At 38.4% G+C, this 139,854-nt stretch overlaps 4 protein-coding genes and 1 long non-coding RNA gene across 5 annotated transcripts; 2 read left to right on the top strand and 3 right to left on the bottom strand.

The window, feature by feature from the left end:
• Positions 1 to 4,459: 4,459 nt before the first annotated feature.
• LOC124642395 lies at positions 4,460 to 9,866 on the top strand. Its single transcript, XM_047180800.1, has 9 exons — positions 4,460 to 4,581; positions 5,135 to 5,224; positions 5,300 to 5,382; positions 5,565 to 5,690; positions 5,926 to 6,098; positions 6,385 to 6,545; positions 7,572 to 7,684; positions 7,786 to 7,836; positions 9,206 to 9,866. The coding sequence occupies exons 1-9, from the start codon at positions 4,536 to 4,538 to the stop codon at positions 9,761 to 9,763; spliced, it is 1,401 nt and encodes a 466-aa protein (XP_047036756.1). The 5' UTR covers positions 4,460 to 4,535; the 3' UTR covers positions 9,764 to 9,866.
• A 122-nt stretch (positions 9,867 to 9,988) lies between these two features.
• Positions 9,989 to 14,084, bottom strand: LOC124642433. Its single transcript, XR_006985767.1, has 3 exons — positions 13,773 to 14,084; positions 10,920 to 13,196; positions 9,989 to 10,343 (listed from the first exon to the last, which is right to left on the bottom strand). It is a non-coding gene; the product is annotated as an uncharacterized LOC124642433 (long non-coding RNA).
• Positions 14,085 to 17,929: 3,845 nt separating this feature from the next.
• On the bottom strand, positions 17,930 to 20,960 carry LOC124642475. Its single transcript, XM_047180905.1, has 7 exons — positions 20,919 to 20,960; positions 20,649 to 20,774; positions 20,245 to 20,408; positions 19,836 to 19,981; positions 18,760 to 18,872; positions 18,606 to 18,656; positions 17,930 to 18,484 (listed from the first exon to the last, which is right to left on the bottom strand). The coding sequence occupies exons 1-7, from the start codon at positions 20,958 to 20,960 to the stop codon at positions 17,930 to 17,932; spliced, it is 1,197 nt and encodes a 398-aa protein (XP_047036861.1).
• Positions 20,961 to 26,448: 5,488 nt separating this feature from the next.
• Positions 26,449 to 29,845, bottom strand: LOC124642145. Its single transcript, XM_047180456.1, has 8 exons — positions 29,831 to 29,845; positions 29,241 to 29,394; positions 28,690 to 28,798; positions 28,226 to 28,371; positions 27,784 to 27,861; positions 27,628 to 27,710; positions 27,201 to 27,323; positions 26,449 to 26,740 (listed from the first exon to the last, which is right to left on the bottom strand). The coding sequence occupies exons 1-8, from the start codon at positions 29,843 to 29,845 to the stop codon at positions 26,579 to 26,581; spliced, it is 870 nt and encodes a 289-aa protein (XP_047036412.1). The 3' UTR covers positions 26,449 to 26,578.
• A 24,344-nt stretch (positions 29,846 to 54,189) lies between these two features.
• On the top strand, positions 54,190 to 131,368 carry LOC124642369 (protein Wnt-7a-like; the record flags this gene model as incomplete). The annotated part of the gene is made up of 4 exons (XM_047180766.1): positions 54,190 to 54,420; positions 95,247 to 95,561; positions 128,745 to 128,873; positions 131,232 to 131,368. Coding segments are annotated over exons 2-4 (376 nt in total), but the record flags the coding sequence as incomplete, so codon positions are not given.
• Positions 131,369 to 139,854: the final 8,486 nt, after the last annotated feature.

The raw sequence follows: 139,854 nt of genomic DNA, 5'->3' as shown, positions 1-139,854 counted from the left end.
TAGACTGCAATTCAAAACCTCGTAGGCGCGAAGGGGCGAGGCGGCCTGCGAGCTGAGGCGCAGGTAGCGGTGGTGAGCGTGAAAACCATCTGCGACGATAAGCTCGCATGGGACCGCCGGAGCCCCGCAGCGCCGGAGCCGTGACAGAAGCCATGCTTGCTGCATGTTGCATTGTGCTTCCATGCTGCATGCCTGCTTGCATGCTTCGCTTCAATCCCCTTCCCTCGCTCCGCTATCCCCCGCTTACCCCTTGATATCTTAATTATACATTTCCGATTACTATTTAGGAAATGTATAGATTTCCAAGGAAATGTGTCAAATGTAATTTATTTCACACATTTTGTATTCGAAACACTTCATTTAAGATAAAATGCCGCTCAGTATAAAAAATACATTTGCCAAATATTGAAAAAAATGCAGGACGTAACGTTGACACTCAAACAAATATTAAGGCGCTCAAATATTATGAAGCTGCTCATTTTGTATTTTAAGTAACTCAAATTAATGTTTGTAAGATATTATTCTGTTGATTTTTCGTCACTTGCAGTCAGTCGCTCACTTTTTGCCAATTTTGACACTTAAAATTGTAATTTACAGTCACTCGTTTAATTGCTACCCATATTATTTTGACCAAAGAACTTCATGAAAAAGGTTTCATAAAAGTCAGTTTAACTAAATACAATGTATGCTAGTATCCAAATATATCTTCAAATCCACAAACAGCTATAAACTCAATGTTCGCAGTACACAGTGAAGAACAAAAAGACGGTAAAAGAGTTGATGCAAATGAGCCGAGTTGATTTACTGACGATTGTTCCTCTGTGGCGTCGCCTTCATTACTGCCAACATGGCGACCGCTAATTACCGCAGAGCTCTGAAGATTAATATTTAAACAGTCTATGAGTGGCCGCGAATATTTTACAAAGATTTCGTAAAGAGTTCAGGGAGACTCCCACATTCTGAGCCTTTGTTCCAAGCTAACACCTACTGAATACTTGCGACCACACGCGAACTCGTCTCTATTCATTATAATTAGCCCCTTTCGGATGAAGGATGGTATTTATTTTTAGTCAGAATAAAGACAAAGTTAATCTCTCAAACAAATCCTTCAATATTTGCTTTTGTCGTCACATTTGGGTAAGGTTTTGATGGTGATTCATCATCATCATCATCCTCCTGCCCTTTTCTTATTCCATTTTTATTTGGGGTCGACGCATGTTTTCTCGCTCCATACTCTTCTGACTGCCGTCTTCCCCAAGTTTTTTTTTTTTTTTTCATTATAAAATTATGCTACATACGTAGGTACTTACATATTTATAGTCCTACTGGCACCGTGAGTACAAGAATTCACAATGTTTAACACTCAACACGTCGACTGTTGACAGCCCAGCATCACGTATAATGGAGACCACAGGATGTTTCACTTAGACAACAAACAACACAATATCATTCAAATTTTGGACACAGCACACAGAGAATGTAGCGTATGGAGTTCTGATACAAAATAATTATATTTGTGTCGTTGGGTCGGTCGACACAGCGGTGGGAGCTGGTTTAAGCCTCGTCGTTACTATCGAAATGGTATTATTACATCAAAACGATAGCTATAGTATGAATCGATCGAATAAATTTTGTGAATGTAATGTTTTTTTTCGTGGACTGAATAGGTTATAGTACCAACAGTTTAATATATGTTGATTGTAAAACTAAGTTTTTGCTGGTCACTTTATGTTACTTTGTCATCTGAGTATTTACCATGTCTACAATGCTTTATTTTATTATCAGCTCAGCAATATTGTCTTTGATTCCACCAAGAGCAGAATAACCAACACATTATCTCCACTTAGGGAAAGTATTGAATGAATGTTTAAATTTAAAAATATTTAATAATCTTTGTATTTAAATAACTATATTCTATTGATTGTCCAAAAACTTCTCCACTTTGGTTATGTCTGTGCCTCGCAGGCCTACAGTATCTGCAGTACGAACCACCCAAGTTATTTTAACGGAACGAATACTCCATGTCTGCACTGGATACTGCTCCGTGTCTTTAAATTCACACGTTTAGCGGTTTAGGAGATAAACTGTAGTGTTATAAACCGAACTGTGAGCAATGAATACAGTATTACATTGAAGATAAATTGTAAATTTAAGATTTTTTTAAAAACAATGTTGGAAAAACAAATGCTGTTTACACAGTTAATAATTATTGTTTTTGGTGAGTTTTCATCCTAGTTTTAAAAAACGAAAGTATCACATTGTGTAGAAAGTACCCTTTTATAAACTAAACGTTTTTTGATGAGAGGTCGAAAGTTAGATTAGTGTATCTTTTTGCAGTCATCAGCTACCATAGCTACCGATAATAGGGATGTTTTTTTTTTCATTTCACTTATTTCACAATGAACACAGACAACACTATGTATATGACCCCACATTATTAGCATCCTAATGCAACTGTGTCGTTGAGGGATTGTCGTTCCTCGCGGGAGGATGTCATGATGATGATGATGATGAATGCAACTATCCCAATTTAATTGTCTCTTCTGTCCGTCGTCATCTCACAAGTCATTCTATCCAGCCATATCCCTCTCTTGATCGTCATTATTGTACAATATGCCTACAGTTCCGAGTGCATCGCATCGGTCTGTTAGAGTGAAGGAATAGTGAGTGCACCTATGTTTGCGCAATGTGATAGGTACCTATAATATCTTGCGCAGTTGGCTAATCTCGTTGACTGAAAGCCTAAAACTATCGTATAGTTTGCTCTTTGTGTATGGTCCGTTGTTTAGCTTAGATTAGTTAGTAGTGGCATAAGTAGATAGTGCAGTAGTGAGCAGTATGTGAGAATGTTGCAGGCGGCGTGTCGGCGGGGTGCGACGTGAGCTCCGTGGCGGTGTCCGAGGGGCTCCTCGGACAGAGCGCCGACTTCATGTGGCTGGGGGTGCTGCAAGTCTATATACGTTAGTCTCACATTTATATCTGATCTCATCCTCATCTCCCGAGCCATTGTCCCAACAAGATAGTTGGGGAAAAGGCTACAAAAGGATAAAAGGGTACCAGTGTTTACAAGGACTGCCCTATCTGACCTCCTCAACCCAGTTACCCGGGCAACCCAATACCCCATGGTATGACTGGTTGTTAGACTTACAGAACATGTTCAATGACAGTCGGGACCTATTTATATCTGTGTTTTTTTCGGATATGTATATGTAGAATAAAGTTTCTTGTCGGTTCTTCTCCTTAAGACTTACTTCTTGGAAGCGTGAACCTAACTTTTGACGGTTCGTAAGAATCAGTAAATACGTCTAAATGAAAAAAAAAATCTGCTTGTTTGACTTTTTTCGATCGTAAAGTTAAGCAATCACGCCCAGTCCTCTGTGTTTCGGAAGGCACGTTCAATAAGTGGGTACCGGTTGTCATTTGAACATCTTTGGCAGTCGTTTTAGACAGAAGCCAGAAAAGTTTAAGCAGACGGAATGTTAGTAGTGACGCTATAATGTTGTCACCATGTTGGTCATCAGGAGACTTCGACAAGCGGCACGTGGCGATGTCAGGCATCGTGCTCATCACGCCGCGGTACGCGCTCGGCAACGCGGACGACGTGGCCAGGATACCGGAGCGAGTGTTCAGGTGACCACTCTAAATAACAATGAGGATCCAACTGCCTTGTGCCTGCTTAATCTGCCATACTGGCTTAGTACTACAAGATTATCTTGTAAAGAAAGAGAATATGTACATACATAATGGTTGTATAATACACAGCACAGCACGGTGAGTATGGGCAAAGCTGAGGAGCTTGTGGGGGGACTTTTTCCAGCAGTAGATGATTTAGAATATTATAAAGCTGGTTTATTCGATGACAACATGTTTGGCGTTGTGTTGGACAGGGAGGAGACGGTGGCGGTGTTCATCCGCGCCACCAACACGCCGTACGCAGTGTCGGTGCTGTCGTACACCGTGCACCCGGAGTACGAGCACACCACCATGCACAGCCTCGCCGTCGTCGAGCTGGACGTCAGCGGTGAAGCATGTGAGTCAAACACGGACTAAGGATACACCAATACGCCGTACGCAGTGTCGGTGCTGTCGTACACCGTGCACCCGGAGTACGAGCACACCACCATGCACAGCCTCGCCGTCGTCGAGCTGGACGTCAGCGGTGAAGCATGTGAGTCAAACACGGACTAAGGATACACCAACACGCCGTACGCAGTGTCGGTGCTGTCGTACACCGTGCACCCGGAGTACGAGCACACCACCATGCACAGCCTCGCCGTCGTCGAGCTGGACGTCAGCGGTGAAGCATGTGAGTCAAACACGGACTAAGGATACACCAACACGCCGTACGCAGTGTCGGTGCTGTCGTACACCGTGCACCCGGAGTACGAGCACACCACCATGCACACCTCGCCGTCGTCGAGCTGGACGTCAGCGGTGAAGCATGTGAGTCAAACACGGACTAAGGATACACCAACACGCCGTACGCAGTGTCGGTGCTGTCGTACACCGTGCACCCGGAGTACGAGCACACCACCATGCACAGCCTCGCCGTCGTCGAGTTGGACGTCAGCGGTGAAGCATGTGAGTCAAACACGGACTAAGGATACACGGCCTAAGGATAAAAAATAAAATAAAATAAGGAAATATGAGCGGGAATGCCATAAAGCAGGTAGGTCAGGCGCCTTCTTCTAGCTCAAATTCGAATGGTCTGAGACATCTATCTGCCAACGATTTTTGGTATGACAAAAAATGGTCGGGTCCAAAGAAGGCGTGTAATGGGAAAAACAGTAACGTTCCTAGTCCACAGCATACTCGCATCTTGGAGCGCTGCTTTCTTAGGATTAGGAGATTTTCCGCTATAGCACCTCCGCTAATCATTTTGTTCTCCATAGAGTCAAACGACCAACTGTTCTCAACCTGCGTTTGTATGTAGATTCTTTTGTATCTGATCACTTAAAGTATTGACACATTCTTTTGGTATTCAAATAAATTTTTGGTATATAAACTTACTGTATGATACTATATTTTTATGCATTTCTAGAAATGATAGCAAGTGTTTTATACATATACATAAATAAGTCAATTAGAATAATTGTAATAGATTTTCCGAAGGCATATTTATTTTCATTTTCAGTTCAGCTGATCCCGGTGTGCTTACACCCTCAACAGGACACGAAGCAGGACTCACAACCCGAGAAACTTTACCTCATCGGGTACACGGATGGTCAGTATCGTTCTTTCGTTCATTCATTTGCTCATAATCAAGGTCTCAATGACTAAGTGTAGTTTTTCTTTTCAGAACATAAAGCTCTGGAAAAAGTAATTTACCAAATAACACCCTTGAAAGATAAAGTTTGCGATGAGTACAATGAACGAATAGGGGTAAGTATCTTGTAATTTTTGTACAGACTATAAAAAACGTTTCATGCGTTCATCATGTTTAGTACTTTCTTAACAAAATGAAGTTTAGATTGAATCTTTCAAATTAAGTATTGATTTTGGGTGATTTAAAAAAGTATGACCATGTATAGGACCTATTTAATTCTCAAGTTTACTGATTTCAGGTTACAGGGCAGAGCAATATCCCAACTGCGTCCGTGTGTGGGTACGCGCCATACTCCTCCATCAAGTGTCAGTGGGACGACGGCATGGCGCTCGTGTCCAACGCCACCAATGGAGTCTTCACTTTGGTTACTCAATATTACACTTTTTCCCCTATTATTATATCCTATTTTCGCTCTTACCCTCCCTAAACATATCCTCATCTACCTGAATTTAATAAATGTGTGCATGCACATAAGTGACAACCATCTCGGATAAATGTTTTTCAAAGGCTGGCTGGCCCCACCCTTGAAAATATAAAAGTCCCGTTAGGTATACTTTTGGCTTTTTCTACGTCCAAAATAGCTGAGGTTTGTATACCAGATGGGGCTTAGTATCCACGGTCCCGGGTGCACGGCGCCGGCGCGGTACATCGCTCTGTCCCCCTACGTGAGCTGGCTCCGCCTGGTGACCGGCTCCGACGCGGACTCGCCGCAGCCGCCGCAGCCGCCGCAGCCCGACCAGCCCGCTTACATCCCCGCGCACAAACTCTTCACGTCAGTAGTAGTCAAACATGCCTCACAATATTCAATGGAATATCATCCATTATAAGGGGCAATTCAACTATATTGATATTAGGCAGTGTGATGATGGCTGTTCAGAAGTTACCCCGTTAGAGACGCTTGTAAACTGAACATTAGTTGTTTGATAAATTCCAGTTCTTTCAGAAACTATTTTTTCATGCTGTTTTGTCTAGCTTGATAACTCTGGGAGTACTATTTTTGTGTGAACATACATTTTTAAAGACATACTTACTTCACGAGTTGTTTTATATTATTTCAGTTCAAATGAAACTCGACGATCAAGCGTGGATTTCTATCTTATTGGTCACGATTTTATTCCTCATCAAAAAAAGACTGAAAAACATAATAAAGGAGGATGGCTGAAAAACTTCTATATTGAGCCTATCGAACGAGATAGCAAGACCCTTGCTATATATCCAAGTGAGTTATATGTATATACACATAGATGAATCAGGAAGCTTGATGCTCGCGCGGCTATCTATGGCAGGACGAGTGCGATGGCAGTAGCTCTCACTTGTCATGTGAACAGTTGCAGACGGGTTGCCTGGGTTGACACTCCGCGTACAACACAGGTTCTCAGCTGCATGCAGTTAGACTGGGAGCTGACCCTCACATACCTACTTGGAAAAAGGCTGATGATCTGAGCTAGTGTTTGATGCCTTACTCATATTTATACTTGTCGGAGGCGTCATCAGGATGGCACTATCGTAAGACATCAGTTAGGGTAATCAAGCAAAGAGATAACTCAAAGAAACCCAAAACTCAAACAAACTAAAAACTTTATTCAAATTAGTCAGAACAAAAGACAGCCCCCAAAACGCCCGCCCTTCGCCACTTCCAATGTGTTTTGGCTGGGGAGAAGAAGTGGCGGAACAAACTCCCCAGCAACACATGTCTGTCTGTTAGGTTAGAAGAACCATTACAAAACAAAAATCAAAAGACTTTACAATAAATTTAGGTACTACAACGCTAGGCAATAACACTGGGTACACTACACGTAAAGGCTGATTTACATTGAGTCAGTAACTGACGTCAGTGTAGACGCCGAAAACTGACGCGTGCTATTTACACGAAGTCAGTGTAGTGTCAGTGTTTCGTCAGTAGTACTGTACTGACTTCAAATCAATTTACACGATGGCAGTGCCGGGTCAGCACTGACTTGTCAGTGGACTGACGTCAGTTACTGACTCAATGTAAATCAGTCTTAACGAAAGGCAGTAACGCGACAACTCCACGAAGACTCGACGAAGCCTCGACCAAGACTCAACTCCACGGACGCCACGCCGACCACCACAACTCTGCCAAGCGCGCCAAAATGTTGTTTCACCGGAAACGCCGCTAGAGGGCGCGCTTGCGTGACGTTTAGTGTCCGTACTATTGACAGTCTCCGACATACTTATATTATGGGAAAAACTGGTGAAATATAAACTTTTTATACGTTTTCAGTCGAAGAATTGTTCGAAATATCTCCTGATGACTGCAAAAAGAGACGAACACTAATGTACCGCGAGGATATTTTTGTTACCGTGCCCGAATCCCGCACAGAAATCACTTATAAGGTACAAACACTTAATCACAGTTACAGGGTGTATACAATTAAATAATTAAACTAATAAGGATTGAATTTGAAATTTTATTGATTCTGTTGTTTTATTCACAGTTGGACCTGTACGATTTAAAAACCTTGTTCTGCAAATGTATTACATTGAAGGTAAGTTTTAGTCATTTGATTTAACGTCTTTAAGTGCACTGAAGGTAGTAAACTTTATGTCATTTTTTTATTATTTATTCCTTTATTTCAGGCAACTAGGGATCATAAGCATACAAATGCATATATGTATACCATTCATAACAATACTTATAAACTAATATATAAATTATCACTACTGCACACGAAGTGTCGGCGTCGTGTTTCGCTGCGTGGTGTCGCCTAGTCATCCTCAGAATCTCCGAAAGACTCAGAATCTAGAAGTGATGAGTTGGAACTCGTAGTTCGTATTGTGGCGCGACTCCAACTTCTTCACTCTCAAGGTTCAGTTGGTCTTGGACGGGACATACTCCACGATCTGCTCCACTGTCGTGGTGTGATGTAGACGGGACACGTACAGCGTCGTTGGTACTGCAGGACGTACCAGGATGTTGGGTCCAGTTATTGCGGTACCGCACATGTTCCTACAAGGTTTCTTCTTTTTCCATGCTACCTTTGTGAAGCCATCCTTGTCGCACGTATCCTTCTTAGGACCAGTCTGTGGCTGTGATGTGGCACGGGTTTGTTTACCCCCTTTTGCTTTGGCCCGCTTTGTTTGCGTCACAGCGGGCTTGTTGGTGGCTGCAACTGCTGCGTAGGCGCGTTTGGGGGTCGATGTTCCTACGCGTGGTTCGGCCGCAGGTGTTGACACAGCAGCGGTGGGCCGGGGTGCATCGTCAGCGACATCAGCGACCGGTGACGCACTCGAATTCGCCGACGCGAAACTGATGACGGACGCATTTTGCCCAAAATTTTGCGCATCCTGAGTGGCAGCCATGACGCGATGCGCGCGCCTCACTTCATCTCATCTCATCTCACTCTCACTCATAACTCAATATATAATAATTGCATTTATTTTGTTTTGAAATGTATCAATTTTAAATAAGTTTGTGCGTGTTTTGTGTAGTGAAAATAGATTATAAATAGGTATAGTTATACAAAAGACAACATGTGTCGGGAATTCTTAACCTACGTGGTTAAGAATTCCCGACACATGTTGTCTTTTGTATAACTACACGGCGTTGCCGCATTTAAAAGCAGGCTATTGGTTCGTTATCAAAATATAAATGGTATCTTTAATATATTTACTGTTTCGAACTGTTGACTGTTCTGAAGAGTGTTTGTTTAGAAGTTTTGATAAGTAGATTCCATCAGGTTCGTTTTAGGTGCAGATAAAAAAAAATACTAGCATATCATTGATAGCAATAAACTTAACCTTGAAAACCTAGTATGTCAAGGTTCAGTTTTGAGAATAAAAAACGTTATAAAACTCCAAGCCTAGTCGGGGACGTAAATAGCAAGCTCAAACTTTAACAGTTCATTTCTCATACAGGTAAAGTGTTTCGAGCGATCCTACGCGTATCTCTCGTTTAGAGAAGAGTTCGACTTCGTAGAGGGAACTGAAGACCTTCAAACAATTAGGTTCGAAGTGAATAAGTACGGATCAATGCCTATCCGTACCGCGCCACCAGGCAAAAATGCCAAACCTAAAAAGTTGATTGACGATCAATCAAACTACAAACCTACATTCATCACGTTCGATACCAAAAAAGGAACCGTATTGTCTAACCAGTTGTATTTAAGGTTTTGGTTTCCAGTGACAGGCAAACTTGAATTAAAAATGTATGGAGCTCCGATTGATATGAACCCTTATACTTTGGACACGACAACCCGGGCCGGGCATACAGAGCCAGAATATCACGATCCAAGTTATTACTTGGGCGGTAGTATTCCACAAATGATGCACCGAGGAGTCGCAGACACCCTGGTGGCCGACGTGCACGAGCCGGTGAGTGCGGGACGCCACCTCGCGACAACTCCGCTGTGTGTGACTGTACTGTGCTTGCTCACCATCACTTTATCTTTGAACACATTGTTATACTTACGGTAGCTGTTCACTATGTGTAGCATGAAAACATTTGAAAACTGATATTGTTGTATTTATACTAGTAATCGATTTATTGTTCCAAGTAAAAGGCTTTATGAATACTGAATCGTTGTTTATTTCAACTATTACTATAACTTATTGATCCTTGATCTGTCATTTGATTTGATACCTTGTAACGTGTAGGTTTAGTGGTAGGTAGTCTACTAGGTGAGGAAATAAAAAGAGTAATTTAGAAAATTAGTATATAAGTATATTCTACAAAAGGATCGGCAGAGCCGGGAGTGAGTTTAGAATATTCGAGCACGCGTTAAGCTCTAGCCCGCCATAGAACACTACTACCCTGTATAGTCAGGCAGCTCGGCAGCGGTCAGGCGGGGTACGTGTGCAGCGCGCTAGTAGATGCCGGACGCGCAGGTAGATGCAGGACACGTAGATAGGCGCGGCACGTAGGTAGGCACAGGCACGTAGGTAGACACAGGCACGTAGGTAGACACAGGCACGTAGGTAGACAAGCGCGTAGGTAGGTGCACTTAGGGTAGGTGCACTACGGTAGGTGCACTGGAGGTAGTCAGGTACTTGAACCCTGGAATGTCCGTTACGTTCCGTCTTAGTTACGGTCCGGTTATATCCAGCCACGACTGCAACATCCCGATTTCCACTTACTCACTACCTAACTAGATGGAAAGCAGTGATCAAGCACTAGATAGCATCGAGATGAGGCAGCCTAGGCAGCGTGACAATCATAATCACAGCTAACAAAATGTAATCTGAATGCAAGTGATGAAGGTGAAAGTATTTGCATGATTTACAAAGCACAGCACTAGTTTAAATGAAGTTAATGAAATTAATAAATAGGTAGTCACTATAAGAAATTATTTGAAAAGAAGAATATGGAAAAATAATTGTAGGGCGTGGCCCTCATGACACGGTCAAAGTGCACCGGTCATGTAAGGTCAAATACCACATGATATATTTTTTAAAAGCGTTATGGCGATACACAGGTTATAATATTCCACAAGAACAGCAACAAAGGCGTGATCGTAGCATGAAATAACATAATGAATGCACAATGAAATTAGCAAGTCATCCTACGACACGTCACGTACTCACGTATAACTTTTCTAGATGCACATAATAAGCTTTATTTTGCAACACTCACCCGATCTGGGGTATACACTGACTTTAAAAGTTATTTTAAAAGCACAATAGTTTATTAAAGGTTAATTTATTTGCAATAAAAATCGCGAGTTAAAAATGTACATAGACCAGTAGTAGTAGTAGACTGTATCGGCTCGCGGCGTCGTGCTCGTGACCGTCTCGCGATTGACCGCCGGCTCTGCTCGCGTCGCCTCATAGGAGGGATAGTTCGCCGAACCGGTTTCCGTCACCCGTCAACGGCTCACGGCTCGCGGCGCGCGGCCGAGATATAGCAAGTCTAGTATTTTTAAATATTCAAAATATAACGTACAACGTTACAGTACCCCTCTTTTTAGCGTAGGATTTTTCCTAGGAAAAATCCGCTGCTTTCGCTCTTGCTAACAACTGATCTGAGTTTCTCTTTCATTCGTCTTCATTCATAATGTAATCATCCCTCACCTTCCATTTTTCCTTACATTAAATAGCCGACATCACACTAGACATCTGTGCGTCAGCGTCCTTTCGACCTGAGTATTCCGCTTACAGTGCACAGAACACTCACCCAGTTCAGTCATGGCTGGTAGAGGATAAAGTTGAAATCGAGCGATTACTAACTACACATAACTATTATTGATAGATTGAATATTAGAAAGGATAAATACATAAGTTATGTTTGTGATTTTAAGGCTTACTTATAGAGTAATCAACCGCTCTTGCAAAGGCTTATTTAAGGAGTTGCACCGCTCCGTAGAATACCAAAGGTGTAGGGCCTTTAGCATACAGAAGGGATCTATGGGGTAGAACCACGATCAAGTTTCGTTTATAACCATCGGTGTAGGGCCGATAGTCATAATATATTTAATATGGTAGGAATATGATGTATGGGGTAGACCATCATCATATAAACTATTGGGGTAGACCAATAGGTGAAAATAGAAAAGCAATAGTTATGGGTAGTAGTAGTAAGTGGGTGTAGTTTACGTTATTAAGTTTAGTTTTTTAGTTTATATTATTTTATTTAGTTTATATTATGTATTTGTTTTAGTTACATGTAGTGCATTTAGTTTTAGTTGATTTTTAAAATTTGTTTAAAATTAAATATATTTAGCCATAATCAACGAAGTTTAAGTATTAACAATTTTAATTATTTTACCTAGCCGTAGTAACATTCTGATAAAATTAGTTTAAGTTATTCTTTATAGTTAATCAATTTAATAGTTTATTTATATTAATAGTTCATTTCATTAGTGTATAAATTGTGACTTTCTTGTAGGGTTCTATTAGAAGTAATTTTAGGTTTAGTGTGGTGATTTTAATGTTTGGAATAGATACGATTAAAATTATAAGTTTGTTATTTGTAATATAGGAGGTAATTTAACTATCTGTTTCCGAAGTTCGCTAACCGAATCTCCCCCAGTACCACCACGAACGGTAACTTCATAGTCTAGTTCAGCTTTTTGTAGCGATAAAAACTTAATAGGGTAAGACATGATAAAAATTAAAACCGCAGAGAAGGAGTGTGTTGCAAAATAAAGACAAAAATAATAAAGACAAAACAATTCGGATGCAAAATCAGCACGTTTGTGGTCAGTCTAACCATATGTGAAAATATATTTAAGGTATGTAAACTTTGAATTTAAATGTGAAGAAAAAAAATAAAATTTGGGGGTAGAAAAATATTGACGGTAGGTCAAGTAAAAATGGACGGTTAAATTTAAATATTAGAGAGAAAAAAAATTATTAAAAAGATGTGGGTAGATTCACATTTGGTAGGCTGTGATTAAATTCAACACAACTGACAGACAACCAACACCAGGACAACTACAAAATGCTTAGCAAACAAGAACTAAACACGGCTCGATATATTCTACCTTTATTGGGCGCCACTGTAACGTGTAGGTTTAGTGGTAGGTAGTCTACTAGGTGAGGAAATAAAAAGAGTAATTTAGAAAATTAGTATATAAGTATATTCTACAAAAGGATCGGCAGAGCCGGGAGTGAGTTTAGAATATTCGAGCACGCGTTAAGCTCTAGCCCGCCATAGAACACTACTACCCTGTATAGTCAGGCAGCTCGGCAGCGGTCAGGCGGGGTACGTGTGCAGCGCGCTAGTAGATGCCGGACGCGCAGGTAGATGCAGGACACGTAGATAGGCGCGGCACGTAGGTAGGCACAGGCACGTAGGTAGACACAGGCACGTAGGTAGACACAGGCACGTAGGTAGACAAGCGCGTAGGTAGGTGCACTTAGGGTAGGTGCACTACGGTAGGTGCACTGGAGGTAGTCAGGTACTTGAACCCTGGAATGTCCGTTACGTTCCGTCTTAGTTACGGTCCGGTTATATCCAGCCACGACTGCAACATCCCGATTTCCACTTACTCACTACCTAACTAGATGGAAAGCAGTGATCAAGCACTAGATAGCATCGAGATGAGGCAGCCTAGGCAGCGTGACAATCATAATCACAGCTAACAAAATGTAATCTGAATGCAAGTGATGAAGGTGAAAGTATTTGCATGATTTACAAAGCACAGCACTAGTTTAAATGAAGTTAATGAAATTAATAAATAGGTAGTCACTATAAGAAATTATTTGAAAAGAAGAATATGGAAAAATAATTGTAGGGCGTGGCCCTCATGACACGGTCAAAGTGCACCGGTCATGTAAGGTCAAATACCACATGATATATTTTTTAAAAGCGTTATGGCGATACACAGGTTATAATATTCCACAAGAACAGCAACAAAGGCGTGATCGTAGCATGAAATAACATAATGAATGCACAATGAAATTAGCAAGTCATCCTACGACACGTCACGTACTCACGTATAACTTTTCTAGATGCACATAATAAGCTTTATTTTGCAACACTCACCCGATCTGGGGTATACACTGACTTTAAAAGTTATTTTAAAAGCACAATAGTTTATTAAAGGTTAATTTATTTGCAATAAAAATCGCGAGTTAAAAATGTACATAGACCAGTAGTAGTAGTAGACTGTATCGGCTCGCGGCGTCGTGCTCGTGACCGTCTCGCGATTGACCGCCGGCTCTGCTCGCGTCGCCTCATAGGAGGGATAGTTCGCCGAACCGGTTTCCGTCACCCGTCAACGGCTCACGGCTCGCGGCGCGCGGCCGAGATATAGCAAGTCTAGTATTTTTAAATATTCAAAATATAACGTACAACGTTACAACCTATATTGTATAGGTAGGTAGCTTAAAAATAACTAGTCCACCATCTTGTATATTCAGTCACGTTGGATTTAGGATGACGTCACATAGCTAACATGCATTGTCATCGGAGGGAGGAGGCGGGGGGAACCTACCCTTAAAAACATTTTCTGCCATTTTTTTTTACTTTACGACTTTGTCGACGTGCTTGATCTAGATAATGGCACCAAACAGCTCCGTAACGGTCACTGAGATTATCCTCGAGCAGACGGACAACCGGACGGCCAGACAGATAGACATGGCGAAATAATAGGGGTTCCCAGTAGACTGCGGAACCTTAAAAACACTGTAGTGTACCTTCACGATAAAACAGTGGTGAAGTGTATGGTCATGAGCAAAAGATGGCACATAATGAGTGGACATTAGCAGTGGTGTGGACACGAGATGCGTTCGTTACGGGAGCGACACGCCGCGGGCGCACCGTCTCACTGACGACGTGACAAGCACTCGCATTCATGTCACTGCATTCGATGCTTACTTTTGTATGAGAAACAAGTTGAAGTATCCTTCAACTTGTTTCTCATACAAAAGGGAAAATTTAAGGGATGTAATTCCAGTTTCTGTAGCTGTCATGATAAAAAGGCTGAACCGCTTGATTTGGGTATGTAGATAGATGGTAACCTAGAAACGGAGAGGGGCTAAAAAAAGGGAAGGTAGAGTTTCCTAGGGATGTAAAAGCAGTCAGTTTTTGCAGGTTAATGGTGAAGAGAAAACATGACACAGGAGCGTGGCAACTGCAGACACGATAACAAGACTACACCCATTAATATGCAAATCTTCATCGAGAAGACTTTTTGTTTGTTTCGCATTCATCGCAGGTGTTAATTATATTAAAGACGAGAGGCAGGTGAGCGCGCGGGCGACGCTATGCTGATCATTCAATAACTGCAGATTGGATAGCAGATGAGAACATCAGACCTATGCATACTATTAGTTTAATGCTACTTTATAAGGAGTCAGGGTGTTTTGTAAGTCTATCGGTTGCTGGAGATAATATTTTAACATCCCAAGTTCACCGACATCATAAACGTCAGTTTCTTTATTTTACAGTTTAATATGAATTTCCACGTTCTATTATCAAAGTAAGTACAGTAACAGTGACTTTAATAAAGCGGACGTCTGTGTTGTAGGTGAACTTATGCCTTAAAACCTTACTTTGTTGTACCGTGTGTTGAACGGCCATGTGTTTGCCTTAACAAACTTTTGAGTCGATTTTAATTTGAATCATGTTTTTTTATAAATATTAGAGGGCATTTGGGATATCCAATGAAGATATTCATTTATAAAAATTGCATCGCAGGCAGGAGCATTAGTGAAAGAAGTATATTGCATGCAGAATCGAATGCTTCCAGATACCTAATTATGAACACACTCAGACTGTTGATTATAATAAAAAACTTTCACGAAACATAATGACTTTCATATAATATTTCGATTAAGTTTGGGTGGATGTAGGTACACACACATGTAGAAGTTTAAAGTTACTTCAGAACTGATGCTGATGAAGACAACAATCTGAACTGTCGCTTTGTGGTCATAAAAAGATACCGCCTTCATCAATCCTTCAATATCTATATTGTATAGGGAGTCATCAACCTGTAAGTATAAATAAAGTTCAGTTACTTTAACTATTTTTCATGTTTAATTTTAATTATTTTAGTATACTTAATTAACGATACTATATGATATATGTACTGGTCCTATACATATACTACCCCTAACTCCATTATGTTTTACCCCTATATACTCCATTATGCACCGCTAAACTGTAGGTCCCGGCTGTCACTGAACATCCTTGGCAGTCGTTACGGGTAGTCAGAAGCCAGTAAGTCTGACACCAGTCTAACCAAGGGGTATCAGGTTGCCCGGTTGTTGGGTTGAGGAGAGGCATTCGCTTCTTGTAAAGCACTGGTACTCAGCTGAATCCGGTTAGACTGGAAGCCGACCCCAACATGATTGGGAAAAGGCTCGGAGGATGATGATGATGACTCCATTACGTACCGCCCCTATGTACTCCATTATGTACTGCCTCTGTGTACTATATTATGTACTACCCTATGTACTACCCCTATGTACTCCATTATGTACTACCACTATGTACTACCCCTATGTACTGCTTTATGTACTACCCCTATATACTTCATTATGTACTACCCCTATGTACTCCATTATATACTACCTCTATATACTCCATTATATACTACCCCTATGTACTCCATTATCTACTACCCCTATGTACTCCATTATATACTACCTCTATATACTCCATTATATACTACCCCTATGTACTCCATTATCTACTACCCCTATGTACTCCATTATATACTACCTCTATATACTCCATTATATACTACCCCTATGTACTCCATTATATACTACCCCTATGTACTCCATTATCTACTACCCCTATGTACTCCATTATATACTACCTCTATATACTCCATTATGTACTACCCCTAGGTTCTCCATTATATACTACCTCTATAGTCCATTATGTACTACCCCTATGTACTCCATTATGTACTACCCCTATGTACTCCATTATGTACTACCCCTATGTACTCCATTATATACTACCTCTATATACTCCATTATATACTACCCCTATGTACTCCATTATCTACTACCCCTATGTACTCCATTATATACTACCTCTATATACTCCATTATGTACTACCCCTAGGTTCTCCATTATATACTACCTCTATACTCCATTATGTACTACCCCTATGTACTCAATTATGTACTACCCCTATGTACTCCATTATGTACTACCCCTATGTACTTCATTATATACTACCTCTATATACTCCATTATGTACTACCCCTAGGTTCTCCATTATATACTACCTCTATACTCCATTATGTACTACCCCTATGTACTCAATTATGTACTACCCCTATGTACTCAATTATGTACTACCCCTATGTACTCCATTATGCACTACCCCTATGTACTCCATTATGCACTGCCCTAATGTACTACCCTTATATTACTGTCTCTATGTACTCCCCCATGTACCACCCCTATGTACTACATTTCACCGCATACATGTTCGCCGCATTGTACAAAAATAAAATCGGTTCAAGCAATCCAAAATAACCGCCGAACACCCAACATACATGACACATCTAGTTTTTATGAATTAGTAAGCAACCCAATATTCCGAGCGGCAATAACCCAATTTACTTTGGGTCCGTTCAGGCAGACCAGCTCGGAGAGCAGAGCAAATTCTTAACACGTTGAAAATTGAGTACTTATATAGTTTTTGAAATAAGGTTTATTTATGCATGCGCACTGCTTTTGTCATTAAGAATGCTCGAATGCGCTCGGTGTGAAATAATAAGAGGAGCCGACCGGCTCCGATCGTATATTTTTTCTTGACGTTTGGCTCCGTTTGCATGCTCTTTAATACTCGCGCAGCCGATCAGCCCCCGTCTGTGTGGACGGACCCTTAGGGCTACTTCGCGTCATATCCCTCCCGCTGTGGTGCAGCGTGAGGGAGTGTCAGACTATTACTGACTAACACCCGCCATGCTCCTTCTGAAGCCCTCTATGTACCAGGGTCGGGGCAACTATCGCGAACAATCCCGCAGCCAGGACCCAGTGTTCCTCTAGTAGTAGCGCTTCGTGATATATGGGATACCGGGAATTTCAACACTGGGACTTGCAATAAATACTGGCCCCAATGTTTAGTTCTTCAAATAAACAACGATTCAGTATTCATAAAGCCTTTTATTTTAAGGATCAATACAACAATATCAGTTTTCAAATGTTTTTATGCTACACATAGTGAACAGCTACCGTAAGTATAACAATGTGTTCAAAGATAAAGTGATGGTGAGCAAGCACAGTACAGTCACACTCAGTGGAGTTGTCGCGAGGCGGCGTCCCGCACTCACCGGCTCGTGCACGTCGGCCACCAATGTGTCTGCGACTCCTCGGTGCATCACGTCTGGAGCAGTGACCCAGGAATGTTCTCCTTCAACTTCCTCCAGGTATCTCCGCACAGGTCGCGGCGTCGTATCCAAATCATAAGGGGTCATTTCAATCGGAGCGCCAAACATTTTGAAGATAAGTCTGGCTTTCCCATTATATGTAAACGTTAGATACAACTCGTTAGATAGTACGGTTCCTTTTTTGGTATCGAATGTGATGAATTTAGGGTAATAGTTTGATAAATCGTCCGTTTTCTTTTTAGTTTTGTCGTTTTTGCCTGGTGGCGCGGTACGAATGGGCACTGATCCGTACGTATATACGTTGAAGTCAATTGTTTGAAGATCTTCAGTTCCCGATACGAAGTCGAACTCTTCTCTAAACGAGAGGTACGCGTAGGATCGCTCTTGACAAATTACCTGTAAGAAAAATGAACTGTTAAGGTTTGAGCTTGTTACGTCCCCGGCGGCACCCGAGCCACTTCGCCAGAGGCTACTTTCAGTGCACTTAAAGACGTTAAATCAAATGAATGAAACTTACATTCAATGTAACACATTTGCAGACCAAGTTTTTCAAATCGTACAGGGACAACTGTGAATAAAACAACAGAATCAATAAACTATCAAATTCAATGCGTATTAGTTTAAAATATTTAATTCTATACATCTTGTTAGTATTGGTTAAGACCTCGTACCTTATAAGTGATGTTTCCTTGTGTCCCGGGGGCGTCGAGACGAAACTCCTCGCGGTACATTAGCATTCGTCTCTTGTTGCAGTCATCATGAGATATCTCGAACTTTTCTTCAACTGAAAATGTACAAAAGTTTATATCTCGCTAGTTTTTGCAGTAATAAGTAAAGAACAATGTCAGGTTTCGGCCCAACCAATCAACTTTTAAAACTGAATTCTCACGGACACAAAGTTTTTTACTACAACAATTTAGATATAAAATACTAACTTCTTATAAAATATTTAATTGTTATCTACTTTTCCAAAAAGAAATATCATTTTAATAAGTAATTATTTTGTTTATCGAGTTCAGGTTTTTCGTTTTAATAATTTGGAATAATTTGGTTTTGAGAAGTTCAATGCAAAAGTGGAAAACATAGAAAAGCTTCTAACATTAAACTACACAAAAAACTGTAAGAATTTTCACTGTACATGAAATATTTTTATTGAGTCTAAGTTACTATGGACGTCTGACATTGTTCCCTACACAAAGTGTGTCATACCTCATCTCATTAAATGTTCTGATTAATATATATCGATATAACACCAGGAAAAAGTAAAAATACACAAAAAAAAACGAACAAAATAAACTATATATGTAAAAATGAAACCCGCTTTCCGTTGTAACGACATAACATGAAAACGGCTTGACCGATTTGGCTGAAAATTAGAGCGGAGGTAACATAGACCCGGGAGAAGGTTTTTGTCACCATCCGGCTACGGGACGCGGGTGAAACCCTACCCTACCTATAATAAAAATGTGCGAGAATTAAAACACCATTTTTATCGCTGCTTTACACATGATGTTGTTCATTAGCCTTTTTTCAAGTAGATATATAAGGTCAGCCCCCAATCTAACTGCATGTAGCTGAGGACCTGTGTTGTACGCGGAGTGTCAACCCAGGCATCCCGATACCCCCGGGTGCCTGCAACTGTTCACATGACAAGTGAGAGCTACTGTCATCGCACTCGTCCTGCCAGAGATAGCCGCGCAAGCATCAAGCTTCCTGATTCATCTATGTGCATTTACATATAACTCACTTGGATATATAGCTAGGGTTTTGTTATCTCGTTCGACAGGCTTAATATAGTAGTGATCCAGCGGTAACCCTCTAAGTGAGAGATGAGGAATAAAATCGTGACCAAGAACATAGTATTCCACGCCTTTTCGTCGAGTTTGGTTTGATCTGAAATAATATGAAACAACTATTAAAGTAAGTATTACTCTCAGAGTTATCAGCTAGACAAGCAGCATGAAAAAATATGAATGTTTTCTGAAGGCGCTGGCATTTATCAAACAACTAATGTCCAGTTTACAAGCGTCTCTACAGGGGTAACTTTTCACCGAGCATCATCACACTGCCCAATATATAGTTGAATTGACTCTTAAAAATTGATGATATTCCATTGAATTTTGTGAGGTATGTTTGCGTTCTGCACCGTGACTCACCTGAAGAGTTTGTGTGCGGGGATGTAGGCGGGCTGGTCGGGCTGCGGCGGCCGCGGCGAGTCCGCGTCGGAGCCGGTCACCAGGCGCAGCCAGCTCACGTAGGGGGACAGAGCGATGTACCGCGCCGGCGCCGTGCACCCGGGGCCGTGGATACTAAGCCCCATCTGCTATACAAACCTCAGCTATTTTGGACGTAGAAATAACCAAAAGTATACTGAGGGAACTTTTATATTTCCAGGGGGGGGGGTGGAGCAGCCAGGCTTCGAAAAACATTTATAACAGCTGATATATCACTCATGTGTTAGTAAACATTTATTAAATTCAGGTAGATGAGGAAGCGTTAAGAGAGAGAAAGAGCGAAAATAGGATATAATAATAGGTGGAAAAGTGTAATATTGAGTAACCAGAGTGAAGACTCCATTGGTGGCGTTGGACACGAGCGCCATGCCGTCGTCCCACTGACACTTGATGGAGGAGTATGGCGCGTACCCACACACTGACGCAGTTGGGATATTGCCCTGCTCTGAAAACTGAAGTCAGTAAACTTGAGTTTAGTCTTTAAAAGCACCCAAAATCAAAACCTGTTTGAGTAATAATTCGAAATATAAGTATGTACTAAAAGTGATGGACAAAGAAACATATTATAGTCTGTACAAAAATGACAAGGTGCTTACCCCCGTTCGTTCATAGAAATCATCACAAATTTTATTTTTCATGGGTCGTATTTGGTAAATTACTTTTTCCAGAATTTCATTATCTGAAAGTAAAACAAGAAGTCATTAAGACTCAGACGAAAACGAGCTATGAATGAACGGAACGATACTGACCATCCGTGTATCCGATGAGGTACAGTTTCTCGGGTTGAGAGTCCTGTACCTTGTCTTGTTGAAGGGGTAAGCACACCGGTATCAGCTGAACTGAAAATATAAATGCCATCGGAAAATCGAATCAAGTAAATGTATCAGTAAGAGTATTACCAATTTATATTGTCCCATGTTGTATTGCTGTGTCCCATGTTGTCATTTATATTGTTGCTTGAAAACATTTGCTATCATTTGTATATATGCATAAAAATATAGTATCATAAGTAAGTTTATACCAAATATTGGTCTGAATACCAAAATAATGCGTAAATACTTTGAGACTTAAGTTACAAAACAATGGACTATACCTCGAAGTTCAAAATGCCGATGTACTGTAGCCATAAAGTACACAGGATCAAAGTACTGTATTGAGAATGTTCATGATACCGATGAACGGAATATCGGAAGTTGTATAAACAAGCGCATGAAGAGAACTGTTGGTCGTTCACTCACATGCTTCACCGCTGACGTCCAGCTCGACGACGGCGAGGCTGTGCATGGTGGTGTGCTCGTACTCCGGGTGCACGGTGTACGACAGCACCGACACTGCGTACGGCGTGTTGGTGTATCCTTAGTCCGTGTTTGACTCACATGCTTCACGGCTGACGTCCAGCTCGACGACGGCGAGGCTGTGCATGGTGGTGTGCTCGTACTCCGGGTGCACGGTGTACGACAGCACCGACACTGCGTACGGCGTGTTGGTGTATCCTTAGTCCGTGTTTGACTCACATGTTTCACCGCTGACGTCCAGCTCGACGACGGCGAGGCTGTGCATGGTGGTGTGCTCGTACTCCGGGTGCACGGTGTACGACAGCACCGACACTGCGTACGGCGTGTTGGTGTATCCTTAGTCCGTGTTTGACTCACATGCTTCACCGCTGACGTCCAGCTCGACGACGGCGAGGCTGTGCATGGTGGTGTGCTCGTACTCCGGGTGCACGGTGTACGACAGCACCGACACTGCGTACGGCGTGTTGGTGTATCCTTAGTCCGTGTTTGACTCACATGCTTCACCGCTGACGTCCAGCTCGACGACGGCGAGGCTGTGCATGGTGGTGTGCTCGTACTCCGGGTGCACGGTGTACGACAGCACCGACACTGCGTACGGCGTGTTGGTGTATCCTTAGTCCGTGTTTGACTCACATGCTTCACCGCTGACGTCCAGCTCGACGACGGCGAGGCTGTGCATGGTGGTGTGCTCGTACTCCGGGTGCACGGTGTACGACAGCACCGACACTGCGTACGGCGTGTTGGTGGCGCGGATGAACACCGCCACCGTCTCCTCCCTGTCACACACAACGCCAAATATGTTGTCATTGATGAACCAGCTTTATAATATTCTAAATCATCTACTGCTGGAAAAAGTCCCCCCACAAGCTCCTCAGATTTGCCCATACTCACCGTGCTGTGCGGTGGGAAATTTTTAAGTTCCGAAGATGCTATTATATAACCATTATGAATTCTGTTTCTTTTTAAGGTAATCTAATAAGCCAATGTGTCAGATTAAGCAAGCACAAGGCAGTTGGATCCTCATTGTTATTTAGAGTGGTAACCTGAACACTCGCTCCGGTATCCTGGCCACGTCGTCCGCGTTGCCGAGCGCGTACCGCGGCGTGATGAGCACGATGCCTGACATCGCCACGTGCCGCTTGTCGAAGTCTCCTGGTGACCAACATGGTGACAACATTATAGCTTCACTACTTACATTCCATCTGCTTAAACTTTTCTGACTTCTGTCTAAAACGACTGCCAAAGATGTTCAAATCATAACGTGCCATCCGAAACACAGAGCACTGGGCGTGAATGTTTAACTTTACAATCGGTCGATCAAACTCAAACAAACGACATGTCATTGAACATCTTCATCATCGTTACCGGTAGTCAGAAGCCAGTAAGTCTGACAACCAGTCTTACCAAGGGGTATTATGTTGTCCGGGTAACTGGGTTGAGGAGGTCAGATAGAGCAGTCGCTCCTTGTAAAACACTGGTGCTCAGCTGAATCCAGTGAGACTGGTAGCCTTTTCCCAGACTATGTGGTTGGGAAAAAGGCTCGGGAGATGAGGATGAGATCAGATATAAATGCGAGACTAACGTATATAGACTTGCAGCACCCCCAGCCACATGAAGTCCCTGGTCTGACCGAGTAGCCCCTCAGACACTGGCTCGGCGTCCATGTCACACGCCGCCGACGCACCGCCTGCAACATTCTCACATACTGCTTACTACTGCACTATCTACTTATGCCACTACTAACAAAACCAAGCTAAAAAACGGACCATGCACAAGTTTAAGGTTTTTTTTTATTCAAGGAGATCAACAACCTGCGCAGGACATAAAATATTGCAATTCACAAGCATTGCGCTTACACAGGTGTACTCACGTATCCTTCACTTCACTCTAATGGCCCGATGGGATGTACTCAGAACTATAGGCATATTGTGCAGTAATGATGCCCTCCTAACCAATTATCGGCTACGGCGGCTGTTCTCATGTAAGGAAATTATCCAACTGCGCAGGACATATTATAGTGCACAAGCATTTGCGCAGACCCAGATGCACTCACTATTCCTTCACTCTCATAGCCCGATGAGACGGTAATCTTATATTCGCGTAAGTCAGAAATGAATATAAATAAACTAAATAAATAATTTAGTGTTTGTGTAATTGTGAAATACACGAAATGAAGAAAACCATCCCCGTTATACGTAGCTACGGGAGTAGATGGCTTCAAACAGATACACAAATCTAACCTTCGACCTCATATCAAAAAACGTTTGGTTAATGATAGGGCTCCTTTTACACAATGTGGTACTTTCGTAAAATTCAAAACTAGGATAAAAACTTACCAAAAAAAGTAATTATTAACTGAACAAACAGCATTTCTTTTTCCAACATTATTAAAAAAAATATTAAATTTGAATTTACAATTAAACTTCAATATAAGACTGTATGCACTGCTCACTGTTTGGTATATGTTTTGATAATAACTACAGTTCAACTCGCTAATCGCTAAACCTGTGAATTTATAGACACGGAGCAGTAACCAATGCAAACATGGAGTATTCATTCCGTTAAAATAACTTGGATGGTTCGTACTACAGATACTATAGGCCTGTGAGGCACAGATACCACCAAAGTGGAGAAATTTTTGAACAATCAATAGAATATAGTTATTCAAATACAAATATTATGTAACATTTTATGTTTTAACATCCATTCAATAGTATTCCTAAGTGAAGATATTGTATTGGTTATTCTGCTTTTGTTGGACAATATTGTTGAGCTGATAATTAAATAAAGCATTATAAACGTGGTAAATACTCAGACACAAAGTACAAAGTACATAAAGTGACCAACAAGAACTTACCTCTACAATCAACATATTTTACAGTGTAGATGAATGAATAAACTTTTTCAATCGATCAAAAAAAAAAACATTACATTCACTGCATTTTATCAATACATTCATACTATAACTATTGTTTTAATGTTATAATACCATTTCGATAGTAACGATACTAGCTCCTGTTAAAATTCATTTGTCTTTTTCGTTGAGTCCTCTGGCAGCAGCCTGGTTTTGCTACATTCTCCGTGTACTGTGTCTAACATTTTAATAATATTGTGTTGTTTGTTGTGGAAGTATAACATCCTGCGGTCGCCGGTTCACCTAATGCTAAGCTGCTACTGTCAACAGTCGTGTTCAGTGTCAAACATTGCGAATTCCTGACAATAGAAAAGCAATATTTATGAATTATAAAACAGTCATAGAAACATTACTTACGATGATAATGTCCAGCTCACTGACACTTGAATTTCATTAGAGATCAATTAAATGCAGTTCAGGACAGCACGAGTGTAAATGAAATAGGTACGGATTACAAGGTGACAAGAGGAACACAGCCTGGGCGCCATATTGCACTCCCGGGGACAACTGGTTGCTGGCAGTCAACACTGCATTGTCCTGAAACCTGAGAACATTGGGGATTGTAGAACTAGTGCCTAAATCTGTAGTACCTATAAACTATAAAGTTCCTACTGGGTTGCTGCGGGGAACATTAAGGTTGCCTGCAGGTGCTTAGGTAATAGTAAGTTCTTTCTTCTTGCCTATGTTAATATGTATGAACCATTATTATGTATCATCTAGCACTGTGTCTTTTCTTATTCATATTGTCATCTAAAATAGTAAGCTTTGTTAGTTAGCTTTGATGGTGATTAATAAAACATAGATAGCCTTTATATGAGTACCAGGCTTAATAATATTTGGAACACAAGGCAATAATATTACCTAATGTTACTTGTGAGAAGACGGCAGACAGAAGAGTATGGAGAGAGAAAACATGGTGCGCGGACCACAAATAAAAATGAGATAAAATAAGGGCAGGAGGATGATGATGATGAATCACGATTGGTTGCGCGGTAATTTTCATACTCATAATTTGTTATATTGGTAATTTCACTCGTGTTTGCAATCCTATTCCCTTCCTTTTCCCGCACATACCTCAACGCATTCGTTGGAGCGAGAGGCGACACTAGCGCCCTTGAGTCGTGTGTGCAACATAACAAACAAAAAAATGGCTGACAACGCGCGCGAGAGCTCACGTCTCTCTCCGATAAAAAAATCGATATTGAGTGGAAAATTGGTGTGATTTGTGTTGAACTTTATTTGTGGCAGTGCTCCTCGTACAAGAAATCGCCGTAGAAGACAACAGGTACTGTGCTCCTTTCCTTTAGGCATACTTTCTTGTTTTGTGTCGCCCGCAGTATGCCGATTTTCCCGTCGCTTTTGCAATCACCAGTTTTTTAAAAATTTTCGCATCTTTTTGAACCATATTGCGTTTCCCGCGTAACCAACGATCAAAACCTTACCCAAATATGATGACAAAAGCCAATATTGAATGATTTGTTCGAGAAATTAAGTTTGTCTCTATTCTGACAAAAAATTAAATACTCCCGCCCTACAACCGAAAGGGACTAATTATGATGAATAGAGACGAGTTCGCGTGTGGTCGCAAGTATTCAGTAGGTGTTAGCTTGGAACAAAGGCTCGCAATGTGGGAGTCTCCCTGAACTCTTTACGAAATCTTTGTAAAATATTCGCGGCCACTCATAGACTGTTTAAATATTTATCTTCAGAGCTCTGCGGTAAAATCAACCTTTTATTTTAAATCCTTACTTAAATGTTCAAAAACAAAACAAAATTATAATTTCTTCTAGTAAATTAATAAACAAAGCCCTTATAATATAGTTTAATAAATTATTGCTTAGTTTCTTTATTTTATTTTACAGTAAACTTAAAAAACAACTTCCGAAAAGGAGATGTTTAAAATCCGGCCCACTAAATGAAAAATCCATAAAAATCTATGGAATTCGGGAAAAATACAGATAAGTTGCTTAAATTCATATTTTTATTGTAAAAATAATTATTTACTTTTAACGTTAAATACCCCCACTCTACGGGAAATAGGTACGGACTAGACGGACGGTTTATGGCTGTTGTCTCTCCTGTAGTCTTCGATGGCGTCATACATGGGTACGTTCTCGGCGGTGGCCGACCTGATCCAGTCCAAGTACTGGAAGATGTCGATGAAGCGAGCCGGCGCCGCGCAGCCGGGCCCGCGGACTCCGAACCCGACCTGTATGATGATCAGTGCAAACTAATATATTTTACTTGACTACGTAGAAATAAAGAAACGAAAAATAATACATGATAAATTAGCAACTCATGCATGGAGAAAGAGACCTTACGTGCTACACCAATATTATAATAATACATTCAAGACCGATTTCCGCCACGGCGGCTGTTCTCTTGTTAGGAGATGAGCCAGCTGCGCAGGAGATACTATAGTGCACGAGCATTTGCGCAGATACAAGTGCACTCACTATTCCTTCACTCTCATAGCCCGATGGGACGGCAATCCGACACAAACGGACAGAGATCAGGCGCAGGACCGACATTTACGTGCTCTCCGATGCACGGGTGAATCAATCACCAACTACCAGGCTCCGGGCTGCTTTATGAAAGTTTCTAAACCCCATAAAGCGATATACAGGGATGCAGTAAATGATGACGATGAAGGAGTACATGCTACAGACCAGAGTGAACCAGCCAGTGGCGTTGGAGACGAGAGCCATGCCGTTGTCCCACACGCAGTGCGTTCCGTTGTACGGAGCGAAGCCGCACACGTATGCGGTCGGCGCGCGCTTAGCATCTGACAGCTGAAACAATGGCAAGAATCTTTTAATAAACTCAGAACCTCCTTTTTCCATCGGCACTAAAACCTTCTCCTGAATGTAACAAATACTTTTCTGAAAACCGCATCCAAATTGCTTTAGATAAAGGCGAGATAATTGCGGACAAACATACAGACATACAAACAATCAAACTGAGAACCTCCTTTTTTTAAGTCAGTTAAAAATGGTTTCTTTGAAAATTCAAATAGATGTCTATGTATATGATACTCCAATTAAACTCATGTTACAAAACTAATAATTATAATTTTCTATCATATAAGATACTTACTCCTGCCCTGTTATAAAATTCTTCACAAACTTTTTTCTCCAAATATTGTATTTTGTAAATAACCTTTTCCAAAACTTGATTTTCTGAAACAATGCAATGCAGCACAAATAGGAGTAAGAATGAAATAAATTAAATAATAATGCAAATGAATCTTACCATCTGTGTAGCCAGTGAGATATAGAAAACCAGAAGTATTGAACATTGCTTCAGGAAAGCAAATAGGATTTAATGGATCTGAAAAATACATAAATGATATAAGGACTTATGAAATACCTCGCATCTCCAACTATACATCTAAATATATAATCTAAAACCTCACTTGAAGAGAGATTACCACTATAGATGATTGATTCACCCGTGCATCGGAGAGCACGTTAATGTCGGTCTCTCTCCGGTGGTGTCGGATTGCCGTCCTATCGGGCTATGAGAGTGAAGGAATAGTGTATGCACCTATGTCCAAGCAAATGCTTGTGCATTATAATATGTCGTGCTCAGCTGGCTGATCACTTTATACGAGAACAGCCGCCGTAGCCGAAATCGGCCTTGGACGTATTATATTACAAAAAGGCTAGGCAGATGATAATGGAGTGTCACTCACAGTCTTGTGCGTCGTCCGAGTTTAGCTCGAGGACGGCGATGGTGTTGAGCGTGGAGTACTCGTACTCCGGGTGCGTCATGTAGGATAGCGGCGCCACCGACCACGGCGTGTCGTCTGCCGCCAGGAACACTGCCAGCGAGTCTGACCTGAGGAACATGGAAACATGAAGAGTTGCCGTAATGCAGCCAGGTCTGGTGCCTTCTTCTAGCTCAAGCGCGTACGGTAAGCATGACCGAAACTATATATTACGACTAGCGACCCACTCTGGCTTCGCGCGGGATAGTTCATGTCCCTTCGTACGCTCAAATCTTCAAAACTACGCAACTGATTTTCATGCGGATTTTTAAATAGGTATAATAAAAACCATTAAATTGTGGGGAAATATTGATAACACGTGCGGAGTCAGGGCGGGTCGCTAATAGACTACAATACATTAGGATATCCGTAAGGTCTTAGGTACTTACTCGAGTACATTCTTGGGTACCCTGACGACGTCGTCAGCGTTGACGAGCGCGTGCTTCACCTTGATGAGCACAATGCCTGACACCGCCACCTTAAACGTGTTCCCCTCATCTGTAATGACATATTTATATCTAGTTTAACTTGTACATTAAAAAAAGGATTTTCGGAGGAAAAAAAGGTATCCGCTTCCGGAAAAAGTAAATAAAATAAATTAAAATAAAAGCTAAACAAAGTAAACAGCAAGGGTCAAAGGTTGAATTCAGGTTATTTAATTATCGTTTTGGAAGCAGCCACTATAGCACTGGTAAGAAATCAAGTTACTTAATGCTAACGTAGATGAAACTTTTCTAAGTTTGTATGTACTTTCTGAGTAGGTATATCTTAGACACCAATGACTGATAAAAAGGTGAAGGAAAACATCTTGAGGAAACCTGGACTAGAGTCTGAAATCACCAACCCACATTGAGCAAGCGTGGTAATTAATACTCAATCCTTCTCCGTGTGAGAGGAGGCCTGTGCCCAGCAGTGGGACGATAGAAAGGCTGTAACTAACGTAGATGCACTTTGAGTACGCCGAGCCAGTTGAACACGCCACTCTGGCGCAGGTTGCCCTCGCGCACGCGCGCCGTCGTCGACACGTCGCATCGCGCGCTCAAGTGCTCTGCAACTAATGTTGACTTATGAAGAACCTTCTTCTTCCTCCAGCTCTGTTCCAAATTTTATTTGGGGTCGGCAATGTGTCTTCCGCTTCCATCCTTCCCTGTCACTCGTCATTCTGACACTCACTCCCTTCCTATCCATGTCATCTTTCAGGCAATCCATCTATCTTTTCTTAGTTATGAAGGACCTTTACATAATCGACATGTTTAAATGGTGAACAGACTCCTGTCTGAATCGACGGTGGCGAAAGAATAGAATTTTGTCATGTGTCTCATCCTTATTTCTTGCAGATTCGGATTTCATAATTGTATTAAAGAATTCTATAATTCGATTCCTACACCGCAGTCACCGCGGTCGATTCTGATAGATGTGCTTTCACCATTACAATTGGTTAAAAATTAGATTAGAATTAATTTAATACAAAATTTAATGGGGAAATCTTTTTTTAATCAACTTACCAAAAAGTAATATCAACAAACTAACGAACAGTAACCGCATAGTTCAAGATTTTTATTTCGAAAAACTAAAACCTGTTCAAATCCATTCAATCACAGCGCAGACCAACCGTGTAATGACTACACGACACTAATTACTAATTGATGGCTAATTACTTTCGTTTGTTTTGACTTATTTGTCAAAACAAACGAAATATGTACTTTTTATTTGCCACCGATCTGTTTAATATTCTTTAAATAATAGCACAATAAAGTCATAGAAAGACGAAAAAACATAAAAGCTAAATACATAATACAGTGTACAGTGATATTGGACCGTGGGCGGTGTTCCCACATAAACCGCGCCTGACAGTGTAATGTGCCCTAATGCCGGTAACTATGGGAACATCGTGATATCACTGTGTTACCTTTTATAGCACGCAAGTGTAATGTTGGATAATACGTAATAAGAATGTTTGTAAGGTACTGTAAATAATGAAAGAATAACACGTGGACTTTTTATGTTTGGCAGTTTCGTTCAAACCAGAGCTGACCAAAATAGATGTATTAACTTTTCTAGGGCACAAGAATTGTTACATTCTTCTTGATTTTGAAATTTCTATTGAAAAAACACAGCGGTGGCTCAAAATACCACAGCTAATAAAATAAATATGTCTACACAATACACGAGTAACCTTATGTCAAAAAATACTTTCAATAATACAGAAATCTAATTCTTTATCGTTATAGCACAAAAAATCTCATAAAAACTGAATAACAGTTCAAACTACTTTATCAAATAACAATGTCAATATAGAATTAATTGATGTAACCAACATAAATTAAGTGAACAAAAAAATTAACCCTCCAACGATTACAAATCAGAAAACGATTAAAACTCTATTGTTAACGTTAATTATGATGTCATACATCAACCCTAAAACGCCGGCTATTAATATATCGTTATACAATCAAAGGGGTCTATTGGACCCCTCGGGGTTATGTTGGACCCCTCGGGGTGGGAGCAGATAACTCAAAGAAATGGCTCGTTATTGTCACATTATTCAAATCTCAGAGGAAGTATTAAGTGTCGCGCGATACTTGCCTGAGAAGATCGGTTTCCATTGATATACGATATTATTGTAATATTATACTAGTGGTTATTACGGTTCCGGTATAGGAAAAATTGATTTTATCTGTCTCTCTAGTATAGTATGATCTAGTTATTCTAGTCGAGTATTAGAATTAAGAGCTGTTGTTAGTTTGTTCCTAGTTTCGCACGTTGTAGTCTGTATAGTTTAAATTTCTATATTTTCTTAAAGGTAAGATATTAGTCACCCCTTGCATAGTCAGAGCCTAACTCGTCATAATCCTTTTATTTCTCCACAAAGATTTTCTCATTTTTCATGCTAGTATTGGTAACATTTAACACGTTTACCATTTAACACAGTTCTTCTTTCATTCATAATATCAAGAAAAGACCGATAAGTTTCCTACTACAAAGTTCCCGGATGACTTGTAACAATGCAAATACACCCCATATAACAATGGTCCATACAAACTTACCGGGACCGCACGATGCCGGGACGTCTTATAATTGCACCTCCATTACCTGATCCTAATGAATGGACGCCAGATAATATTACTCACAACTCTTTACTTGAGGGTAAATAAGTTTGTATTGAAGCATTCATTGAGTCGGAGGCGTGGCTCGTGGCTCGGATGCTTGGGTAAGGAAGTTTGGAGGATGGTCATGAATTAGTCCGTTTAATTCTCTTCTACAAGGAGCTTCATCTGTGTCAAGAAAGGGCAACTGAATAGAAACTTGATAAATAAACTGAAAGGGTTTATCAAATTGGTTCAATATTCCTGAAATTATAAACAAACTCTTAAAATATTATCGTAAAAGCATAGGTTGCAGTCCGAAAAGCTTCTGGTAACCAAGTTCTGGTTTCTTAATACTGGTAAATCCAAAAAATGTAGCTACTCTTATTTCTTCCTGCGCTACAAGTTATTATGGTCACCTAAACAGTAATTCCATGTAATATATATAAGACACTGCTTTTTGCCTATGCAGAAGATAAATCAGTAAAAAAATTAATAGTTGATATATAATATTTAACTTATTAAATAAACACAGCAATTTAAAATATTGAATACACACGTTGTCAGTATTATCAGGCGCCACGATATTTCAGCTCAAACCTCCGCGAGGCACACTCGCGACAAATAAACGAATATGACGAGAACAATGCCATGTTTCAATGTAGTTAGTTTTGTTAGTTTGTCTACAGTTTTATGCAAGCAAGTTTAAATTATTATCTCTTTGTCGTGTTCTATAATGAACACAACTAGGACCTATAATGGTATCCTAAGAAGTTTTGTTTCAGTAAAATCATAGTCTTTGCAACGGTAAATTTTTTTTTCCAATATTTTTTTTAACTTTAGAATTACAAAAGTTTTCATACTTTCAGAGGAAACGAAAGTTTGTGCACCAGAGGCTTCGAATCTACTTAACTGATAAAAAAAATATTTCACTGTTTTGAATAGCTTCACTACTCCCTTGCAATGCAACATTTTATCCGGATACTGCAAAAAGTTTCCACAGCCGGGCTTAACCGTAGAAAGTATTGAATATATCGAAAGTAACCTCAGATTTGCAGTCAATTTTCAGTAAACATCAAAGCGTACCGACCCGATTACCAATCATCGTTAAACCCGGTTATCCTTAACCCGAATGTTGAGAGCATCGAGCCTTACTCTCGTGCACTCGTTAATAACAACTGTATCTACTCGTGACCAGTTGTTGGGTATTAAGCGTTAAAGTACCGACTTTGATGTTAACGGCCGTGATAACTGGGACTTGATGACAGGCTTTTACTCAATAAAGTTTTTTCTACAATTATCTCTCTCACGTACTGGGATTATTCCTGGTTGTACTCTCAGCTTCAGAGTCCAGGATATAATAGCACACATGTCATTTTTAAATGACATCAAGCTAGCATATTATTCAGCCAACATTTCATAGGTTTCCCTCATTGCTGGGACCAAGAGAAGACAGCATGATCAGACATTTATGTATTTGTTACATAGGTCAACCGTAGGCAATTCTCCTATAGCACATTTATCTGCTTTTTTTTATTATTAGAGTTATACAGAACTCGGCTCACCAAATTAAAGGGCTTATCAGACTCACCAACTCCACAAATATTCGACCTTTACAATTTGTCAATGGTTAATCGCTCGCTCCCTTTCACATCATTAAACAGCAATTACAATAAAATACACATATTAAACCGAATCCTTTTTATTACGTTTCCTACACCTTTCTGGGTAAACGTTACCCTTTTTTTGTCACAAAGTGTGTCCATTATGAAGGCCGAGCCGGGATCATAAACATGTCATCGATGAGATTGTGGAGCCGAGGGAAGGAGGGGGGGGGTATGGGAGACTATTTGTGGTTGATTTATGGCGTGATGCGGTAAGTTATGGGGTCTGGATGTTGGTTTACGTGGGGGTCATGTGTAATAGGTTTTATTGTGATTTGTTGGTTATTGTTTTAAAAATAATGTTAGACTATGATTGTATTCTTACAAAGCAACATATTATGGGAATCCGTAGGAGCATAGGAAATCCTAAAAGCGCGAAATTGCATGTGTCATGAATCTTGTTGCCCATCATTTTGGCTATACATATGTACATATTTGATTAGCAGTTAGTCCCTTTAAAACTTCATCCCTTTCTATTATTTTCAATATAACCACAATAGGTACTACTTACAACAAACCTAAACACATAACTCACATGACATGCTGTAATCATTATAAAAGAACAAGATGTAAAGTTATAGGGCAAGCGGGATTTCCTCGTTCTTATTTTGTTGAGACAAGCTGTGGCAATAAAGTAAGGCGCAACCGACGACATTTGATATAGCACTAACAACTACAAAACTCACGAGCCGAGCCGAAGACACCCGACAGTGCTCGAAGATGGCCGATTACAGCCGATCGTGACCGATCGCTACACGGCCCTGAATCGCCGCCATTTGTCATCATCAACTTGTTCTAGGTCTTTGATAAATGATTACATACTTAGAAAGTGCATTACGTTTACATAGGGTGAGAGTTTACAAGTGGGAGAGGCTGAGGCGAAAGTAAAAGGTTTGATAGCATGTAGGTAATTGGTCTACCCATTTAATATTGCTGAAACTATTTAGCGAATATTAAGAGCATTTTGGTTGCCTTGTTATTAGTACAACCTACTTAAACGTATCTTCAACTCCGTATAAAAACGGATTCGATTCTTTATGTACAATAAACATACCCTAGTGTGAATTGATTCATCAATCGTTCCCGCGTAAAAATCCGCCAATAAAAACTATTCAAACCGGAGGTGCGGCACCACACTACACGCAAATTTCACGCCACCCACCCGTAATTGATTCTCGCTCACCGGTTATTATTCCAGTGGTGATAACTCTTGATAAATGACGACTGTAATTGTGTATAATGTTGAGCGAGGCCGCGCTCAATAGCGACACTCAAATATTTATGATTGCAGAACAGTTTCGTTTTCCCCTATATTTGCATTGAAGAGAGATATATCGTAGTTGTCGCGTTATTGTGAATATTTCTCGGCTTTGTAACATAATGTTAGATTTATGTGAGCAGCGGCGAATAACTCACGGCATTATGTTCGCCAGTTTGTCGTTCACTCGACTTAACTTATTGGAACGTTAAGTGTTTCTTGTTTATTGGATCACATTCGATTTTCTTTAGCACAGTTGTGGAATTGTTCTGATTAAGTAAATGGTGACTAGTTCTGAGGAAATATTGAGATTTTTTCTTCAATTTTATAAATAAACACACTCTTAAAACAGACAGTGCCACGTTTTATGCTTCAATATGAAACCACATGTGAACAAGTGCACCATGTTGCGTAATGCAATTTTCTAAACAATTCCTCAGGATATTGCAATAGACCCATAAAGAGAAAAACTGGGACCCTCAATCAAGCAGCCTTGCTAGGCTGGTGACGTTATTACGATGATGATGTCCTCCTAGCCGACTATCGGCTACGGCAGCTGTTCTCATGTAAGGAGATTAGCCAACTGCGCAGGTCAGACACAGGTGCACTTCACTATTCCTGCACTCTCATAGTCCGACGGGATGACAATCCCACACCATAGGAAAGAGCTCAGGCCCAGAACCGACATTTACGTGCTCTCCGATGTACGGGTGTATCAATCACCAGCTTCCAGGCTCCGGGCTGCTTTGTGAAAATCTTCTAAAACCCACAAAGCGATTTCGGCCCGATGCGGGAATCGAACTTGAGACCTCGTGCTCATAAGCTACCTTTTATCATGTATACTAACAAAGTTTCATTCAAGCAGGTGTATTAAGCGGGGGCGTCTGTTTCCTCGGCCGGTGGGCGACTCATTCAATAGTGTAATACTGTCGGAACCAATTCACTGCACCAGTGTTATGATACGCTTTCAATATATTAGTGGGGATTAAGAAATTCTTGATTCGTGGTTGTTACCAAGTGGTCGCATTTGCACTGGATTTTGAATGTTCCTAAATATGTTTCAGGTATGTAAATAAACAAACAAAAACACAAAATATATAGGTAAGCAAGCAAGGGAATGCCGAATAGAAACTTGCAATGCCAAACCAACTACATGTTATGAGTACTAAGTCTTACCTAACATAAAAATGTGCTCTAAGTGACTGCCAACTTTCTTAAAATGCGTATATATTATTTACTAGCTTCTGCCTGCGACTTCGTACGCGGATCCTGTCCCTTATGCCAGCGACTACGGGGTCAGCAAAATCAAAGATCTTAATCGTCTGATATTGAATTTTAAGAGCCCGTTGACTTGAAAACAACGGAATACGCATTAGAAACGTTACATATATTTTATTTTTGTACTTCAACGGCAAAAGCACAGCAGACTAAACAAAACGCTGAGAACTGAACCGCAATAGACGCGACCATAGGGATAAAAGTAGTGATTCTAATTAGTCCGCATTTAAGTTGTGTGTGGCAAAAATATTACACGTATTATTACGTAAAAAACATTAAATAGATAACAAAGTCGTGGTGACTTAGTGGAAGTCGTGGTGGTTTATAGGATAGAGAACGTCTTTGATTCCAGGTCTGGCAAGTACCTGCCAATGCAACTTTTCTAAGTTCGTATGTACTTTCTACGTATATTTTGGATACCAATGACCGTTATTTGGAAGGCATGTTAAACTGTAGGTTCCGGCTGTCATTGAACATTCTTGGCAGTCGTTATGGGTAGTCAGACCAGTAAGTCTGACCAGTTTTACCAAGGGGTGTTGGGTTGAGCGGGTAACCGGGTTGTGGAGGTCAGATAGGCAGTCGCTCCTTGTAAAACACTGGTACTCAGTTGCATCGTGACTGGAAGTCGACTCTAACATAATTGGGATAAAGGCTCTTGAGATAATAACGACAATAATAATGAGCTATAAGCACCGCAGGACATCTGAGGCTGATGACGGGGAGTAGCTACCCCGCGGGGCTATATATACTAAGTTCTCCAGGGAGAGTATACTGCCCCCATCTCCGACCGGTCGGAGTGAACCATGACGGGGGTAGGTCTCAAGCCTCTGGCTTGGCTTAGCCGTCCAGAGTGGAGGCGCTAGAGCAGGGTTAGTAGCCCTGCTCGGAGGATGCCTCGTGGTAAGTGACCCACAGGGAGCGCGTAATCTGCGTTTAAAATCCACCGAGGTATTCTCACACTTCAGCCGCTCATGTCCCTGTTACCCTCTTGTTGCTATTCAGTGACTGATCTGTACAGTAAGTGAGCTGGCGAAGTCTCCACCTGCAATTTTTACATGTATCTAATACATTGTCATCGGCAGGTGCCATAGTTCCCGTAGTTTCCCCATTCCTAGTCCATTAGCATCCCATCACAATAGCCCAAGTAGTTTTCATCCACAGTTAGCAATGGTATAGCACAGAACCGGGGATTGTCTTTTTTTAACGACGTCCACCGGGGATTGTCCTTGAGTTCATATTTCTATAGTGTATAAAGGGATAATCGTCGGTTTTGTGTCATCATACCTATTTCATAACATTCGTTTCTATACATTTCAAGTGTAGTATTGCTCTTGAAGTTCCACATCAGGTGTTCCAGATCTTCGATGTATATACGTCAATAGAGAGTGCTTATTAGATTGAACCACTTTTGCAAAAACGTCATATCTTTATATGCTATAGTATAGCTGGGCTCCTGGGGTTCCACATCAGGTGTTTTACATCTTCAATTTTTATAAGTCAACAGAGAGTGCTTATCAGATTGAACAACTTTTGCTAAAACGTCACACCTCTATATGCTATAGTCTAGCTGGGCCCCTGGAGTTCCACATCAGGTGTTTTAGATCTTCAATTTGTATAAGTCAATAGAAAGTACTTATCAAGTTGAACAACTTTTGCTAAAACGTCATACCTGTATATGCTACAGAGAAGCTGGGCTCTTGGGGTTCCACATCAGGTGTTCCAGATCTTAAAATTTATTATCTCAGCTGAAAATGCTCATCACATGAAACAATTTTTGCTATGGCACCATTTTGGTATCTCTTATAGTTTTGTTGGTCTGTTGGTGTTCTGCATCAGGTCTTCAAGTTTCGAAGATAAATTATAGCCTATATGTTGACCAGGCTTAATACTGATACAACAAAGAAAAAATCATTGAAATCCGTCCAGTAGTTCCAAAGATTAGCGTGTACAAACAAACAGACATACAGACATACAGACAGATTTTTTTTTTGGATTTGTGCTCCATTACTGCTTCTAAACCCCACCCAATTAATATTTTTTTAATATATTCAATGTACAGACACAGTTTTTTTACAGATTTATTATATGTATATGTCGTAGCCATATCGTAGAATTGACCACTTCATGAAAAGCTTGAGCATTTCATGAAATGGTTGCGTTTCATGAAATGTTCATGTTAATTTGACCAGATCGTTAAATCGTCAACATTTCTCGATTTTGTCATCCACGTCTGGCCGTATGGTATAATAGGGTATCCATAAAATATTTAATATAAATCCACAATATTTTGGGTAAGGGGGAAACTCGCGTAGCATAGGTAATTCGACCCATTGGAGTTTAATTTCATAAAATCTGGTAGTTGTGAAATTTTTCACAGCTCAAAATTGTCAGGAGGCAAAAACACTTAGGTTTTTTTCATAACTTCGATTGCAAATATAAAGAGTAAGAACTTGTTCCTGTCCTTTAAGTCCGACATACATAATAATTTAAATAAAATAGGAACTTTAGTAACATTTTAGGAATCTTAAAATAGAACACACTTAATCTTAAATGACCTAACCTGTAGGTTCACTGCCTCGTTGGTCTAGCTGTCGCAAGCGCAGCTGTCGAGCACGAGGTCTTGATTCCCGGGTCGAGCCGAAATCGCTTTGTGGGTTTTAGAGACTTTCACGAAACAGCCCGCAGCTTGGAAGTTGGTATTTGTGCATCGGAGAGCACGTAAATGTCGGTCCTGCGCCTGATCTCTCTCCGATCGTGTTGGATTGCCGTCCCATCGGGCTATGGAAGTGAAGGAATAGTGAGTGCAGCTGTGTCTGTGTGTCACCTCGCAAATTCTTGTGCACTATAATATGTCTCGCGCAGTTGGCTAATCTCCTTACATGAGAACAGCCGCCGTAGCCGATAATTGGCTAAGAGGACATTATTGTTGCATACTATGTTGCAGACTATAGGGGTAGACGAGTTTCCCCACCTTACCTAGGTCTGCGCTCAGCTGGCTCGTTTGGGATGCGTTCTGAGAGCGGTGGGTTCTTGTATCTGGTGGATGTTACACTCGCTACTACTCGCAAGAAGTTATAAGGGTTACATCGCTGGTAAATAATTCCATGGGGTTTGGAGTAAGCAAATTAAACAGAAAAGTATGTTCCTGTCATATATATTATTATTAATAACACAATAATAGTCAATAAATAGCTCAATGGGTTTCTTTGGGATATAAACCTATTTTTAATGTATTGAATCATTTTTAGTCGTCCACCTTATCCAACAGTTTTATGAACTTCCTTTAATATTTCAAAATACTTCTCCATCGGAATTATACGCATAGTAGGATCGTCGACGCATTTTTTATTAAATATAAGATATTCCTCATCTGCAGTTTCCATAACGTCATATTTTGACAGCCAGTAATAGTCCATGGACGTCTTTGGCGTGGTCACCCTACTGTTCTTGATTTGTTTTATAACCTTATAATTAAAAACGTTGTTATAATTCACCAACGTAGAATTATTTAATATTATTATTATTTTCGTCGTACACTCTTTTGTCACTTTCTTCCTCAAACGAATTATTCAATTTTTCGCTGCGAGAATTTTCAATGCAGTCAACGGCCGCCATCTTCAAACGTAAATAAAGCGCTGGCAGCACCCCTAGGGGCAATTTACATAACTATTTTACGATGTGATCAATTAATTTTGATAATTTCATGAAGAAGCCGAGCTTTTAGTTGCACATATCGAGAAACGATTTCTCATCATTGATTTGCCCAAGTCACATCATGATGTGGCCAATAAACAGTGAAACATTTCATGAAACGGGACCATTTCATGAAATGGTCGAGTCATTTCATGAAGTGGTCAAGTCTACGATAAGGCCACCACATATAGATGAGAGATATTAAAAAATCATCTACCCTAACTCTAACAAACAGAAGAGAATCATTATAACGCCATATTAATTGAATTTCCAGCATCTCAGCTCAGCTCTATAAGATCCCACCAGTCTGGTAGGAATCTTATCGAGATATATCTTAATGAGACAGTGACAGTGAGGTGACAATGTGATGACGTCACACCTAATCCGATTGCCTTACACTTACTTGCGCAGGCGCATAGTACTGGCAGAAGACAAAGTTTCGGATACAGTACGATTGTAATCAATCAAATAGTTTCATTCTTTCTGCATCGATAAAATATTATATTTACAAAAGTTAATATTAAAATAATAATTAAACTATTTTTTCTTTTATAAGATGACGTACAAATTGTTCGTATTTCTAAGGAAAGTAATAAAAATATTTATCATTTAGCAAGTTTGACAAAAATTTTAAAATGTCACCCTATTTGTACCATATGCCAAAAGAATGACCAAATAATGCCAAAGGTATCTTCAGTGGACATTGAGTCACACTACACGTCAGTAGTTTGAGACCAGTAGACATCACAATAATCTATAAAAACTAGTAACACCAGGATAAACTTCAATACTCTTGTCTTTACCGACAAACAGACATACACACTACTATTAAAACATGTAATTTAAACGCATTCCCTTCGTGTAAGCTCGTCATACTTCATACCTTACGCCCTGCAGACGACAATACGTCGAGAGCGAAAGTGTGAGAAGTGAGCCAGTTTCACTGCGCCTAGCGTGAATCACTTTACTACGCCTAGCGCCGGTCACTGCTTTACTACGCCTAGCAAAATGCCTAGTGAACGCAAAGGGCTGCGAGTATGCAGTTATGAAGTGTCAATGGGTAAACAAGTAAAAGTGTTTGTGATTTCTTGCTTCTGTTAATATATTGGTTTGAATTTGCGTGCTTTCTTTTTCTTTCAATGCAATAACTAGGATGTAATGATCTGTTAATTTAGAGCCCATTAAAACACCATACCACTTAAGTGTATGGAGAACGAAATACTGATAGGTAGTAGTAGCTATAATTGGGGAGCTGATAAGGAAATGTTTTCGAAAATAATTTATTTACGTGTAAACTTTCCTTGTTCTCGTTAAAACAATAATTATTTGTCTTGTTATACAACTTAGTGAATAAATAACACAACATTATAATGCTGGCTGGATCATGCACATTTGCATCATAATATAGTCTCGGTTAACTAATATACTAAGTCGGTCTGTCGCCCGGAGCTAATTAAATAAGGCTATAATTTATAGCTTCCATTGTGTCCTACGTGAAGGTGCGGTTGTACTGGACTTGTGGACTAAAGCGGTTCAATGAGAACTAACGACAAATTGTTGTAGTGTTAACTTAATGGAATCACGTTCACATTGGAATTTACTGTTGTTAAAGAGATTTTGGTAGAATAGTGAAGGCTTGATGATGTAGAATTGGTCCTGCCAGTCTTGACATTGCTTATCATTTTGATTCGTAACTGAGATGTGAAAGTAACGCATATGCTCTAGCTGGATGCAAGATGTTCTCTACATATAATCGGCATTCAAACTTCGATCTATGCGTTCAAATATTGCATTGAAAGCGGATTTATAATTTACTTATCTAATGAATTAACAAAATTGTGCGAAATCACAAAGTCTCGGATGACTGATCATTTCCTTAACATTATTGGTAAATATTAAGAAAATACATTCAAATCTTAAATTAATACGTGTGAAACACATTTTTCGTTGTCATCTAAAATCTGGTCAATTAATAAATCTGATCATTATTGCTCATACCGTAACATTGAACTCATCAAGTTCATCTGGATACATTTTCTCATGACTATTAAGAGATTTGACTATTTAAATGTTTATCTTTGGTTTGCAGCAATAAATATATAAAACTGGCTCATTCATTACTATTCCGATGTAATCCGATAGTGTGAACATGTGAATTAACATTTCACATAATTGTGGTATAATTTTATTATATCATAAACCGTTTGTTTGTTTATACGTGTTGAAGAGTGTTATTCATGTTTACTAAATTATTTATGACTAGCTTCTGCCCGCGACTTCGTACGCGGATCCTGTCCCTTATGCCAGCGACTACGGGGTCAGCAAAATCAAAGATCTGAATAGTCGCAATAGACGTGAACATAGGGATAAAAGTAGTGATTCTAATTAGTCCGCATTTAAGTTGTGTGTGGCAAAAATATTACGTAAAAAAACATTAAATAGATGACAAAGTCGTGGTGGCCTAGTGGGTAAAAGACCAACCTCAAGTATGAGGGCACGGGTTCGATCCCAGGTTCAGGCAAGTACCAATGCAACTTTTCTAAGTTTGTATGTACTTTCTAAGTATATCTTAGACACCATTGACTGTGTTTCGGATGGCACGTTAAACTGTAGGTCCCGGCTGTCAGTGAACATCCTTGGCAGTCGTTACGGGTAGTCAGAAGCCAGAAAGTCTGACACCAGTCTAACCAAGGGGTATCGGGTTGCCCGGGTTACTGGGTTGAGGAGGTCAGATAGGCAGTCGCTTCTTGTAAAGCACTGGTACTCAGCTGAATCCGGTTAGACTGGAAGCCGACCCCAACATGATTGGGAAAAGGCTCGGAGGATGATGATGACAAAGTCGTGGTGACTTAGTGGAATTCGTGGTGGTTTAGTGGGTAGAGAACCAATCTCTTAAGTATGAGCGTGCGTCTTTGATTCCAGGTCTAGCAAGTGCCTGCCAATGCAACTTTTCTAAGTTCGTATGTACTTTCTACGTATATTTTGGATACCAATGACCGTTATTTGGAGGGGATGTTAAACTGTAGGTTCCGACTGTCATTGAACATTCCATTCTTGGCAGTCGTTATGGGTAGTCAGAAGCCAGTAAGTCTTACCAAGGGTTATTGGGTTGAGCGGGTAACCGGGTTGTGGAGGTCAGATAGGCAGTCGCTCCTTGTAAAACACTGGTACTCAGTTGCATCGTGACTGGAAGTCAACCCTAACATAATTGGGACAAAGGCTCTTGAGATAATAACGACAATAATAATGAGATAAGGCACAGCAGGACATCTGAGGCTGATGACGGGGAGTAGCGACCCCGCGGGGCTATATATACTGAGTTCTCCAGGGAGTGTATACTGTCCCCCATCTCCGGCCGGTCGGAGTAAACCATGACGGGGGTAGGTCTCTCGCCTCTGGCTTGGCTTGGCCGTCCAGAGTGGAGTCGCTAGAGCAGGATTAGTAGCCCTGCTCGGAGGGTAGGTGCCTCATGGTAAGCACAGGGAGCGCGTAATCTGCGTTTAAAGTCCGCCGAGGTATCCTCACCCTTCAGCCGCTCATGTCCCTGTTGCCCTCTTGTTGCTATTCAGTGACTGGTTCCCGGGGGCCCAGTAAGTGAGGTGGCGAGTCTCCACCTGCCGTTTTTACATGTACCTAATACATTGTCATCCACTAACATCCCATCACAATAGCCCAAGTAGTTTTCCTCCATAGTTAGCAATAATTTAGCACAGAACCGGGGATTGTCTTTTTTTAACGACGTCCACCGGGGATTGTCCTTGGATTCATTTCTATAGTGTATAAAGGGATAATCGTCGGTTTTGTGTCACCATTTCATTAAAGTTGTCCCAAAAGGACTTCAGCGTGTTGGCTTCGGCCCCACCTTTGCCTCCCAAAAATTCGGAACTCTGTAGTCCCGTAGTCTGGAAGAGACATACAAAATAATAATGAGATATAACGCAACAAAGTTAGAGAGTGGGGGCTCGTGTCGCCACGTCTAGGTATGTAAAATTTGTACTAAGCAGTGACTTAACACGAAATTCAAGCGTTGTTGTATCTTCGTTATTATTTGTTTGTGTGAGAGAGAAAAGAAAAATGCATCAATAGAGAGTGCTTATCAGATTGAACCACTTTTGCTAAAACATCATATCTTCATATGCTTCATATAGTCTAGCAGGGCTCCTGGAGTTCCACATCAGGTGTTTTACATCTTCAATTTTTATAAGTCAACAGAGAGTGCTTATCAGATTGAACAACTTTTGCTAAAACGTCATACCTCTATATGCTATAGTCTAGCTGGGCCCCTGGAGTTCCACATCAGATGTTTTAGATCTTCAATTTGTATAAGTCAATAGAAAGTGCTTATCAAATTGAACAACTTTTGCTAAAACGTCATACCTGTATATGGTACAGAGAAGCTGGGCTCTTAGGGTTCCACATCAGGTGTTCCAGATCTTAAAATTTATTATCTCAACTGAAAATGCTCATCAAATGAAACAATTTTTGCCACGGCACCATATTTGTATCTCTTATAGTTTTATTGGTCTGTTGGAGTTCTGCATCAGGTCTTCAAGTTTCGAAGATAAATTATAGCCTATATGTTGACCAGGCTTAATACTGATACAACAAAGAAAAAATCATTGAAATCCGTTCAGTAGTTCGGAAGATTAGCGTGTACAAACAAACAGACATACAGACATACAGACATACAGACATACAGACAGAATTTTTTTTTTGGATTTGTGCTCCATTACTGTTTCTAAACCCCACCCAATTATTATTTTTTTAATATATTCAATGTACAGACACAGTTTTTTTACAGATTTATTATATGTATAGATAAATTGCAGTTTATGAAACAATTTCTTCTCTTATTGAACTTTATCTGGTTAAGGCGTATCCTCCTTTTGTTCTAGTCTAAACACTCCTTCTTTTGTTTTTGTACTTTTACCGTATTTGTATTAATTTTCTTTCTTGATTTTCTTCTTGTATTTTTTTCCAGTATAATATAGGTGACTATTTATGCTCACACTCTTGCCTTTTTTTACAAGAAATAACGTGCAGTTTGTATACTTTCACGAAGCAAGCAAAGCCAGGTAATAAGCTAGTGTTATATGTACATGTATCGAGTCGGTAGCGCTCGGGTGACAGGTAAATAATGACAATTTGGCACATCATATGTTAGTTGCATCACACCACGGGGTAAGGTAGCAGCTAACACATAAGCGGAGCGAAAAGCGGGTAGCTTATTATATTTGATCAATAACTAGTAATACGTAGTTGCTCGTTTTAACGAAGTGTGGGTAAAAACTGCATTACTTGTGAGTAACCCTTTTTACAGGACCTTTTAACCAACTAAAGTCATACTGAAACTAATGAGTTGCCGCTTAGAATAATGACAACTTATTTTTTGCAGAATCAATGAAGATCTCTAATAAGGTAAGCAATGCAACTTTGGCCCTGTGGTGATTTTTATCTAAGCCGATGTATTTTGATATTTTGTATGAAACCTGCAAAGGAGCATTTAATGTTTGATTTGGCGTTTCTGTGAGTAAAACCGCTGGGAGTAGACCCTTAACATTATGCAATCGCTAATTCCATCATTAGAAACACCTTCACCATTCGAATTCACGTCTACCGATCAATCAATGTCAAAAGGTCATTCACCTCTCAACTGTCATTACCAAAAGCTTGAGCCATAGAGCTGCGACCTCGACTAATGCGATTAACCTTTTTAGTCGGACGGTGACAAACGTGCGACTAGTCGCGTCTCAGTAAATTGCCTGCGTTTAGACTCAGATTGACTTGTTCAATGTCTGTCTAAGGCTGATTTAAATACAACTGAATTTGAATCTGTGCAAGTATTAGCATTGTTATGGGAAATGTTTAAATTACGAATACCTATGAATTGCAAGGCTTACGTAAATAATTGGGAATAGTAGTGAGATAGTCAAAATATTATATCTAACGTTGTTTTTTAAAAAAAATGTGTAGTTAATACTGCTCTATATGAAAATTATCTGGCGAGGATTTTTTATCATTTGCAACATTATATATCTTAATAAATTGGTAGTTGACCTCCTTTTTCTTTATTTTAAGACACTCTCATTGTGAGAGTGAGTATTCATACATATAGTGATAAGTTCATCAGTTACTAAAACACTCAAATCCGCGACCTTTTCAACACTATATCCTCACCCTAACCCCTAAAAAAAAAGCATAATTAATGTAATAAAAAGCGTCACCTCTGGGGAACTAGTCCGCGTCGAGACGAAAACACTAAACCCGTCAGTATCGTATCTGAAGCTATAAACTCGCTGACGGATCGCTACCGGACGACAGGGCTGGCAAAGGCAAAAATTAATATTGATTAGGATTTTGTAGCTGTTTTTCTGATGTGGTTATTTTGTAGTGGCTGAAGAAACTGTATGACTATTAGACGAAACGTAAAAGGTATATGTAATGATTTTTTTAAGCTTTATGCTAGATATTTTGGTACTCTATTTTAGTTTTTTTTTTGTTATTTAGTTCAGTCAGAAGCAATTAAAACAATATTCATAATAACTCTGTGTTAATAGATTCTACAACTACAACTACAGGTAAATACCTGTAGTTGTAGTTGGTGGCTGCAAGACAGCACTTTCTGAACGTCAGGAATGTACAATAGACAGCCCCCAAAATGCCCACCCTTCGCCACTTCCTATGTGTTTTTGCTGGGAAGAAGAAGTGGCGGAACAAACTCCCCAACAAAACATGTCTGTCTGTAGGTTAGAAGAACCTTAAACATTGTTTGATATAATTTGTATGGTTGGTTTTAAAATAACTTAATACAAACCAAACCATAATGCGGATTAATACTTCGACGCCTAATCAATGTTCTTTTATATATGCTTCATTTTTGTATACCTTATTTTTTTTTTAAACAAAAAGTTTAAGGTTGTATATGTAGTGTACGTATTTGATTGAAAATATATACCTACAAAACTCAAAAAAATAATACTTCACTACCTGACAGCCCTACCTGCCTCGCAAGGCTTCGAGTGACAATAGTACGCCACCATATTAGGGTTCCGCAAACCGCAATGTGACGAAATTATTATTAGTTAGAATACTATACAGTAGCCGATTGAGTTATATCGGTGCAGTGTTGAATTACGATTATATTCAGCGTTGTATTCAATGTAATTATTTTGAAGTGCATATTGTGTTTGATGCCGGCTGTATATTATTTGGTAGGTATTTCAAAATTAGGCAATACATAATCTCAGTTATAACCCTTTCAATTGAGGAATTTTTATGTTGATAAGTGAAATTAATTCAGGCAGATGTAGTTAGGAACAAAAATGTTACTTAAAACAGTTTTACGTTTAAGTGAATCTGCCATAATTTATAGCATACTCATTCATCATCATCTTAAACTTGTCCAAAATATATTCACAGGCTGTTTACAAAAACAAGCATACGCAGGAACTGGTACCCGTTTCCAAAACCAGCAGCGAGTGAACACGTTCCTCCTTACGCAGCACATTAACATTGCTAATTGTACCAAATACGAACACTTAGTAAAACCTCCCGAGATTTACAACCACTCTAAACTTCGCACAAATGAATAATATTACTTCTTAACAACTAAATCTTTAACATTTCGCTCCATAAATATTAACAAGCTTGACATTTGAAACTTTTATTATATCTTCCAGTCATTAATAGTCAAGTGTTTAGTAGGTGTAATCCTTCAGATTTACGTCGTAAAACGATAAATAAATAGTAATAAAAGGCTTTTATTAATACTAAGTTGAATTTGACTACCGTAATAGTAAAAATAAAGTAGCACACCAGACAGTAGGTATTATTTAAATACATTAAAATGCAAACAAAAAGTCATGATCAAATTCATGCACAAATTAGCAAACATTAATTATCATTGTAATGTCTTACTTAAGACAATTGCATAATTTTATTTATTTAAACAATGTAATTTAAAAGTAAAATAAACAAATAAATATGTATTTCAAAATAAAATTAAAAAATGTGAAGAACCATTATCATTTTTTAAAGCACAGCCCCATTCTTTACCCGTGCTATCGATGACAATCTGTCGTATTGACATCAGGCGATTAGTTAACTAACTAATTGGGACAAACGTTTACTTCTCGATAACTATTGTCTCACTCGAAAGGGACAGTTTTTTGTGAAACGCATTCTTATAACATGTGCCTTTTAAAACAAATAAATATATCGATGGAATAAAAAGGGCTTAAGACGCGTTGAAAATGATGTGTTTTATGTCCTTTTAGCGTTTATAAGGGAAGTTTGAATATGTTTGTTGTAAAAAATAAAGTGTTGATAGAGAGGATGTATTGTTTTTGTTTGTATAAGTAGATGTGGAGGCTTTATCTTTTGTTCACACCCCATCAGTCACTGAGCACGATATGGTAGGACTTTTGCTAAGATGAACGGTTTTGTAGACGCATTTTAAAAGCCTTATTTGGAAGTCTTTATAAGGCTTGTCTGCTGTTATTTATGGAAAGAAATATAGGATAGCTATGCTATTTATTGGCTGGGCGTATATCTGTCTTGCATCTGCATCAGTCTTGCTTGGGAAGATCACTGTTAAATAATTTAAAATTCAAAACATAACAGTGCTTTTACAATAAACAATTTGTAACTGTGCATACTTTCAAAAAAGCAATAATAATAGGTACCTTTTATTCATCTCAAACTAGTCAGACAACAAAACTACAGCACTTACTAATAATACAGATTCATAATAAACACATTTTTTTTTCAAATTCAGACATCATTAAACATTGCATGTTACGCATCAAAAATCTGTTATTAATATGCGCTGTCGAACAAAGCACACACATATCATTATAGCTCAAACAATCGCGTGGACAAACATACAAACAGACAGACAGACAGACAGACATACATACATGCCGACACGCAGAAGACACGAGGCGAGCGACGCCGCGGGGCGCGCTAGTCTCGCAGTGATGTCAATTAGCCCTCATTATACACTTGATGGCAAGCGCGTGGGAACACTTTATTTATGCCGTAAATTATTTAAATGATAGGAAATAGTTTATTTGAGTTCGCCTCGGGCGGGTGTTGATAGCTCTCGGAATATCAGACGTAATAAGGTTCTTAATAGGCTATGTTAGTATTTTTTGTTGCTTTTGTTATCGCATTTCGATATCATTAAAATGATATACTTTTTACGAGTATTTAAATGTTTCTAGGAATGCTCACTATTGTTTCCAATTTACAACAAAACCAGAATACTTACGTCAATTAGACAAGCATTAACTATATTAATTAAATTCCTCATTTTACTACAGTACGTATTCATATTTATATATCAGATTATGTGTATCTTTCAAACAATACATTAATAGTAGCGCAGTCTCATAGATTATTCAGCCGTGTGGTCACGCGCGCTCTATTTGTCAGCATTTGTCAGAACAGTGTGTACCCAGCTTGATATCACGGTAATACGATAATATCTAGGGCTGTACCTATCTTATTACATTCGAGTGAATTTACTTTTATTTCGGCTGATGGTTCAATCATCAGATAACTTTTAACTGAGAAAAAAAAGTGGCAGTTTGATATATTTTCTGTACAAAGGCTGTCGAAACGTTGAACATAATATTCATCACATTGAAATTATCTGGTGATTGAAAACCATCCATATCTGGCGCTTATTAGAATAATTTCAACATTTTCGCGGAATTTAGTCTACGCCAGTTAGCAATTAGCTTAGATAATAATGTGTTACATGATTCTGAAATTCTAATTTCTGCGAAGCACCAACTGTCAGCCAATTCCATGCAAATGATACGATAGGATATAAATTGTGGCGACAAGCGCTCGTGTACACTCTGCTTAACTTCCTTAACCTTGGAGCGTGTGTACTCCCCTTAATGAACCATTAACTGCCTTAATGATAGTTTATGTGCGCACCTATTAAGCTAACTACTGCGGGTGGGGCGAGGTGGGGTGAGGTGGGGCGGGGTGGGGGCGTCAGGGGGGGGTGTTCAGTTACATTCGATGTTATTGGACATTTTGTTATTGGAATTAGTATTAGGTACAGACAGAGTGTTAAGTAGGTGATGTATGTATGTTATATTTTAAATGAATTGTTATTTAAAGAGAGGTTAGGTAATTGTAGATCATCTCATTCAGAAAAACGAATAAAATAGATTTTATTTTTTGGATAATATTGATGATGATAAAGCTACAGCTGAATTAATTCCAAACAGTTTTAGATACTTACGATAGAAAACTCACATTATGAGCAAACGTTTGTCAACGCTTGTGCCAGTATGTCTAAAAAGAGTTCAGTCATCCATCTACACAAAAATGCAAATGACGACTATTAATTCACCTCACTAATCGAACAACAAGAACTATCCCTATATCCCTATGGTCAACATAAGAAAGCCATACTATTAAAGTACCCTCCTTACAAGGCAATATCCAATACTTTGCCTGCAACTATTAACATAGCAAGATGGCGACAATGCTTGTGTTTCTGTCGGTACTAGAAAGCTGCGGTCTGCGGCTGAAATGTATCCCGCTGTGTGTGCTAACGGTACTTCACATGTGTGTGCTAGGATAGATTGGAAGTTTTTTGAATATGAACCCTGACATATTAATTTCAAAATTAATATGACAATGTAGAATCTTTTGATTGATCTACTCTAAGATGAAGCAGGACTAATTTAACTTTTAATCAAAACAACATGACCGTTTCCTTTTACACAATCTGTCTACATCTAGCCATCTGTCTAGATTTCAGAACCTTTTCTTTCTATTATTAATTCTTTACAATAAATAAACATGTCAGTTTAAACCAAGTCACAAAACAGTGGTTGATCGACTAACCATGCTCCATGTAACAATTTCTGTACATATAAGTTTTATAATAATTCCGGAGCTTAACATTAAGCTAAAGTGAACACATAGTGTTTGTATAAATATCATATACCTTCAGCTCCCGTTAGCGATATAAACAGTAATTACAGCGCGTGTAGCTGATAAGATTCGCGCCCAGGCAGGCCAGCAGTACAGGCTGAATTACTGCCTAGGCCGAGTTACAGGCAATAGGGTTATGACCATTGACTGCATTAGGCTGAATTTCAGTGTAATACATGTTTTGAATATGTAGTGGATAATCCGAAGGTGGTATTACTGAATTTCGAAATTAGTTTCATACTGAAATGTCCCACAGACATTTGTAAAAAGGATTCATGATCATGTAAAAGAAAAACTTTTGAGGTGTACCTAAAAGTGTGACAAGTATATTCAATGCTATAGTTCGGCCATTCAGAGAATGCGTTCCTGACACGTCGCGATTGAACTGACGACGTAACTTTGCAATGGCGTTGCAGTTACGATAAAAATATTTTTGCTGGTTGTTTACCGTTTTAACAATTGAGGAGCATTAAAACAACATTATTATATCAATAATCAATGAATGTAGTTACGTCGTCAGTTCAATCGCGACGTGTCAGGAACGCATTCTCTGAATGGCCGAACTATAGGTATTTATATTTAAGGAAAGATTTAAATGTCATTGCAATCCTAAATAGGATAAGTGTTTTTGCCCCGCATTCTAATCAGCCCAGTAATGTTGTAAATTGAAGATTAAAATAACTGGACTTTAAATTGAGGTGAAGTACTTTATGCTATATATATGCTATAGTACTTTATGCAGTATGTACGATCCTGCTCGTTAAGAGAAATATAATGTCCTAACATGTCGGTACAGTAAGGTCATAAAATAAACTCCTATTACACAGACATAAGGAAATATCATTCACATGCTAATATTAAGTAAATGCGACTTGTCGCACATACTCATAATCATAATAATTTATTGAATAAACATTAAGTGCGCCGTCCAATAAACTGGATAATAGAAAATCCTTATTTATTGACTTTAACGATAATTAATAATTTATTCAAACTGTTCGCACGGTATTGTGAACTATTATTGATTGTCATAAAAAATATTTATTGCTGCATATCAATTTAGTATATTCAAAATATACAATTATATAAAACAAAAAACGAATTGAATCCTTTGGCTTTCCTCGCATTCTACGATTTCATTTTTATTAGCATTCATGGCGAAGATTGAAAGTTCGTTATCGATACTGACTTAACTTTTAGCCAGGACGAAACATCCTTGTCTAAACCACAAGCCCCTCATCCATACTAATATAATAAAAGCTCCGAAACTACGGAACCGATTTCAAAAATTGTTTCGCTCTTGGGAAGATAGACTATCATTGCATTGATTGCACACTAAACATACATAAGGAATACAGAAAGTTATGTACAACTACTATTCCCGAGTAACATAGACTATATTTTATCTAGGCACGAACAGTAGTTCCCACGGAACGCTGGTGGAACGGAAAACGACTAATTTGTTACAACAAACAAACAAAAAAGTTTCCTATTTATTATATTAGTATAGATAAATACTTATATTAAATTCTAATAATAGAAGCTTTAAGAACTCCACGCAATATCATAACGCGTGTAATATGAATAACAACACAATATCACTAAGTGAGTGGGTCTGCACTAAGTCATAGTTAAGTGAGCACTAAGTGCGATCGAGGCGCCGAACAAAAGACATCAACGCGCTCGCCGAACAAATGTCAAGGGGTTTTATTTGCTTAACGAGTGTTTAACATTGTTTTGTAAGAAGTTGCTTTATACTTTAATTCTGTGTTAATGTATTGTTTAACGAGTCTTAACTTTTTCGGTCGATGTAGTTTAAATTAATAGTACGGAATTTATTGAAACAAAAAAAAAATGGACTACATTCTACCTTATAGTCACACAATTAAATCAAAGGTAGATACCGGTTGTTAAAATATGTCAATTTCCAACATCAAATTAATAAATTAAAAAAAAACTCTGTAAAAGATATCGTCCGCCAAAAGCTAGTAAATTCTTAGCAGAAGTTATGTCATGGAAGCAAGTTTTCTAGGAATGCGCCGCGACGTCGCTCGCTAGACGCTAACGAAGCAAAAACTAGCTCAGTGCGACCACACACCAAGCTTGTTATATATATGTAGGAATAAAGCTTTGATTCAATGAGAACACACGTGGTGGGAAAAAATTGTCTCTAATCCTGAATCGAGAATTCTAGCTTACATAGGCTCGATTCACACCTACAATAATAATCATTAGTTTTCTTAAAACAACTGTAAAAACAACATTCAAGTTTCAAAGTAAACAGAAAGAGAAAGAAAAAGTATTGTTCCCATAGGACAATCATCATATCTGTCTCATATTTGTACCGAGGGTACTTAGAATTAATTAAAAGTCACTTGGATAGTTCATTCAGATATAATTAGGTCTTGTGTTATGTACAGGCAAACTTTTCTTTTAAAACATTTTTGCTAATTTAAAATCACAGATAGCAAACAGTTTTAATAAAATATATTTTATAACTACACCTATTTCTAAAAGAAACACCTACTTATACAAACATCTATGAAATCAGCAATAAACTCTAAAAATACATTATTTTCCACCTTCACATACGCTAAAACTGCTCCGTTATTAACATAAATAAATAAAGATATAATTACTAAGTATTGCACCCTGACCTCCGTCACTGTAATGCATCTCTACAGAGTTGCATTCAACGTCATCACACACAACAGTTTATGACTGCACATGCACATTATGTTTATTGACTAATTACTTTATTAGTTCCGTCATGTATTTGTATGAAAACTTAGTACGCACTTAACTCACACCTTAATTAGATACTAATATAACTTTTTTCAAAATTTCACTCTTTTTTATAATTGTTGTAAAAAATGGATTTGTTGCTAGTTTAACGAGATCTGTGTGATCATGTAATGTCTTGTGATTTTATTTACTTTTTAACCTTGTTTAATCGGCATAACTTTAACTATAATATATGAAAATCCCAAACTTTTAAAAGGTCAAAAGTTTTATATTTTTCTTTTATTCTAGACGTCGTCATTTGTTTCCAGAAATCTTTAAAAAGGATAGATGTAAATAGACTCATTTAAGATTAACTGACAAGAGATACTATATTCCCACTATGTAAGTATGTTTGTCAGTAATGCACTTCCTCATGTATTGTTTTACCGCGGGGCGATAATTTTATCGATCAATATTGTGATGGAAACACCCTGTTTATTTCAATGGCGATATTGTTGTGGTTTTCTGACATATCCTTGTTAAGGCTATTACTGCGGAAGGAACATTGTATAGTTGTTTGTCAGATTGTTTCTTACTAATATGTGATCGCAATTGGATACAACAAATAAAACAATCTATAAAAAATTAGGCACTAGAACGTTCCCAGCTGAAACAATTTTAAATAGGAAATACTTAAATAGACCCCAAAACAACTATATGATAAAACTAATAAAAACCTTAGCAATGTTAATAAAATATAGTTTCAAATCAGGTTTTTTTTTTTGCGAAACCATTATTTACCGTCCTCACAAAAATATAAGAATTCAACATACTTTCGTTTTCCCATAAACTCGTCAATGACAGTCAACTCTACATTATAACACATGGGTGCTAACTGCACCACTAACTCGTTCGTTAAAATGTTTCACACAACGAGCACCCTACAGTTTCCGCAGCAAAAACTAAACGCACGAGCTTTCGTGTCCACTTACACATGGCTTTAAAAAAAGCGTAATACTTACAAGACAGCATATCAACAAATTGAAAAAAAAAATACGATAGTTTTTCCTCAGTCAACATCCATTACCGCCCCACTATGTACGTAAAACTTTGTAGTATGAAGAAAAGCAGTAATGTATGTGTGATAATCTATGTGATAGTTTTGGAGCAGTGTTGTCCTAGAGTAATGTTGGTCCAGTGTTCGATGTCCGTCAGTGGATGCTGCGGCCGCGCGCACGACGGACGTGCACCGAGTTCTCGATACTCGCTCCTCTCGATACATTGAGACATCGAATCGTGTGTGAACTGTGATGTGAATTTAAGAACTTTTTTTTTGGTACCATAAGTAGTTGAAAGTTTTGGATTTCCTGAGTAATTTTATTTGGGAAAAGTTTTAAGAATTATTTACTGAAAGTTTTGTTTGTTGAAGCTGAAAATATTCAGGAGTTAATTTTCGTAAGTTTTTTTTCTTTAACATTACTCTTATTTATATTTCTTAATAAATGATTCGTAGGTATGAAGAATAAATAATTGTGTGGTGTTACAAATTATTGTTATTTTTAGTAGGATGACTAGAATTAGCGTTGGATTGATGACCTTTACACTAGATGCAAACCTGTATTTACATCATATAACTACCGTTAAAAAGTATAAAAAGTAAAAGTTTTATTAATCAACGTGAAAAAAGTTTGTTCTTCTCATTAACTGTAGAGTTTTTTCTTTTTACCGAAATGTTAATTGTGCCTAAATAACGATTGAACCAAATTACTGGGTGATACAAAATTAGAGCCTGTCATATTTTAATGAAACGTGTCAAACATAAACTTGATTAGTTTTCAATGAATATACAAGTACCTATCGTGAATTCAAATGACACTAACTATTCCAATTAATAGTAATTAGGGTTTATTAGGTACGGGGGTCTTATTTGCAGCTAAACTTATAACGAGGTTTTATTTGGCTTCAGACAAACAAAAAAATTTATCGCGAGAGAGTAAATCAATAGGCGAAACTATGTCCTATGATAGAAAAAATAAATTAAACTAATAAATAACGTTTACATATCCAATAAATAACGGACAATTTGTCCATCTACAGAATAATAAGCGATAAACAAATGACTATCTACGATAACTTCTATTCGATTACATCGCTCGGAAACTCGAACAAATCCAACATCTGAATGTTATCGATGCGATCTCATAACAATACGATCTGTAGCAGCCACACTACTAAATAAGACATTCTCGGTATTGCCCAATGCTCGAGTGCTCGAGTGCTCGACTGCTCGACATAAATCATTTCAGCCGCAGCTCGTAGATATTAAATGTTAATTCCGTCACATTACGCCTTTGCGTATGCGACTCTCTATTGCCAACACTCGCATTTGTATCGATTAGAAATTATTCGATTATATCGTAACCGAGTGATCGAGTTCACTCAGACGAGTTGGCTATTTCGTGGGAAGTAAATATTAGTTGTTTAAAGTAATCTAAGTTTAAGTTGTAGTTGACTTATTGCGGCTGTCGATGGCGATAATTTACTAAGTGTTTCTAATACTGGCTCTGACTTGATTTGTGTCATAAAATAATCTGTATGTCTGGAGGAAAAATATTAATAGACTGACTCGTTGGTTTAGTTGTTACTCAGTAGTTTAGCAGACTTGAGTCGTAGGTTTAATCTTGTATTGGGTAAATCATTTCTTTGTTACACTTTGTAGGATAACTCTAAAAATAATTGTCATTCTTCGCCTATATTTATAGGACTCTAAATATAACTAAGTAAACTTAAGTTACTGTCTACACTTTTTGGAATATCAGATATAATTAATATATTCTTTGTGCATATCTCTAAAATGTTCATCAAATATTTCAAAAGCAGCCTATAAGATACATCTCGACAGTAACACAAATATATAATCGTCACTAATACTCAGCGGTTAGTTAACTTGTAATATCGCAATCGAGTGTATGTATTGCGCGAGAGGTGATGAGCAAACAGCATCGCGTCGCTGTCACACTCGTGTAATGCTTGCTTACATGCAACGCATATAAACCTTCCTCTTCAATCACTCAAATCATCATGCTTAGTTTTAAAGATTTAAGCATAGGTACATAGGGATTATACTGCGTAGTAATGGGAACGGCAGGAGGAAGAAGAAGTAATGCGTTATGGATACTACAAAATGCGTGATACACAATTTTATCTGCTCGATCTTTTCATAATGAAGAAAATTGGAGTGCAATATTACACGAGAGTACAGAGTTATTCTCTATCTATACATCAATATGTACGAATGCTCAATGGTAAATGAAATGTCATTTATAAATACTGAAAATGATTATTGATATGTATAGTATGTTCAATTAAGATCCAAGTAAACTCTTACAAACAGCATGAGCTTATCTAAGTCCTAATCATATTATGTTAGTAGGTATAAGTTAACAAAAATGTTTTTTTATTTACAATAGATATTTTCAGGTTCTTATGCAACATAAAGTTGTAAGCATTATATTATAATTGATGCAATTTCGGTGCACTCGTATGAAATGTGAAATGAAAGGAGATAGTCGCGGATATTCACTGTACTATATAGTATTATGTATGTATGTATTGTATATGCAAATGTCGGCAGTAACTTCATTAACATGCATGCTACATTCCGCGCCGCAATTAAATCGCTGTGACATTTCTTTTCTTAATATTGTTATATAACGGAATCCAATTGATTCGATAATCAGCAGTTTTGGATATGAAAGCTTTTCCATGTGATAACACGCGGCGTCGTTCAAACTGACTCAGGTTTCGATTTCCAATCAATCACTCATTGATTTTCGTATATTTTAATAGTTTTTCCGTTATTGCTTCGTGACATACAACCTTTGATTTTATTTGTTTAAACTAACTTATCAGCTAAATATATACTTCAAGTATCCGGTACATACATATTCGTTAAGTATGCTAATGACCTGCCCAGTTAGTCTAGTGGTCGCAAGCGCGACTGCTATGCCTGAGGTCTCGGGTTCGATTCCCGGGTCGGCCTGAAGTCACTTTGTGGGTTTTATAAACTTACGTATAATTATCGGCACGAATCTTGAGCTCTAACCTTCACCTGCGCAGAAGTAATTTATTGGGTCCCTTTTGTGGTATGAAATGAGGCGTGGGGGCGGGCTAAAGCGGTGATTGTGCGGGCTAAAGTGGTCACTCAGGATTGGTTCTTTGCTAATAAATCACTTCTGCGCAGATGTACATAGGTCAGAGCTCAAGATTCGTGCCGATAACTATAGTCTGGATGAAAAAGACTTATTATTATGCATTGATTCCTAGAATTGAGTATCTTCATAAAAGAAAAACAAAGAATAAGCTTTTAATACTATTGTGTAACTAAATATTCCCCATTGCAATACATTCCCATAGAATATGATAATCTAGCCTAGCTTGCACCGCGGCTGCACTCGATCCCGAGCCTCGATACACTATCGAGCGAAGTCGTGACCAACTCGCTAATTCTATTTATGTGTCAGCCGGGCTCGAACCCGCGACTCGCGTATCGCGTTTCTCTCCGCAGCTATCTTGTGCCCCAGTGGTTTACAAGATATTTATGTGGGATTCGGTTCTCGTGCGATGTAATAGCAACTACAGAGTTAAGGTCGGGTTACTGGTACTTTTGTTGTGAAAACAATAGGAGATAAATTGCCTTATGATGTTCAAGTGAATATTTGTTTTAGATGGAACGTAAATTCACTTTTATTGCTGAAACACAATTGATTATAATTTTTATTGTGATAATTTATTTTCTCTATTCTCTAAATATGTTAATATGTTAGTTTTATTTTAAGGGATTTGATTCTTGCTGGAGAAAATAATAAGTGTAACTTAAAGTTAACATACCTAAGTGATTGCTAACATATCGGAGTTCCTTTAATCTATTCACCTGGGTTCAAATCATTATCTTAACGCCTCCTTAAAAACGTGAGAAATGACAAGTTGACATACAAATGAATAATAATCAATTAATTCTGTTTATATAATGTGAAACTAATAAAATCGTAACAAATACAGTTATTGTAATAGTGTGTTATCTATGCAAAATGTTGTATGTTCGAGACGGACTCCGATATTGTTAATTAATATTTAATGGCGGAATAAATGTAGCAGATACACGTTATTTATGTTTCTCTTGTAAAGCATTTGCATGTGTTTATAGATCGTAAATTATCTACAGATAGCGATATTCATCACCTTCTTATCAGCTAATGTTAATACATAACCTGTGAATTAATGCTGATGAATGAAGAATTTTCAATAAAATATAACATGTAATTCCTTAAAACCTCGGGGTTGAAAGATGTTTTTTTTTCTTTATGCTAGGGGAGAAAGATGGTTCTATCTTACTTTTCATGTGGATATCTAAAACATAATCTGGAAGTAAAGCGATTATGGCGTAATACGATTAAGTATTATATGTTTTTTCCTCATAGCAAAAAAGGCTTTATTAATTGAGAAAGTCTTAAATTACTTCAGACAAGAAAGTTTGATATGTATATTTTCCAAATTACTATTTCATTTTTAATTCTAGGGTCAAAATCCATAACCCTGAAATCCAAGAAACCTGCCTATTAATTTGTAATTACCAACTGGATAAACTTGAACTATCGCATACGCAATTAATGTAACAAATTAATATGTATGTAGTGACGCGTGACGCCGACGACACGCCGTATCCGCCGCTAAACGTCAACAGTTATATTTATTAACTAAGAACATTTCTAAGATAACACTCTATTAATTCGTCGTGAGAACTTACTGATTTACCCGTTACTACCGATTAAGTATTATCTTAACGTTAGTTTATGTTGTACATGCAAAAACGTAACACTCTCTTTGATGTCGGCCGCAGTCGGTAAAAAGTGGAAATGGAACCAGACTACATACAAGTTGTTCGTGTAGCGTGGACAAAACTTGATGCAACTGCTAAGGTGTTTTATAAGCTTTGTGATTTAAACCTCTTTATTGTATGTAAGTGTTTATGTGGCTAAATTGATTTGTTAGCTTGAACGCGGTTTTGTCAGGAATTTTAAAAAATCTTTCATTGTTTAGAGGATGAGGTGTGTAGATGAAAGCTATAAGCTAAGCTGGAAGTTTTTGTTACCTAGAACCTGTTATATCCAAAATATAAGTCACCATATTGTCAGAGGTGAACTTATTCAAAGATAAAATGTATTTAATCCACGTCGAACTGTTTCAGTTGAACTCAAACTAATGATTTACCCCGACTTCATCCGTTAGACCGCAGTAACAGATTCCATGTCTCAATGTGTCCTAGATGTTCATTATTAATGGATGCGATGTGTGCACCATCTAGATATAGTCTACATTATATATCTTTGCCTAGATATAGTCTAGATATATAATATGTGTGTGCCTGTAAGCCTAGATCGACAGAGCAGTGATTAGATTGGTGAGAGGTGAGTAGAATTGATGGATATCATGTCTAATGCTAGATTAGATTCTACGTGGGAATATGTCTTGAAGGGGATATTTAATTAATGTTTATATTATACGTAAAGTAACTTGTTTAATTGGAATATATAGGTAGATTAGTCTCTGTGAGCTCATATAGCTTTTTGCTTTGATATTTTATTGCAATAGGAAAATTGACAAAATCTGTAAACATAAAATACAACCAGGCCAAAATCACGTTTCCCACATAATATTTTCCTCAATGGTGAAACACACATAACTAGCCAGCAAGCCTGGAACTTACAGGGATCTAGACTATCACTTAAACTTCAAAAAAACCCAATTTTAATTTTAATGATAATTCACTGTTGACTATTGAAAACCGGCCTCTCTTACACGTGTTAAGTCTCTTAGTTCACACCTTAACGCACACAACTTCATCCTGCAACAAATCACCGACTTGCCGGACACTATCGAACACTATCTATCCGACAAACAAACACATGTTTAAGCCTTTTTTTCCTATCATCCGTAGTCAAAACACTTCGACATCTCTTTCAAGCCGCTTGTCACCCGCGCTTGTCACCCGCGGCTGTCACCTCCAACTACAAAAACTATGTTATCTGTACCCGGCAGATAGGGTGACACGTAGATATTAGTTAATACACGGCACCGGCCAGAGCTAATGTACCGAATAATTAATTACTTGAGCTTGTCACAACACGAAGTATCAGAGTGTATGGACAGGGGTTGTCAATATAAAGGAGCTCTTTTTGGTAAAAGTGTTAATTCTTGATTGGTTTTTACATGGATCTGATATGTGACTTATACGTGTACTTAAGTAATTAATAGGCTCAAACTTTTGATTCACTTTCATAGGCTTATGCACATACATATTTAATGACGTTCGTTATTTGCAGAACTAACCTAGTGGTAATTTAATTTTGATGTATGAATCTAGTGTTGAGTAATGTTGTTAATCCCTGACACAGGAAGAATATATTGAACGAATGTTTCCTCCACAAGTGAGAACTCGATCGACAACTGAACTTCGATGCTGCAGTCAATATAGAAACTCGGTGATTTGTAGCATTTCCCCACACTACTCAATGCAATTTAGATAACACACTGATTAGACCACTTCCTACTTTCTTTTTAGCCGACTGTTGAGAAAAATAAGAAATAGTTTCCATCCGTCTACTTTTGTAACAATTTCGATATATATTTTTGCACTTACCTACTTATATTTAACTAAGCTAAGTGATGTCACAACTAAACTATGCTGCAGTAGCTTTTATTAATTTATCTCTTGTTTTAAATAAAATCTAAAACTCATAGATAACCTCCCACTAATATAATAAAGATCTTGAATTTATTTCCATTAATTAACATTTGCATTCTAGTATAATTAATTTACAACCCGCATGTTATAAAATAGTTTTAGCAATAAAAAGCGAAATTAAAAGCTACACTATTTACTCCCACCTACAATTAAAACGACATAAAGTTTCAATTACTGCATAAATAAACACGCGGCGTGTAAATACCTACACGCGTAATTAATAACACACAACACGCCAAACTTCTCGATCAATTAACGAGTACACACTGGTCTGTTTATTTTGTATAATTCGAGGAATTTACCGAATATACAGCTACTATATTATGGAGATGTCACACTAATCTGCTATGCGATATTGAGCTACTAATATTTTCACTATTTCATTTTCTCTTAGCAGGTGTTGCTGATCACGTGAAAACTTTGGATTTTCACCAAAAATTAAGCTAAACCTTAGAATAATGTACTATTTTAAGACCAATTTATAGTTTCCTGGAATTCGCATAATATTGCCAATTTTAATAGACACATAACATTTTTACTGTCATTATTTTATTATTTCATTTTGCAGGCAATAAAATTATATGACGCAGCTTTTCCGTTACAAGTTTATATAGCGTTGCTACATCTTTGGGTGTGACAAATACTTTTGTCAGCCCGCCAGCTAATATTTCCGTTTGTCAATTACCGTGAGCCGACACGCCGCTAAACTCAATACTTAACCCTTTGACATGCACTAACCCACGGTACACAAGTTAGTTTATGCCCCAAAGCACACGTTTCTATCATTCATATAAATTCTCTGCGATTGCCAAATAGTATTTACTAGATACAAGTGACAAACGTACTGCCACTTTATTGACACACAAATGTATTAGCACTCGAGCTCACTAAAGACTAAACTGTCGGCCGACAGTTGACCCAAAGTCTGGCATTTTTTTATAAATAAATAAATAAATCGTTTATCAGTTTATACATTTTTTTTTACAATACTTTAATGTTTTTTTATTAAGGAAAATCTCGATTCACATATAAGTTTTCAGTCAGTATGATACCGGATGAATACCTGATCTTTATAATGTTCGTAGTACCATTCAACTTCATACTAATTTGTGAGCTCAAACCAACTATCAGCCGACGAAAAGTTTCCAGTGTGCGGGTACTCTCAGCGTTATAATATTGTTCAATTACAAGCGTTTTCTTGTGACAGCTGCTACAAGATAAAGAAATGAATAATTATAAAGTACGGCACAATTAGTTGCAGGTGACAAGTATTTTCATGAACAAAGTTCTGTCGTTAATTCTGCTGTTACAAAATACTGTGGTAACCGAGAAAAGATCAAGCCGTGTTGCGACGGTTCATGATTATACTGAAAGTTTATGAGAACAAACCATAGACGATATCGGAGCACATTATCTTCAAAAAGTCGCGGAATCTATTAAAATGTGTGTGGCTGCGCCGCTGAAGTTTAATACCTTAACACACACTACTTCGATACAATTACATTTTTTTGCAATAACAATAAGTTAGGCTATTCAGTAAGGTCCAAAAGATGAAACAATCTATGACCAATACTGAAGAATACAACCATAAATATTCTTCCCTATCTTCACAAGAACACTGATTCACGACGACACAATGCGAAGGTATCACTAACTAGCTGTCACCATAACATCGTGAGACACAATACATTATGATCTAAATCAATCTTAACGCTGCACTAAATCTCCGACACGAGGCAGTAACCACAGAAGTACCGTTACATACAGTGTGACAAAATTAATCCTTGCACTAGCAGAGTGGGAATAAAATTAATTATTTTGACTACAAAATCAATCCTCTTATATCACAGGAAAATATAATCTATGTATCATTCTAGACTAGCGGTTTTCCCGCAGTGTTACCCGCTTCCCGGGAGAACAATTAGTAATACTCCCCGCACCGGGACAAAATATAGTTTTTGTTACTCGCGTACCTTTCCAACAGTGCAATGATTTTTCAAATTGGTTTAGTAGTTTTGGAACTTTATCAGTATAGATAATGGCAGTTTGTTCCTACATAAGTAAACATTTGACACTACTGGAGAGCTACTGAAATAATTTTGGACTAATGATTCAGTCACTTAAATGTCACCACTGTTCAACCTAGTCCTTCTGATTTGTTCCTGTACTCGAGACAAGGCGACGAAGTGCACAGATAAAGCATGTCGGATAGTGCGCGCTAATCTGTGCAGTTCAGCACAGACCTGACTGCGGAGACGGACTCACCTGATACCAAGCTCTAGTTATGTGAGGAGATTGGGAGGAATATCACTTTACTCTTTAATCAATGCTGTTGGGGTGTGGGTGAATTGACGGCGGGGTGGGGAGACAATACTAGTCAGAGAGCTAGATAGAACAAGTGTATGTAGTGATCCTGATTTTGTTACTACACTAGTGGCCAATATAGGGATACCAATAGATGATCCAAAAGGACTAGATATCCAATAGATATTGTAGAGTCAACTTAACCTAATATTATTAGTTAAAGTACGCACAGATGCATGTATAAGCAATAAATTGGTAATGGTATTCATGGCCAGCTCTGAATATGGTCATATTCTTCACAGGTCCACATGTCTTCTGGGCAATCACTATAAGCACAAATATTATATATAATACCTTTATGAACTTTCATATCTCATTGGTTTAATATCCTTGTTATTGAACTTACATTCATTGATCATGAACCCGGTCTCGCTGTCAGCATGACAACGGTAACGAGCGAGCCATTACAATTAGCGCAGTATCGATACCGGCCGTAAATCGATTCCGCTTTCTATTCCGACGCGATAATCAACCGATACTAATATATATTGTCGCATGCCCAAACTATTCAATTTGTGTAAATCTCGGCCGTTCAGTCAGGACACAAAGTGCTCGATAAGGTTCCACTCGATAACGTCCATTATTGATACGATGATCGATTTAGAGTATCGATTAACGGAGTTGTATCGAGCGTTTCTCTCGGCAACTATAACTGTAAGTCTTTCGAGTCGATAATTCGCGAGTTGATAAAGACTGTTCTTACATTTGATTTAAAATGACAGAGTGAAATATTAAGAAAGACTTCGTAATCTGTATAGTTTAAAGCTATCGAATTATAATATTGCATTAACAGGAAAATATTATCAATACAAAATTATTAGTTTGATTGAATGATATGCACATTATCGGCTTCGTGAAAATAAATTTTGTGAAACGTTACATGGTTTGATTTTCTTAAAACTAGAATTGTACAATAATTATGGCATTTTTAAGTGGAAATAAACATACAGCACCCTACATCTGATGCAACAGGCATCCTCCTTATCGTCCTTGAGACATAATTGCCAATGTTACGCAGATATACAAAGTCATTATGAATGAAATCGTTTCGGAAGAACAATCGTCTCTCAGAGCTCGGAGGATCATTTCACGCCTTATTAGCTGAATGACAGGACGCCTGATGAGGTAATAACACTTTATGAGTGTGCTAATATACCTATTAATTAAAAAATAAATGGAATTACTTAGTAATTCTTGGCCATCAACATGATTCATCATAAATACTCGTATATGGTTGGTTAAGGTTTTCTCAGAACTTTAAAATTACCGGAAAACGGTTTTAGTACTACATTAAAAATAATTTTATTTGCTAACGTAATCCCAGCTCATTATGTCATTAGCCATCGACAATTAATATTTTGAGTAATTCCTGTTAGCTGAAAAGTTCTACTAAATGCACTGGTAGGAATCAAACCAGGACAGCAATAAAGCGATCAGCGCATAGAATGTGCAGTATTTATGTAATTCGCGGAAACTCTCAATATGTTCGCGAATGTTTGCGGAAGCGACGCCGGGGCATGCGCCTAGTGATGCGAGCCAGACTCGACTGACTTCAAAAATATATGTATGTATTTTTAAGGCTTGAATGTCAAAAAGTGGATATGTATAAGGCTATCTAATGAAATTGTTCCAATATGTCTCGAAACGCTCACACTGTAAGAAGCCAATATGCGCCTCATAGGTATCACCTAACTCCATCTCGATGCGTCTAAATTACAACAAAATCAGTTGAGTTTTAATATAAAGTCACTATTGCATTATACGTTTTAAACGGCGCAAATGTTAGACTTTTGTCTTTATGTACATCTGATGAATTTTACATATTGTTCAAAATCGTAATGATTGTAGTTCGACTTCCTATTTTTTTGACAAGACAAAATTTTGGAATTCTTTTAAAATAACTGTGTTATGAGTAAAACAAGTTCGTTAGCAAAACTTAGCGATTCAATTCATTAGCGACATTCCAAATCTGGCTCATTATATTTTTTAGCTCTGCCTAGGAAAAACCCGTTCGTTTGAGAAATAACAGCTTTTGAGGAATTTCGCGATAAATCATAAAATTGTTACAAATCAGGGGCATAAAGTTATTCATTATTTACTTTAGCAAAACTTTAATTAGCTAATTAGCATTTACTAATTAATTGATTAATCACAGTTACGGTAAAAGCCTCTGTCAGCAGGAAATCATGTGGAGTTCGTTTCTTGTAAACGTTTTCATGACCTACTTAGTGAATATTCAGATTTTGGTACCTAATCTTACATGGTGCCTCTCAATTTTTTGAACACTAACATTCAAGTCGCATCTTGCCTAGAATTTTCCTACCTATTAGACAGCTTCTACTCTAATCGGTACTTTCCAAGTGTCATACATTATGAACTTATATAGGCGCCATTGTGATGTCTTCTTTCAATCAACAACTATTAATTTTGCTACGTGGCTATTATACTCGTACACAAAAGCCGCGAGATTTGTTTTCCGATGCAAGTTATGATGTGGTAACACCGATTGTATCGTTTGAGGGAATTTCCAATAAGGCAATTAAAAATCCTCAAAAACGAAATTGATTTGACATCGATTGGCAAAACCGCGATTTGACACACAATCACAAATCATAACGAAACCTGTCTTCTTGCTAACGGCTTATTAATACAACACGCGTCCATCAAACTAAACATTAGATTGTAAAATATAGTGATATCTTTATTTTAAAGAGGAAACGGTATATTTATTGCAATCGTAATTGATTAAGAATGTATGAATCTTAAGGTCAAGTTGGTACAATGTTGGACCACCCGTCGCTCGAAGCCAATGGGCAGAACGTTATGCTATATTAATTAAAATATTACTTTATTAATGAGCTATTCCAATGACAATCTGAATGTAGGAAAATGACGGAGAAGTCGTTTGAATTTAATTTTATTAATTTGTGGATTTTATGTTGCAGCGTAGATAAAGCTGTTAGTTTCATAATGTTCAAGCAAAAAGTATTTTGTGAATCACACATTATTGACTAAGGGGCCCGTATGCCTAAGATATGTAACGGTCTATTATCTAAACTCTCCTTATGAATCACTCTATCTGTTGGTGAAAACCGCATGAAAAGTCGGACTGAAACAGTAGCGAAGTACTTCACTATTAATATTGAGAGATAGTGACGCTGTCATACAGAATTAAAATAATGATTGGTTGGTTCACTCGTCTATTTGTATACCTACTGTATTTCCTTACTCTGTGTCATGTATTTTTCATCTAATTGGCAGTAAAACCACAGTAAACTGCGCCGATTTGGTAACGTCCCCAAACTTACCAAATACAGCGTCGATGTTACATTGTATAGTTTACGAGCATTGCTTGATTGGCGGTTCATTAAAACTTATGTCTGTTTGTGTGGGAATTAACATGTTAGTAATCTAGATTCGTCTGACTACGGACTATCTCCTCTATTTATTTCTTGCTAAATATATAAAAATCCTAAGGTCACTAAGGTTTTGCTATCCCAATATACATATTTACACTAAAACTAGACTCAGTGATTCAATTGAACCCTAATTATACAGGGAAAAATAAATATAACAGAACCTGGGTATTCTGATTTAAAATAAAGTTCAGCAGGAGATCTTATTTCCGCCAGACAAACAACAATACATCATATGAAATGACCCACTGTCCGACCAGTCCAGTTAATTCCAAAAACATTCAAAATATGATGTACAAACCTGAATTGCGATGTGGGATGACCACAGAATAACAACTAGGCGCAGTCTCTCATTACCGACGTGCTCGACCAACTGACGGATTAGATAGCATCGCAAGTTTGAGGTATTTGAGGCATTTTTAACTTTTACGACATCTGTGACATTGTTCTAAAATAGTCATTTATTTTATTTGTTGAAGAGTAATTTTGTATAATCACAGTTTACTTAATGGAGTTTTAGAGGATACTAGAGCGGAAAAAAATAATGATTGTGACAGGCATAATGCTATTTCAAACTTAGCTGGTTTATGTAACATTATTTTCCCGAAATCTTGCTGACAAAACTTCCGAATTAATAACATTCTCTTTTTTGGAAAGTCGCTTAAAACCTAACATTTCCTCAACTTTTTTCGCAATACCTATTAACCCAATTACTCCTCCTATTCTCTCAGCATATGACATGTACGTCTATGCGTGGGCGCATCACGTGGTCATTACCATCCATCATATCTTCGATGAGGAGTGACGGAACCCACGCGACATACTACTGTTGGTTATAATGTGACACACACACCTATGTATATACTTATGTATACTGATGATCAATACCGCATACAGAGGCAATTTAGAACAATGATCCAAAGCTGATCATTTCTACAGTAAAGTACAGATATAATATTTTTGCATAACGGGGTTTTCCACACTCATTTCTATAGAATGAAGATGATGAATTCATAAAGTTATTTTCGTCTTCAACAATGTCATAGCTGCCCAACATAATAATCAATTTGCCAGATTTTATTCTAACGACCGTAAAATTAATAAGTCCGTCACTAATCCCTCAAGTATTGCGAATTAAGTCAATGAATCAATCGATTAAGTTCCAACATGGCGATATTGTGTGTAATCTTGAGATAGAGGTGAACTCGGATAATCCGATTATATGTAATCCTACAATATTGTGATCGGCTGCCAATAATCCGGCTAGTTCCCATCTACTCCAAACCCATTGTTTTCTATTAACAAAGTTTTTATAAAAATTTTCCACTTCGGTCCAAAATGTTATAGAACAAAATAAATAACTTAAAACATACCTTCAAATTCCTTCCACATGGCACCAAAAAATTGTTTTTATCGTCAGAAGAACATCAAAATTACGTCTCTGTACCTACTTAAAATCTTGGAGCTAGGGGGATGGATTTATTAATTTTAAAATAATTGTTTTTTTTTTCACTGTAGATCCGTTGGGAAGGAATTTGTGGAGCAGTTGGGAACAAGCCGATAATCCACGCTCATTGCCAAACAAACGCTTCCACGAGTGAGCATTAGTCTCGCGTATCATGTAATTTGTCCATATTAGAGATTTATGAAATGTTTGTAAATGCACCCACGTGTCACGGTATATAGATGAAACCGTGCATTACGCAAACAACATAACTTCATGTTTTCCTAAGCTTTACAAGAGTAGCTACCTGATGTATTATAGTTTGTAGGAGCTACACCCACATTCCGCTTGTAATGTTCGAGTTACATGTAATAAAAATCGTATTTTCTGATTGAATAAATTCAAAATCTCGAGGAAGACTTGCATCTTGCATGGCAAATTAATGAGAACATTCGATAGAACTCCAACAGTTTGTATTTCCTAGGTATCGGACATGTTCCCGGAATAAGATGGTGTACCATTAAATACAAATGAATTGAGGATTTGCACTACATCTCTGAATAACATTTCCCTAAAAACAGACATTACAAGAAACTAGATCAACAATAATCTGTCCGCAACTGGGCGAACGACTCGTAAAAACATGATTTAAACTGATAGAACTGGGGACTGGTGTCGATACAACTGGGAACTGTACACAAAGCTTATTTACGACAGTTGTGAGTGATTACGAGTTCCCAGTTAATCGTGTTCAACACGCACTTGAGTTGTTTCAATCAAATCACGGTAGGTGTTTATGTGGGGAAAGCGGGCCACTCGTAGTGCCAATAAACACGGAGTGATTCGGCAAGCAATAACTTAGCGCGATAGCTCGGAGGGTAGCACCGTATTATCTGCTACATAATTATTGTGGAACTGGGACGTTGACCTTGTGTAGATAACACTAGAGTTACTATTTATGTGCGTCGAAGCCTCCGCTACTCACCTTACAAGATTAGATAGCCGATGGAGAATGAACTTTCCAATGAATGTACCGTAGAGAGATTCAAAGTTTGTGTAGTATTAATTACATGTTTCATTCAATTTCAATTAAATCGTTAATATTGTTTACAAGGTTTTCAATGGCCAAGAAAAATTGTTTTTTGCATAGGTAACACATTGGCCGCTGCAGTGGCCATATAAACATCAAAATTAACATCATCTGTATGCTTACTTGAAACCTGCTTTATTAATCGACTTCCAAAAAAAGAGAGGTATTCTTATCTCAATTCGAAGTTAGTATTTTTTTTCTACATTACACATAATATGATACTCGAGTGTTACGATCTCTGTCGTCACATGCTCCATGGCGCGTGCCCTTTGCGAGCCGTGCGTGAGATAGCGCGGAAATATTGCGAGTGCGTGCTCGCGCGCTTCGATATACATATACATCATCCTCCGAGCCTTTTTCCCAATCATGTTGGGGTCGGCTTCCAGTCTAACCGGATTCAGCTGAGTACCAGTGCTTTACAAGAAGCGACTGCCTATCTGACCTCCTCAACCCAGTTACCCGGGCAACCCGATACCCCTTGGTTAGACTGGTGTCAGACTTACTGGCTTCTGACTACCCGTAACGACTGCCAAGGATGTTCAATGACAGCCGGGACCTACAGTTTAACGTGCCATCCGAAACACAGCCAATGGTGTCTAAGATATACTTAGAAAGTACATACAGACTTAGAAAAGTTGCATTGGTACTTGCCTGACCTGGGATCGAACCCGCGCCCTCATACTTGAGAGATTGGTCCTTTACCCACTAGGCCACCACGACTTTTTTTTTTTTTTTTTTTTTTTTTTTTTTTTTTTTTTTTTTTTTTTTTTTTTTTTTTTTTTTTTTTTTTTTTTTTTTTTATTCGATATACATATACGAGCTATATTAATGAGGAATGTACTTATCGATATATGATGCTCTGTAACTTGGACTTTCGTAGGGTCATAAATAATATATTCGCTCAAAAAAGTCGAAAAATCTATCCAGATTATTGGACGAGATCTGGATCAATCCATCAAACAATGGTTGAAACAATTCAACTATTCTAGAATTCTATTTTAGTTAGAAAATACTCATTTGTATGCAAAATGCTATGTATGTCAATTTACTATAACTAAAAAGGAAACAATTTCACAAACATCAATTTGACACGAAGGAGGGTGTTGTTGAGAAATTGGTGATAGTGTAACCCAATTAGAGTTATGTCCGACCTAGGAACCGAACCCACGCCCGCATGCTAAGCAGCCAAGCCTGTCAATTATAATTTACTATATTAAAATAATATGAATGTGATCTATGACGAGTTGTATTCGTGTAGGCTTGTTAGGCACTATAAACTAAAACATATTGAGTTGAAAACCAACGATGTTCCGCTCCTTACAACGAACATGGCATCCGAATCAAATTATATATTTAATGATGGCCATAAATGTTATTTTTTGTAATGAAGTGACCGTCGGAGCTGACAGCCGGGCGACTCGCTCGTAAATAATATCAAAGTACGTCATAAACAAATCATCGACTCGATACACTGTCATAATCCAATCGAATTATTTAGGCCGGTTACAAACTCACTTTATTTCACGTGTATAATTATTTTTGACAGTTACGTTATTATAGCAATTATCTGAAATTCTTAAAAAAAGATGCAGTGCTTTTTTCTGTACTGAAGCCGTCAAAACGTATATTCGTGGAGTTTCTTGCTAGTTTGAGGTAAATACCTAATCCAATATTCCAATTCAAAATTAATGATTACACTATTCTAGAAAATATAGTAAAATATCTATTGCCTTGGAAGCAGTTCAATATAATGAATAGTCCCCATCCATTCCTCTGGGGCAGGTCCATCAGTTCTACATTCTGATGGCATCAGCCGCTGCGCTATAGTTCAGCTTCAATCGCAGGCACAGGCTGTGATGCGCGATATGTTAGAAATATTGCGCTATTTAATGCATTACATACTCGTATGGGTTGCTGAACCATTTGTTAGATTATATTAATGGTACGGGAGACTATCTTTGAGACCTTATATTTCAAAAGCTTGTATCCTTAATGGCATTTCCATGATAAACGCCACTATCTAAATTATAAGTTAACTTGAAAACAGAACCAACCAACGAGCTCACGTTGACTTACATAGAATAGGTATACAATCCTACAAATAGCAAAATTGCCGTTGTACAGGCAGCCTAACCACGCTACTCAAGACTCGTATCAAAGAATTTGACACTAAACCTAATATTTTCGCGCTAACGGTGACCATACAATAACATCTACATTATTTGTTTCCAATCACAACACAGCAATTGACAGTCAACACGGGTGACAGCGTGTCATCTGTCAAAATGACAGGTCGGTGACAGGTCGGGTGTTGACGTTTGATAATTGAAGTGATGGCCGAGAGGAAACATAAACAACAAGTTTATTAGCCATCGAAGTAGTTACGGTAGCTATTGAGTTCTCACGCCAGGAATGTGGAAAGAGGCTGTTTAGTAGCGTGCTACTTATTCGATAGCCTAAAGTGTATAAACCCTAGAGGATTCAAACAACTAGAAAGGAAGACTTAGCAGTTTTTTACATAGAGGTTTCTGCTCATGGCGATTGACTTTTACATACTAATCTATTAGGTAGTTAAAGGTGAACAAATCAGGGGATGATAGCCTTAGCAAGTGATTTCCAGCTGCTGACTGGGTAATGATTAAACTTTAGGAAAAAACATTACTGCGCAATCTTCTTTTTAACTTCAGAGCGATAAGTTATTTACGAAATCACCGTCACACTACTTATACGCCAATTACGTATTTCCACGAAGAGATTAGTTGGATCCTTCTCATCTCCACGTTAACTTTACGATCAATTACAAGGCGCTAAATGTCGGCGCTGTCCAATTTGCCGCCTTGCATAACAATGACAACCTTTGAGTTTTATGTTCGTACGCGTCTTGTACTTTGCAATATCAGTTTTATTGCCCCTTCGGAGCTGTTCGATTAGTGCCAAACTGACTTGTTTTAAAGTAACTTGAGTTACTGAAGAACTTAAGTTAAAGAGGTGGTTGTTACTTGATTAGGTGTTGTGTCTCGACTAATTAATGAAGTTTTATGATCAAAATTTAAGTTTTGGATCTAGAAATTCCCACTTGTATTCTTAAGTATGGGATTCATGGTTTTGGATCATGAAACTTAAGTTATAAATCTATCACAGTCTTCCTTTTTGTTAACGAATAAGCAGATAAGATTATCCATCTTATTTTTTATCACAAAAAGACCAATTTGCCTCTAATAATAAATGCAAATACACGCGCTTCTAAAAACGTGTAATAATAGTGCGCGAGCCAAGTTCGCGAACATCAATAATTTATTTATTAGTTTTACGAGAGCTCGTTATTCCCGCACTTCTCGAAGCCAGACTTTATTCATTAAACTAACTGACTAATTTGAACACCTGACAGATCTATAAAGATGGCCATTTTTTCTAGGAACCATAGACTTGTAATTATTGTTTTTTTTTTTTCATTTCGACGAATGTATTTCCAGTTCAGACAGCTTTATTGATACCTCGTGCGTACCGCTCGGTAACAGAGCACTAATTTGTATTTGATATCTTGATGTCTATTAGAGAAAAAACTTAGTTTTGATTTGTGTTTGTGAGTTTAAATATAGGTTGTGACTGCGAAGCTTGTTATACACGTGTAATAGGTACCTACGTCAAATGATGCACAATACAAAAAATATTTTTTATTAAGATATAAATAGCTACCTCTAGACGTTATGTCTTGACATGAATGCATAATATACTAGAGGAGGTTTAAACGTGATCTAGTATATTTTGTAATTTAATACCGAATTCTCACACATCTAATTACTGAAGCACGAGCATTTCAAACAAACCAAAAACAGAGCTCGTATTTCACAAATACAAAAACATATTCAATGTAATACCTATACGATACCTAGGCACTAGCAATTGTTTGTAGCAGGTCACGCTGGTCCCGTTACTAAGATGTACAAAAACTGTGAGTTGACCGCGTGTTCTAGTGGATGAGTTAGAGCAATCACCTCTGTAGAGAAGGTCAAGGTGATTCACCATTAAAATAGGATTGTTGATCCAACTGTGAATTGTGATGGATTAAGTTTAGATAAACGTCTATCAAGAATGTTTTTTTTTGGAGATAATTTTTAGACTACCTAGATTTTTAAGTGGTTATAAGTGGGAAAGCGACGGATAGAGGGAATTGGAAAGTCATGGAGGAGGCCTTTACTCAAAAAGAGGTTCTTAATGGGTCACAGTTATAATATTAAATTAATTAAGTTTACACAGTTAAGATAAATAGTTGTGATACGTAAATGTTATATATATATATATAATATTTCATATGTATATTTTTTGTAACTATATACATATGTATATTTTATGTATGTATGTATGCTATATATATATATATATAGCCTTTATTTATCCTTTGAGAAAGATATATATATATATATAAGTGGGAGCATCGATCGATTCTGCGTACCATTGCTTCGTTAAATAGTAATGCCTATTCTCTTTCAAATGAAATATCCAGCCCTTTTGGTCACAGGAAACGCTAAATTTAAGAATTAAAAATCATCATCATCAAAGAAATATAAATCGACCCAGTCATTTCTGAGTTTAACGCGCTCAAGCAAACCTGAAATCAAATTCGTTATTTTTTAAACATAAGTAGAGATTTTTATTACACACAACTCTTATCTGTACTCAAAGCTATCAACAGCTTTGCACATGCTCAGACGTTTAGCAGCTTATAGCAGTATCCTGCATTCTGTTTAATATGACGACTACGTTACAAAACGCAGGCTAGGATATAAAGATGTGCTCACCAAATCACTATAATAAACACCGCTAATTACTGGGTCAATTACTGATATCTACAGTGATAATATAATAGTGAGATAATATCTACTTGTAATGAACTAATGTGAATGCAATACAGATGAGTTCTGCTCAAGTTTGGGTTACATATCTTAGTATTAAGTTGACAGAATTCATATTGTTATTAATAACAGAGTCACAGAACTTTAAACCATTTAAACCATTTAAACCATTTATTTTGCTACACACACATGAACACAAAAAAATATACATTTACAAAAAAAATACAGCGTAGCAAGGGTTCCATCTCAGTATATGCTGTGCTAATGCACAGCACTGATTTTCAGATGGCCCCTGACTGTTGAGGTAACATATAACACATCTGCGCGCACACGAAATTAAAAAAAAAACAATGAAATGAAATTATATAAAAAAAAAAATGAAATGAAAAGCACTTATCCTTCAAAAAAAAAACACACATTAAACTGAATTTGACAAAAAAGAAAACATTACAAGAACTTATGATCTTAATATAATAAAAACATGAAAAATACTATGATAAATAATACTAGGAGGTATTATGACTGACATTATATTATTTGGAGGTTGTTACTCTGACTTCTGTTTATTTAAAAATAATATACTCAAATGTTTTTTCAAGGTCACCTGGGACATACTACTGCGAAGGGGAGGGGGTAGATCGTTCCATATCTTGGTAGCAGAGTATTTAAACCCTCCCTTATACTGAGCCGTTCTGTGAGCAGGTATAACTAATTTATTTGCTTCTCTCCTGCGGGTACATCTCTGCTGCACGTCCCTAACCCAGTCGAGCTTGTCGTACAAGTATGCTGGCCTTTTCTTAAAAATAACTTTATGTACCAGACACGCGAGATGTATTTTTCTACGAGCTTCCATTTTTAAGGTGTCTGTATCGTTAAGAAACGGCGTGACATGAGCACGCTTAGGGACAGGATAACAGAATCGGACGCACGCATTTTGAACTCTCTGTATGGCTTTTTTGGTTTTTTCGTACACTGGTTTCGCAAAAGCTTGATAGTACATAATATCATTAATAATGCTCATGCTACATTGTGATTACATTAGCACGATTATAATTAATTTTAAAGTTGACTGGTTTAAATAAACTTAGAAAATTATGACAAAATCATTTTCACAGTGTAACTACTTTGAATTGCAATCTTATAAAGAAATTGCATACCTATACCATAGATGTACATAAGTAGGAATGTATTTAGATTTGTTGTCAAAGGCGAGTATATACCTACTCCAACTCTTCCTAAAATCAACATTTCATTTTAGTTATTGTGACCTAAACTCATTTCAAATGCTTGTCAGTATAGTTGCATATCACTATACATATGCAGATATTATAATAAATCATGTACCTACCTACTATGTATAATGACGAGTATGGCTTCGTCGATATCGCATGGCGCGCTCGATATAAACTGACATTTCATGTTTTTCAACGAATCGAGATGGAGCTGAAATAAATCAAACAAACTGTCGTGTATCATGCACTTGTAGCTGGAACTGGTACTGGGGGCACGGGAGAGCACTGCCAAGTTCGACGAAACTTGCGTCAATTTATATTTAACTCTTAGAATAGAATTTACGTAGAATGGTTGAAGGATATCCGTGTTTGCTACTTTGAATTACTTTAATATGCACAATTCTGAAGTATTCTTTATACCTACATTCTTTACAAATAAACGTTTTCTATGTCTATTTCTATTGAATAAAAACCTTGTTGAGAGAGTGTAATTTCAACTACCTTACTCAGCATCTTTTACATTTCAAAACCAAAATGTTCTCGAACTTGGCTGTCTCACCAATATTTTCATCAGACGCGTCCAGTTTGTTAGTTTTTGCGCAATTTAACAACTGCAGCGATATAAATAGAGATGTCTTTATATGGCGGCGGCGTTTGCACATCAACTCTATATGTAGCTAGATAATATGCATATGTACAAGACATTCAATCTTTTAGAATTAAACAACAAACGGTTAATATTCGCTAATGTCGCGTGACTTCAGAAATAAAACGCTTATGAAATAAGACAATGACGCTTCTGTGAACCAAAATAATTATCCATTTAAACATTTATGGTGATTAGCCAACTACATAGGAAATATTATAGTGCAGACACACTCATAGAGTTAAGTCTAATCGCTATTTCTTGTCTTTAAGAATTTAAGGGTATGCCAATATGATACGATTGCCGTGATATCAACAGCTTTTCTTAGCTTGAAGTTACCTAAAACCTATTCGTAAATACATTTTTAAAGCCCATCGTAAGTACAAAATTAGCCTCACCTCCCATTCCGAATAAATTTCATAGTTTCAGTTTCACTCGGCTGGCGCTAAGTAAACCACTCAGACAAAGTAAGCGCGACATTAATGATTATGTGACTAATAACGACAGACTTATGAACAAACCACTGATAATATTTACGTGTAAATTCAAATCATTATGTCCCACAATAAAACCTACAATGTAAAATGTGCGATAATCATAAATTATGTAAACACGACACTCCACACAACTCACATTACTTTATTAGCGAAGTCGACTATTACAATAAATATCCAATTATTAAAATTGCATTAATTCACGATCGCGATGAATATATTCAAAGCAATCAACGAGTTCGAGCAATAAGTTCTGCATTATGTGTGGGGCCACAAAAACCCGGTGTGGCCACAAAAACAGCGGCTTGTGAGGATTAGCTGAATGCACTGGTTGTCAGTTTTTGTTTGATTTATGTTCGTGTCCTGATATCCTATGAATTCTGAGTTAATTTAGATGTGGTTTAAGTCACACACGTTAGCGTGCAGCTGAATACTGCTTCGCTCCAATGTTTATAAATTCCTAAAAACACTTCCTTATAAGATTTGGATCTATCTACATTCCCGCAATATAACAAGGTTGCGAAAAGTACACGCAACATAATTCATGCACTGTTTAAGACGATTCTTCAGTTTGCTTGTTGTTGAAATATATAGTTAGGTATTTATTTTTCATAGATTAACGTGTAAGCAATTTTAATGGCTACTAAGCCCACAAACGCTACATTTAACGCTATTTCCCTTCCCCGCTAATCGCTTACATCTTGCCCCGGCCCGTGGTCCCCGCCGGTAATTACTCGCTCGCATACAGGCAGCGCTCCCGGCGGCGCTCGCTAATCACATAGGAAGCTAGTCTAGACTTTCGGCAACTCTAAGTCTTTACCTGCTCTAGTCGTAAATCAAAAGCCAGATTCCTTAGTTTGAAAGGTTGCCCGAATGTGTGAGGGGTGAAGGATACTGGCCTATGGCCAGTATACCTCTTTAGGTGTTCAAGTTTAGATTATGTATGAAGGTTTGGTGCCACTTCAATAACCGTATTTCAACTATCAGTAGGTGTTTGGTATTCTTATACTTTACCTATATGAATCTTCTCTACAGTAAAATTTTATTGTCGTCTGACATTTGAAACTTTGAAAGAGTTGATTAGGTGTGCAATGTTGCGCGCATATATCATTTAAAATAATATGATGGATACTCAATGTAAATAAGGCATTTCCTTTGATTGTGCACTCGTAGAAAATACATAAGTAAATTCCGTATTTTACGCAAATAAATACACTCTCTTAGGAGATGAGACATGAGACATATCCATGACATACAGGAACATAGATCAAGGTTAACTTACAGTCAAGGACACGAGAACTAATATAATCTGTCCGTCTGACCGTCTGATCGCGTTGGACACGCCTATTGTATCTAGCGCACTAATCGCCTTACTGAGAATACACGCGCTAATGTGGGTAACTGTTCGACTGTTCATCTTTTCCTAGAATAATTTGAACAATTATCAACATAGGGTCAAACTGGGATAAGGGTAGGAGGATGATGATAGAGTATCGATATATAATAATCGATGTTTGTTTTTTTCTATCATATGTTTGGCTATAATTTTAGTTCAGGTGTGTAATTTTAATGACCCTTAATTTGATGATTGCCAGAGCCTTTTGTGCAAGGGTTTTTAGTTTATTGTAAACCAAGAATCCTGTTTGAGGGATGATTTGTGCAAATTGAGGCCTGCGAATATTCTTACTAAACCGGGACAAACCCAGTGATTAGAGGATGTCGGCTTTGTCATCATCATCATCATCAGCCTATCGCAGTCCACTGCTGGACATAAGCCTCTCCAAGTGCACGCCACTGAGATCGATTTTCAGCTTCTCGCATCCAGCTCCTGCCAGCCGTCTTGCGCAAGGTCGGCTTTGTAAAATATAATTATTGAGACGGATAGAGAAAATTCATGGAAACAAATAAATAAAGTTTTATAACCAGGAACTAACGTTTTATGTACGCCTTGTAGTTTTGCCAATGGAATGAACAATATTACCGCGGTTTTCAATTTTCCACAACGGTAAGTGGAATTAGTGGTGACAGATGCCAACTCTCTCTGATAAACTATGATTTATGATAGACCCTGATGGTAAGAAGTATACATTGGAAACATAACTCTTCTTAGCAACTGGATAAAAAGATAGTAGGTAGATAAAAAAAAATTTTTCAGTAGGACTAAATCTATTGGCACTGAATTTTCAAAGATGATCAAATTACATAAAATCCGCTCCGATGCTCCAAATTGGCAATATCAAAAGTGGTGATCGGCCGAAAAAGCTCAAATTATTTTTATTCATAATCAACTTCTAGTTCTATAGACTAATTCTAAAATAAGGAGAGTCAAATCATGAAAGTTAAAGATCCGCACCGTATTGTACACAAAAGCAATAGTGCAGTATTGTCTGCGGTAACACGCTTCGTGTTAGCGCAGTAAACTCATTGGGTCACTCACGCGCACGCTTCGGGACTGTGTCAGGAAAGCGATGCAAATATAGCACGCGTGGAAAGTGCGGCGAATATGTGTGGCGCTTTCATTGTGGAAATACTGGAAATATTTGTGGTTAACATTTTCTGCATATTTTGGATTTACCACAGAATAGTTGGACCATCATTTGATAAGCTCAACTGAATTATTTATTTGATTTACAAGACTTTAAAAGTCAATTACATAAATCAGAATAGCTACGTATCTACTTTGCAAAAAAAACTTCAATATGAAAATATGGATGATAAATAAATAAAAAGAATATTGGTGATTATCATAAGATACTGAAACATTTTCGCATCCGTGTACCAGGGCCGCATATCCGTAAGAAGTTATTCAGCAACCCGCTCCAAATGTTAATGTTCTATTTGTTTGTCAAAGTTTCGCCGGCGTGAGTGCGCGGGAACTATACCTAGCTTGTAGATAATGTACGGCTAATGTATGGGGCACTATGGTAATCGCAGCCCTGTTGTTCGAACAAATAGGACTGCCTTAATGTCGGTACGTGTTCTACGAAATGAGCCCTCGTTTCGCTCTATGCCGTTACAATGCACTTGTGTTTATACTCGTGCTGTGTTAAATATTATAGACCAGATGTTAGGTCAAACCTATTTTACTGTGCAAATAAAATATACTAAATGAAAATCGTCTTTTAATTCATTAAATGTTCTCAATCTCTTCCGGGTTTATTTATTTATTTATCCCTTTAATGAAGCAATAGATATGTTCACTGACAGCTCTGTGATGATCGTCATATGTCACGTCACTGGGTAGTCAATGTCGTGAGTCACAGCGAAGTGATCGACACGGGTCGGTTACGATCCGGCGGTAAGCCATAACAGCCGGCGGTAAAACAAGCCGGAACCGACACGGATTTACTATATCGCACACCTGGAGCGAATGGCGTGATGGCATGGAGATGTAAAACGTGAAGATACTGGCTTTTAGGTTTTTTTTTTCACAAACTACTTAGGTATAAAAAATGCATTACCTACATCAACCAAACTTACAAGAAGCCTGAAGTCTATATCATAAATCATTTTTCCTAGCAGATCCTTAGAATATGCTTGGACTGATAATGATAATGGCACGTTGTCTCCAAGAGTCATCGACTGTACCTTTAAAGTACCAGGCTGTCAACCTATTGACTAGGATAACAGTAGTGCCTACAAGACTAACAGTTGAGAAGCACAAAGTATCGCGATTTACAACAAGGGATCTCGCTCTCAGATTTACAACAGCATACAGCACTAGTTATATAACTAAGTTATAAACGCTAATGAGCGTCGGTTTGAGCGCAATAACTCACGCATCGGAGTATAAATTAATCGCCTACACGTCGCCGGTAGCTCCGCAGAGCGCAAGTTGTGCTCGGCTTGTTCCCACCTGCTCCACTTATTCCTTCCTAACGGATCTAAAGCGCAGAAACAATTCTTTAAAAACAATAAAACCCTTCCTCCGAGCTCCAAAAGTTTTTAAAATACAGAGACGTAATTCTGATATTTTGCTGACGGAACGGCAAATTTTTTGGAGCCATGAGAAAGGAATTTGAAGGTATATTTTAATTTATTTACTTTGTTCTACAACATTTCGGACCTTAGTGGAAGAAATGTATGAAAACTTAGCTTAGAGAAAACAATGGGTTTGGAGTATCTGGGAACAGGCCTGGGCACTGCCAGTGTGGGCTCGCGCTGATGTCTACATTACAGCGGCCCGGTAGACGCTGCATAATTACGCGTCAAGGGTAATTACTGTGTTTGTCAAGACATCTCTATTTGAACAGTTTAATCCGGAGACTTACATAATACAAAGGAAGTAATTTGTAATTCGATGGATCTATTGATTTTATCCAGATTCTACCAGCTTGTATCATTAAACCATGTGTTAAGGTACCTGTGTGAATACTGCTACTGAAAAAAAGCATATAGAAAACTATAACACTAACTGGTTTATCGAACTCAAAACTTCATGCACAGACACTACATAATCGGCGAATTGACCTGTAACAAGCAAACTACGCGTTTTCGTGCCATAGATCATTGAATGACATTCGACATGCCGCTTTGTCACTCAACGCGAAGGAATTCCGCACAGTTCAATACTCCGGTAATAATTGCTATTTGTAAGTAGATCCATCGTTACATTACTTGTTTATGATATTTATTTAGCTGTGAATGTACCGAGTTTCCCTTCTCTGTTATCAACTTAACCTGTTTCTACATGGTTAATTTTCCGCTGAAATTACTGAAAAATAATGATTAAATCGGAGATAGTCCTAACGGACAAAATATTTTTTTATAATGTTGAACTACTACTATTAGATAGAGGTCAACGCGATGAATTAACTGTAGGTACTCAATCGTTCCACTCAACCATTGATACGTTTCTGAAAATAGATTGTGTAACATAAACCATTGTTATACGAGTCAAAGTCAAAGCGAATGTCAAGATGAAGGAACTTTGCTGAGGAAGTTTAAAAGTCTTTGCCTATTTCTGCCGAAACAACCTTGCATTGTTCCGGTTAATAAATTGTGTCATATGTATGTAGCTAGATGAAAAGCGTGACATTTCAGTGTTGAAAGATTCTTCTTCTTCGATCTTAAAAAGATTTCTTTAAGTACTACAAATTGAAAAAAATACAGAATTATCAAGGAACCCAACCTTACCAGTAGGTCGGCCTATTTAGCAAATTAATTAATGAAATTCTTGAGCACCATACATGGATGTAAGTGGCGTCCAGGTACCAGGGCGACATAAAACAAAACACGTTAGTTGAGTCGGCGCGGCGCTATCTCTCAGCCAATCATTCACAGCTCGAGTGAATCGAGTGAATGAAGTGAATGGACGGAAGAAACAATTAATTGTAGCCACGAATAGCCACAATTGAGCCGCGGATAATCCGCTAAACGGTTAATCTCCTTGAGCCGCCGCAATTGTTCCGTGAATTACCAATGGCGATGAATAGTGTTAAGGCAAGTCTACACGGTTCTACTTTATAGGATGTTTTATACAAGACCAAGTTATTATACATATAGATGAAAGACATGATTTAAGAAGTTAAGGCCTGTACTATAGGTTACCAAAACATAGTATGTGGGTAGGTATAACATTAATACATTTTCAAAACTCTTGCCACCAACAAAGATGTAAAAACCTAATTAAAAAAGACATTTTTTATCGATTATAATTGCATTGTTACAACAATATTTGTACGCTGTTTAATAACGGCAAAACACGAAGGTTCTTATTTATTGTATCTCTAACACCTTGTATACTCATGTTTTACAAATAAAATATTTTAAACGTTAAAAAGAATTTGCTTTTCGAAAATTCGTAATATTTTAACAAACTATCAAGGCGAGTTTGGCAGTAGATTAGACCCGTCTATGTACGCCTTAACAGTTTTTTGCAGTTTATTCATGATTGCTAGTTGTGTCATGTGTAGATTAAGATGTAGCTAATTGTTGAGTGACTCACCGACTCTCAGCGCTGCGATGCAGAATATTCTATTGTAGTTCACACAAATATAACGCAAATACTGACAGCTATAAATATCTTCCAATTCAGTTAACTTGTTGCGTGCTCAAATTATAACGCGAACATAATGTTATGTTAAGATTTCTTCCGATAAAAATAAGATAACGTATATTTTTTATGTAAAAGAGGACTTGTACCTAAAACCTACCTAAAATTCTAAATCCAGTAAAAGTTTGATGTCATTATAAATTCACGAGTACATCTCACGAAAATGGCCTGAAACAACAGTGTGTCACCTGCTACCATCCTCACGTATTACATAATTACTTGGTTAATATTCATTAACACACAGTTTAATAACGAAGCTAATAGTAATATGAATAGTAAATAATAATGAAAAGAGAAAGTATGACGGCTGATCTGAGCATAATGAGTCGTAAAGTGCAATCAAACACACAGACAGACTTACCTGTCGCGGCTTACAACCTCACCACTAGGGCTGTCGAACATGATACTTTTTCATATATCGATATACATATACGATCGATATGAAAAAGAAAATAACAGTTGAGAACTCATTTTTTTTCAAACTACTGAACTGGACTACTTTATGAATCACAATAATTTTGTTAACAGGAAAGTATAAGGAACCAAATTCATAAAACCGACAACATATTTTTTTGGTATTTAATTTTCAAAGTTAAAGGCCCATGCTGTCGGTAAAAATGAGTCAAGAGAAAAAAAATAATGTTAAAGAAATTGACAATACTTCTCAAATGATAAAACTATCTTAGCTACCTATCAGCTTAAATAAAATCGTTTAATTATATTATCCTATTCGGGCCCATTGGAAAGAACAGCCCTATGCATCAGGTTATACAACTGCAGATCGGTACAGCAGTCTCGACAAATATTGTAATAGTTACCACGTGCGGGAGAATAGATCATCCCATGAGAACTGTTCGCGGGTAATTACCACTGCTTGTTTGTTTGTCTGTCTGCACGTTGTGGGGGAGTCACACTCAGCTGTTTGAGTACGATTCAGCCGGAGCTTATTGCAGCTTATTAGCAGTAATAAAACAAGGGAAATGCAAATAATGTTTAACTCGTTTTACCATTGGCTAATTTCCCTTTCGACAATAAATGAAACCTAAATCCGGGAAATCTTGGAAGAGGGATAATATAAAAATATGGCTTGAATCTCAATCAAACAATCTTGAGTGGTAAAAATATAGTGGTAAATTTAGAATTTCCTTCTTTTTCAAAATAATTTTAGGTACGAGATAAAGCGAGTAGAGAGAACTTTAGTTTTAATGAACACTTGTTCCAATAACAACACTTTCTATGACTCGGCACGGGCAGTAAGCACAAAATACATAGGTACAGAAGTCAATCTACATACAAAGCGCGTTCGAGTCACGCAGACATAGGTGTCTATGTGTGCGTGTTCACAGACGCGCTGTCTCAAAACAACTCAAAACAGTGCGAGCGCGGCTGTCGTTTTCTTGAGATACGCGCGCCACACACAAGGTAAATAAATGTGCACGCGTTGTGATACTAACTGTAATTTGACTGTAATATTTTTAATTTTAATAACAAAAGAAAAAGTAATAATGGAGCAACAAAAAAAGTCGTATTAAATTGTTCAGTGGACGGTTGTTTTAATACAACTAAAACAGTGAACAGTCGTTTTTTTAGCCTGCCGTATTACCTATAGTATGTACCTGCTTATTTTCTCATATTTCGATGGTTCGTTTAAAAAACGCAGTTGGTAGGTACAGTTAGGTGGGTAGGTAAGCGGCCCGGCGGCCTCTGGCCCAATGCCGTAATAAGTTTTGCACCCAGGCGAACCTCCCAACCTACCCTCAAAGATTATTACTAGTAGGAGTTGATAATTTTTGTGATCATGGCAAGAGTATGTTGTAAGGTAGACGAAATAAAACTCGCACATCAAGGTTTCTGAAGGCAAAAGGAAGCTTAGATCAGGGACTGGACTGTACCAACCCATTACATACAAAAATATTTTTTTCGCAAGTAAAGAGTAGGATAAGTATATATTTATAAATAACAAAATTATAAATTGCGGTTTCTAAAAAAGTTCGGTATCTCGTTCAAACGAATTTCCTTTGAAAGTGTTTATTAACCTCTTGTAAGCCACATTAAATATTTTATTATTAGGTATTGGTTTACCACTACCACGTTAGTTTTATAAAAAAGTTGACAGCCCTAGCGCGACCGCCGAGTTTAGGCATGAAAAGTGAAGTACATACATGAGATTGACTTCTGTTGTATTTTGTGCAGTAAGTCAGCTGTTACCAGGGCATCATAAACTGCACAGAGCGTGCCAGCTATTAATACCGCGCTCAGCCAGATATACTGCAGGTGACACAGCGAGCTACGTCCACTACTCATTGTCCATTGATAGATCTGGTTCACTTCTTACAATGTCTGAGCGCCTGGTAGCTGAAGGTGTAACGCCGTTCCCTATATTTTCACTATCTGTTGATTTGCTGAGGTACTAGAGATAGGATTTACATTACATACCTGCATACATTTACATTAGCGCCATAAAAGTTTTTTTCAAATGCCTTTCTCTAATAAACAAAACAATAGATAGAATATTATTAGGCCCTTAGTCTGTCATGTGCATGATGGTGCAATCATCCGGATTGCTAGAAAAAAAAGCATATAAAAACTTAGTATTTAAATCAAGCTCCAATAATAGATGAATGTAAATAAATAAACCAATATGTTAATCGATAAGCTAACTCATAGTTTCCCTGGCTAGTCGTATTGTATCAATATGAAGTAGATATAAGCTCGCCGCCCACCGCGCCGCTACTCATATCCATAATGATCGCGCCGACAGTTATCATACACATTATACGGATTCCAAACTGATTTATCTCTGTCTACTAATGACTTATCGATTCGATTAAAACAAAACATTTGAATATGCTGCTCTGATCTAAAATATTTTTACAAACTGAACAATGTCTTAACACATTAAGCCAAAAATATTTGTCATTAAAAATTGCACATCAACTTTCAAAAGACAACGACAAAAGAAACGAAAACAAAAAGACCTACGCCTTGATTTTTTAGGGACCCTAACATCGTGGTACATTTTCATGACCGGAAAATTAAAAACCTTAAAATATTCATCGATCGTGGGATATATCAGTAGGGTCATAAACACCTCATTTGTTTCTACATTCACTCGTTAAGTATCGTTAACGAGAGTCTCGTAACTGAATGTTTTCGGTGCACTAGCGCGGCCCGCGGCTATGCTTGCGTTACAAGCATACATCGCTTGATTCATGATAATGGCCCGCGGTGGGATGCCACCAACATTCTTACCGCATGTTTGTTAATTTTTCCAATGAAGTTCGGGTCCACGCTATATTTTTTATGAGACATTAAATAGTTTTGTAGCCGCTGGCGAGTGATATTTTGTAAGAACTGTTAATATTTGTCTTATGTAAAGCTTAAAGTAGAATTTCTAAAATTCCTACTTAATAAAGTTCAAAAAGGAAGAGAAATCGATTACGTATTCGAAGTGGTGTATTTCACCATTTCACTGGAGCACAGTTTATGATGATGATTTAATTAAAGTATAAACAGTAAGAAAGCTCGGCTTATCTGATAGAGTATCGCTTACAAATGACTCGACGCGACAATAATCATCAAATTGATCACTGATCGTAATGAGATGTGCGTCAGAGGTCAACTCTCTGATAATCTGACTGTCACACCTTCTGCTGATTAAATTATAAAGCTCTTTATAAGTAAATGAAGTAACAAATTAAATAAGTTGTTATAGTTCGGCCATTCAGAGAATGCGTTCCTGACACGTCGCGATTGAACTGACGACGTAACTTTGCAATGGCGTTGCAGTTACGATAAAAATATTTTTGCTGGTTGTTTACCGTTTTAACAATTGAGGAGCATTAAAACAACATTATTATATCAATAATCAATGAATGTTATAATTTTGTGCCAAACTGAGTGTCAAATAACTTGGTAAACAATATTTTTCTAAATCTATACTGCGCTATTACAAGGTTATGTCAGCGGTTTATATTTTGTAGTGCTGTGCTAAAAATAACAGGCAAGTATCGTAATCTGTTCTTATACAGTTATAATATAAAATAATACGTTTTGATTTTCTTTTTAAGAATTGGAAAATAATGGACTATAAGACTTAATTATAACGTTTATGAAATATAAAAATAAAACTATGACCAAACCGCATTTTTATACTTAGATTAAAAATGGTAACCCCAAATGGCGTTATGGGCCGCCATTTTGTGACGCTAAAACAGTCGTCCGTTGTCGTTTCGTGCGCATAGACCACGTTTTTCAAGTGTTTTCGATCTGTTTTTATTTGATTACCCGGCTTTTGTTAGACCGAGATATCAGGATTGATTCTGTTATTGATAATAATATAATTATACATGTAGGCGAAGATGATGATGAAGACACCACCTCCTCAAGCAAATCGGAGTCTGATTAATATTCTGTTCGCACATTCAATTCAATGTACTTGTAACAAAGAATAAATAAAACAATTTTATTATATGAATATTACCTTTTTTTGGTTTCCACTTAAATAACTAAAATATAAAACAAATGATTCCGCCAATTTAAAACGAAAATAATCTTAAAATAATGCGGCGGTTCATTTTGAAGGAACGGTAACGAACTCAGTGTTATGTTGTGCCCATCACTAGTCGTGACTAACTGATAGGTGTCAGGAACGCATTCTCTGAACGGCCGAAGTATAATATACGAGACAGCTAGTGATGGTACTTTTAGGCATCGGATACTTTATCGATATTCTGATTACCTACACTTTTTTTTATTAATTTTAGATCGTATTATATTTTTCAGCCCACTGATTTGTGGTCAGTAGGGGAATGGAAGGTATAACGGACCCTGTAGGTAAAACGGACCGGACTAATAACTTTCAAACGTGTATCGCCATCTATTATCGACTTGCGTCAACTTGACAGTCGCCTCTCACTCGGCATCGGTCAGTGTTTTTGGAGCGGTCGTGCAGCGGCACACGTTTTTATCAAGGTAAGTTAATTTTTGCTTATTTCGATGTAAAAACAGCAAATTTTGATCTGCCTTCAGTTTTAATATGGTAAAGATAACAGGGTTTTGTTGCTATTGTTAAAGATATTGTTTATTTAATTTATATTTAACGATAAATATGCAAGTTTGTCCTCAATCTTAACCTAAAAATAATTTATTGTTTACATGCCTACACAAAAGGCAAAACGGAACGGGCACAGCGGACCACGTGGTCCGTTTTGCCTTCAGTACATTTCATTTATGATTATATTTATATAATTTAATATTTAAATAGGTATTTTTATTTCAGATGGTTAACAACTATAAAAGGAAGTCGGACCGGCAATCCTGGCGTGAGGAGGACATGAAAAATGCCATTGAAAAAGTAGCTACGCGCAAAATGGGGCTTAACAAAGCGGCCGCCACAGTTAATGTTCCAAAGACTACATTAATGAAGTCTTTGGAACATTAAATGTGGCTTACCAAATATGAGAGCACTAAAGACTTAACTGTAGCTACGGAAAAGAAAATGGGCAGGTATGGAAAGGTTTTTAACGTCGATCAAGAGAGAGAACTAGCATCCTATGTCAAAAATATGGAAAATCGCTTTTTTGGTTTAACCACGTGTCGAAGATGATGATGAAGATGTTAGATTTGTTTGCGAAAGGTGTGTCGTTGACTAGTTAACTACTACAAGTTTTTTTTTATTCTTATATTGCCATAGGTCCATTTTGCCTTCATGCCTGGTCCGTTTTACCTTAACGTGTAGGCAGTATGGACCAAACCGAAGGTTTTGGAAATCATCCAATATCTTCTTTAACTGTGATTTGATTCAAGTGTTCCTCAATAATAAGTAAGATTAATAAATGCTCAAACTTATAATAACAAAGAAAGAAGAATAAAGATATTATTTTTTGTGTTATATTGATTTTTCCTTAAGTGGTCCGTATTACCTTCACTTCCCCTAACTTCAAAATTCATTACAAAGTTTATCACTTTCAGGAGAAGTGATGATGTCAAAAAAATGTTTTTTAAAACAACTAAATTAATCAAACTCACAACAGCACATAGTTTTTAAATATGAATCTTGATCTTCCTAAAAACTTCCAAACTTTTTTATCGATAACCAAATCTATCGACAGTTAAACGGCACTTGTAGTATAAAGTAAGTGGTGTTGGTTGGAAAGTGCAGCGGTTAATTGAAATCTCTGAGTCGGACAGATCCGCAAATATACGAGGCGTGATCATAATATAATATTGTTAAGTTGCGGATAGCGGATAACTTATAGCGCTCGGCCCCATTCATAACGCTCTCTGCTTCCGAGAGACGAAGGACTCGCTCAATTTATTTACAAACCTCATTTAACGAGCGTTTTTAATATCGATACTCGTTAATTTTGACAGGTCGCTGTCATTCGATTAAGCTGTCGATATTTTCGTAAGTTATCACTTAATTTATTTTTTTGTATTGTATTTTAAGAAGAGTTTTTTAATGTGAATGCAATATTATTTAATAGTATGTTGCAGCGTGGCAATGCAGCTAGCCTTTTGGGCACGATCCCAGCTGACAGCGATGCGGATGAATATTTTGATACTTAGTTTTAATATTTCCCTATCATAAGATCATTTGTAAAACTATTGAATAAAAGCTTCATGTAGAATATAGTATGTTGATTAAATCATTTTAATTAATGGGTATTGGAAAAAGTCCTCCTTTTATAATTTTTAAGTTCAATCTTGAAATCAAACAATTGATTTAAGAAAAGCGGAGGCATTATATTATGTAGTCGGCAAAGATGGGCCTTTGAGACACACATTATTTTCAAAGTTGCTACCAAGGTGCTGAAAATATGTAGTGGTGTATGCCGTGACGTCACCTGCGTGTCAGTTCTTTACCGTCACAGTTGGCCTCGCGTCGGAAACTGTTCGCGGGAAGTTTCTCTCGCAATTAAAAGTATTACAACTGGTTCGATTATATTACTGCTGTCTGTGAGCTAACGAGTAGCTTTCATGACTCCGTCAACGTCCAGGTGCTGTTAATCATTGAGTTAAATGCTAGAACATGATTTCTTCGGAGCGAGTTGTATTTTACAAAAACATCACCCTTTTTCGGGCACAGTCGGCAAATGAAAAAGCCGTAAAATACTTATATTATATTTTTGAAGGGAAAACGCAATTATGCATGATTTTTTTGTGATTTTTACACGCATTTGTTTAACCCAACACAGCGGACAAGATACCAGGCTTTCATAAAAGTGAAGCGAGCACATATTCCTCATAATTTAGGAGTATGAACAGACACGGTTGACATAAAGCCGGCCAGTTAATAGCATTCTCGTGTCGCGCGCACGTAATGAGTAATAACGCGAGGTACCAGGCGCGCAGACTCGCGAGGGGGTCAGCTTAACGTGGAATATCATCGTGTCACCGGCCAATGTATGGCAGTCGTGTGTGGTCCTCACATAGCATACTTTTTTGCCTGACTTTGAAAACTTACAATGTCAATATCGTGAATTACAATTCATTTACACAGAGTTATAAAACGCTAGATATACAGGTATTTTTTTAATATTTTCTTCCATTGGAAATGCGATAGACAATCAAACAGCATCATCAAAAACTATTCGATGAACTGTACAGAACCTTATAGCATTTAATGATGATCCGCAAAAAGAAAGAAAATAAAGTTTCGTTTACAATATCGCATGTCGCGTGTTACAGATAACACGATACAACATGTGTGTGTGTGTGTCACACGTATGGCCCATTGTGCGGTACTGAATGGTCGTATAAACTATTAGTTTATTATTCGCTAAAAGATAATTTGTGCTATAAAGATAGCGAGAGGAGATGGAGAATGGTTTAGCATTTTGCGGGTCGTCAATTTCTTATACCTTGGTAAGTTGGTACTATATTTACGTTAGATTATAGAGTTATTAGATTATAAAGTTTTATTAAATACAGTAGTAATAGTTTTAAAGTTTTATCGTCATTGGCACGAATCTTGAGCTCTGACCTTTACCTGCGCAGAAGTAATTTATTGGGTCCCTTTTGTGGTATGAAGTGAGCGGTGATTGGCCCGCAGTGCATCGCGTCATAGCCGTCACTCGGGATTGGTTCTTTGCTAATAAATCACTTCTGCGCAGATGTAGGTCAGAGCTCAAGATTCTTGCCGATAACTATAATTTATTTTATTTTTAATAACTAATTCTACGATCATTTTAGCGCGTTCTATGATTTTGTAATCCAATCTACTTGAGCTGCTAGTTAGCTAAGGAAAAAATATGTAACTCCTTGAAGCTCACAGTTTAGTATCAATAACTGTCTCACAAGTTATGCGCTCCTGGTACTTAGCTGCGATTAAGGTTGTTACCGCGCGATACGTCAGACACGAGTGTCGCAGTGACGCACGTTACAGTCGCACGACACGCGAATCTCGCGTTATGCTGAACATCGCGGCTCTAAAGTCGCAATATCTTTGAAGCGTGGAAATTCGTCATAGTATTATGTACTCGTCTAGTCCATCCAAATTCTTTTAGAAAGAACCTCTAAAAATGCTATAACAATTCTTAAATACTACGAAATTATGTTCTTATTGTAGCTGTTGAGTCGTCCCACTCGCTTCAACCGCGTCCACGAGAAGTGGGAATTATTTACTCCACCTACTGAGCTATCGTCGCAACAGTAGCTCTTTTTACTTTAAGTCCTACTAAAGACCAAAATATTTATTTGCAACTACAATAACTACATGCCTGCTTAATAAATATACTACTCACTTATTAGAATAGTGTCATTTGTGGCATTGGTTGCCTTGGAACGCCACAAAGTACTCGAGCTGAGAGAAAAATCGCTTTTCTTTATCCTTCTGCTCATAGTATAGACATCAACGTCGGTACACTCATATTCACTTCTTTCACATTTCAATTCTCAATGGATTCAATAATAAGTAATTGTGAAGCTTACTACAATTATTTATCCAAGACTTTTGATCACGCAATGAACTGAAGATTAATCATTTATATAAGGCTTGCGAAAAGAGTATCATAGTTGAAGTAGCAATGATTGACTTTGGTGCTAATCATAGCTGAGCCTGACCTTTTACGGAAGAGTTTATTATGATTTGTAATTTCTTGAGTTGCGTTACATTTGTAATCTTGATATAAGGTTATATGAAATAAGTATCATCTGCAGTTAGTCTCAGGCGCCTGCCGGGTCGGGTTATAAGCTGCATGTAAACTGCTAAACGGTATTAATTAAATATTTCCCAGTTACCCGCCGCGCACGCGCGCTGTTTACGATAATACTCATCATTTCATAATCATATGCATTAGACGACGTTACTTAAATTAAAATTAATAATTAACGGACTTAACTGATGGTAAATACAGCTTAACATATAATTTGTAAGTAATTAAAAAGTCTGATAATAAATAATATAAGTAGCTGGAGTCTTTGACATAAATTAGTTGAGATAATAATCGACATTGACACTTGTAAATGTAGGCAAGTGTGACTTCTGAGCAACTGATAATTCACTAATTTACCGACGGAGGCTCGCTGACAAACAAAGTCATTTACATGTAGATAATGTATAACTTTATGTGCCCATTCGCGGAAAACTGGTAAAATATAAATGTTAATGAAAAACACGTGTTTATGTGGTTGTTGATTAATGTTCGGCGATACATGAGCGTTGCAACACTGCCACTGTTTAGCATTAATGTATTATGTCAAATGCAGTAATTACATATCACATTAATGACTCCACACTCGCGAACAAATTGTAACATAATCACTACCTTCACACGTCATGTACACTTAATATTAAACTTTATTGTGTTGTGTTAAGGTATAGTATTGCATGTGTAATGATTGGCACACATAGACAACAGAAGCCGAATGATAAAGTAATAGAGTTTGTGATTGATGGCGGCGAGAGACACGCCACCTGTCGGCACTACATTTGTTACTCGCCAGTGGATCAATTATATATTATTATTATTTATTTATTTATTATCTTATTTCATACATAATTTTACATACTTAAGTATTTAACATTGTTTGAGTATGTACATACAGAAGTTCCAAACAACTCGTAAAAAATGTTTAGGAAATTATATTACAACAACCCAAGCTAAATGTTAAGCATTAATTACGAAGGAAAGGAAAACTTTATTCACACACACAGTAGGATAAAATACCTGCTAATTAAAAAAAAATGAAAACATATTTACTAACGAACAAATTGCTCCTTTTAAAACGGTTTCCATTGTAACTTCTCAATAACATTAGCAACGTACGCACGCGACCCCTTGGGAAACTATCCATACACATGTAAAAAATAGCCTTCCTCAATAAATGGACTACAAAATACTGAAATAATTTCCCGAAGCTAACGAAATTATCGCATTCAAACAAACAAGCTCTACAATTTTTTAATATAAGTAGGTACGAAAAGATAATACTGATTCTTATCTCCTGCTATCCATCTGAATGTAATTAGTGAGACTGATCAATATGATCGTACAATATATTGTCCACGCCTCGAGCCTCGCCCAGTCGTATTGTATAAATGTGTTAGAACATAGCGTATATTAATTACTGTGATTTATGTGCTGTGCGACTCATACTTTGTTATTAATATTATGTATCTGAAGTATTTGCATGTGCCCTTGACCAGTCCTACAGCTGCAACTTTATTCATTGTAAGAAAACTTTACTTTGCTACTGACACGGCATTAAATTCAACATTATAATTATTTCAAACTTAAGTTACAATAATAGGTATAGGATGTTGGCTGTCAATTAGAAGTTAGTATAATTTTCATCCAGAATTATACCACCTACAGATTACCTATATGAAATGGAACTTTGTATCATCTCAAGTAACAGAGAAACCAGCGGCGATTTCGTTTGATTGGTTATCGTGGTTCCATATTGATCGCAAATTCAAACAGACCTAGTAATATTTCCGGCTTTTATATGCCTATCTAATCTCAACATGAATAAATATGTTGAGGAAATTCGGGTCGTCCCACTAATTTATAGCACATGATGACACGGTACACGAATATTGCCCCGGCACGCCCCGCGGCGAATATAATGCGTTCAGCAACGCTCCACATACAAGTAGACCACAATACGCGAATACCATTGTACCGAGTACTGCAGCCGCCGTTATTATATTATTCAATACTAACTACAGTATAACTTCCTAAAGTCATATCAATATCATTCGTTGCATTTCATTTCCCTGAAGAAGGCCATAGTTCTGGCGAGATACATAGAAGGTTCTCATAGATTAAGTTATTAATTTTTTGGTGTTCTTATCAACACCAATTCGTAACACTGACATTTCTGACCAAGATACTTCGCCATTTCTGTTCCGTATGTCAGTATATGAACTCAGGACCTTTAATTACAACTGTAAGCTTCAGTACTTTACTTCTGTATAGGGTCAAACATCATTGTACACAGAACTCAAGACATAGATATGCCACGACATTAGTATATCCCCGTGCAGCACACGAGACTGTCATGAATGGTCGTCGGTTGCGCAAGCGACGCGCTAAGTGATGCGCACGCACCGCCACGCTCACGACTTGCACACAGCTGGGACTGTATGTAGGTGCTGTTTGTTTATAAATAGGGAATTAGGACGATCAGCGCAGTATATAGGTAATAAGTAAACGGGTGCACTAATGAGGATGTGATAGGAGGGAGTACTTAAATAAAACTATATATAAAACTAGTTTTATATATAGTTTTTTCTTTAACTATATATAAAACTAGTTTTATATATAGTTTTTTCGCGGTTATATTAATATTATTTAATCCCGACGTTTCGGATCTTGTACAGCATCCATGGTCACGGGCCCACTTGGGACATGGTCTGCCCGTGACTATGGAGTCATAAATAAAGTAGTTTTATATAAATGTCTAAATTCGCGTAAGTGTCATAAATCAATAAGAGCGAGTCGCAATATCAGTAGTGCGTAGTGCCGAAGAGAGGATTGAAATGGCAAAATCAAATGCTTTCATTTTATATATGTCTTTGCAAGCTCTTATGAAACGTCACCCTAGTTGCACGGTTATAAAAAGTTAGTGTCATATAGAAAAGAGGGCAAGAAACTCCATGTTTTATTAATCTTTACCAAACACTCTTTAGTTTACTATAAAGTCAGATATGATTTATAAGTGGAAAAACTCATCTCTCCCTAATTCGGCATAATGGGAAAGTGCCTGATTGTAACTGACGTTGTAGGAGCGTTATAAGCCAAAATCTGCCAGTTTACGTAGACTTTAATGGCCTTACTACAAAAACTTTAACCCCTGTTTTACACTTGTCTAATAAAATTTTGGCTGCAAAATGAACCGTATGTCAACGTCATAATTTGTCATTTTTTTAGACAAGGCATAAACTGACGTTTAAAAGTTTTTGTGGTAAGACGGTAACTGTTGTAAGGATAATGAACAAGAAATACGATGTTTTAAGAATTTACGTATTTATATTTATGCAAGGCGCGTCTCACGCTTGACAGATCTGCTACTAATGATACGCGCACCAAATTACTTCAGCGAATCGTCTTGAATCATCTCAAATTTCAGAATCATGGCTATGACATCCGTGATTGTAAGAAAACGAACGATCTCGTAGTTTGTACCCACTTCATACGAACAGATTAAGGAAATCCATGATTCAAAATCGTTAATATAGTACACTGCAGATTTGTTTGCACTGCATTCTCTCCGTCTATAATTAATTGACTATTAAAACTGTCGAATCCACAATAGTATAGGTATTATTGTCAAATAATTATGAAGTGATATTTTACGAGGTCATCGACTTCACAATAACTATGTCTATAAATGGTGCATACCTAAACTATTAACAACATTTTTATTTTTCCAGATAACATTACGAAACCGAACGCCGACTGCACATTGCGCAAAGCTTATAAATCAAAACAATGTAGTGGAAACAAACTGCTCGGAGCAACAATGTGCCATTAACTGTGAAGCCCAGTGGTCGTAACTAACGCGGAGCCGGACAAAACGCTCTCTGTCAAAATGTGTTGCAAAAGATAAAAATGGCAAAAATAATTAGGATGTGAAACATGTTGGAATGCGTGCGCGGCGCGAGCACAGTGGTACGCGCGCGCCCCCCCCGCGCACACACGCGACCAGGGCCACTCCTGCTGCTGCTCGCACTGCTGCACTGTGTCAGGTAAGCTAAGCTAATTACATGTAAATAATTATAAACTATAAACATTATTCACAGAATTAAGGAAAACTTTAAGTGCAATATCTTACCTACACGTAGTCTTCATGTAGATATGTAATTATACTATGTACTTAAATTCTACAGAATCCGTCATTTGTGTTTCATGATTTGCAAACCTGCACTAGCATCGCACTTTAATTTATAGCCTCCATCGCCTGAATACCCTGCGTGTGGTATACTAGTTCCCACGACCTCTTTACCTACTGCGACTGGCTCGCATTCTTCTCCGAAACTAAACGCGACTAGCCACAGACAAGCTCGTTACATTCCACAACATATATTCATTATGAAATATTTTCGTCATACTGTTCGTGTTCAGGCATTCTTATACCAGACTCCCTAAATACGAACTACTAGTCGTTGCTCTAAAGGGGAAATGCTTGCGTTCTCGCAAAAGCTCGTTAAAATGGCGATATTTTCAGCTCAGTATTAACTACTGAAGTAAATAACTCGGACGCATTTAGTTCGCTAATAGAATCACCGAAATTGCACTCAAACGCAGTATGGTAAATGTTAATGCGTGTCTAAACTATACGCAGTCTATGTTTAGAAGTGAGACAACGACGGCCTGGACTAGACTAGACGAGAGTCGATGTCCAATGAACTAATGTACACTGACTGAGCACTGGCACAGAAATAGTGAAATAATATTCCTTAATAACAGTAATTATTCAGTACAAAGTTCATTCGTTAGAAAGGAAGCCATCCATGGTGGCTCTCTTATAATTGTAACTAATAATTTAAAGTGTAAGGAACGTTCAGATATAGTAAAATTATCAGTCGAGCGCAATGTAGAATTATCATGTGTTGAACTGGAGCAGTTTGTTATAATTTGTGTATACAGGCCTCCTTCAGGTGATTTTAACACTTTTGAATCAGTAATGGAAAATTCTCTCTCTAAACTTAATTCCACTAGTAAATCACTTTTAGTTTGCGGTGACTTCAATGTTAATATTTTAGAATCATCTTCTTTAACTACAAGGTTGCTAAACTTATTTAAATCATTTAACTTAGTAAATTTATTTCTAGAACCAACTCGAATTACGGCAACCTCGTCAACCTGTTTAGATAATATATTTACTAATTGTAGCGCCACAGAGACTCTGATTACCAATGGCCTAACTTCCGACCATTGTGGTCAACTGGCACGGTTTCCTGATAAAAAGAATAAAATCCAGCGGGAAATAACATGTCGGCCCTTAACAACCAGTCGTTTTAATAGTTTTAAAAATAATATTAACGCGAAACTAGACAATGAAATATTAAATAAAAACAATCCCCATTTAATGTACGGAGCACTATTTGATATAATAAAATACGAATTTAATTCTAGTTTTAAAACCAAAACGCTCGTACTAAAAGAAACGGCTAACTTCAATGAGTGGGCTACCCCCGGCATTTACAAGAGTAGAGTTAAGCTGTATGAGTTGTATGAAATGAAAAATTATAATTTTGATGAAAATTTTATTAGATTTGTTAGGAATTATTCTAAATTGTTTAAAAAAGTTTGTCATGCGGCAAAATCAATGTATTTCAATAATAAAATTAAGAATAGTAAGAGTATAATAAAAGCGACGTGGAATATTATAAATAGCGAGACCGGGAAAATCAAACAGCGTGATAATCAGTATAAAATCATTAATGAGAATCAAGTTTATGAGAAAGATTCTGATGTAGCTCGCGAATTTAACACATTCTTCTCTAATATTCCAATCAAGACCACTAGCGGCTTAGACTCCTCTGCCACCAACGCCGAAAAACTTTTACGTAGTAGTGTTAGTCAATGTGAAGCCACATTTACCTTTAGTTATATTTCACCTTATGACATAGTAAGAACCTTCAAGTCATTAAATTCAAAAAAGACAGGTGATTTATGGGGTATCTCTGTTAAAGTCTTAAACTGTATTATTGACGATATTGCGCCCTATTTAGCTCGTATATTTAATGAGTGCATTGACTCAGGTACCTTTCCTGAACTTATGAAATACAGTAAAGTTATACCTCTCTTTAAATCCGGGAGCAAGAACGATCTAGGCAACTTTAGACCGATTTCAATTCTGCCCGCGTTGAGCAAAATTTTCGAAAAGCTAATTTTAAATCAACTCCTCCGGCATTTTAATTCATACAATATTTTACATGCGGAACAATACGGTTTTACAAAGGGTCGCTCCACAACGGATGCCGGAGTTGCTCTACTGAAACATATATTCAGTGCGTGGGAGAAGTCACAGAATGCTATCGGGGTGTTCTGTGATCTCTCTAAGGCGTTCGACTGCGTCCAACATGAAACGCTTACCAAGAAGCTAAAGTACTATGGTATTAGAGACAGCGCACTTAGTGTTATTAGCTCATATTTAAGCGGTAGAATGCAATGTGTTGATGTTAATGGTGTCAAATCTTCCAATCTACCCGTTCATTTGGGCGTACCGCAAGGGTCGATTTTAGGTCCTTTTTTGTTTCTTGTATACATTAATGACTTGCCATATTATTTAAAATCATTGTGTGATGTAGTATTGTTTGCTGATGACACATCTCTAATTTTTAAAGTTGATAGGAATAGAGTAGATTTTGATGACGTGAATTCTTGTCTTTCACTAGTAACGCAATGGTTCACAGCCAATAATTTGGTTTTGAATGCGAAGAAAACCAAATGTATTAAATTTGCTTTGCCCAATGTAAAAAATCTCGGTCCCGGTGTAATTTTGAACAATGAGGAACTTGAAACGGTACATGCTACGACTTTTCTAGGGATAACAGTAGACTCCAAAATTCAATGGGGTGAGCATATAACTGGCATCACGGGTAAATTAAGCTCTGCTGCGTACGCTGTCAGGAAAGTAAGAGCTCTCACCGATGTAGCCACGGCGCGTTTAGTGTACTTTAGCTATTTTCACTGCATCATGTCCTACGGAATTCTTATGTGGGGCAATGCTGCCGATATCGAGAATGTTTTCGTACTACAGAAGCGCGCTGTCCGTGCTATATACAAACTTGGTGCTAGAGTCTCCCTTAGGGAAAGATTTAAGGATATTGGTATTCTGACTGTGGCGTCTCAATACATTTATGCCAATATAATATACGTAAGGCAAAACCTAGATTCATATAGTAAAAACAGCGACGTACATCATTTTAATACTAGAAATAAACATAAGTTAACCGCACCTAATTATCGTCTACATAAGGTGCACGGTTCATTTGTGGGGCTTTGTGTACGCATTTATAACAGAATTCCGGTTCATCTGTTGGAATTAACGGACAGTTCTTTTAAAAACAAAATCAAAGAAATTCTTGTTAAAAAGGCATCATCATCAGCCTATCGCAGTCCACTGCTGGACATAGGCCTCTCCAAGTGCACGCCACTGAGATCGATTTTCGGCTACTCGCATCCAGCTCCTGCCAGCCGTCTTGCGCAAGTCATCACTCCACCGTGCCTGAGGACGTCCTACACTACGCTTGCCGAGGCGTGGTCTCCACTCTAGAACTCGTTTACCCCAACGGTTATCGGTTCTTCGGCTAATATGGCCAGCCCACTGCCACTTCAGCTTGCTGATTCGGTGGGCTATGTCGATGACCTTGGTTCTCTGACGGATTACCTCATTTCTGATGCGATCCCTCAGAGAAATGCCAAGCATAGCCCTTTCCATAGCCCGCTGAGCGACTTTAAACTTGTGGACCAGCCGTACCGTCAGTGTCCACGTTTCGGCTCCGTAAGTCATGACAGGTAGGACGCACTGATTGAAGACTTTCGTCTTTAGGCACTGTGGGATCGACGATGTTAGGACTCGACGTAGCTTCCCAAATGCAGCCCAACCCAACTGAATTCTCCTATTCACCTCGTCCTCAAAGTTGTTTCTACCTAACTGCAATGTCTGCCCGAGGTATACATATTTCCGAACAACTTCGAGAACGGCGCCGTGTATCGCAATCGGTTCCGGTAGAACATGTTCATTGAACATGACCTTGGTTTTGTCCAAGTTCATCCGTAGGCCGATGCGTAGAGAAGATTCAGCCAGGTCGTTCAGCATTTGTTGTAGGTCCTGCAGCGTTTCTGCCATGATGACGATATCGTCAGCAAATCGCAAGTGAGAGATGTGTTCGCCATTGATGTTGATGCCACGTCCTTTCCAGTTCAGCGTCTTGAACATATCCTCCATTGCATTAGTGAACAGTTTCGGGGAAATAACATCCCCTTGTCTCACTCCTCGATGCAACGGTATGGGCCTTGTTTGCTGATTTTGTACTTGGACGGACATTGTAGCGGCTTCGTAGAGACATCTCATCACTTGGATGTATCGCCAATCTACTTGACAACGCTGCAGGGACTCCAGAACAGACCAGATTTCAACCGAGTCAAAGGCCTTCTCATAGTCCACAAATGCTAGACACAGGGGCTGATTATACTCTTCGGTCTTCTGTATAATCTGCCGCACTGTGTGGATGTGGTCTATGGTGCCGTATCCGCTCCGAAACCCAGCCTGCTCCGGTGGTTGGAATTCGTCGAGTCTTCGCGCAAGTCGGTTCGTGATCACTCTTGAGAACAGCTTATAGACGTGGCTTAGGAGGGAAATGGGTCGATAGTTCTTCAACTGGGTTTTGTCTCCCTTTTTGAAGAACAGGACGACAACACTCCTACTCCACGCCTCTGGAGTTCTCCCTTCAAACAGGACGGCATTAAAAAGCTTCTGGAGCTCCCCCAGTACGGGCTTTCCTCCTGCTTTTAATAGCTCTGTTGTAATGCCATCCTCGCCAGGGGCTTTTCCATTTTTGAGCTGTCTCAGAGCGATCTCGATTTCGCCACTGCTGACTTCTGGCAGGTCTTCGGTGAAATGGCGCGTTAATGTGGCTCTAGAATCCTCATTTCCGGGATCAGGTCGAGATGCATGCGATGCGTATAACCGGCCATAGAAATTTTCCACTTCCGAAAGGACTGCGGGCACCGAAGAAACGACTTCTCCACTTGTTGTGGTCAGCTTCGTCAAGTGGCTTCTTCCAAGAGATTGTACGAACACCTTTGACCCCCGATTCAGCTCAATTGCTCTTTCAATGTCAAGAGTATTGGAGCACCGGAGGTCACGTCGTACGTGCTTGTTGATCTCTTGGTTTAGAGCCCGCTTAGCTGACGAAGTGACAGGTGGGTTTTCACGTCGTCTCTTCATAAGCCCTAATGTCTCTTCCGAAAGTTTTGATTTCTTGCCCTTACGCTGCATGTTACAGAATCTCGAACCTTCCTCCCTGAGGATCCGAACCACATTTTCGTGGTTCTGGTTAACGTCTGTTGTGGTTTCCACGGCGGCAAATCGGTTCTCCAAATTTGACTGGAACGTTTCAGATCCTGTCATGGTTTGGAGCAGTGTTGGTCGGAGCCTGGCCTTCATCAGACGGAAACGTTCAGCCTTGAAGTTGATATTCAGAGAGCCTCGGACAAGTCGGTGATCGCTACCGGTATTAAACCTATTGATCACGGAGACGTCTCTGAATATGTGCTTCTTGTTCGTCATGATGAAGTCAATCTCATTTTTAGTCATAGTGTCGGGGCTTTGCCACGTCCACTTCCTTTGGGGCTGCTTTTGAAAAAAAGAGTTCATCAAAAAGAGCCCCTCACGTTCGAGGAAGTTGACGAGCATTTGCCCCCTATGATTCCTGCTTCCAAATCCATGGGATCCTACTGCCGATTCGCCGCAAATCTGTACTCCCACTTTAGCGTTAAAGTCCCCCATGACAACGGTGTAATGGGTCTTTGTAGTGAAGTGGAGGGCCCTTGATATGTCATCAAACATATCCTCCACTTCATCGTCTGAATGTGTCGAGGTCGGTGCGTACACTTGCACTATCTTGAGGCTATACCTGTCGGTGAGCTTTAAGATAAGGTACGCTACCCTGTTCGACACACTAGACACCTCCACAACGTTATCAGCTAGGGACTTATTAACCAGAAACCCAACGCCACCTTGGGATTGTTGGTCTCCCTCTCGGAAGTACATTAGATGACCTGATTCGAGGGTTATGGTGTCCTCCCCCTCTCTTCGAACTTCACATAACCCTAATATGTGCCACCTAATCTTCCCAAGTTCCACCTCGAGTTGCGCCAGATGCGAGTCAAGCCGTAGCGTGCGGCCGTTGTACGTCGCCAGAGTCAGTTTTGTTTGGTGGCCTCCCGTAACCCGGAGATTCTTCGCACCCCCTGCCCCGCCGTAACCACGGTCGCCACCATGACCGGGAATAGCGGGACTGCCGGGAACTAGGGGCCGTGGCTTTTTTGTGCTGCTCATAGAGGTATTTAGCCTACTGCTATCACGCTGGCCAGACGGGTTGATAGAGGGTTTTTTTCCGAGTTTTCCTTCTCTTGCACTGGTGTTTGGTGCATTTTATACTCCATTAGTCGACTTTTACGACACCCACTGGAAGAAGGGGTAGCGACATATGTATTCTTAAGCCGTCGCTACACGGCAAAAAGGCATATTATAATGTTAATGATTATTTCACAGATAAACGCAGATGGCAGCTCTGAAGTGGAACAAAAGTGCTTTATTTTATTTTGTATTTTTCTGTGTTTTAAATTAATAATTGATAAAATTGGATTGTATAATTGTAAAATAAATTAATAATAATTAAATTGTATAGACAGCTGTGTTGCTGGGAAGTTTGTTCTTCACCGCTTCTTCTTTCCAGCCATAACACTAGGAAGTGGTGAAAGGGGGGCGTTTTGGGGGTGCTGTCATTCTTGTAAAATCTTGACGTTAAAAAGTGCTAATCGTATTAGCCTATTTTAATAAATGATTTTGACTTTGACTTTGACTTTACAGATTACGCTCGTGTATATTCACAAATGGATCATTGTAATTACGCCCCAGATGAGAAAAAAACCTTAAGAAATATTTACAAAAAGTATCCAGTAAATACCAAGACATGAAGTCTGTATAATTTCCCCAATCAATGAGTAATGAATAATAACGCATGGACACTGCAGAGCGAAGTTAACGACCGAAGAAAACTGAAGTGATATAAATAACTGGTGCTTCTTTAATAGCAGATTGTTTCCGCACAGCCGCCGGACCCGTCCGACCGGTCGCCGGACAGCTTCAGTAACACGCGTGTGTGACACCAGTGTCGCGTGTCCTGACACACTGACACTTATGTCGTGCTCTATTAGCGCCCTCAATGTCAATAGCGTGCAAAACACAACTCACAAAGAAACTGTATTACTTAATGAAATAAATTGACCACAATATCTGCGAAGCCTAGCGAATATTATACAAACTTATGTCTTGGCGATTAAATAAAAGTCTAGAACCCTCATTACGAATCAATTTAGCCGCGAAACTTGTTTTAGTTGATCGCAGACTAACATATCTCGTTGCCACCGCAATTGAGCGAAGCCAAATTATCAAAATAAACATATTAATCATTCAAATCGTATGCTAATGTATTCGGCCACTTATCAAAGTTATCAAAACAGTAGTTACGGCAAATTGCCTTTAATCTCTCAGCTCCCTAACTGTCAGTAATCACGCTACCAAATAACCTCGCTCATCGGAATTCACGGTTTATGAATAAACCCCAAATTATTTGAACCATACATCAAACTCTTAATAAGCCATCGACAAGAGATTGATCGAAAAAATATAAAAAGGAACGGTTTCACAAAGGTAGTACCAACAATACCACCGAACCCTGTAATTACGGATAATAAATCCGCAAATTGTGGACCGAACCAATTCCACGTTCACAAAAACTGACAAAAAACAAACATAATCAGAGCTATCAAGTCTGCACATTGACGTGAATATGTATTTGTCAACATCAACGTTTTTTAACTAAGTCAACGTGAGCGTGTGCGTTCGTCCAAACTTGTGTGTTGTGAGAGAACCGGGAACAGCCAATTATGATGTTTTTGTACTCAGTAATGGGTGCTTGTTAAAAGTTTTTCGAGTACCTGCACGGCGCTCGATGCATCGTTCCGTGTCTGATTCACAACTATTCTCATCAAATTACCATAATTTTATGTGAACAGCCCTTCGGATATGATTGCCATGGCTGCCATCTCCCTAATAACACACCACGATACGCATGCTAAGTATAGCGTGCACATGTGCTCCTAGCCTGGAGGAATGCAACACGCGAGCTGTCGTCTTCAGACATTTGTGTTTGTGAGCTATTGCTAGACATTTGTCCAATCTGTTAACTCCGAGAACGTTAACAGCTCCACAAAGATCATTCTAGTGATGTAACCCAACGCTGATGGCGAAACCCATCATTACCTTACTGCCGATCCTTTAACGAACCACATAAGGGCACTATGAAATTGCCTTCGACTTCCTCGTGCAAATAAAACTAGACTCTACTCTATTGGAGTAGAACATAAAATTCAGTGTTAGGGAATATGATTATGACAGTCGATCATTTCCGATTTGGGATTGAGCAGCCCCGCCCATTCGCCCACGAGTCCGTTACGCCTTTTCGTGTAAATATCGCGTTAACGTGCCGACGTGTAGGCTTCAGCCGGGGCGTGTTGTCGCTGACGTTAACCTCTGTAGCCATCGACACGACGAACACATACTACTATCTTTATAAAAGGTCACATCAATAAAATAATATCACTGCTGTTATTTGTAAGTGATTTCACTTTACAAGAAGTGGTATCTCCTCCTGTATCGAGTACACCCGCATAATGGGTCGCCGCGCTCGGCACTGGTCAGCACTATGTATGTGCGTGTGTGTGTGTGTTCGGCTACAGACGTCTTACGTAACCTTGTTAGCGCGTGTGTTAACAATGCATTAACTCACATAATAGACTTTTTATAGCAACAACGGTAAATTAATTGTATTGGCTTTAAATGAAAACGATGGCGCCGAACGATTAGTTGCATTCCGACAACAATTGTACTTACTTAAAACGTCTGTTGTGTGAAGAACTTTTTTTGATGTCTTACATAAAATGCCTTCCTCTCTTCTAAATACTAACTTATTGTACCCATCACGGTTCATAAATTGTGACAACCATTTTATATTTTACACGTACTTACATTATGGAATGCAAATCAATAAACGATTCGAATATGACTATGAAGAAATATATTTCTTACATTTTGAGAATTGGCACTTTCATTTGATGAAAAATCTATAATCAAAACTGGTTTATTGGTCAAGCTTTTAACAATAGGCAAATAGTTTCAAAAGTTAAAAGTTGGATAAAATAAAAAGAAATCCCAGCCAATTTCTCTGAGGAACAAAAAACTGTCGTCGTCTACCACGACGGGGCCTCCAGCCAGCCCAGCCGGCCGCCGGTCAAATCGCGACAGATAACGACGCCATTAGCTCACCACCACGTCTATAAATCTACGTCCTTCCTAGAACACGTCGATACACTGCTACGACATCCCATCTCAACAAATTGTTCACCAACATCATTTATTTATCCAGAAATATCTTTGTCTTTTTGTAATATATTTACCACAACTGTGCACAGTTTAAACTTTATGATTATTACGCACTGTTTTTCCTCTTACGATAAATGTAATGGCGTCGTGCACTGCTATTATATTTGAGGCGATAATAATAAGGATGCAATAAAAACACCTTGCATCCGCACGGTATTGCGATCCCTTTGTCCCGAGTGTGCGGGTTGTGCCCACTGTGCGAGTGTTCCGATACTATCACAACACCAGGCTGTTACACGAATTATTATTATATGTTAGCAATGATACAATTAAGTTTTTTTGCTTTTCATTATTACATTACGTTTCGATGTGATTTGTGATATTATCTCCTGTTAATGAAAATGAATGAAGGTGAATATTTTTTTGCTGTTAAGAAAAAACCTTTTAGAGTATCACTAGTCTAATGGACACTATAATTTATTTAATAGAGATTACATAATACTGGGGAAAGACTTATTGAGGATTCAAGAGTTTGATTGGTGGGCTGTACCAATATTCGTGGATTTGAGCATTGGATACATATATGGGTCGACTCAGTAATAATCCCTGTCGTCATGTGTTTACAAATTTGTTACAAACCGATAAAATCCAGTAACGAGCTATGAGAGTCACATTTTGTGCAACATACACTCGTAAAAGCATTACTAAATTGAACTTAACGGAAACATTTTATTGGTCCTTGTAACTTTACGTACAATATCCAATGTAGTAAAAACCGTATTGACGACATAAACTGTTTGCGCCTCGTTACTGAAATAATCCTGTTGTTACAATCACATCCACTGACCCTCTGTCCGAGCCTTAGTTAAGGACTGCGTCACACTGGCAGCTATGCCACGCTATTAAAATGTTGCACATCAACGCATGTAGCTTCGAAGGCTACATAATCTAAGCAGAATAAATACGTCACATATGTACTGACTTTCTAAGTAACGTAAATATTCACTAACGTTTGTGAAACAAGTACATCCTCTTTTAAAATGTTGCCACAAGCTCTATAACAATGCCCCGTTCATTTTATTTCTCACTGAAACCACGAATGTCTAATAAATTATTAGGATTAGTAATAAAGACACAAATTGCATGTGCATTTTACATACAATGTTTGCGTGTAACAATAAATACTTGAGCTAATTGTACATAAGTCAGATTTATCTGAGGAGAAAATATTTGTGCAACATTGCTAAGCCGAAACGTCCCGTTGAGGCCTTTCTAACACTTTACAGCTGAAATACTGAGCAATAAGCGATAACTGTCAAACACAAACAAATGGAAATCATTAGCTAATGCCATGCACGCAAGTACACATTGTTTATTTTAAAACATCTCCTCTTTACTTTATGCACTTCTGTAGGAAAAAAACCGGCCAAGTGCGAGTCGGACTCGCGCACAAAGGGTTCCGTACCATCCAAACTAATATTCTATAGGTACATATGTATTTATCGAAATCGAGCAAAAAATCACGTTTAGTATAAAATATTTATTTGATTCTAGTTTTCAGTATTTGTTGTTATAGCGGCAACGGAAATACATCATCTGTGAAAATTTCAACTCTCTAACTATCACGGTTCATGAGATACAGCCTGGTGACAGACGGACAGACGGACGGACAGAGGAGCGAAAACAATAGGGTCCCGTTTTACCCTTTGGGTACGGAACCCTAAACATTTTAAAAATAACTTGATTGAAAAACTGCCTGAATTGCCCTATCATGATAATCCTGATCAAGCTTACACCCTTTTATTCAACTTAATTAATTGTGAATTTAAAAAAGTTTTTACTACTAAGTCCATATCTGTTTGTGATCAGGTAACATTTAGTGATTGGGCAACGCCGGGTATTTACAAAAGTAGACAGAAGTTATTTGAATTATACTATGAAAGATCATTCAATCAAGATGAAACATTTAAACAGTATGTTAAAAACTATTCAAAAATATTTAAAAGAGCCTGCACCTCCGCTAAATCAATACACATAAAACAGAAAATAAAAGCTTCTGGTAATAAAATAAAAACTACGTGGAATATAATCAATTCAGAAATAGGCCGATCCACTGTACGGAATCGAGACTTCCACTTAAAAATAAACAATGTAGACGTTAAGTCGGACTTGGAGGTAGCATCTGAGTTTGAAAATTTTTTCACCAATATCCCTATTTTAACAACCAGAACTCTTATGTCGTCTTCCAGTTCGGCTTTTACAATATTAAAAAATTGTGTTGCGGAATGTGACAAAGGTTTTGAATTCTCAGTTGTTAGCTCTAAGGATATTATTCAAGCGTATAAAGATCTCGATGTAAAAAAGACTGCTGACCTTTGGGGATTGTCAGTTCAGATAATCTCATCGATAATTGAAATAATTTCACCTTATTTAGCAACTGTGTTTAACTCTTGTGTTGCATCTGGTGTTTTTCCTGACTTGATGAAACTTAGTAAAGTAATTCCATTGTTTAAATCTGGTAGTACAACCGATCCATCAAATTTTCGGCCAATTTCAATTTTACCCACTTTGAGTAAAATTTTTGAGAAGTTAATATTACGTCAATTGTTGAGCCATTTTAATAGAAACAACTTGTTGCACACTAAACAATTTGGATTTACCAAGGGTCGTTCTACTACGGATGCGGGCGTGGAATTGCTTAAAAATATATTCGAGGCCTGGGAGGATTCGCAGGATGCGCTCGGTATTTTCTGCGACTTGTCCAAGGCTTTTGATTGCGTGCACCATGATATACTCATCAGGAAACTTCACCACTATGGTATCAAAAATAAGGCTCTTGACCTTCTGACTTCTTATTTGCATAATAGAATTCAGAAGGTAGATGTCAACGGTAAGAGGTCTTCTGGATCTACGGTCACCATGGGGGTTCCACAGGGTTCAATTCTAGGCCCGTTTTTGTTCCTTATTTATATTAATGACCTCCCTTATCACATAAGGGATAATCACAAGATTGTGTTGTTTGCCGATGATACTTCACTCGTTTTTAAAATCAAGCGCCAACTCGACAATTTTGACGAAGTTAACAATGCACTCTCTAAGGTTGTTCATTGGTTTAATGTCAATAATCTTCTTTTAAATGAGTCTAAAACGAAGTTAATTAAATTCTCAACGCCCAACGTAAGGCAGTTACAAACTAATGTACAACTAAATGGAGTAGAGTTGAAGCCTGTTGAGTCAACGGTATTTCTTGGTTTGACCGTTGATTCCAAACTCCAATGGGGCCCACATATTGTTAAACTGTCAGGAAAACTTAGTTCCGCCGCCTATGCTATTAAAAAGATCCGTCTAATCACCGATGTGGACACAGCCAGAATAGTTTATTTTAGTTACTTTCATAGTTCAATGACGTATGGGATCCTCCTTTGGGGAAACTGTGCGGATGTTGAGACTATATTTATTTTACAGAAAAGAGCTGTTCGAGCCATTTATAATCTGGGTCCAAAAGTTTCTCTCAGAGAGAAATTCAAAGAAATAAATATTCTGACTGTTGCCTCTCAATACATTTTTGAAAATTTAATGTACGTTCGTAAAAACATAACTGACTTTGTTCAAATGTCAGATGTTCATAGCATAAATACTAGGAATAAACATAATCTTGCTGTACATGCTACTCGCCTCCACAGAGTAAGCAACTCGTTCATGGGTCAATGTATACGCTTTTACAATAAACTTCCCAAAGCGGTTCGTGATTTGCCTATCAAGAAATTTAAAAATCATATAAAATCCAAACTTTTGAAAAAAGGATATTACAAAATATCTGATTATTTAAATGATAAAAAAGCTTGGGAATGAGCTGCTCGCTTAGTGAGTGATATCTTTTCAAATGCCTGTGTATTGTTACTTTGACATTTAAATATATATTATCATCAGATAACATTTTATTAATGACATTGTTTATTGACATTTATATACTATAATTGTATTTTTTTTTATTTTTTTATTATTATTGTGAATGTGAGTATCGTGTATGCGAGAAACATTATATATTCTTATAACATAAATACTGTCTGGCGGGTTTGAGTATTTTTGAATGGCCTACGCAAATGTTCTGCAGATCTGGTATCGTCGTGTGACAGGTCGTTGAGCTCCCTAAGATATGGTTTGAGCTACACGACGTCTGATGCATGCGTGCCGTCTGTTGGGACTGGTCAGCTCCAGCCTGATGTGGCTCTTTCCTCAAAAGGCCATTCCAGACCGCGTACATGGTGACACTCACACATGATATTACTTGATTTATAACATGTTTGGACTTTAAAAGAGACTATGACCCTTGAGTTTGTTTCGGCGTTTCTTCTCAGGGATCAGTCAGTTAGGAAATGCCGGCCTCAGCGTTCTTAAAATGACGTGTAAAAGTGATGTAATGTCCAACTTGCAAAATAAACGATTTCATTTCATTTCATTTCATAAAAACTATTTCCAACACTTCGGAATGTCAATCTCAATCAATTTTAAAGCTGTTTTTTTTTCTGCGTGTCATTTTGAAATAAATACTCGCGTTTGTATAGTAAAGTATCGCTGTCAGTGAAGCGCAGTACTAAAATAGTGTTAAAAGTTAAGAGGGCGCGTGTGATGAGGTAGTTTATTAAAGTTTATCGCCTGTATAGTGTCGGCACTCGGTCGCCGCTCATTCTCTATTAACTTACCGAGTACCGTCGCGGCTGCTTTCATGCAACTATGTCATTATAAACACAATGAGTCTATTGGCTGTAACATATTACATTACATTACGGGAGTATGTCTTAACTATCGTAAGTATACTATTTAGCATTTCTGGAATCGTTTGTTAATGACACTTTCAGAAAAGAACACGTTTCTTCTTTTTCTTTTTTATCTATGTACCTATATGATTTTGATACTTACGTGTTTTATTCTAACAATTAATTAGTGTTAATCTGCCGTGTTCTTCTAATGAGATGCAGATCTTAAGTACGATTTTGCCCTCCCTATTCCCCGATGACAAAGTACATTACATAATGTACAATCGATAGTGTATCCGTCGCTCCCGGCGTATTACTGTAATGGCGCACTTATCAAATTGGTGGTTTGTTCCTAGTCTGCTACGAGGGTCATTTGAAAAGTTCCTAGCCTAACTTACTTAATGGAACCACATGATTTTGATTATATTTTTATTTTTCAACATGCTCTACCCCGAGCTCAATACACTTTTTCCATCGACCCGGTGAGGCCATTTAAAAAAAATCTTCGTCTAACTCCTCAAAATAAGCGTCTACGGCGGCTATGACCTCTTCATTTGTAAAAAAATGTTTACCAACTAAAAAATTTTTCAGCTTTGGGAACAGATAGAAGTCTGACGGTGCTAAATCCGCTGAATATGGGGGATGAGGTAACAATTCAAAGCCACACCGATGGATTTCTGCCATGGATTGCACAGAAGTGTGAACGCGTGCATTGTCCTGATGTGTCCTCGTAGTATCAAGCGAGGCAATACAGAGGCTGTAACGAAACGATATACCTAGTGTCATTATTGTCTCACATTCAAAAGGGTGGGTGAGTAAGGATCTTTATTTACTGCAATAAAAGGTATTAAAATTTTATTGAAAGAACAATTGCTAGAGAAGAAAGCCGTTAAAAAAAAATATTGAATAAAAAATACAAAAATAACGTTAGTAAAAGGAAATTCGTAGAAACTTTCAATGAATAACAAACACTATCATGGACAGGTAACAGCGCGTCGGTGTGTGTGTGTGATTACTGCTTATGAAGACATTCATTACGAGATTACAGCGCGTTACTTATCGCCAGGCTGTCCTCCACACCTCCGTGTTCCTTTTATTTTGTCGCCGAGTGTACGCCGCTGTCCATTACACGCCGACCGTGAGTGTAACACTACAGCTCTCTCAATAAACCTCACAATCCGCTGTAAAACTTCATTAAACGGTCAATATGGCGGCTTAAAGTATTATCGTTATTTAAGTGACATGTTAACTTGTTTTATCGAAATGCTTGAAACGTAACTGATGACCAGTGTGCTCAGATAAAGGAGATGGCACCACGAGTCCTGCCAGCCCATGGAGAACAAAATGACTAGCGGAGATGCCATAACGGTAAATCTCCTAAGAAAGTAGCGCGCCAAAATGCGTATGAGCGGGAGACGAGCAAAGTTACTGTCTCCGCCTTTATACGCCTCTTAGGACCCGATGATCTTTTGTAATACCATGAATCGATGACGAATGTCTCAAACAACCCGAACGATTTGTTACTTCACTGGGAACTGATCGTTTTGGTCATGCTCACCGTACGTATATGACCTTGAAGAAGGCGCCTGACCTGCCTGCATTGTGGCATCTCCGCCCACCTTCCTTCCTCCGTGTGCCAGCCCTAATTAACTGAATATTGATAGTCCACTTAGCAGAAGTACACTGTATGCCAAACAGCGCGGGCGACAGGTGCTCGCGCTGACACATGCGTACACTTGCGTGCAGACAGCCTCGTTCGTATTACACTGCGAGACAATTCATCTGTGTTATTTGCTTCCGAGTGGACTGGATAGCTGGCATGCTTGAGCTTGGTATAACTAAGTACTCATCAATCTTTCAGATTTGTTGACAAATTGAAACTAGTTACTTAAAAGCCGACATCCAAAAACACTAAAAAGCAAAAAAAAAAATAGTTTTAGGTGCATCGGCCTAGAAGTCGGTGTCTAATGGATGTTACTAAGTTAATTTTGCCACCGACTTCTAGGCCGATGCACCTAAAATTATTTTTTTTTTGCTTTTTAGTGTTTTTGGAAGTCGGTTTAATTTTTTTGTAAAAAAGTTTTTTATTTACAGCTTTTTAGTGATACGAATAGTTGTCACTATCCATATAAGTGGAAAGTTCTTATCAATACAAAGAATATAAGCCCAAATACGAGGTATTTTGCGCTAAGTCGTATCAGAAGTATAGAAGGTATAGTTTTGTCAGATTTGGATGCCAACAAGTTACTTAATCGACCACACGACGGCAGGGCGTTGGCAGAAATGACGAGGTTAAGAGATCTTCCTTCCAATACTTAAACGTCGGTAAACATTTCCATTTAGAATATCCTTAAACTGTTTTTCGTCTTCACTGTCGAATCTGCAATATTACCCATCTCAGCTAAAAGTGTACATCAATACGAATAAAATACGCCCAAACACTATGTAGCTGCTATCGACCATTAAGGAGTTCCCTAAACTGTACTGCACCTGCATCACTGACCTTGCTGTGGCAGTCATAACCCATCTCAGCTTAAAGTTCTTGTCACCACGAATAAAATAAACCCAAACATTATGTAGCTGCTATCAACCATTAAGGAGTTCCCTAAACTGTACTGCATCTGCATCTCGGACCTTGCAGTGGCAGTCATTACTCATTTCGGTGTAAAGATCTTGTCAACACTAATAAAATAAGCCCAAACACGAGGTAGTTAAGATGTGCCGTTTAGGAGTTCCCTCGATCCTCTGTCGTCTCCATCATCAGATCTGCCCTAAACCTCCATAGTATTGTAGTCTCATCAGATAAACACTTAAATATAAAGTTTGTACCCCATGCTCGCCTACAATTTTCAAGAGATGCCCTCGATTTCTCAGGGTTTCCACCATCAGATCCTGATCTGATGACAATGGGACCAAATGACAAGCATACCCTTTCAAATAAAAAAAGAATTTTTGAAATCGGTCCAGGCGTCTTTGAGAAATCGAGTAACAAACATAAAAAAAAAAAAAAAAAAAATACAGCCGAATTGAGAACCTCCTCCTTTTTTTTGAAGTCGGTTGAAAATATAACTCAAATAGCCACCTTTTATCGCCTCTATAATCAGATCAAACTCAAAAGTTATAATTTCACATAGACTTATCACGGGTTTTTACGAAACGTCAACAGCTAGACGAGGAGTGGGTCTCATGCAGAAGACTCTTTTCTACCCTCTAACTCCATCTACTTTAAAAGGATTCCGCTATCTCCGTGTGTGGTCACATTACACACTAAATATTTACCACATCGACTGCTTACTTACTGGCAATCGCATTAGATCTCGCTGTGCGGATCAACGCGAGAACTCTACATAATGCGAAGCTTACCTCGCGTTACGTAGATATTCACTTTCCAAAAGGTTGAGTGTAGACTGCGCTGATTTCGACAAAGGAGCAAAATATTATATATATTTCTTAAGCTTTTCTTAATTTTCTTCAGAATGTAGCTCCACTGTACATCTACCAATCGCTTTCAGCACTAAAAATAAAATCATGCGAAATCCTGCCTGAAACCCCAATACCAGTTTCCACTTGTTAAATCTATACTATCTATACTAATATTATAAAGAGGAAAACTTTGTTTGTTTGTTTGGTTGTAATGGATAAACTCAAAAACTACTGGACCGATTTTAAATATTCTTTCACCATTAGAAAGATATATTATCTGCGAGTAACATAAGCTATATTTTATCCCGGGCAGTAGCTCCCACGGGACGTGGGTGAAACCGCGGGAAAACGGCTAGTAAATGATAAAATTGTAAAAACCCCAGTCTGAAAACGTTACCAACAATATGATCTAGTGCTAATCACACGTAAATATAATAGGTTAGGTACTATAAATGAATCCATGTCCTTGCCCCGCTGTTCAACAATAACAATAATACCCGCTGTGCGCGTCCGTGTCCGCAGCCTTACCCGCTATATCCTGCATATTATAACGCCGCACAATAACGCGTAAGTAATGGCGCCTCTAACCTGTCATTATCATTATGTGTTTATGTGTTTAATGCGATTATTGCATTAGCGCTCAATAGACGTGGTGTGGTCACAAGGCGGGAGGACGCGGGAGCGGGTTTACACGATGCACAAATTGTTGCCAAGAAAATACATATTTCGCAATTAGTTAGATTAGACGGTAAATCGACTGCCTCGTTGGTCTAGTGGTCGCAAACGCTGCTGCTGTGCTTCGAGATCTCAGGTTCGATTCCCGAGTCGGGCCGAAACCGCTTTGTGGGTTTTCTTAAACTTTCACAAAGCAGCCCGTAGTCTGGAAGTTGGTGATTGATTCACCCGTGCATCGGAGAGCACGTAAATGTCGGTCCTGCGCCAGATCTCTCTCCGGTCGTGTCGGATTGCCGTCCCATCGGGTTACGAGAGTGAAGGAATAGGGAGTGCACCTGTGTCTGCGCAAATTCTCGTGCACTATAATATGTCCTATGCAGCTGGTTGATCTCCTTAAATGAGAACAGCCGACGTGGCCGAAATCGGCCGTGGACAAATATTACAATATTGCCTACCCCAGGAAGAGCACTGTTATTGTAATCTCGTGTGAGGCCTATAACCGATTAAGTTATTCTATTTACTGAAATATTTGGCAAAGCTCAGTCGTACTTCTAGGACACATGTTCTATGAAGTATATTTCCATACACAAGAGCTGACATTGGCCAAAGTTTAATTTTCAAGAAATCCCCTCGGCTCGTCACAGTGCTCACTCCCGGTACAACATAGTCACATAATATTCGTAGTTGATGGCTCGTCTTGCCGTCAGTGTCAGAGCTCATCTCACATAAGTTACCGCGACACCTCCACAATAACCGTTAGTGTGCGCCATTGCAACAATAACGATTAAATTATTATAATCATATCGATTATATTGCGGTAATGTGTCCGTAAACACTGCTGTTTATAGACGTGCCGTGCTTTATGCTCGTTGACTGTTTGTCTGTCACATTAACTAGCTCTGCACGCGGCTCCGCTCGCCCGCTGAGCAACACTGTCGCACAAGTTACTGCAAATTGCATCCCTGCTCCTGTGTCCTAGGGGGATTGTAAAACTTTGATATTAAGGCTATTTAGAAAGATGCTGTCTAATTCACTCCTTTTTGCTCTTCTTCATCGGTCTAACCCTTTTCTTGGCTATGCTAGCCTCAGTTTCCAACACCATAATACATAACCTATACATACCTACTTAATACATGACTTGAATCCATCTAATATTGAATGACTAATAGCCGTTACGGAGTGTACCCCGAGCATTCAGTCTGGCGACCTTGTCGTCTGGCTTTTTCCAGCGCCCCGTAGAACAATAGCCCAGCAATAATGAACAAACACAGACATACGAACATACAGACATACAGAATGACTTCCTTGGTGTACAATACTCGTGCGGCTACCCGACGCGCCCAACAGTTGACAATCGCGTCTGCACCACTAAGAGGTGGGTCCCATTAACAAGACGAAGAGAAGTGCGTTATGAATGTGACATGTCACAGCGACCTCAATGGTTATGACTAAATCATATCGGAAGCCACTTAGTACTCAGTCGAGCGTAATGATTTGTGCTATACTTAAGAGGTTTTACGGTTGATCGACTTTGAAATAGGTAAGTATGAATATCTATCTGGATGGCCTTTGCAATGCATTCTTAAACTCAAAATCATAACATGATACTTACTACACTACTACTTATGGTACACAGTCGCAGCAGTAAGCTCACTCCCACCCGCAGGGATTACTGTACCAAAACTAGTGAAATTCAATACGTTGTAGCTGACTGATGTTACACTCATTATAATTATGGTCTCCCGTGTGACATAGATACACATGTTTTGGACAAAAAAGCCGTTGTGTTGATATTCGTCCTCTTTGTTACACGTAAGGTCACATTAACACTACCAATTCGTTTTTGCTCTGATTGCGGAGAATTTGATTCCCGGGTCGAGTACAGGTGCTGTATATTTCTTTCTGTAGTCCTTAACTTACTTTATGGCCATAGACTTGTCATCGCCACTTTTATACGAGAGATAAACTATCCAAAGTAAATGTTTATTTCTCGATTAGCCCCGGGCTATAACTTACAAATAAACGGAATAGATTAATTTATGCAGCTGTACTTTGTAAAAGTTCAACGTAATCCAACAGGAGAAAGTTCTAATGAAACCATTTAACTTGAAATAAATTACATTTATTGTGTAAATCATTAGTAAATCAGAGAAACTACACTAACACTGGCGCTCGTAAATAATAGTGTAAGGCGGAGGTTACACAACTGGCGCGCGACACTACATACTGATTAAACTAAATATTTATAACTGATAGATAGAATTTATGTTAAGTTGCATACCAATCTCACTAATCGTATTAGTAAGAGATCCCTTAAAATTATAAATACTACAGAAAGTATAAAAGTAAAATTGACTGAAACCTAATCTACCTATATTGGGAAAATTTATAAAATTCTAAATGTCGTGGTCCTTGCTTAACTTTTATTTTTTGTAAACAATGAAACAGTCGAGACGGACACGAGACGAATCCGTCGCGAGCGCACGACGCGCGCCCATACATCACTGGTGGTATGTTAATACACGATTAGGGGAAATATATCGCCCTAATGATAATATATCGACGACGCTCCTTCGTCACCGTGCCTTACTTACGTAATGTTTCAATAACTATCTGTATGGATAAATACGGCCAAGTTCAGAACACATGGTTGTGTTGTGTAGTGTGGCAAGCCTTATTTCTTGTAACGAAGTTTTCACGTACTTTTATTTAAACAAGAATTTTCTGTCAATTATAATGTTTGTTATTATAGTTTATTGAAGCATTTCATTAATCTAATCAATCGATAATACCTATATGAACAAAAAACATGTTATTTGAAAAGAACTTAGTACTAGAATAAATAAATAAACTTGGCTTGACTTTACCGTGCAACAACATCGTACGTACAGGGATTTTCCACATTCCAGGGTGGGCCGCCTCAGTGGGAGCTTAACATTCCGATAGCTTACAATATGAGGACGACATCATTATTACACGAACACAGTCGTAACTATGATTGGAAGTCTGATATCCTCGACCAACCGCTATTGGGATTAATTTAAATTGAGGTATTCGGAAACAAATATTTTATTGGAATTTAAGATACAGGCTTGGGTAATGTATAAAACTGTCAAGCGTTTAAGCACAGATTATATAATAGTTACTACGTAACAGATAAATCACTCCATACAAAAAAGTCCATACCTACTGTTATAAGCACCTACAAGTTCCCCAACTACCTACAAATTCCTAGCTGCGTTATAAAATGAACCTTAAAAGCTCGAGCGCTTGATTGTTATTCCAATGCGATAGCTCACAGTTCAGTGACCGCAACCGTGCCGTGGCCGTGCTTAGGGTTGCTTCTAACAATTTATTAATATTTAAGTAGGAAAACAAAGTTACGCTTATTTTAAGATAGCCTTTTTTAAAACTGAGTTTTTAAATAAAAAGTAATATCAAGAATATTTTTCTTTAGTTAACTATTGTATTGCCTACTAAAATGGAGTATGGGTACATATTACTAAATATTACCTAATACGTAAGCATAGGTAAGTACTTAAGTAAAGCTTTCGTTAAAATCAAAGGCGGTTTCCAACTATTTTTCGAGCACAAGTGCCATACCCCCTAGTACAACTCCGTCGAGTGTTGATACATACAAAATATTGGTTTACGCGCATATTGGACACGCGTAATATTCCGAGTCGTCATTAAGTTGGACCAGAACTATACCTACTTACCAGTCCCGGATCTAGGGGGGGGCAAGCCGGGGCCTGTGCCCCGGGCGGCAAATTCAGGGGGCGGCAAAATCAGGCGGCTGCCAAATTCACACTTCACAGACCAACGGATAACGTGTTGTAGGTTCAGAGTAGTGGATAGATGGATAACTCATCATTTATTTAACTTTGACCACGGAATAAATAATAGCACAAGTACAGCAATTTCATGGCCATATCAACTTGACCGATACCCTGCACCACTGCACGAACATTTATTATTCACGAGGCGAAGTTTTAGCAAACTAAAACTGATTAAAAATTATTTACGATCATCTATGAGCCAGGAACGCTTATCGCATATATTTATTTTTATTTTAAATCCTACATCACAGATTACTGTAATGGTTAGGTACCTACAGCGCCATTTTAACCTATGGTGCAGGGTGTGCGCATGACCCGGGCGCCTTGCTCGGTCTCAGGGGCGCCACGGGACGCCCCACCACCAGGAAATTTCGATGAAATTACATTTCGATACTGACAAGCAAAGTTTCTAAAAAAGTCGCCTTCGCTTTGTTTGATCGATCATTTTGATTATTTTTTACTTTTAACGTCCTCCAACTAAGTGAAAAAATTCTTGCTCGCTACGCTCGCGGCTAAATGACAACGCGGCTGTTTTTCTGATTGTTTATTATTTTTATTGACTCGGTCGTCGGTCATTGATTCAGTCTCTAATCACGTTTTCTTTTTATTTGTACATAATTCCCAGTTTAATTTGTGAGTCTTCAAACAAATAATTTAAAAAAATTCGCGCTCGCTACGCTCGCGGCTACTTGTTGCTTTACGATGTCCTTTATCAGGTACTTTTGTGTCGCGGGCTCAAAAAATTTCGCGCTCGCTTCGCTCGCGCAATATTATACATGCATTGCCTCAATGACTTCATAAGTCAAGGCCACACTGCCTTAACTTTTATAAGTCAAATGCAGTAGCGGCGTAAGCGGGGGGCGGAGGGGGCGGTCCGCCCCGGGTACCACATCTCGGGGGGTGCCATCTTGGTCGACACATATCTGCATGACCAGGATGGCGCGGGCAGAAGGGACAAGTCACATTCTTATCTGCGAAGCTTAGGTTCACTACCATTTACTGTTTCATTTTATTTATATTCAAATTTTAAACAAAACTACGACAGAGCATGCGCGAGACATCGAGGCGGTCACCCCTCTCAGTCCGACTGTCACCCCTCTCTTATATCTTTGCTTTATCTGATTACTTAAATTAATTTCTCAAAGTTAGAAAAAAAAATATTTCTTTCTTAATTTCTATTTTGTTCTGCCCTTGCTTTTTGAGTACTCAATCTAACAAAAATTTAAAGCACCGAAGTAGCAAAAACAACTGACGCTCGCTTCAGTCACGGTTTCTTTTTATTTGTGCTTAATTCAGAGTTAAATTACAGTCCTCAAAAGTAACAATCACTTTACAGTGGTTATTTTCAAGTTATTTAGGCGCTATTTGTAAGCGGAGGTGGAGGACTTTGGTATCCCACATCCAAACAATTTTGCACAGCTGCCTCACTTTCCGGTGGTTTTTTTTTTCAAACTTGTTTGAGTACTTTTGTGTTCCAAAACTCAAAAATTTCGCACTCGCTATGTTCGCGGATTCATTTACCGTTTTTTTTTTTTTAATTGGGATCTTTTGTGTCCTACATCTCGAACATTTCTGGGGCTCACTGTAGGTTTTTTTTACTACGTGATTATATTCTGTCATTTTTTTTGGGAGGTGGGGGAAGCTCGACAAGTAGTCCGTCCCGGGTGCCACCCGATGCTACGCCGCCACTGGTCAAATGTAGTTAAAAATATATATTTATGGAGTCCTCAAAAACAAAAAAGTTTGCTTGCTGCTTGTTACAGCGCTTTTTTAAACTAATTAACTTTTTGTGTCCCAAATTAAAAAATTTGCGCGCTCGCTTCGCTCGCGCTGCTTTTTACAATTGCATCGTTCTGTCTCGACTTTCATAACTTAAACCGCCAACAGTTTGAGCCTACAATAAAAAAAAATACATTTATTTCAGGTAATCATAACCCATATTGTTACAATTATAGACCTTAATTAATTTTTTTTTAATAGTTACGAAAAATTAATTAAAATTGACACATGTAACAATTTTGCCATTTATATTATAATAAAAACAATAAAATTTACCAATAAAATAAAATATAGAAATGTAGGATTAATTAAGTAAAATTAAATTAAATTAAAATCAAAATTAAATACATTAATTAATAAAGATGGACAATTAATTCATTAAATACAATTAAAATTACATTACTACAGACTTATAATCACATGTCACCATAAAATGAAAGTCAAAAAATATATTAAAATATTCTCTTCATCCGACATTGCGGGTTGTGTCTTTCACAGCAATGCCGTATGTAGGGACAGTCCAATGAATTGGACACATTTTTTAAAGTCCTTTACCTACCAAATAGTGCACTTCATTCGAACGTTCTTATTTATATTCCTTGTAACTACTCTAAGTACTTTAATACATAGGTGGCGCTTGGGTGATGATAGCAACCAGGCGCTATATGAGCTAGAGACGGCCCTGCCTGCCTACATATTGATAGCTAAAATTATATGGATGATAAAGGTGAAAATAAACATAAGTAGGTAGGCGGGGCGGCATTTTGCAGATTTTGCCCCGCCTAAAAAAAATTGAAGATCCGGGGCTGCTACTTACACTCGAGATGTGTTTTGAGCTACAAAACTCACAATACAGTTCACATAACTAAGTAGGTATCTAAAGTAAAATATTACCTAATGATCTCTGTTGTTAAAGTCATAAAGTAGATAAGTATTAATTTATTTAAAAAAATAGAATTACTAGATAAGTTCTTACATATAAAATGTTTCTAAATCTTACAATAGTCGCATATAAACCAACACAACTCAAAATAATCCATCAGTTTGTTAGGTAGCTTAAAAAACTTAATAAAAACCCACAGCATAACATGCCACAAAATAAAAATAATAATATTGGAACGCGCGCGGCGCGTGTGACTGTTGAAAGCCCTGAGCCGCGTGGGGCTACCGGTAACCCAGCGAGCGGTAGGCATTTATCGCGCGCAAGTACGTCGAGTGACAGAGGCCTGGTTTAAGACAAGAATCGCCCGTCCGAAGATTAACCCCGGCTTGTCAACTACACCTATTTACATAAAAGAATCGGTCGGTCGGTAGTTCGATCAAACTACTACCCCTTCCAGGATGTAACATTAATGGTCACACCATTGTCTCAGAAGTACCAGGCGCACATAGTAGCAAAGAGGAAACTAGTTGGAATCTAATACGTGAGTAACGTGATCTCCGAAACTGTGCTACGCGCTACCGTCCGTCGGCGGTCGCGTTACCGGCGGTGTCGCGTGGCCGACACGCTCTACTTCTAGCGAACCAAATACATTTGTGGCTTTTGTCTTAACTATTTATATACATTTTAAACTTGACCAGATATGTACATACTGAAAATAAAATTAGGTAGATGAAAAAAATATTGCGTCAAAAGCCTCTTTCTAATCCCTGCCAACCGCGAGTGTGCAATGCTATGATGTTGATGGAAATAAAGACCAACGTCTGGGTCACGGAAAGTTCAATCAGTCGCTTTGCTTTTATATCCTTAAAGAAGACCAGGCCATTAGTCAGTTTCAGACTCAACTCTCTCGTCAGCAAACACTCTGAAATCTTGATTTTTTCTCGGACACAGGGGTCTAAATCATTCTATCCATGAGTACTGTTATATTACTTTATACCATGTCAATCGTATTCACAAGGACAGTTACTTTATAATTATGACATTAAAATAGTTATTAAATGACCATAAGAAAGTCTATAAAATTAATAAGCTCATAAGCAATATAATAAGTCAGGTTTACATGTCGCCGACTACCGTCAAATTATGTAAATGTTAATAAGATAGCCTGTGACGTCACAGCCGACAGTAGCCGACCGCAGCCGAAGTTACCCGACCGCAGCCGAAGGTACACGAGCACGTTCATACACCGCGGAACTAATTGACACGGTACGTAATCTAACCGAGTTTATGGGGAACAAATTACTGGATAAACATCATAAGTACTATTAACAAGCAGATTACGAAAGATACCTTATATTCATTTTAAACGATTATGAGGTCAGTTTTTAACTAAGGAAGGAGGAATAAGTACTTATGCGCGTTGGTGTTTAGTCTTCGAAGGACCGTAGCGAGCCCTGGGAAACTGTGTATAATAGAATGAGCATCATAGGAGCCTGATACAGTATGAGCTGACCTGTAAGAAAGGATTATCACGAACTCGGTGACTGATAAGGATGTTGCACGTTGCTGCAAGCCTGAGATAGTCGCAAAAAAAAAATCATTTTCATAACAGTATGAAAATTGACACATAAAACTCGTCTGCTTAGTCTTGTTGAGTATTTCTTTAAAAGTCCCTTTGTTATAACGTGTATCAATATCTAAGCAGTGTTCCACAAGGGCGCAAGTACTGAGTGTGATGGAAAGCACTTAAATATATGAGGTGTCGGCCACACCTGGCGATCGTAGAGTGAAAACCAACAAAGGCGCCACTAACGAGCTTGTACCACCTGTACTCAAGTAAACAACACAGTACATACAGTACACAGTACCAGTGGCGAGGCGTCCTTATAAGCCGATTCCCATCGGCTTCCCTTTCGAATTTCAAGAAAGAAGCATAGGTATAAGTTATAATATAGGTATAGGTATAATTAATATAATCATTTAAACCACACAATTTAAATATGTAGGTATAACAAAACGCCTACCACCGTAAAAAATTTGTCTATAAATTACTTGAAACATTTTGCTCCTACTAAACAAGCCGCGGCTTCCTCCTCCATACAAAACTACGCTTGCGTGACGTCATCCACGCCGCGCCGCGCGATGTTCGCGGCATATGGGCGAGCGGTAAGCCGGCTCACGGAGCGGCTTCCAGCCAATCAAAACTCGCGAGTGAACGAGAAAGAACGCGTCAAGAGTAGAGTAGCTATATCTGTCTACGCGCGAGTGACAGCGCTTAGAGCTCTCAAATATGTAAACAAACAAATCAGACAAATTCACTCTCATTGTTCTTATTTTGTTTTAGTTAGATAATATCATTAACAATTTGTTCGTTGTATTATTTAATTGAATTTATTAGTGTGTGTATCATTTGGAAATAACATAGTTCGTGTGTGTATTGTGTAGTGAAAATAGAGAGACCCACTTTGAAATGAGTTATTTTGGTAAGTAGACAGTTTGCATCAGGTTTCTTTTTAGTGTACCTACTTTTAAAACTTAACTAGGATAGCATTGGTCGCATTAGACTGTTTTCTGACAGATTATTAAATTTACTTTAGGAAGAAACTTGTTTTTCAAGGATATGTTTTGAGAATAAAAACGTGTTATAAAACTCGGGCACGCCGCACGGGTGAATTACCTACCAATATTACGTCAATATTAAAATTACTAACGTCGTGACGGATTTATGAAACATGAAATGTATTCCTATACGATAAATATCAATGGCTAACAGGCCGTTGTAAATTAAATAAAATGTATTGTTTCTAGTGCAAACTTTTCTCAGATTCTAGTAGTTTATGGAATAAAGTTTTATAGATATTAATAATCTGCACAATTCCTCGAGAAAACATGTTCAAACAGTCAGTGCTAAAAGGTGGACTGAGAAATTACCTCCATTACCTCTCCCCCCCGTCCCTGAGAACCCCCCCCAGTTTTTTTGCTGCGGCTTCCCTATTTCAATAAACCACCCTTCGCCACTGCACAGTACACAAGTACATACAACACAGCACTATAGTTCGGCCATTCAGAGAATGCGTTCCTGACACGTCGCGATTGAACTGACGACGTAACTTTGCAATGGCGTTGCAGTTACGATAAAAATATTTTTGCTGGTTGTTTACCGTTTTAACAATTGAGGAGCATTAAAACAACATTATTATATCAATAATCAATGAATGTAGTTACGTCGTCAGTTCAATCGCGACGTGTCAGGAACGCATTCTCTGAATGGCCGAACTATAGATAATGGCAAGCTTATGACCTATTGGACAGCCAGGTAAGCGCGGAGCCAGAAACCAAAATTGGATTTTATTTTGATTGTCTCAACGTCCAGCCTCGATGTCCAGTGAGGAATGTCATTAAAATCAAAACAGAGAAACTATGGAGCCTGAGTATGGAATATTGTACATTTTGTAAAGATGGATGAATGCTTGCTAGTCACAAGATACTTTCGCAGCTTCATATTGACTCTTTTGCAAAACTTTTTAATTATTGCATTTCGACATTGGGTCTATAAAACATATATTATAAGTATAACATTGGATCCTTCACAAAGGAAATTATGAAAGGGTTATTATGAAATACTAAGGATTTACGTAGCCGGTTCCTGCACTATCGTCTCCCAGCGAGTGCGGAGCGACTGCAGCGAATGTTACAATTAACGGCGCCCACCGGCGCGGCGGCGGTGACGTTCGACCACGGTCACTACTACGCGCTACTAGTTTATTGACAAACACCTGGATTGTCTTGTACTACCCTATAAATCCATCATCTTTCACCCCGCGTAGATGTGTTTGTGGGTTGCACACTACATTCTTAAAACTCGTTGTTGCCGTTCTAGGCAGTGTTCTAGTTCTGCAACACCTGACAGTCTGAGTGGCCCACTGGCCACTGGCTATCCTGTTCGGTGCACACAGAGTGTAGCGAGTGTGTTTCAATGTACTGGCACCATGCTGCCATCAATTAGGTGGCAGGGCGCTAATTACAAAGCTCATAGATAACTGTTATCAGCGGTTGTCGCGGGCGGCAGTCGGACACATTCCGCGCACACCCTACACCACGCAGAAGTACCACCGGCTGATAGCAATCACCAGCTTTAATATAATTGCACAGATAACGCTCAAACTACTTCACCAACTCATATTGGCATTCAGCAATATTTCTCTCTCCATAGGGGCCACTGAACAACAAGACACTTACACAAAGCAAATAAATGTACTATGATCACAATGTCTGTAGTCCGTGCAGAGCTCTGCCTCTGAGATCAGCGCAACATATGTTTAAAGTTTTCACAACAATTGATGCAATTGTTCATAGAAGACGAGACAACTTCAAGGAAAACAGTGATGAAACTATTCTGCACAGTCACATTGTGGTCACCAGGACTGAAAGTCTCCAAGGAATGATCTTACTTACCTGCACTCATTTATAAAATGTCATAAGTGTAGTGGTATTTCTGTAGTTCATCAGTATTGTATGAATGCTCCGGGCGGCGCCTGCCGCGAGACAGTGGGCCCGCTGAGTTGCCGCCGCGGAGTACCGCCAACCGAGCGCTGATTACCATACAACAGACATTAGCTACTCATTAGGACACTCGTGATATATTGCGTGCGAGATTCCGATAATGTAACTCACACTGTTCACAATATCATTAAAGACTTTACGTAATATGAAATCTATTATGTTTTTCCACAACGACAATCCTTCACAAAGAGGCTGCATGAGGTATTTTCGTCAGGAACCAAATTGCCAGCTTCTTTGACCCAAAGACTGAATAATTGGTAGTGTATCGCGTTCTTTCATTATTCGTGCTCACGGTGTCATATTACACGAGGCATGGTTTTCACCGGGTGTTGCGATTAGTCGCGCGATTATGGCGAGTTATGTTTCCTGTCGGTCAGTCGCGCGATATTGTGTCGATACCGAATACTGAGTTGTAGCTACTAGTGCTGTTTATCTTCATATCGATATGACATCGACACTCGCTAATATAGTTCCGAGTGGTATGCGAGCTGGACGTGTGACGAAACACTTCGCTTCTACATGAGGTTGTGAAATATATTCATTGGGTAGAAGAGCACTCCTTGATGCTGAACCGAACCAAGCATGTGCAGCCTATTGAGTGACCACTCAACTAGCATTAATTTATGACCATCAAATTCGTATCTATAACATTTGAAATATCAGGTTTGAAATCATCGGTGTGTTCGTATTATAAAATACCTAACATAACGAACTTGCATTCAACAAAAATCCATTTTTAATAAATCACAAAACGGACATAATTAATTAGATAAGATAATGGACTATTTAATGTCTACTTAAGTTATTTACGTAATTTATTACCCACACTGAAATTAATAAAGCAAATATTTATTCAGATTCATGTGTCAACAGATTAACGACCAATATAAATTATTACATACTGTCAAACGAACATTTATTATTGCAAGTTTGTATTCAAACTATGTTTGGATTTTAAATTAGAGTTCCGCGTGTCTGCGAGTCTCAAAAAATAAACAAATACATTTTGAAGCCGCACGACCAAGAGGTCGTGCTCAAGAGAGCTTGCTGAAACTAGCTGACATAATTTTAGAAGCATTATGCACGTATATTTAGCTATATTACAAAATAATAATAGCGTACGACATGATCACTTGAACAAGTCGATACTCATCTATGCTCCTTATAAGCAAACAGAACGTGAACAAGACATTAATACTGTAATAGAGGATCAGCCCTCACGCTCGGCCTAGCAGCCCTCCCACGAGATGCGCCGCGCGAACACACCGCACTCACCACTCGCACGACCAAGACACAGCAAACGTTAGGGTGAGACTACACGGTGCATGTAGCTGGAGCAAGTTAACATACGCAACTGACAAAAGCACGCGGGTGGGTATTTGCTTTGGTACATGCGCGAGTCGTTAGATCCGCACGTTTTTAAAATGCATGTAACCTGCGCATGTGCCTCAACATGCTTAAGCTACTTGCACCGTGTAGATACACCCTTAATGACTGCCTCGAATTCATATGCTAATGAAATAGTTCGTAATTTTGACTTTATAGATGTAAAATTCAATAACATCGTGATGAAGTATGTTACTAATGAGGAGCGGATAGCTTAACGTGCAGTTGATCAGTGCCTCAGCTGCCGACAGTCGATAGGTACATTCCCGGAGGTTGTTTATTACATTATACTGTTATCATCGTATGAAATGTTTCAAATAAAGTATTCCAGTGGTCCTCAATCCAATGCCCTACCGCAAGATACTTTATAATCCTTTTAAAAAAGCAAAATGATTGATATTTCGAGTGTTAATTTTCTAATGACACTCTAAAATAAATGTCCATCAAACCGTCTAAAAATAATCTGTACTCAATCAGTGTCTGCTAATTAAAATATGTTCCAGCAGACATAAGTTCTAATTAGACCTAATACGGAAAACGAACCACATTCAGTCAGTCACAGACATAATTATTGCGCACGTACGATCTACTAGCCACAGTCTCACTGCTTACACGCAGTAGTACATCACAGTAGACTCAACAGGTGCTTACAGTGGCGCTCTGAGTATCCATTATAAGTACTGCCATGTCAACAAATGGTATTCAATAAAAGATACTAATCTTTTAAAGTAACTTAATATCTGAATTATATCATGTCCAATTGTGTAAACGTTTGCCTCTACATCATTACCATTAGCTCCTCCCATCGCTCGTGCAAGAGAACGCCCACGTTGGTCAACTGCATTCATTTAGGCTGTGGCAGTGGCACGACGTTTCATTAGCAATCATTTATTTATTCTCGATTTCACTCAGTGTCTGCCAATCAATGTTGCTTTCCCACAGCGGACGGCTGCGTACACCCCACATCGGTGATACACTAATGAACTGCACACTATTAAAACGCAGACTATTAAAATCCGTATTTTTGTGCAATAGAGGTGCATTTCCCGTGCGTAGTGTCACGGCAGGTCGTCGGTTCATTAATACGTGGTCGGTAATACGCGGCGCAATTATCGCTAGGGCGCGAGCTCGGCGCGGCGGCTAGCTCCCGGGAGGCGCCCACGCGGTCTGCGAACAACAATGCCTTATTAATCACAAGCACAAATACTGTGGCGACTGCTGTTAGAAAACTTGTTAATTTTGTGATTGCCTTGAAAGTGAAATGTTTCGGTGACAGCGATGCAATTAACAGTTCCCGTATTAATTATACTGTTTGACAGCAACCTGTGAATATTAGCCGTGTTTATGATACGAACTTGGCTGACGCACTAGTGTCCAGTTATGAGCTCAGAGTTAATTTGACGTCTACTTAGAGTGCAGGCAGATGTAGAACTTGATAATTTAATGAAATATGTGACCCACCTCAGCATATGGTGCCATATTGTATGCAGTCGTCGTAGCTCTCACAACCAACCATCATTGGCGTCATTTATAAAACTGCTAATTATGAAAAATGTTCTGCAGCATCATTATCAATAACATTATCATTAACCTATTCTTCACCATCTACCTACATGAAACTGAAAGTCAAATCCCTGACCTGCCATGAACTCGGGATAACCCTGAATGAATTGCAACAAGCGAGTACCGTATCGAACGCCAGACAATACGCGAACAGATGAGCTAATGTCACGCTCACATGACGCGTGTCGCAGGAAGCGCGTTGTTTGTCGCGGGTACTCGCGCCGAGTGCGCGGAACCACGCGCCGTCGCGTACCGCCGTCATTGTCGTCATGTGCTGACATTTGTTGCGGAATGTAATCACTAATGATATGAATGACACGCGTTTGAATGGAGTGTCCGCCGGGTTTCCATAGGTTATTATATTTTGGTTTAAAATACATTCGATGGTTTGTTATAACGGCGACCCCTTTGAACTTCTAGGAATGGTTTAGAATTATGTTAAGTCGTCTTGTTTGCTATCTTGTCTGCTAATTAATGGATGAAGTTAAAATTACTAGTAGGTATCTAAGTGTATGATAATCTCTCTCGTTTCATCTGCAAAGATGTCCGTGATGAAAATTTTGATGTCACGGAGGAGACGATGTCACTGTTGTATTTTTTGAGAAAGGTAAAACCACGATCCCTCTTTCGGAGAATCAGACTCTACTCCTTAGAACTCACCTTGAAGCCCATCCTTCTGAATCCCTTTTTGTATGTCCATTACTGGGCAGTTTGTTAACCACTTATTTTTCCCAGCAAAAACACATAGGACGTTGTGAAGAGCCGGCGTTTTGGGGGCTGTGGTTTGTTTTTGACTTTCGAAAGGTGTTGATTTTCGATCGTTTTTGACTCTGTAAGGCCATTAAGCTGTTTAACTAAGTGTATGTGTGTTGTTGTGGCAGAGTGTCTCAGTGCGGCGGGTCGCTGGGCGCGGCGCTGGTGTGCGCGCGTGCGCCCGGGCTCACGGAGCGGCAGCGCGCGCTGTGCCGGCAGGCGCCCGCCGCCGTCGCCGCCATCGGAGAGGGGCTCAGGTGAAGATGTCCCTAACCTAACTAATACTAATGTTTCTAATGTGAATGTGGGTACATATTTAACTGCTTGAATGCCGCTAAATAGAGAACAATAGATAATCAATTGTGTCTATGTGGATCCATGCCACCAGTATACAAGTGGTTAGGGTGTTACATAAGTAAAAAGGGGTCATCTACTCTTTTGGGAAGCAGGTGAAGCTAAAAGAAACAGCTACATATATTTATAAACCAATACAACAAAACGTAATTGTTTATGGATTTCACGTCAGCTTTCTACACTGTCTCCTGTGCGTAATATTGGTAAGTAATTGAAGGAGCACTAGAGATGATAGGCATTTTTATCGTTTGAAGCATACCAATTAAAGTTACTGCCCTTAACTATGAAGGATGTAGAAAACGATATTTATAAACTAGGAGTTCCTCTAGGATCAATACTGTGCACTATATACTACGCTGCATAAACTTACAGGGATTAACAATTAAAGTCTATTTGGGTTATATACCTAGATATATGAAAACAACGCTTTAATATACAATTACATAAGGGCTTGTTCATGTTCCATAAATATCAAAACTGCAACTTGGAATAAAAAGCCACCATTAAGCGTAACTCAAGTGTTAATGAATAATGCTAAGAAATCGTTAAAATAAAGTAGAAGGCGGATATAAGCGCCCCGTAATATTCCTTGAGTGGCGTAAAGATTACACCTATCGATAAACCGATTAACGATTTATTGGCCACTTATCCGATTAGTCGGAATTTAATCTGCGGCTAGTAAATATTCGCTGGAAAATATCCCTTCTGCGAGGTCTCGCCTGCTGGAGATGAATACTGCCGAGTTCTACCTGATGTAAAGACCATATTATATGGTTCCTCTCACGATACAGACCAAAACATACATTTTATACATATCCTTCGATCGTGTCTACAAGTATGGCATATCGATAATTCGTATCTCGGTTGGAACACCGTTAATATAACCTCAGCAGCCGGCAGCCTTTCTTTCTTCTTTCTTCTTTCTTTCTGTAAAAACGCAAAGAATACATAGATTAGCAATAACAGCAGTCAATCAAGGACATTGAATGCCAATAAGACTGCCACTAGCCACTGCCAATAAGATGCCATAAGAATATTGAAAGCCATAGCTAGAGTTTTTATTATTGATTGACACTTCGTTCTACTGTAACTATAACGCATTCGTTTCGCTGTTTGTGTGATGAAAGCTCAACACATTACCAATTACTTGACAGGTGCATGACAATAGCGTATCTAACACTTATACAAACACACGTTTGATGTGGAATTCCGAATTACAAACAGTAGGCAAATCTATCGAGCTTGTGGGATGTAGGTCACTATTGACATGCAGCTGTACTTTATCATCCAACAGTTTGGGAAATTAACCTTAAAGTCCAATTTCTCCATCACGAAACTCTAACAGCGCTTTCATACTGACTAATTTGCCGCTCGGTTTTTCTGCGCGTACATAATTTCTTAGCCAAGTTAAAACCACAATATTTGTAATAAAGTATTGAGTATTGCATTTAGAATGTTGCTTATAATCACTACATAGTATAAAATAAAGTCGCTTTTTCTGTCTCTATATCCCTTTGTACGCTTAAATCTTCAAAACTTCGCAACTGATTTTCAACCGGTTTATTTAAAAAATAGATAGAGTTAATTAAAGAGCAATATTTTTATTATATATAATAACATCCATTAAATAGTGGGGAAATACTGTTATCTCGTGGAAACCTGGGGCTGGTCGGTAGAAATATGTATGTCGGAGGTGTCATCAGGATGGCACTATCGTCCGACATCAGTTAGGGTAATCAAGCAAAGAGATAACTCAAAGAAACTCAAAACTCAAACAAACTCAAAAACTCAAACGTTTATTCAAATTAGTCAGAACAAAAGACAGCCCCCAAAACGCCTGCCCTTCGCCACTTCCTATGTGTTTTGGCTGGGGAGAAGAAGTGGCGGAACAAACTCCCCAGCAAGACATGTCTGTCTGTTAGGTTAGAAGAACCATTACAAAACAAAAATCAAAAGACTTTACAATAAGTTTAGGTACTACAACGCTAGGCAATAACACTGGGTACACTACACGCAACGAACGGCAGTAACGCAACGACTCCACGAAGACTCGACGAAGCCTCGACCAAGATTCGATCAAGACTGAGCTCCGCGGACGCCACGCCGACCACCACGAATCTGCCAAGCGCGCCAAAATGTCGTTTCACCGGAAACGCCGCCAGAGGGCGCGCTTGCGTGACGTTTAGTGTCTGTACTATTGACAGTCTCCGACATGTATTTATCACGTTGTTTTTGTTAATGTAAGTGTTTGCATGTGACAGGATGGCGTACGCGGAGTGCCGCGCGCAGCTGGCGGGGCGCCGCTGGAACTGCTCCGGCGTCGGCGACTCGCAGCACTTCGGACACGTCATGCCCATCGGTGAGCACACATCAGTCTTACTTATTACTGTACAGCACAGTACGTCATAGTAGTCCCTTTTGCTTTTTTTATGGGAAATAACCTCTTGAGGGAATGGAAGAAGGGAGTGGATGTAAGCAAGGCGTATGACAGAGAGGAATGGAAGAAAAATACACAAAAATGACTTGGGAATAGGGAAGGAAGATGATGAACCCCTTGAGACTCTTACTGATTTTAAGCCACCATGTTCCTTCTGGAACCCTTCGTGTACCAGGGCCACAGTAACCCGCGCGAACAATTCGCAGCCCCGACATGCCCATATCCTTAAGACAAGTTCTATCATTCACATAACTATCACTAATACACGGTTCAAGCTGAAATCGTTACATAAATAATTAAGTTTATACATAAGCAATCAACATCGAGACCACCCGTGCAGTCGCGTCACCACTTCCGTAAAGTCGGTAAGTTTATGATTATTTGAGAGCAGATAATAAACGGCTCAGATGTAGCGCGAACCAGTTCTGTCGATAGCTGAGCATTACCCGACAGAAACAAAAGCACATCGGTGATGTCATCGACGCTATTTTATTATTTGGCACTAGCGACCTGCTAACTTGTCTCATAAAAGCACGTGTATTTTGTTTGTGTTTGGTTCTAATCTTGAATAATCAATAAGAAGTAGAAGATATAAGTAGGTAATCTCTGGAGTCCTCTTCGTGTATCCAATCCTTGGAGTTGGAATTTTAAAGCAACTTAATACATGGGGTTGTGTGAGTTACAACCTCAGACTAAAAGTTTATTATGGCTGACATCAATTCTGCCGTCGTTATTAAGAAAGGCACAACTAACATTTTGCAAATGTTGAGAAAATAGAGTTTAAAATATTTTTTGAATTTTGTTAAAAAAAAACACGTTTAAAATGTGTTTTTCGAAATTGTGAAAATGTAAAAAAATGTGTTTTTTTGGTATGTACACAACGATAGCAATATTATATTTTAATTTAAATGGATATATTTAATAATTAGCATAATTCTTTTTAACTTAACATAAAAAATAACAAGAAATGAGCAATATTATGTTGAAAAGGCACATATAACCAAATATGCCTTTTCAATGTTAAATTTTTAGTAAAAAATTAAAATTTTACGATGAAAAGGTAATTTTTTAAAATGAATATATAGGTACAGAAAATATTAGAATTAATTCATGTCCCTTTTTATATAACATTTATTAGCGTAGGGGTATATAGAAAGGGCATAACTGCCAGTTGTGACTTTTCTTTCTACATTAATTGCCAAAATGTTCGTTCCATTAAATATTCGATATATTAAAAAGGTAAGATAAAAGTCACATCATACAATATGCCTTTTTATTCTAATAATATTGTAATAAAACTTAAAAGGTGATGTAGTTGTGCCCTTTAAGCTTATGCTATCTCTGTTTATTTTGCAGCTAAAAATCCACAAAAAATCAGGCAGATAGGCCTTTTTTTCCTGATTCCGAATATATATGTTACCGTAAGATTACAAACATCGTTAGATTACAATCTATCTCGAGAGATTGTAAACTGTCGAATTATTGTGAACCGTAACATCTGATTGCAATTTAACGCATTATTTTTCGCTATATTATAATCTATCGATGAGAAATTGTCAAATTGTCAACTGTCCGAAAGCTCTCTCTAATTGGTCAGTCTTTTTGTAAGATCGACCAATCACGACCAGCCGTTCTGTTCCCATGGAGTTCCCGTAGAGTTAGGAATGAAATAGAGGTGTCAGTTAAATAAAATAAATGCTCTTCAAAAATTCTTCAAGTATTAAATTTATATAAAAATAACTCTTATAAAAATACAGTTAGGTATTTTGTCTTCAAATACAAACTAATATTTAAAAATAAAATAAAAGGGGTGCTAATTAAACAGGCTTCTTTTTAATATCATTATTCGCCCCCAAAAATGTATGTTGCCTTCTAAACTACTAAGTCAGCCACAATTAATAAAGCGTCGAGCATCTAAATAATACTATCTTAGCCACGAGTTATCTTCCACTCTAAATACAACTCAGCATGATGGTTATTTTTTTGCATCTAAATTTGTAGCATGCTTTCTAACAGTAAACTTCTTAAATACTATTAAATGACATCATAAAAATATTTATTTACCTTCTAATTTTTTAACTCGTACCTACTGAATTTTTTGTTTAAAATATAACACATCCCATATTAATTGACCCAGCATGGAAGTAAGCATGCAACATGCAGCAAGCATAACTTCTGTCACGGCTCCGGCGCTGCGGGGCTCCGGCGGTCCCATGCGAGCTTATCGTCGCAGATGGTTTTCACGCTCACCACCGCAGCTTCGGCTTGCTGGCCGGCGGAGCCGGCCAGCCTCAGCCGCGGCGGCGAGCGCTGAAACTACCTGCGCCTCAGCTCGCAGGCCGCCTCGCCCCTCCGCGCCTACGCGGTTTTGAATTGCACTCTAGGGGTAGGGCAGACAAGACTACGTGGAGTCGGTTTTGCAGCGATTCGTTTTCGTCACTAACTTCAATTTTTAATACAATTTTTAATTGTGTGTAATTTGAGTCTTAAAAATTAAGTACAATTTTTGATTTTATAAAAAATTAAACCGTCACTTATTTTTGCACGTCAAAGAGCTGTGACACCGGGAGTTGCAAAGAACATTGTCTTTTTTGACGTTCTACCAATCAGCGCGCAAGATGCATTCCGTTCTACGCCAGTTGACAATTTGACCGCTCTACATCGCTCTCGATCTTACAAAAAGACTGACCAATCAGGGAGAGCTTTCGGACAGTTGACAATTTGACAATTTCTCATCGATAGATTATAATATAGCGAAAAATAATGCGTTAAATTGCAATCAGGTGTTACGGTTTACAATAATTCGACAGTTTACAATCTCTCGAGATAGATTGTAATCTAACGATGTTTGTAATCTTACGGTGACATATATATAACTCATTTTGACAAAAAATGTTAGTTGTGCCCTTTTTCGGTAGCACGGCAGAATTGACGTCTGAAGTTACAATTTAAATTTGCAATATATGTGATCTGAACTTACTCGTTAAAGTTGGTGTGCTAAAATAGCAACAACGCTGCCTAGGCGTTAAAATGAACAATGTCATAGTTTACTTAATGTTTGAAGTTGTCAGTGTTGGCCGCCACATTAATAACCAATAATGTCGCTCATAAACTAGAAATTATTATCGGATTACAAAATCATAGACACAATTTATCATCGAAATCTATCAAATCTGTGGTGACCACAAACAATAGATAGTGCAATGTTTGTCGTGTCGGGTATCTGCCGCGCACAGCGAGCGTGTCGAACTAATGATCTGCTAGATACGGCAATACTATTAAACTATTAGATTAATGATCGCCGATCGACGCCGGATTACATACCATTATGCTATTAACTATTATACCCGCTGCATTATCTCGTAATCTTCGCTAAGATTAGCACTGATTAATAGCTTCCCGTGAACTTACATAAATAAATAAAGCTTCCAGCAATAACATGATACGATATGTGGACGATATTATTATTGCATTCGTTTTTAACTTGTCAAATTATTATTATACAAAAAGCAGAGTTATAAATCAGCACGTAAATAAAAAAACACATGTTTTTTTATTTTTTTAAACTTTAGTAAACTAAGACATGGTCCAAATTGAAAGTCTTATTCATCGCTATTGATTAAGGAACAAAACTTTTCCTTTTCACCTAAATAATATTCTGTCCACATGTTGGTTCTAGCTACTAAAAACATGATGGTATTCATCCAACAAATGTGTCGTGTAAATGAAACAAGGCGACATCGCGCGTGTCGCCCGCAGCGGCGTCGTGCAGAGCGCCGCCCACTGCGGCGATGCGGCACGACGTCTGTCAGATATCCATAGTGTCAGGGGACAACCCTCCTCGTTACCCATCGATAATGACCCCGTATAGCTTGTACATACATTACACAATATAATATTGTCTACATTCTGCTATTGTAGTTATTATGTTTCTGTCTGCGGCCGCGTCTGGCGCGACGGTGCCGGCGGTAGGTACAACTACAAGAATAACGACCTTTTCGTGAATATTAATGCAGTAATTGGCCGCCATCAAACAATCATATTTATTTCGAAAACGCGATCCGTATCTTGAAATATTGCCATTTAAATGTCCAAACGTGAGATAACCAATGAATAGATTTAGAGCGAAATATGCTAATGAGCGCCGCGACTCCGTCCGGAAAATTAATTGATTTTATTACTTTACAATGTGTGGATTGTAAACCATAACTACTGAAACTTATCAAATCAACAGACACACGGATCATTCGAGTTTTATTACGAAAACAAGGATTAATTTGTAATAGTCGTTATAGTAATATCGCTACGTTAATTGGATATAATAAATTAGTTTACAACGTTAACGCATAAACATTGATTCTTGAGTTATTTACGACAGACGCACCCAAATCATTGTATATTAATAACACATTTAATATTAATAACATTATGTTTCTCTAATCCATCAGTGGAGGACAGGCTTGGAGTAGCCGTCACGTGTCAGCCTCTCACTCACCTACTTACACTCTGTACAACTCGAATTAAATAAATACACACAGATGTATGAAATTGAAATAAAGATACACATAGACGAGATGCACAGAACACGATGAAATGCCAGCGAAACTGACGCAATGACATAATACAAAAAGAAGGCGCAGAAACTATTCTCTGAAGACATTTAGACAAAGCTTCAATGTAGACGCGGCGTGTTATTCATTCAACAGAGAGGAATATTGTAGCGTCACTTGCGTTAATAAATGACGAGTTGTGAAACCTGGCTCCGACATTATTGTACCACAGCACTTACATTACTGAAATATCTACACTAGAATATATAGACTAAAGAATCGTTGTGCAGCCCTCAACTGTATCATTAAAACTTTAGCAATAACCATTATAAAGTAACATTGAACTGAACTCACATGACGTCACATGACGTCGACGTATCCAGAATATCGATGTATCCGCTTTTGGGGAAAATCTCATAAAATATACTCATTGTGATTTGCAAAAAGGAAATAAATATCATGTCAATGGTGGAGTTGGTGTGAACTCCCAGGATCGTAATTAAGGCGTGTAAGCGACGAAAGCTGCAACCGCAAAACAAAACATGAATCGGTCTGAGCGACCAAAGAAACCAATAAGATTAACAGAAAATTATCCAAAGTCAAATAAAAGTGTCAATTGTCGGTCGGTTCGTATCACACCCACGGCGGGGAGATTTATACTTGCCGGAGTCGTGCGGGCGCCGCGCGGGAGTTACTGTGTCGTGTCGTGCTCGTTGCGTGGGACGAGCCTTACCGTCGCGCCTCTGCGCCAATTAGCAACCTTCTAAATGACCCGTCGGGATAACCACCATATTTATAGTGTACAGACGTACTGGGATAACCTCAGCTAACAATTGGCGCCCAATTATACTGAAATGCTCGTTCGCTTTATTTGACGAAAATTGAAAAGACTGAACGATTTTATTCAATACAATTTAATACTCTTATACTTCTTAATCACCGTTGTGATTAGGACCCCGTTCATGGATTCTACGAGCGCTTTGAAACTGGTGGGTTTTGCTATATAATTTCATGCTGGACAACGCACTCACAGTCGCGCAGTCGCACAGTCGCACACAGCTTGTATGTATTACTATCGAGCTCTGTATATCGAATCTTACTATCTGGTCGTGTCGTGAGGATTAAATGGCAATGTAATCACGGCGCATCAGTTCATGCTTGTTTGATTGTTACGGCGCGCGCTATTGATGCGCCACTACGATACATACATACAGTCAAGTCAGCGAGAACCTGTGACACTGTGTGTTTCCACGACAGTTGTACACTGTCCATTGACTGTTATAAGATTATTGTCAATTTTATTAGAGTTTTTATCTACATGTACCTCATAGATAAAATTGCACTTGTTGCTGGCAGCCCAAAGGAAACTTAGTAAGATCACAAAGGTGCGGCCTAAAGATTCAGTTACCCCATGACCCCATAGAAAAAATTATCATATTCTGGGTCCAAGTAATTCCTGCCACACTAATTAATGTCATAATTTACTTCCTACCGAAAATGTTAGTTACAATTTCAGAATATTTCATGCGAAAATAGTTTTAAAATTGAACAATTTGAAGGCATAAATTACAAAGGCCATAATTCCCAGCTGTCATACGTAATGTGCGTCCGCGGCAGCCGCTGCACAGATAATATACGACGGTGACGCCGCACCGGCCGCGAGTGGCCCGGGAGAGTGACCACAGACAATACAATGTGTCCCGGGGATAAGTGACCGCCCGAAATTTTTTGAATATTTGTACAAAATTAAGGATAATTTCCTTTATATTTGGGACTTACCGCCTTTGGTTTTTTTTTAATGATTTTTTTAATTTTTTTAGTAAATACTGTGACGTGCTGCAGTTTTTTTAAGATATTTCCTAAGTTTTTACATCTTTTTAAATTCTTTTTTCTTTATTGACTAGCCGACATCATAGTTTATCAATTAAAATTATCAAACATAACAAAAATGTAATAAAACATTTATTCGAAAAAAAAGAAAATAAAAATTCAAAGAAAATAACGCCTTTTTTGTCAGTTTTTTCAAAATAAGTCCAATAAATGCCCCCTTAATATCACTTTCTTTTAATTTATTAATAAACTACATGATATTTCCTACAATAGCTCAGAACAATGTTTGCTGCTATTTCAAACAAATGCAAAAATACAGTCAGTTGAAATTTGAAAAAAAAGAGCAAAGCCTGTTATTAACAGGCCTGACAATAAAATTTTTTTAATGATTTTTTTCAAAAATGTAAAAGAAATTATTCTTAATTTTGTACAAATATTCAAAAAATTTCGGGCGGTCACTTATCCCCGGGACACATTGTATATTGTTTGACACATTGGTGTGACCGTGTGATGGACGATGTTACACGAACATTATGATGGCGCCATGTTTTGTTAAGAGATCACCAATGCTGCTGGGTGCTTTCAAAAGATGATTTCTGCACGGACCATTAACAAAAATGGGGATCTGTCGAAATTGCCAAATGTATTTATTTCTACTTCAAAGGCTCAAAAACGTCAGTCTAGAAGTAATTATAGATCAGCAAGTTAATGCTAGTGTAGAACACGACATAATGGGTCAGTTACATTTGATTGAAACTTCAATTGAAAATGTACAGCGCTCAGCAAATAGCTTCCTCTGTGTAAAAATGGTCAGTCATCATGTCCCGTGTAATTGCGACAGACGACGCAACATTACGACTCGTCTAAACACTGAATGATTGCACGTTACGTGTGTCTATCTGTGCATTTACCTCTGCGGCTATTATCTGCCCCCCCAGCGTCGCTCGCCTGACCCGCAATCACACCACTGCTGTGAACACCACTGCTACTTAAAATCACACGTTCTTCCCACATCAGGAGAATCACAGAGACGGACACCGCAAGTACCTAAAAGCACAATACCGCTAGTAGACATGTAACATTAATTAGGCGATGAGTGGCAAGTATGAACCGTGCATGAAGGCAGAGCAACAAGTTGAGTTGCAGGACAGGGGCGAGGTGTCAGAGGTGTAATGTAAGTGTATGTCATGTCGTGACGGCGGCCCATAGCACCGGAACCCGGGCATAGGGCGACAGAACGACAGAGCTCGATATCAAGCTTTACTTTAGCTAGGATATACACCATCACAATCAACCTTCGAAAAACAATATAAAAAACAACATCTAGGTATAAGAGAAGATCCACTGACCGAAGATTATTGCAAAGGAGGAATACAACGCAGCGTGGTCCTGTTAGCAATTACTGAATATTTCAAAATCCCAGACTGTCAGTTGGCATGATTATTTGTTAATGTCAATGTATAGGAAACGGGTTCAGTCGGCCCGCTTCGACTGCTGAGTAATTATCTCCCACGATACTACTGACGCGAAACCCACGTCTCTATGTAGTCCTGCTAGTAATTCTTTCAAAGGAGCTTTGCGCAATAAAGTAAATTAGGTTTTTTGCGCAGTCCACTTTGTGATATCTCGCGCCTGTTGTAATGTATGCGCTGAAACAACTCGATTAGTATTCAGTAGTTATCAGTGCATTTGCTGCGTGTCACACTTCAGCATAAGTTAGCGGCTGACGCTGACACGTCTGACGGACGCCTGTCACGACACGACACGCTTCTCACTCGCCTGCAACACTCGGGAAAAGTCAACGGCGGAAAGAAATGGAACATTTCTATAACCGCATTTGTCTTGCTACTAGAAAGTAACTACTACTTGTATTTACAAGTCACGTGATCTCTGTATTAGATCTCTCTTCATCATAGCGGCCTGTACCCATTGCCAAAAACCACGTCAATGCCATCAAACATGTAGGCACATACCTTCCACAATATAACAATCAAACAAGTCACAACAGTTGTAGGTTGTCTTGTGCCAGCTAGGGCATGCAATTTCGGTAAAACAAAAATTTCCGGT

The sequence above is a fragment of the Helicoverpa zea genome, chromosome 24, assembly GCF_022581195.2.
Source record: "Helicoverpa zea isolate HzStark_Cry1AcR chromosome 24, ilHelZeax1.1, whole genome shotgun sequence".
Classification (NCBI taxonomy): Eukaryota; Metazoa; Arthropoda; class Insecta; order Lepidoptera; family Noctuidae; genus Helicoverpa; species Helicoverpa zea.
The sequence above is the reverse complement of the archived record's forward strand: the minus strand, read 5'-3'. Positions and strand labels throughout refer to the sequence as shown.

Excerpts from the sequence above, each read along its gene's own strand:
- LOC124642145 (XM_047180456.1), bottom strand. Across the intron at positions 27,862-28,225 it reads CTCGGACGACGCACAAGACT|ATCCATTAAATCCTATTTGC; the intron begins GTGAGTGACACT and ends TGTATTTTTCAG. Across the intron at positions 26,741-27,200 it reads CCACTGGCTGGTTCACTCTG|GTCGGGTTCGGAGTCCGCGG; the intron begins GTCTGTAGCATG and ends ATCATCATACAG.
- LOC124642475 (XM_047180905.1), bottom strand. The coding sequence starts at position 20,960 with ATGAAAAATAAAATTTGTGATGATTTCTATGAACGAACGGGG. Across the intron at positions 20,775-20,918 it reads ATTTCTATGAACGAACGGGG|TTTTCAGAGCAGGGCAATAT; the intron begins GTAAGCACCTTG and ends TACTGACTTCAG. Across the intron at positions 18,657-18,759 it reads AAGGAAACATCACTTATAAG|TTGTCCCTGTACGATTTGAA; the intron begins GTACGAGGTCTT and ends TTTTATTCACAG.
- LOC124642395 (XM_047180800.1), top strand. The coding sequence starts at position 4,536 with ATGCACAGCCTCGCCGTCGTCGAGTTGGACGTCAGCGGTGAAGCAT. Across the intron at positions 5,691-5,925 it reads CCAATGGAGTCTTCACTTTG|ATGGGGCTTAGTATCCACGG; the intron begins GTTACTCAATAT and ends TTTGTATACCAG. Across the intron at positions 7,837-9,205 it reads GCAAATGTATTACATTGAAG|GTAAAGTGTTTCGAGCGATC; the intron begins GTAAGTTTTAGT and ends TTTCTCATACAG.